A 126,241-nucleotide genomic window follows, 5' to 3' on the forward strand; every position below is an offset into this window, starting at 1 on the left:
TCGATGTCCCCACCAAACCGATTGTCACCCCTGTTCTATCAGACTGGCTCATGGGCCAATCAGAACCAGGGGGCATGGCTCCACATGCGTCAGGGGCACAGCTATGCTCAGTGTCCCAGCACTTTGTAAATATATATTAAAAAAACAAAAAAATATTTGGTTATTTTCTTCCAAACCATCTGGTTCTCCACCATCGCTGGGAAAAACATTAGACATCAGCCATAAACCATCGATGATTACGAATAGTCGATGGCCATCCCTAACCCCGCTACTTACCTTTGGGATGCCAGTGTTGGGATTCTGGGACAGTATGGTAAACGTCGGCATCCCGCTGGCTGGGATATTGACTGCATCCCATGTTTGGATGTAGCTAAACATTCTTATGATATACTTTATATAGCATTAAATGTTACTTGTCTGTTACTAGACAACCGGTTTGCTGTTTTTTCTTCCTTTATGAACAGATGAAGAAAAAAAAAAAAAAAAATTATACCATCAGCTCTTTGTCATCTACAGTTTTCCTAGTTTGTCCTTTATTGGCCCAATATCATCAGTTTTATTTCTCCTGCAGTTTAAGTACTTGACAATACATGTTTGTCTCATTTGCGACTTCTGTCTTTGAAAACCAGATTTTCTTTTTACAGGTAAAGGTGCATACACACGTAATGATTTTGTAACCAACGATTATCTGTCAGATTTTCTCTTGAAAAGTGAATGATTTTTTTAAGTGTAATAAACGATTTTTACAACGATGAACGAAAAATGTTCCCTCCGTTAATGAAAATCTTTATGTTGGACAGTCTGAAATGAACTACAAACGGGAGCGCGCTTGAACGATTCTCGTTCATTGTTATAACTCAGGAACTGAACGATTTTTTGAACGATAACGATGTCGTTATAGTTAAATCGTTCAAACAATCGTTACGTGTGTAGTACGCACCTTTAATGTATCCTCTCAACTAGATGATCATGCTTTTTGAATTGTAAAGGTTTTATTTTGCCCCCACCTTTAACATTTATAATAAAATGCATATTGCCTTCCTAGAACTCCGATTGCTATTTAGTATAGACTTGCAACAGTATATTTTCTTTTTTTATATGGAATCTGAAGTCAGTGTTACCATGCGGCTATCAGTCTGCATTGAGGACCCATTAATCTGTACATGTGATACATCTGCTCTCACAGTACCAGGTCCAGCAACACTGCCTCCACCAAATTATAGATATAGTTGTCTAAAAGTAAGATACCAATCAGTTTCTGGTACCAGAAACATCCAATCCCCATTTATAGCCAGAGGGCCTAATTCAGACCCGCTCGCAAGCGGGTCGATGGTGCCCTAATGCGCACGACGGAGGGAGCCTCCGTCGCGCGCATGCGCGAGATCTGCATAGCGACAGGGTCTTGTCGATGGTGACTGACAGCACGACCCCCTTTGGTGGGCGTGCCGATGGCGTTGCTGCCCAGACGGAGGCGTACCGTCTGGGTCCGGCCCCACTGACATCACTAGTGATGTCAGAGGGAGTGCTTTTGGCTCTGATAGAGCCAAAAGCACTCCTGGGCTTACGGCAGCGAGACCCTACCGCAGGGTCTCGTCGCAATGGTCTTGACCATCGCGTCCATCTTTTTGGCTGCTCGCATAAGCTGTGGGTGGTCACCCACAGCTATGCGAGCGGCCAGGAGGCCGCTCCATTTTTAGGTAGGAGGGTCCTGATTCAGAGCGTCCGGCTCTGAATCAGGCCCTGAGTACCAGTTATTTCACACCCCACTCCTCCCCATTTCCCACAATGAAGACTTGTTCCCCACATAAAGAGTCTTCCACGTTGTGACTACCTTCATGCCCCCAAGTCCTTATAGTGTAGTTTCCATCAGCCATCAAACCAACTTCTCGCCATGCGTAGCTATTGCCTTCACCATGAAGGTGCAGCTCACCCCTACTAGATTCTGTACCGCCATAAGCTCCAGCTGTTTTCAAGGTACCGCAGAACATTCTACCTTGCAGGTCCTTTTTGCCAGTATGTGCCATGATCCTTCTGCGACCCTCCAGCAATCTATCGACCCAATATGTAAAACCAGAGACCCAGGAGACTGCAAACCGTCCCTGCAGTCAGTATCCTAGATTACCCTTCCTATCCCTAGCACCTGTCTGACTTTCACTAGACTCCTGCTTCCACAAGTAATGGAGCAGTCATTCCCCTGATTGCTAATAAAAGTATCCTGCTGACCCTGAACAGACATCACCCAATATTACCCAACTTGGTATAGTTCTTTTTATTTTACAGTTCAATGACTGGAGCGCCGCACAAGCTTCACTCTGGGGTTTAACAGCGTGGAGAAGTTGCCCATAAGCAACCAATCAGCAGCTACCTATTATTTTATAGACTGTACTTGATAAATGCTACTTCAAAGCTGATTGGTTGCTATGGGCAACTTCTCCACGTCCTCTTCACTGCTTTATACATAAAACACCTCCCATCATCTAACTTTAACCAGCCCTACCCCTAAGGGATCTGACCCTGCAATTCCTCCGCCCTCTTCATGCTGGCCCAAAACCATGGGGTCTATATGTTCATCTAAATTAGGGATGGGAACCTCAGGCCCAGGGGCCGTATAAGGCCCCCCCAGAATCATTTGGTCTGGCCCTCTGAGTTTTTTTTCTGCTATCCTCATCTGGCTAGCAGGGTGCCTATAATGGCAGCCGGTAGCCATAATCTATGCAGCAGTGCTGCCTGGAGCATCCGTAGGACACTTCAGACGCACACCGCTGCCCTTACAGCTCCCTGGAGCATCCTCAGGATGCTTCAGGCATTGCTGTAATCACCGGCGATTGTGGCCCCGTCCTCGTATGACATCACACGGAGGGGCGTGGCCTGCTCTGGGCCCACAAATAAAGTTATATATGTCAAAATGGCCCTCGGCAGAAAAAAGGTTCCCCACCCCTGGTCTAAATCTATACTATGGGCTTCCAGATAAGCATCTCCCTCATTAGTACAATACACTAAAATGGATATATAAAAAAAAACCACCAGTACAAAAACAGAATTAACCTTATTTGCAGATACTTCCCTTAAGGAATGTAAAAATGATAGTTGCTTCCTATCCTACTCATTTGTATTCAGCGCACTTTCAGGACCGCAGCTCTGGCAGCCCTTGGATACGATGCAGGACAATATAACATTAGAGTAGAGCAGGTGAATAAGGGCTCATTTATCAACGTCTTTTAAAACTCATTGCGTATGATAGAACTCCTTGATAAATGGGCCCCTAAGAGGAGATAAGTTCAGCGCACAGTATTCGAAGTCAAATCAGCACAACGTGGTAATTACCAAGGTAGGCTTTATTGTTTGCCAGTAGCATAGCTAATTGCACAAAACTCACTTATTACCCACTCCCTCCCGCCCCATATAACACACTATTTTCCAATGACAAAACTTGAATTATAAAACATAAAAGCGCCACCCCCTTTCACAAGGCTCCCCCCACACCCCCCCCCCAAAATAACCAATAAAAATAATCCATAACTTATGCTACTGGGTAGTCGGATCAGCAGGTAAGCGTTAAGGGGAGAAATGATAGCGTTGGTGATTGGAAATGACGGGGAGGCAACGGGGTAATCAAAAAATAAGGGAGGGGGGAAAATCAAAGCTGGAAGGGCATAGCATGTGACGCAGACCACTATTCACAAAAGCCGTAAGAGACAAGAATGGTTATATCAGTGCAGGCTTTTCTGGTCACCTGAATTATTCTTCACCGTCCACCTGGGGCTTTACGCCACGATACTACAAAGAGGTCACAGATGAATCCGGTTTCCTCAGGTCACACACACAGGCCGCGTCCGCTAAGCAGCACGATTTTCGCCACTATCGGTGGCCAGCTTCCATACTGAACATTCGTTACTGCAGGGGGCTTGTCAGAAAACGGTGCTGCGTAGCGGACACTTATAAATACGTATGGGCACAGTGCAATTCAATTAACACTTATATTATGGCTTACTGGACAAAACAAAGCACAAGCCTAGGCATATTTCTTTGGAAAAAAAATCTACCATCAAATTAGATTTTCATCTTTTTTTTTTTTTTCCTTTTTCAGTCATGCAAGAAGTTTGCTTTAAGTAAACCCGTCTCCTTCATAGGTACACAGCAGGTAGCCATGTTGTGGACCGATTATTCTCCCTACCAATGCAACTGGAACCGGTGACCTTACTGAGGCTGCATAGTGATATCGTTAGCCGACAATGAAGGGACTACCAAGCATATTCCTCGGCTCCACAAAAATGGCTGCCTCCGCTGTGCCGGTGAGGTGATCACATTAAACCTATATATTTGTAGATTGTTTTAGGATTCACACAGGAGAAAAATAGGCATCGTCTTTCCAAATTTGCTGGGTGAATTGTGTAATGGCTGCTTCACTTATTTGCGCCAAAGGTGTATGAAACAACTCCACTCAGGATGACTGCCTAATTGCTCGGAAACAGGATTCTAGACATAGGGACAGCTAATGTGTTGAGTTTGCAACACAAATGCCCGATGCTTAAATATACACTTACGTTTTATAAGGAAAAACACAAGGTCAATTTCCCCGTATTTGAGATGATGCATTTGGACACTGCTGTTCTTTATCAAGGAATCTTACTGTGCTCACTCCCCGATTTCATCCCACAGGACGGCCCAAAGGGTTTAGTCCCTCTGGGAACCAAGAACCAGCCTTGCCAGCCTGCCGTTTTCTAGCTTATCGCAAAACAATTGCACAAAAAAGGAAGTGAACATAATTATTTAAAAGAACTGAAAGCAAGAAAAAAAAAAAAAAAAAACATAAAACGAACAATAAAATCTAATAAAAAAATTAAATAAATAAAAGGCATTTAAAAAAAAGTTTACTTCAGCGAGAATGTGTTTTGTTTTACTTTGGGGGATGAGGCCCAGACTGTTAGCTGCCATTACTGCTGAAACGGCAAAAAAGGCTCCTGAGGGCTGGAGAAAAGAGTGTTGGGAATGGAACTCACGTAGTATGTGGTTACCGAGGCTTAGTTTAAGGAGAATTTCAAACTAGTATTTAAGCGTCATAAACCATGGTCAAATGGGGAGAAAGTTTTCACCAAAGAAGGGTCAGGAAGAGTTAAGTAACCTATGAATCTCCAGCTTTTATGGACCGACATAATCCAGCAGTCCACAACAGTTGTAAAGCCACAGGTTGCCCAAGCCTGGTACCAAGGAAACCCAGCAGAGCCCTTGCCACTGTAGCACAGGCCACGGGGAAAAAGTGAAGGCAGGTGATCAGAAAGAGCGGCTGAACCATTAACCACTTAAGTGGGGACTGGAGAAGGAGGTGCACGGGATCCAAAAATAAAAAAAGTAATCATGTGCACTGTACAACTACAATACAATACAATAATCTTCCAAGAAAGTAGTCATCTGGAGGACACGCGCTCTTGTAAAAACCAGGTGCTGGTGCCTACAAGTCAACGTTCGTATGTCCTTCAGCAGGTGAAGTGGATGAACCTCAAGGCGAGCGTGTACTGGTGGATTCACTCCGACAGGCAAAGTCTTGCGCACCAGAGGGTCCACTTTGCGGGGTCGATTGCTACCGAGAGCTCTGTATGAACGGTCGCCTTTAGTGCAAGGATGGAAGGGTTCCAGCACCCGCCTCTCCTCTGGCGATGAAGCCTGGAAAGGAGCCGACTTGTTGACAGTTCATGAGAACTGGACTGTGGTGCCAACGGTGGAAATGGAACAAAGAGGAAAAAAAAAGGAATATATATCTGGAGAAAAAGACAGATGGACTGGTGGTGTGTTAAAAAAACAAGTTATAGAAACAATCCTTAACAACGAAACGGAGAAACTAGTGGATGTAGGCCCTGTACACGGCAGACATGTCGTTGTCGGATTGATCCAAAGCTTTCGCTCTTTTGTAGACCTACAAGAGAAAAAGAAAGAAGCTTATTGAGAAAGTCCCTCACAGCGTGTTTATTTACTATTGTATGTCTTGTTGTTTAGTTGGGGTGATTGACGACCTACTCTCTTAGAGCAGACCGGTCAAGGGTACATGCCGCGTCTCGGCAGACTCACCTCATTGGCTGCGGCAGCCATTGGAGTTGGGTGGTTGACAGAATCTCCGAGGGCTATGGCGAGCCTCAAGTCTTTCTGGATGTACTTCAAATAGAAGTCTGGCTTGAAATTCCCCTGCAGGATATCTGCAAAGAGAGAGCTGTGGTTAGGAGGAGCTCAGGACCAGCTGCAAAGCTCTGAAGCCTTTCAAGATGTTCTCTGGAAAGAGAGCAGTCAATGCGGCTTTGACGCGCACATTTGTGATTTCACGGACTTCAAATCTTCACAATAACTAATGTTATTCAGCGGAGGCAGAGAGTCGTCACAACAGAGACTATAAAGCCCTTACTTTGGCACTTCTGGTCCAGGAAGATACTGGCGAGCTGCCCTTGATTCAGGATATCCAGCAGGGTCTGCTGAGACTGACCGGTCACCTGGGCTAAGGTCATGCCCTCTGCTATTGTGGCCATAAAGCTGCCTTGAACCATGTTGAGAATCAGCATCATCCGCGCTGCGTTACCCACCTCCCCTAGGAGAAAGAGGCACAAGTGAGAGATTTAACAGTTTGTTCAATTGCTTCCTCTTCGACCAGTTGTCAATCTACAGCAGGGGGGGGGGCCGCATGCTGAACTACAAAACCCAGCATGCCCTGACAAGAGTTTTGCTTTCAAGGCATGCTAAAACGGTGGCATGGCATGCTGGAATGTGTAGTTCCACAGCAGCTGGAGGGCCATATGTTGATAAACCCGATATACAGTATGCAGAAGAAAACCGCTGATCAATTCACTGCTATATAAATAACTGGTAATAAATAAATAAATAATAGTCAGGGAGACAATAGTTCATAATGAATATTGAATAAAATATTGGGACCCTGCTCATTCCACTATATAACTCTCAGGCTGTGATTTCCTGTTGACTGATTCCTCATCACAACAACATGTCACATACAGCCCTGTCCTAACTGACACATCACTCATCTACTGATATACTCTGTGCTGCTGGGGAATCCTGCTCCTTCCACTATATAACTCTCAGGCTGTGGCTTCGTGCTGACTCACGGCCCCTCATAACAGGTCACTGCACGTGTCACATGCAGTCCTGTCCTCACTGACACATCACTCATCTCCTGATATACTCTGTGCTTCTGGGGGACCCTACTGCTTCTATAGATAAAACTCTCAGTCTGTGACTTCCTGCTGCCTCCATTCCCCTCCTCGCATCATGTCACTGCCCCTGTCACATGCAGCCCTGTCTTCACTGACACATCACTCATCTCCTGATATACGCTGTGCTTCTGGGGGACCCTGCTCCTTCCATATACAACTCTCAGGCTGTGGCTTCCTGCTGCCTCCATTCCCCTCCTGAGATCATGACACTGCAGCATTCTGACGATCTGATTGGCCTCAGGTTATTCCATCCTCTCCCACATTAAAAGTGGTGACATAATAGACAAGTAGGAGATTAAATGTCTCAGGGTTCAGATCCTAGTCAAACACAGATGACATAACCGGATAAGAAGTGTGCTATAGTCCACACACAAGACCTACTGAAGATTCTATGCCACGGACAGAGTTGTTAAATAGTATGTCTCATTACCGAGAAAGAAGGAGGTCTTCCCCATGGCCTGGAAGCAGCTGCTGCAGTCCTCATAGACTCCATGATCTCCAGCTGCCAAGATCATCAACATTCCGTCATTGGATAACTGCTGGTTACCAGACACGGGGGCTTCCAGAAAACGCCCACCCCGGGACACAATAACCTGGTAACGGCAGAACAGAGAGGTGGTTCTAAGTGCAATGTGAGAGACCTCTTACTCAATGAGGAACACAAAGGGTGAGGATTTCCTCATGACTGATGGAGGAGCTCTGGCAGAAAAAGCTGGGATTATAGGGAAGATGAACGACCACTATAAGAGAATTATACAAGACATAAGGTTTAGGGGCTGTGACTTGTTTTCATTTCACAATACAGGGTGGTCTAAGTGTGGAAACACCCATATAAAAAGGAAATATTTATCCAGTGTCTACACATGTGATATGGGAGTGGGGGAAAGCTTTTTAAGGGTATGTCACCAGCATGGCGGCCATCTTGGAGTTGGCCATCTTGGATAGAACTCTTATTTTTTAACTGGGAAGGTAGTCATGTGACATCAAACAGATGCAGAATTTCATAAGAAAAAACAATGGGGTTCTTTGTTTTAATGTATCTTTATTCATTCTCAAGTTTTAACAGAGTATTCAGGTAGTGACATTAATGGCAATGGTACTAACGCAAACAGAAAGTGCTGAGATTGTCGGGTTTCTTTCAATTTGGCAAGGCAACCGCACTGTGAGTAATGGGTGGCCTATTTGGGTGACATTAGTTCAAATTATTTACAATAGAACATGTGCTTCATTCTCCCGATATCAAGACAATCTCAACTATTTGCATTAGTGCCACTGTCATTAATGTCACTACCTGCAAATGAAAACTCAGTTAAAACTTGGGAATGAATAAAGATACGATAAAACTAAGAACACCATTGTTTTTCTTATGAATTTCTACATTTGTTTGATATGTCACATGGCTACTATCCCATTTTAAAATTAGAACTGCGTCCAAGATGGCCGCTATACAGGTGACATATCCTAAAAAGTTTTCCCCCACTCCCATATCATATGTGTAGACACTGGATTAATATTTCCTTACTCATTTCCACAATTAGGAGGATTAATGTCCCTTGCCTCTGGAACTGGAGAAATTCAGTGTCTACACATATAATATAGGAGGGGGGGGGGACTTTTTAGGGTATGTCACCTGTACAGCGGCCACTCTTGGATGCAATTCTAATTTTAAAATGGGAAGGTAGCCATGTTACATATCAAACGAATGTAGAATTTCATAAGAAAAACAATGGTGTTCTTCGTTTTATCGTATCTTTATTCATTCCCAAGCTTTAACTGAGTTTTCATTTGCAGGTAGAGACATTAATTACAGTGGCACTAATGCAAAGAGAACGTGTTGAGATTGTCTTGATATCCGGAGAACGAAGCACATGTTCTATTGCAAATTATTTCAACTAACGTCACCCAAATAGGCCACCCATAACTCTCAGTGCAGTTTCCAAACTCCATGCCAGATTTAAAGAAACCTGACAATCGCAACACGTTCTGTTTGCGTTAGCACCATTGCCATTAATGTCACTACCGGTAAAAGAACAGCCAGTTAAAACTCGAGAATGAATAAAGATACGTTAAAACGAAGAACACCATTGTTTTTCTTATAAAATTCTGCGTCTGTTTGATATGTCACATGGCTACCTTCCCATTTAAAAAAATAAGAGTTGCATCCAAGATGGACGACTTCAAGATGGCCACCATGCTGGTGACATACCCTTAAAAAGCTTTCCCCCACTCCCATATCATATGTGTAGATACTGAATTAATATTTTCTTTTAACAAGGGTGTTTCCATACTTAGACCACCCTGAAGTTTCTCCAGTGCCAGCAGCAAGGAACATTAACCCTCCTGAGACACAGGTAACTGACAGCAGATGTTCTGGCCATCTGTAAATTGTGGAAAGCCTCCAACCATTACCTGTGCTAACTCCATGACAGTTTCTGCATCTACGGTGGACATATCCACGTAACATTTTCCTGGACGGATACCTTGTAATACCCCACTGGGTCCCAACACCAACTAGGCAGAGGAGAAATAAACAGTTTCATGTTAGAGATGTCAACCTGCAACTATTCTTCTTCACATAATGAGCAACGTGAAGACAGCCATTTTGTAAGCCGAACCACTCTCTGCATCATGAGGTCATTGGTTCCTAGAGGCTGCATCCTCAAGTATCAGTTCACAAAATGGCTGCTTTCCTTGTAGGCAATGGGCAAACACTTGCCAGCCAGTCAGGATGTCCCAATATGGCCTAAAATGCATAGTGTCCTCCATTTTTTGCTTTTGCAATCTTCTCACCTACACCATCAAAATATTCCCTCGGCTGAGAAGCAACCTCATACATGAATGGTCTCAGGATGCTTTACTGTTGGCATGACACAGGACGAAGACTTTTGGAGGATGGTCTGGTGTCAAGAAGGGCAGCAAAGAAGCCACTTCTATCAAGGAGAAAACAAGAGATATGGTAAGAACTTACCTTTGTTATCTCTGTTTCTACGAAGTCCATAGGGTCCACAGGGTTGACCTTGGGGTTATAGCTGGAACAGGATCCATGGGCACCACACAGTTAAGCTTTTAGCTCCCAGGATGCACTTGGGTCCTCCTCTATACCCCGCCCCCGAGCCACAGGCACCTCAGTTGGTAAGCAGCCTAGGCCGGAGGAGAATATGGAACAGAGAGAAGGAAGACTGGAACACACAAGAAACCATACTCACAGCAATAGGAGACGGAAAACCGGTGACCAGCCACACAGCCCATTTGAAGCCAGGTGCGTCAGGGCGGGCGCCCTGTGGACCCTATGGACTTCGTAGAAACAGAGATAACAAAGGTAAGTTCTTACCATATCTCTTGTTTTCTACTTCAGGGTCCATAGGGGGTCCACAGGGTTGACCTTGGGGATGTCCCAAAGCAGTACAACTAAGGGCGGGGACGCTCCTGTGCTGAAAGGAGTACCCGGCGCCCAAAGGATGCATCCTGAGAGGCAAAGGTGTCAAACGCATAGAACCTCAAAAACGTTTGAATTGAAGACCAAGTGGCCGCCTTACACAGCTGAACAGCAGAAGCGCCACGTCTAGCAGCCCAAGAGGGACCCACAGAACGAGTGGAATGAGCCTTAACAGAGGCTGGCACAGGTAAGCCCTCCTGTGCATAAGCCTCACAAATAACGGAACGAAGCCAACGGGCTAACGTTTGTTTGTTGGCAGGCCAACCCTTCTTGTGTAAACCAAAGAGGATAAACAAGGAATCAGACTTCCTAACCGAAGCCGTCCGGTCTACATAAATTCTAAGCGCCCGGACCACATCTAAGGAAGTCTCACCAGCTGAAAGATCAGGGGACTGAAAAGCTGGCACAACAAGTTCCTGATTAATATGGAACTTCGAGACCACTTTGGGCAAAAACTCAGGACGAGTGCGGAGCACCGCTCTGTCCTGGTGAAAAATCAGGAAAGGAGGGCGACAGGAAAGCGCCCCCAATTCAGACACCCTCCTGGCCGAAGCAATTGCCAGGAGAAAAACCGTCTTAAAGGTCAGCCACTTGAGCTCCACCGCCTCAAGAGGCTCAAACGGAGGATCCTGCAGGACCCGTAGCACCACCGCCAAGTCCCAAGGAGCCACAGGAGGCACAAAGGGAGGCTGGATCCTGAGAACACCTTGGAAAAAGGTGTGAACGTCTGGTAGTATTGCAATCCGCCGTTGAAACCACACGGACAAGGCGGACACATGAACCTTCAGAGATGCAAGGCGTAAGCCGAGATCCAATCCTGACTGAAGAAATTCCAAGATTCTAGAAACTCGGAACACCTGAGGATCATAAAGTCTGGACTCACACCACTGAAAGTAAGTGTGCCACACTCTGTGATAAATCAGTGCTGAAGCAGGCTTGCGTGCCCTGAGCATCGTACCAATAACCGAACTGGAGAAGCCCCGAGACCTCAAGACGGCTGTCTCAAGAGCCACGCCGTCAAAGACAGCCGACCCAGATCCGGGTAAAGGCAGGGCCCCTGAGACAACAGGTCCCGACGTTGAGGAAGAAGGTACGGAGCGTCGATGGAGAGGCTCCTCAGATCGGAGTACCAAGGACGTCTGGGCCACGCCGGAGCTACCAGCACGAGCATGCCGCCGTCCTGCTTGAATTTCCGCAGAACCCGAGGAAGCAGGGATATCGGAGGAAACAGATACGCCAGGTGAAACGTCCATGTCACCGACAGCGCGTCCACCAGACTTGCACCTGCGGCTCTTGTCCTCGACCCGTAAACGGGCAACTTGTGATTGTGACGGGAGGCCATCAAGTCCAGCTCCGGCAGTCCCCACCTGTCCACGAGTAGCTGAAACACCTCTGGGTGAAGCGACCATTCCCCGGGATGCACGTCGTGACGGCTGAGGAAGTCCGCCTCCCAATTGAGGACTCCGGGGATGAAGACCGCCGAGATAGCTGGAATGTGACCCTCCGCCCAAGACAGGATACGAGACACCTCCGACATCGCTGCCTGACTGCGAGTTCCGCCTTGGTGATTGATATACGCCACCGTGGTGGCGTTGTCGGACTGCACCTGTACCGCCCTTCCGTGAAGAGCGGGGCCGGACGACTGCAGGGCCTTGTATACTGCCCGCAGTTCCAGGATGTTGATGGGGAGAAGTGCTTCTTCCACTGACCAACGACCCTGAAGCGACAAAGAGCCGGTCACTGCCCCCGAACCCCGGAGACTGGCATCCGTCGTGAGCAGGACCCAGTCCGGGATCCAAAATGGGCGCCCCTCGACCAGATGAGCTGTCTGAAGCCACCAAGCCAAAGATAGCCGAACGTCCGGAGACAACACCAGCACCTGAGAGCGGATCCGGTGAGGTAACCCGTTCCATTCTGATAGAATCAGCCCCTGCAGGGGCCGGGAATGGAACTGGGCAAATTCCACCATGTCGAATGTCGACACCATGGACCCCAGAACTCTCATAGCCGAATGGACCGACAGGCGGCAACGGCTCAGGCAACTGCGTATCCGCAGCTGTAGTGAGGCGACCTTCTCCGGAGTCAGGAAGATCCTTTGCTGACGCGAATCCAGCAGGGCTCCCAAATGAACCATCCGCTGTGATGGAATCAGAGAGGACTTTTTCCAATTTATCAACCACCCGTGTGCTTGCAGGCAAGCGATCGTCAGGTGGAGATGTTGAAGCAGTACCTCCGGGGAGCTCGCCAGCAACAGGAGGTCGTCCAGGTACGGCAGCAGCCGTACATTCTGGTTCCGAAGATGTGCGGCCATGACCGCCATAATCTTCGTGAACACCCTCGGTGCCGTGGAGAGACCAAAGGGTAGCGCCCGGAACTGATAGTGGTGTTGAAGGATAGCGAACCTCAGATACCACTGGTGTGAAGATGCTATCGGAACATGGAGGTAGGCGTCCTGGATGTCCAGGGACACCATGTAATCCCCCGGTTCCATCGCCAGAATGATGGAACGTAACGTTTCCATCCTGAACTTGGGAACTCTGAGGAATTTGTTCAGAGACTTCAAGCTGAGGATAGGGCGATGAGAACCATTGGGTTTCTGCACCAGAAACAGAGACGAATAATACCCCGTCCCTCGTTGTGATAGAGGAACGGGAACAATGACCCCTGCTGTCAGCAAGGACTCTATAGCCTCCTGAACCTGTAACGCCTTGGTCTTGTTCTGAGAAGGACTTGTGCAGAAAAACTGGTGGGGTGGTCTGTGCCGAAAAGACAGGGCGTACCCCTGGGAGACCACTTCTCGAACCCAGGCATCCGTGGTGGTATTGTGCCAGCACTGGGCAAATAGAAGAAGTCGGCCTCCCACTCTGAGGTCCCCCAGAGGGAGGCCCGTCCCATCAGGCCGCAGGTTTATCTTCCTGCTTGGAAGAAGGGCACCGAGCACTCCAGGCTTGCTTCTTGGGTTTAGAGGCCGTCTTACTCGCAGACTGTCTCGGGAAGGACTGACCTTTCGCCTTACCCTGAACCCGAAAGGAACGAAAAGCCGAACTCCGAACCTTAGCAGGCAGTGCCGCCGAAGGGAGGAAGGCCGACTTGGATTTAGCCAGGGTGTCCACTATTTTGTCCAAGTCCGGACCAAATAGTAATTCCCCATTGAAAGGTAAGGCCTCCAGACCTTTCTTTGAATCAGAGTCCGCTCTCCAGGACCGCAACCATAAGGATCGGCGGGCAGACACCGCTGCAGCCGATACCCGCGAGGTCAGCAGACTAGCATCTAAAGAAGCTTCTCCAATGTAAGAAGCGGCGTCCCTCATTTGTCCCAACAACGCCCGCTGGACATCCGGAGCGTCGTCCGGGAAGGTATCTTCCAATGCATTGGCCCACCCCTCAATGGCCTTGGCCACCCAGGAAATGGCCATGGACGGTCGGGCCACCGCCCCGGAGAGGGAGTAAATAGACTTTAAGCAAGTCTCAACTTTCCTGTCCGTGGGATCCTTCAGCGAGGATATCGACGGTAATGGTAAGGTGGCGCCCCGAGTTAAACGGGTGACATGGGAATCCACCGCCGGTGGAGTTTCCCATTTTTTACAATGTGCCTCAGGGAAGGGGTAATTAGAAGCCAACCGCTTCTGAGGAAGGAATCTCTTACTGGGCGCCTGCCAAGCTACCGCCATATGATCCGTCAACTGATCCGACAGGGGAAACACCGCAGAAGCCACCTTAGTTTTTTTGAAACTAGGAAACTTCGACCTAGGAACCGGTGCCTCATCCTCTATAAGAAGAATAGCTCGCACCGCCCTAACTAGTGCTCGCACATTAATGGACGACTTGGTATCCATTTCCTGGACCGAGGCGTCCGAGTCAGTGTCATCAGGGACCTCCCCATCATCTGAGGAACCCTCTGAGTCCGATACCTGAGCAGCCCGTGTCATGAGTGGGCGTTTAGAAATCCTAGAAGGCATGTCAGTCTGCAACATTGACTGAAAAGCCGAGGAAGCGGCCGCCAAATTTTGCACGGAGTTGGAGAGCACATCCACCCATGGTGGAGGCGTCGCCATAGGGGCCTGAAAAGGTACCACAGGCTGCTGCGGCACAGGGGAAGCCTGTATATACATAGGCAACCCCGCATAGGGACCAACTGATTGAGACCCAGGAGGACTCCGCAATAACTGCGGGACACCCGGGGAATGGGGGATGGTCGGCTGGGGCACCACCCTAGTAGGGAGAGCAGTCGGGACCGACAGACGGTCCGCAATAGACACCAGCACCTGAGAAAACATCGCCCACGGTGGTTCCTGCGCCAGAGAAGGTCTGGATGGGCCAGGAGCCACCTGGCATCGACTACACAGGCCATCCTGTGACAAATCCTCCCTATCTACTCCTGCAGAACAGCGTCCGCAGGAGGCCAACACCGGAGCCACTGAGCGCTCAACCTCCCCGTCTGACATGACAGAATATATTATATATCTGGCACCAGGGTAGAAGTGAAACGCACTCACCGGTGTGCTGAACAACAGCCCACAATATGGCACTGAGTAGCACACAACTGTATGTGACGGACCTCACAAATACGTGATCTATATAAGTGAGGTCAGTAGAAACGCCCCTCCCCCACACACCTGCAGGGCTTGTAGGAGAAGTAAAGGGATAGGTATAAGCTGACAGTAAGTACAAAATAAGCACAGACAGGCAGCACTAGCAAAAAGTCACATACCATGCAGGAAGATATACTCACTGCACCTTTACACTACAATCAACCTGCCCAGATTCAGTGTCTGGGAGGGCTATAGTGCTGTGTACGCTGTCCTTAATCAGGGGAGAGGTACACAGGGGGACCGGTCCGCGTGCTCCCTGAGATCTGCGCTGCCACTAGAAAATGGCCGCTGGAGACCTCAGAGGAGGAGTGGCCGAGTAACTGCAGCTCAGCGACGCCAGACTGCGTGCTGAAAGGCGCGCTGAGCTGAGGGGAGGAGCCGCTGACAGGGAAGGCTTCCTCCCCTGGCTGGCCATTACCCCAGGGATGCTGGCTTCCCTTGCCGGTTATCCCTGGTGGTCTAGTGGTCCCACGGGTTATGGGGGGGGGGGGGCCCGCCGCCACTGCCAGCAGCCTCCGGTCTGTCCCCAGGACCGGAGGCTAAAGGACTGCATTTAAGGCATTCCGCGCGCCGCCGCTAGCCAGCGACGCGCGGCTTACCTGCATCCCCGGCGACTCCGGCAGCAGTCCTGGGAGGTAGACAGAGTCCGGCTAGTACGGACTCTGTCCTCCCGCCGCGATCCCCAGATTAGTACTGGCGTCGCGGCGCCAGTCGGGGAATCAGAGCGGCAGCGTGGGCGTCTGTACAGACAGCCCTTCGCTGCCGTCTGTAGTAAAAATAGATTAAAAATAAATAAAATTTAACTTAAAATAAAAAGCTTCTGGGGGCTGCTCCTGCAGCCCCCCTGCGCGGTGACCGACTCCGGCCGGGCACCAGCTTACACTGAGGTGCCTGTGGCTCGGGGGCGGGGTATAGAGGAGGACCCAAGTGCATCCTGGGAGCTAAAAGCTTAACTGTGTGGTGCCCATGGATCCTGTTCCAGCTATAACCCCAAGGTCAACCCTGTGGACCCCCTATGGACCCTGAAGTAGAAACATCAGGGACAGACTGAAATTCTGCAAACAGTACAGGGATTGGACTGCTGAAGACTGGGGCAAAGTTCTTTTCTCTGATGAATCCCCTTTCAGATTGTTTGGGGCATCTGAAAAAACGCTTGTCCGGAGAAGGAAAGGTGAGCGCTACCATCAGTCCTGTGTCAGGCCAACAGTAAAGCATCCCAAGACCATTCATGTGTGGGGTTGCTTCTCAGCCAAGGGAGTGGGCTCACTCACAATTTTGCCTAAAGCTGGCCACACACTAGACCAACTTACATCCAACCAGCCAACTTGTTGATTGGTTGTAAATCTGGTAACGTATGGGAGTAAATGATGATCAGCAATTTGCTACTAAATGCCAAAAAACAGATGAAAATGGTCGGTCAGACAAGTTTGTTAAATGTTTGATCTAAACAATTTGTTCAAACAACAGTTTTGGTTCATTTCCCAGCGTTTGGGAGCAAATTGCTGATTGTATTCCTTACCAGATTTTCATTCCAACCAATCAACAAGTTGGCTGGTTGGATGTAAGTTGGTCTAGTGTGTGGCCAGCTTAAGAACACAGCCATGAATATAGAATGGTACCAAAACATCCTCCAAGAGCAACTTCTCCCAACCATCCAAGAACAGTTTGGTGATGAACAATGCCTTTTCCAGCATGAAGGAGCACCTTGCCATAAGGCAAAAGTGATAACTAAGTGGCTCAGGGAACAAAACATCGAAAATTTTGGGTCCATGGCCAGGAAACTCCCCAGACCTTAATCCCATTGAGAATTTGTGGTCCATCCTTAAGAGACTGGTGGACAAACAAAAACCCACAAATTCTGACAAACTCCAAGCATTGATTAGGCAAGAATGGGCGGCCATCAGTCAGTATGTGGCCCAGAATTTGATTGACAGCATGCCAGGGCGAATTGCAGAGGTCTTGAAAAAGAAAACACTGCAAATATTGGCACTCTGCATAAACTTAATGTAAATGTCAAAAAAAGTCTTCACTTATGAAATGCTTGTAATATTACTTCAGTATACCATAGTAACATCGGACAAAAAGATCTAAAACACTGAAGCAACAAACTTTCTGAAAACAAATACTTGTGTCATTCTCAAAACTTTTGGCCACAGCTGTAAACTACCCACGCTAATACACCCATCTATACTACACACTAATACACCCTCACACCTACACTACCTCACACTAATATACCCTCCCACCTACCCTACTCCCACCTACCTTACTCCCACCACCCACTAATACACCATCACACCTACCCTACTCCCACCTATATTACCCACACTAGTACACCCTCACACCTACCCTACTCCCAGCTATACTATCCACACTAATACACCCTCACACCTACCCTACTCCCAGCTATACTATCCACACTAATACACCCTCACACCTACCCTACTCCCAGCTATACTATCCACACTAATACACCCTCCCAGCCAACCCTACTCCCAGCTATACTATCCACACTAATACACCCTCCCACCAATACACCCTCCCACCTACCCTACTCCCACCACTCACACTAATACACCCTCCCACCTACCCTACTCTCACCACTCACACTAATACACCATCACACCTACCCTCCTCCCACCTATACTACCCACACTAATACACCCTCACACCTACCCTACTCCCACCTATACTACCCACACTAATACACCCTCACACCTACCCTACTCCCACCTATACTACCCACACTAATACACCCTCACACCTACCCTACTCCCACCTATACTACCCACACTAATACACCCTCACACCTACCCTACTCCCACCTATACTACCCACACTAATACACCCTCACACCTACCCTACTCCCACCTATACTACCCACACTAATACACCCTCACACCTACCCTACTCCCACCTATACTACCCACACTAATACACCCTCACACCTACCCTACTCCCACCTATACTACCCACACTAATACACCCTCACACCTACCCTACTCCCACCTATACTACCCACACTAATACACCCTCACACCTACCCTACTCCCACCTATACTACCCACACTAATACACCCTCACACCTACCCTACTCCCACCTATATTACCCACACTAATACACCCTCACACCTACCCTACTCCCACCTATACTATCCACACTAATACACCTTCACACCTACCCTACTCCCACCTATACTATCCACACTAATACACCTTCACACCTACCCTACTCCCACCTATACTACCCACACTAATACACCCTCACACCTACCCTACTCCCACCTATATTACCCACACTAATACACCCTCACACCTACCCTACTCTCACCACTCACACTAATACACCATCACACCTACCCTCCTCCCACCTATACTACCCACACTAATACACCCTCACACCTACCCTACTCCCACCTATACTACCCACACTAATACACCCTCACACCTACCCTACTCCCACCTATACTACCCACACTAATACACCCTCACACCTACCCTACTCCCACCTATACTACCCACACTAATACACCCTCACACCTACCCTACTCCCACCTATACTACCCACACTAATACACCCTCACACCTACCCTACTCCCACCTATACTACCCACACTAATACACCCTCACACCTACCCTACTCCCACCTATACTACCCACACTAATACACCCTCACACCTACCCTACTCCCACCTATACTACCCACACTAATACACCCTCACACCTACCCTACTCCCAGCTATATTACCCACACTAATACACCCTCACACCTACCCTACTCCCAGCTATACTATCCACACTAATACACCCTCACACCTACCCTACTCCCAGCTATACTATCCACACTAATACACCCTCACACCTACCCTACTCCCACCTATACTACCCACACTAATACACCCTCACACCTACCCTACTCCCACCTATATTACCCACACTAATACACCCTCACACCTACCCTACTCCCACCTATACTATCCACACTAATACACCTTCACACCTACCCTACTCCCACCTATACTATCCACACTAATACACCTTCACACCTACCCTACTCCCACCTATACTACCCACACTAATACACCCTCACACCTACCCTACTCCCACCTATATTACCCACACTAATACACCCTCACACCTACCCTACTCCCAGTTATACTACCCACACTAATACACCCTCACACCTACCCTACTCCCAGCTATACTACCCACACTAATACACCCTCACACCTACCCTACTCCCACCTATACTACCCACACTAATACACCCTCACACCTACCCTACTCCCACCTATACTACCCACACTAATACACCTTCACACCTACCCTACTACCACCTCTATTACCCACACTAATACACCCTAACACGTACCCTACTCCCACCTATACTATCCACACTAATACACCCTCGCACCTACCCTACTCCCACCTATACTACCCACACTAATACACCCTAACACCTACCCTACTACCACCTCTATTACCCACACTAATACACCCTAACACGTACCCTACTCCCACCTATACTATCCACACTAATACACCCTCGCACCTACCCTACTCCCACCTATACTACCCACACTAATACACCCTCACACCTACCCTACTCCCACCTCTATTACCCACACTAATACACCCTAACACCTACCCTACTCCCACCTATACTATCCACACTAATACACCCTCACACCTACCCTACTCCCATCTATACTACTCACACTAATACACCCTCACACCTACCCTACTCCCACCTATACTACCCACACTAATACACCCTCACACCTACCCTACTCCCACCTATACTACCCACACTAATACACCCTCACACCTACCCTACTCCCATCTATACTACTCACACACTAAAGTCCCCTACACTTCCTACTGTAATGCCCCCGCACACCAACACCCATCTCAGTGAGCCCTTTTCCAACAAGATTCTTATGAACGGCACCTTCCCTGTCCTTTACTTTCACATGTGCATGTAGTTTGTATAGCTAGTATGTCCCTTTAGTGTAGAGCCTGCTTCCCCCGCTGATTGGCGCTGTGGAGACTGGGCAATGGTAACAATAATAACCTTTAGGGCTGACATATACAGATCGAACAAATTACGATGTGCTCACTGGAAACACTGTGACAACACTCGCCCACCCTTTTGCATGGATTAACCCAGCCAGTCTGCATGACAAGCCTGCCATACACACTGCTAGAGCGGCACACACCCCTACAGCCTGGCACACAGTAGGCAAGTATGAACACTCCCGCTACTTCATACTCATTACTAGCCTAGAGAAACAGCTCTCTAATAACTGAACAATGTTGGCAGACTTGGCACCACACCGTCAACGCACATCTTTAGCTGCTTTGGGATCTGCCACGCAGGCAAACGTGATGTCACAGGTGGAGACCACTTCCGCTGGAGTTCGGCCCAGGTGTGCCCCTTCCTGGATGAACAAGTCACACTGCAGGGAGGAAGAGAGAGAGGAATGAGGAGAGAGCAGCGCCCCCTTGTGGCCCACCACATACAATACAGCCAAGTGAAGGTAAAGTCCAACTTATTTACTGCGCAGTTAAACAAATTGCCTTTACCTTTCTGTTCTCATCCTGATCCCACACTTCACTGTCATTTCCTCCAGACGCTTTCTATTTTAGAGATATAACGGAAATGGATTTTCTCAGGGCTGTTTTTAGAGCAACAAAAAGTATGAAGCCAGCGCTCAGCCCATCTGACATTGAGACAAAGGATGCTGCAGTGATTCCAATGAAGTATGAGATCACACGTGGAGCAGTACACACAGCCGGGATCACATGTATGTGACAGGGCCGGCAGGATTAACACCGCCAGTAATGAGAGCAGCTTCTTTTAGAACTAGTTTTTTTTTTTTTTTTTTAGCCCAGTGTACTACAGTGCCTTGCAAAAGTATTCACCCCACCCGCTTTGGCTTTTTACCTTTTTTGTTACATTACAACCTAATTTTTTTCTTTTTTTTTATCTGAATTTTATGTGATGGATCTGCACAATATAGTCTTATTTGGTGAAGTGAAATGAGAAAAATATATTTAAAAAAGAATCTTTATAAATAAAATTCTGAAAATTGGCCTGTGCATATGTAATCACCCCCTTTACTATGAAGCCCCTCAAAAGTTCTGGTACAAAAAATTACCTTCAGAAGTCACATAATTAGTTAAATGAAGTCCACCTGTGTGAAATCTAAGTGTCACATGATCTGTCAGTATATACACACCTTTTCTGAAAGGCCCCAGAGGTTGCAACACCACTAAGCAAGAGGCCTCACACCATGAAGACCAAGGAGCTCTCCAAACAAGTCAGGGACAAAGTTGTTGAGAAGTACAATTCTGAGATGGGTTATAATAAAATATCCAAATCTTTGACGATCCCCCGGAGCACCATCAAATCCATCATCATCAAATGGAAAGAACATGGTATCACAACAAACCTGCCAAGAGAGGGCTGCCCACAAAACTCACGGACCGGGCAAGGAGGGCATTAATCAGAGAGGCAGCACAGAGACCAAAGGTAACCCTGAAGGAGCTGCAGAGTTCCGCAGCAGAGACTGGTGTATCTGTGCATGTGACCACAATAAGACATACACTCCATAGAGCTGGGCTTTAGTGATAAAAATAAGACACGATTTGAGTTTGCCAAAAGGCATGTGGGCGACTCCCCAAATGTATGGAGGAAGGTGCTCTGGTCAGATGAGACTAAAATTGAACATTTCGACCACCAAGGAAAATGCTATGTCTGGCGCAAACCCAACACATCCCATCACCCCGAGATCACCATCCCCACAGTGTAACATGGTGGTGGCAGCATCATGCTGTGGGGATGTTTTTCAGCAGCAGGGACTGGGAAACTGATTTGAGGGAAAGATAGATGGTGATAAATACAGGGATATTCCTGAGCAAAACCTGTTTCAGTCTGCCTGTGATCTGAGACTGGGACGGAGGTTAACCTTCCAGCAGGACAATGACCCGAAGCATACTGCTAAAGCAACACTCGAGGGGTTTAAGGAGAAGGATTTAAAAGTGTTGGAATGGCTTAGTCAAAGCCCAGATCTCAATCCAATTGAGAATCTGTGGTCAGACTTGAAGATTGCTGTTCACAAGCGGAAACATCCAACATGAGGGAGCTGGAGCAGTTTTGCCTTGAGAAATGGGCAAAAATCCCAGGGGCAAGATGTGGCAAGCTCATAGAGACTTATCCAAAGCGACTTGCAGCTGTAATAGCCACAAAAGGTGGCTCGACAAAGTACTGACTTTAGGGGGGTGAATAGTTATGCACGCTGAAGTTTTCTGTTATGTTGTCCTAAATGTTGTTTGAATCACAATATAAAAAACACAACTTCACAGTTGTAGGCATGTTGTGTGAATGAAATGATGCACACCTTCACACAATCCATTATAATTCCAGGCTGTGAGGCAACAAAACATGAAAAATGCAAAGGAGCATAAATACTTTTGCAAGGCACTGTACATAACTGTATAACAATGTTTCTGTGTGACAAATATAAAGTTTAATTCAGAACTTCTGTAAATCTACCTAAACATACTTGTGTGTAAATGACGGATTGGTACCGCGGTCTCTGCCCAGGTTATTACCTTCTCCGCAGTCCTGTTCCATACGGTCACCGTGTGCCCCATCTTCAACAGGTTGGACACTATCCCACTTCCCATTAGCCCCAAGCCGAGAAATCCGATCCTGAGCAAAGGAGAGGAGAAAGGAGACTGACGTCACTGTGTAACATCTCCCTCCCCGGCCAGTCGCTAGCCATCTACCTCCATGTCTGTCTCACGTCACTGTGTAACACCTCCCTCCCCGGCCAGTCTCTAGCCATCTACCTCCATGTCTGTATGTATGTGTGTGTGTGTGTTATGTACAGTAATGTGATAGGGTTACATCGCTCTGTATGTGTGTTATGTACAGTAATGTGATAGGGTTATATCACTCTGTATGTGTGTTATGTACAGTAATGTGATAGGGTTACATCGCTCTGTATGTGTGTTATGTACAGTAATGTGATAGGGTTACATCGCTCTGTATGTGTATGTTATGTACAGTAATGATAGGGTTACATTGCTCTGTATGTATGTGTGTTATGTACAGTAATGTGATAGGGTTACATCGCTCTGTATGTATGTGTTATGTACAGTAATGTGATAGGGTTACATCGCTCTGTATGTGTGTTATGTACAGTAATGATAGGGTTACATCGCTCTGTATGTGTATGTTATGTACAGTACTGTGATAGGGTTATATCGCTCTGTATGTGTGTGTTATGTACAGTAATGTGATAGGGTTACATCGCTCTGTGTGTGTGTTATGTACAGTAATGTGATAGGGTTACATCGCTCTGTATGTGTATGTTATGTACAGTAATGTGATAGGGTTACATTGCTCTGTATGTATGTGTGTTATGTACAGTAATGTGATAGGGTTACATCGCTCTGTATGTATGTGTTATGTACAGTAATGTGATAGGGTTACATCGCTCTGTATGTGTGTTATGTACAGTAATGATAGGGTTACATCGCTCTGTATGTGTATGTTATGTACAGTACTGTGATAGGGTTATATCGCTCTGTATGTGTGTGTTATGTACAGTAATGTGATAGGGTTACATCGCTCTGTGTGTGTGTTATGTACAGCAATGTGATAGGGTTACATCGCTCTGTATGTGTGTTATGCACAGAAATGTTATCTACGTACAGCGCTAATGGGGCCCCATGGGATTCATCAGCTAACTCCTTATATCTATCCTATATAAATAAAACAATCCATACTGCAAATCACATCTCCTGCCAGTGACCATGCCCTGGATGGCATCTTAGCAATGTGTAAGGTGGGCAGAGGACGTACTTTTTGTCTGTGGGTGTGATGCTGCCGTTGATGGCTGTGCTGTCTGCTGCCTGGATGGATGTTGAGCCGGTGTCCTGAATACAGCAAGAAGGAGGATCATTATTATACATGTCAGATGGGACTGGAAGTAATCTAGGAGCCAGCAATGATCACATGATTAGGGAGGAGGGGACGCCGTGTTCTCACCTCCTCGGACACTTTCAGTCGCTTGCTGATTGCCTGGTACGTGACACTGGGCTGAGGGCAGAAGAGAGTCACATTTAGTGGTCAGGTAGAATACAATGCTCCAAAGTAAACCACATTAATGTAGCCGGACTCACCGATCATCTGCATCTTGTAAGGCTTAAGCCTTGCTCACAACTATTCCACATTAGCCATATTTAGCTTTAATTGTATTACTTCAATTCTGACTTGAATTGTTTTCCTAGGGAAGCATGGCCCTAGTGTGACAACCTGCTGCAGAAGTGAAGGATAGCATGGTATGTATTTATAGAGGCACAAATACTGCAGGTTCTGTCCATGTATTATTACTCGCCTGCACATTGCTTTAATAAACCACTCATCTCCGATGTGGACTTTACTTTAAATGGACAGAGCTATGTAGATCAGTACATGAAATTTGAGAAGGAGGATTACAAGAGTAACCAGAAGTGGCATAATAGTCCCTGCTGTGTGCCTTAAAACATTTTCGGGTTGAAAAGATGCTACACCGCTCAGCGCGGCTCACTCACGGAGGGCGAATTGAGGCTAGGTGTATGAGGGCACGTCTGTAGTACTTCTAAATAATCTGAAGGTACTGCATTGAGCCGCACCAAATATTTCATAGGTGATGCTAGGAGATGATGGCACATTAATATTTTAATAATTTTACCTCAATCCTGACGCTGGGAGCCCGACAAGGGATTTAAGATAGGCGTCGAAACAGACGCCAACATTAATCCTGACGCCGAAATGCAGGAGGACAACAGCCCGAATGAAGGTAAGCCAGGGCGCCCTTAGTGTTAGAGGGGGGAGGAAAGGGTTATGTAGCATAGAGGGGTTATCGGTAGGTTGTTTTTTTTTTAGGCACCCCTAGGGGGGAGGTTTAGGATCTGGCCCCACTGGGGGGGGTTAGGCACTAATGGTGCATACACACGGTCAGATTTTGTCAGATCTGAACGATAATTTTAAAAATTGTTCATATCTGTAGGAAAAATCTGACATGTGCGCCTACAACGATGTGCGTTCCCGCATGTCAGAGAACGATATCTGAAATCTGATGTGTTTGCAGTCAGATTTGGATGATTCCATTCATTTTAATACTGTCTAAAATCATTCATCTGACATATCTGACCGTGTGTAGGCACCATAAGTGGGGAGGGGTTAGGGTTAGGCATGAAGGGTGGGAAACTTAGGTTTAGGCACTAACGGGGAGGGTTAGGGGGAAATAGGTTAGTATACTTACCCAACTCTTGTCGGGATACCAACCATCGGGATGCCGCTGTCAGTATTTTGACAGGAGGCATCCCGACAGCCAGCATTACATACAGATTCCCTCTGGATAAACCCACCCCACAAAAACCTGTCATTTTAGGTTTGGTCAGACGGGGGAGCTAGAGTCATCAAAGTACCTTTTTCAGCACCATCTCCGTGCCTAGTGTTCTGTGTCCATGCATCAGCCAACTGGCACCTGCTGTATCCTCCTGCAATGGGAAAGAGAAGCACATTTACCAGGCAACCGGTCACCAATTACTACAATACACACATAGAGGACCAGTCACCTATGATCAGCAATAAATAGGGACGTGCTGGGGGCACCTGCTGGAGAGTCCATAACTCAGGAGCTCCGGCTGGAACAGCAAAAGCTGCAGCTCTGCACTATAAAAGTAGCGCTAACCTCTCTCACCCCCATCCCACCCCACAGGATTATCCGGGTATATTGTGTATATAGAAACACTCCCACTGATACCTCATACCTTTCTATATCAGCAATCAGGCAGCTTAGAGGTAACACAAACCCCTTCCCCCTACCCCTCACATGTCAGTGCAGATATAAGTGTCACGGCCAGAGATCTGTACACAAACAGGGACGCATGCAAAACGTGTACCGAGTCAAAGGGATGCATTATGGGCTACATGCAGGACCAGAAGTGTAACGGCCACCATGATGCCATGGTACAGACCTCCGGCCTATCCTCTGCAGCATTTACACACTTAGGGGCTCATTCCCAGCTGAGCGCAGAAGTGCCTACGTCTTACGCTAATGCTGCAGCGGATGTCATTAATACCGAGGCGCCCACTTGTAGCACCTTGCTGTGGTGCAGCTCCGTCTTGGGGGGTAGTCTTTAGATGCACCATCGAAACTCCGCCTTATGGCAGGTGCAGTTTCTTCGCAAGTACGGCCTCTGGTGTGAGCGGCTGTGCATCATTGGACGCAGCCGCTTACAGTGACACGCCCCCATCTGCTTAGCCACACCCCTATAGCCTCTCAGAAACGCACGCTGAATTCCACAGGCCGATACGTCCAAATCAGTTCTGTCTGAGCGCTAACAATATGGACGCCTGCGAAGACTTAATGCATGGACACTGCGCGTGACACAGAATCAGGCCATTACTGACCTGACCACCATATATTACTATAGAGTCAGAGTGCCTTTACAACGCGGGTCTAGGAGTACATCACTGCATGGTATAGGTCTCACAGGGTAGCTACCACCATACATTACTATAGAGTCAGAGTGCCTTTACAACGCGGGTCTAGGAGTACATTACTGCATGGTATAGGTCTCATAGGGTAGCTACCACCATACATTACTATAGAGTTACAGTGCCTTTACAACGCGGGTCTAGGAGTACATTACTGCATGGGATAGGTCTCATAGGGTAGCTACCATCATATATTACTATAGAGTCAGAGTGCCTTTACAACGCAAGTCTAGGGGTACATTACTGCATGGTATAGGTCTCATAGGGTAGCTACCACCATACATTACTATAGAGTCAGAGTGCCTTTACAACGCGGGTCTGGGAGTACATTACTGCATGGTATAGGTCTCATAGGGTAGCTACCACCATACATTACTATAGAGTTACAGTGCCTTTACAACGTGGGTCTAGGAGTACATTACTGCATGGTATAGGTCTCACAGGGTAGCTACCACCATACATTACTATAGAGTCAGAGTGCCTTTACAACGCGGGTCTGGGAGTACATTACTGCATGGTATAGGTCTCATAGGGTAGCTACCACCATACATTACTATAGAGTTACAGTGCCTTTACAACGTGGGTCTAGGAGCACATTACTGCATGGTATAGGTCTCATGGAGTAGCTACCACCATACATTACTATAGAGTTACAGTGCCTTTACAACGTGGGTCTAGGAGCACATTACTGCATGGTATAGGTCTCATGGAGTAGCTACCACCATACATTACTATAGAGTTAGAGTGCCTTTACAACGCAAGTCTGGGAGTACATTACTGCATGGTATAGGTCTCATAGGGTAGCTACCACCATACATTACTATAGAGTCAGAGTGCCTTTACAACGTGGGTCTAGGAGTACATTACTGCATGGTATAGGTCTCATAGGGTAGCTACCACCATACATTACTATAGAGTCAGAGTGCCTTTACAACGTGGGTCTAGGAGTACATTACTGCATGGTATAGGTCTCATAGGGTAGCTACCACCATACATTACTATAGAGTTACAGTGCCTTCACAACGTGGGTCTAGGGGTACATTACTGCATGGTATAGGTCTCATTGGGTAGCTACAAGAGAGACGGCACAAAGCAACGGCCACAAATACTGAATATTTAATGAATTTGTCACAACTTTGATTTTTTACAATTGTAAAGTGCTGCAGGGAATGCTGGTACTGCACTATACAGACAGCAACAACCGGCAGAAATAGCTGGGCATGTTTGATGCCTAGCAGCTTACACACCCAGAGCTACAGCCAGACAATACAGGGAGCAATGGGCATCATTCCCAGTGTATAGCCAGATTAGGAGACCAGGACAATGACCAATGCGGGCGTTTAGTTCTTTTATTAATTGGAAACAAATGTAGCAATATTTATGCACACGTTACAAAATCCCTCCTCATATTGCCTCAGATGGCACTTTGTTTCACGTAGGGGTCAATTCAATTGGGGGACGGCCTGCCGTGGATACAAGCGCATCACAACTCACACCCCCCCCCCCCTCGCAGACCAATCTTGTGATTTTTTTTTGCACGGAGGTACTGTAAGTGCGGCATATAGTCACACTTACACGCGGCCACAAGTAATTTGCTGCTACTTCAATCGGCCCCTAAGGCTTTAAACACCAGGATAGGGCATGTGCTCACACAGGTGGTTCCATAAGGCCCCATGGTGTGATGCCACGCACGACTGTTAGTAGGCCGCAACTGCGGGCTAATGCTAGCAGAAGGAGTTGTAGGTTATACCCAAGGCAAACATGGCCAGGACCATCTTGTAAATGCCACGGGTTTAGTGACTGGCATCTTACAGGGGGATCAGTGATCCCTACTTTTTAATCGCTGTTCAAGATGCGATAATCCACGAAGCAAAGTACCAGAGGCTGAGGAATCCATCCGTAAGCATTAGGCCTACTGTGTGTAATGAATATATATAATACTCATTTCAATTCAAATTTCCCACTAGATTCTCTAGCAGAGTCTCTAACATGGGGTTAAGGGCTCGATTCAGACCCGTTCGCTAGATGCATATGCAAATGTCGGCACGGCAAGGCATTAGCACGCCCACTATGTCTTAGTGTGCCATCGCATTGTGTATGCAGATGCCCACCAGCCTATTCATAAGACGCCCACTTGCGCACGTCATCTCCAGGAAGTGTATGCAACCACCGGTACATCGAGCACCACGGATGCGATTGCAGCACTTGTGGCTGACCATACCCTGCCGCAAGCAGTGTGAGCACTTCAGTGTAAAATTCAGCCAAGTGACGTGTACTATGACGCTGCGTCTTAATTATGCACGCCTCTGAAACACAGTTTCTAGGGGCCAGCCCCTGTCACCACCCGCAAATGGCTACTCCCATCACTCATTCAGCTGGACTGTCTATGCGCAGCGAGCGTTACACTTCCCGATCGCTCGCAGTGGTTTGCGTACGGACTTTGCGATGCATGCGCAGAATGCAAACAAATGGCTGGCTGCGTGCGAACGCTTCCTAGCGAGCTGGTCTGAATCAGGCCCTAAGTATGGAAACCTGGCGGTCAGGATGCCGGCGGTTAGAATACTGACAGCTGCATCCTGACAGCCAAAGGTAAGTATCCCTACACTAACCCCTAACCCACCTTTCCAGCAGCCTAACCCTCCCCCTAGTGCCTAAACCTAACACTCATACTTACCCGCCGGGATGCTGTCGGTATTTGGGTGCAAGGATCCCAAGAACATCCCCTAACATGTATCCCTCCTGCCGATTACAATCAGTTGGGGGTATCTGTGGGCTTGACACGTGCAGTTCTCTACTGGAGGTCGTTGGGCCTGAACTGAGTAACACAATTGGGTCCTTCTGTGTAATTTGACATCATATTAGGAAACCTTCACAACAGCGGACTTAAGATTTAAGAAATCTGAAATGCTGCTCCCAGACCAACAGCCTGGAGAAGATGGTAAACACTGTTACACTGAAGGTCCGCAGCGTAACCTCCTGGAGCCGTCCACATCCAGCATGGAAAATAGTTTACCTTCAAATTTCTCCACCGGTGAACGCGGGAGTAGTTTCGGTAACATATGTGGGAGAGGAGCTAACAATCTAAGGCCATCAGCAACATACCCGAGTCCAATGGGAACATAGGAACACACCTCTATACCCGCATGACCACCATGGACGAAAGTCAAAATGGATTAAGGCATGATCCATACTTGCAATTTAGTGGAAAATGCATTTGTATTTTACTAGTAGGCAGCCCTGGAACGCATTGCCTTGGGGATGGATGGCAGAACCACACTTGCATACAGTGGTAATGGAATATATTTACCATTTTCGGTAATACAGTTGCATGACTAATTCTATATACGCCCCCCCCTGAACAGAAAAGGTCGTTCGACAGATAACCTGAGTTGATCGGGCGCATCAGGCAGTGATGGAGCCGACACTGATCTGCATTCACACTGCTCACTTACCCGGGGGATGGATGGATGGATGGATGGATGGATGGATAGATGGATATATATATATGCACAGCATGACATTTTAGGCGACTGCCGGAAGGATCGTTATTCTCGTGACATAACATAACCACAAGCACGTTAGCGGTAAATGCAGCGGACGGATGCCACACTCACAGCAACATTAACGGACTGTGCCGTGCCCGACGGACCAGTCACTTTGCCTGCGGAGAGGAAGGGCCGCTTGGCATGCATTTAGTGGCGAGAGAACTCAGCCAATCACTCAAGGCTGGCAGTACGCCGCTCAATGCACTTCTCAGAGACCAATCTCTCTTTACAGCGACAAATATAAAATATGACGGGTCATCCTTTTGGTTGGGTTATAAATATAAAAAAAAAAAAAAAAAAACGGACTGGCAGGGGTGCTATGGGTTGGATGTCCAAGACTAAAGATCTGCTTTTTCTTTTGGGTACACCGGTATTCCCAGGGCGTGCTCCTCTTCTGGAGCATCTCTTGTCACTGTCCAGCAAGTAGTCAGCAGGCATAGACGCGTTCCACCTACCCAGATATCTTCCATCCATTGCAGACATGTCCAGGTGGCATCGCTAACCGTGCTCGTCACTCGCTGCACCACAGGTGTCAGGGAAGCCGCCCAGGTGAGAGCATAGATTGTGGATTGCGAGTGACATGTTGCAGCCTAACTGATACTTTTCTAAGTCGTTCACAATCTCAACAAGGTTCCAGCTCTTCTGTCACCCAAGAAGCCAACACCTGTACAGGCTTCCCAAGCCGCACTCTCATTAACCTGGAGGACTTGGTTGAAGTTTTCATCCTTAAGAAGAGGATGAAATTGCCGACCCAAGATCCCTTCCTTATCTCTAGCATCACTCAGGAGTGGGAATGTTCCTCTCAGGTACCTGAAAGCTTTTCCATCTGTCTTCAACCCCATTACAGAGTTCTTCATATGACAGCGTTTGAGGTTTAAAGGTAGCACAAGAATTTTGCTTTGATCAACCAGAGGACTGCGATGGACAAAACGTGGCCTACAATGACTACGTGGCCTGCAATGGCTCCAGGTATCCAGGTTTGCCCATCTATATATTCTATAGACAGCCAAATTCCCTAGTATTTAACAAAATACCCCTAGATCGTCATAAATGGGCTATATTTTGGAACAGAGCACTAACAGAGCTCTAAATGTCATTCGTTCTTCACATGCTGTAGTCAATTAAAATGATTTTCACATCGGAAGCATTTGCAATGTTATATTTATATGGGATCTACTGTAAGAGAAAATGTTCTTGTTACAAAAAACAAACAAAAAAAAAAAACATACATCTTCGCAGCTTTTCTGCACGAAAAAGTATCACGCGCGTCCCCGGGTATCTCCGTTTTCAAACTGGCAAAAACGGGACGCAGTGAAACTCAAACAGGTGAAAAGTCCTGTAGTTATTGGGGAAATCAGCCTGACGCCCCCCAAAAGAAGCTCTGACATGGGGGTTCACTATGGGTAGCCTGCTGAAGGTAGTTGGGGTTTTTGAATGGTCTATATAGGCGCTATTTAGCGTCTGTCGGCAAGTGGTGAAGAATAGCATTTTGCAACTTTTTGGGGGAAATATAAGTATGCCCATCATGGGGTACATGAAAATGGGTCCATGCATATTTTAAAGTTGCTAAAGTCAAGCATTAAAAAGTGCCAAACACACACCTTCAGCAAACACCTGCAATCAAAGATACACCTCCCCCATACTTCCAGAACCCCCCAAAGACTGTTTCGCTAGTTTTTGAATTTTTTGTCACTTTTTTCAAAGTGCTTTTTTGGGGTGTCCTTTATGGGTTTTTCTTTTAAATTTTTTGACGCAGTTGCGTCAGGGGGGGGGGGGGGGGGGAGATAGTGGGGTGTCCATAGGGGTCAGGGTGGTTCCCGCAGTGTTGCTCCCCAAAATCCCAATTCTGCACTTTTTTCTGCCGGGTGTTCATAGGCAAAACTTTTTTTGCCTGTTACATTGCTTTGCGTTATCGCGTTAGCGAAAAGATGCTGAAATTGAATACGGGGATAAATTAAATTGTCGAAAATGACGTCATCGGGCAAAAAAGTTTCACCGAAAACGGCTTTTCGCTCCAAATGGAATACGGCCCTCACTCAGATATTTCTTCCTGTTGTTACTGTCTGTGCAGACAAGACACAGAGCCTGCTGTACAGTACCTGCCACTTCCATCTGGAACATATATTATGACCAGTGCTTTGTGGATGAGCCTTGAAGAGAAATTGCAGCCTGTTATCCAGCACTGGGCTGTGGCTAAAGACATGCAGGTTACATACATGGATTTAATAAATAACCTTTGTGACATACAGAGGAAAGGCAGACGTTACAAGGGCTACACCATAAATAACGCTGTCCGGACACAAACTGTCATATATGACACTTCACTAATGTCCCATAATGTGCCCATATTGGCTACTGTAACGTCACTAATGTCCCATAATGTGCCCACATTGGCTACTGTAACATCACTAATGTCCCATAATGCGCCCACATTGGCTACTGTAACGTCACTAATGTCCCATAATGCGCCCACATTGGCTACTGTAACGTCACTAATGTCCCATAATGCGCCCACATTGGCTACTGTAACGTCACTAATGTCCCATAATGCGCCCACATTGGCTACTGTAACGTCACTAATGTCCCATAATGCGCCCACATTGGCTACTGTAACGTCACTAATGTCCCATAATGCGCCCACATTGGCTACTGTAACGTCACTAATGTCCCATAATGCGCCCACATTGGCTACTGTAACGTCACTAATGTCCCATAATGCGCCCACATTGGCTACTGTAACGTCACTAATGTCCCATAATGCGCCCACATTGGCTACTGTAACGTCACTAATGTCCCATAATGCGCCCACATTGGCTACTGTAACGTCACTAATGTCCCATAATGCGCCCACATTGGCTACTGTAACGTCACTAATGTCCCATAATGCGCCCACATTGGCTACTGTAACGTCACTAATGTCCCATAATGCGCCCACATTGGCTACTGTAACGTCACTAATGTCCCATAATGCGCCCACATTGGCTACTGTAACGTCACTAATGTCCCATAATGCGCCCACATTGGCTACTGTAACGTCACTAATGTCCCATAATGCGCCCACATTGGCTACTGTAACGTCACTAATGTCCTATAATGTGCACATACTAGAAACATATACCAGTGTTCTATTGGCATAAACCTGACACACACGCCAGTGTTCTACTGGCATAAACCTGGCACATACACCAATGTTCTACTGGCATAAACCTGGCACATACACCAATGTTCTACTGGCATAAACCTGGCACATACACCAATGTTCTACTGGCATAAACCTGGCACATACACACGCCAGTGTTCTACTGGCATAAACCTGGCACATACACCAATGTTCTACTGGCATAAACCTGGCACATACACCAATGTTCTACTGGCATAAACCTGGCACATACACACGCCAGTGTTCTACTGGCATAAACCTGGCACATACACTAATGTTCTACTGGCATAAACCTGGCACATACACACCAGTGTTCTACTGGCATAAACCTGGCACATACACCAATATTCTACTGGCATACACACACACCAGTGTTCTATTGGCATAAACCTGGCACATACAGTACATGAGTCGGAAAAAAAAAAAAAACCAGCAAGTAACTGTGCACCCAGACAAACCATGTTGGAGCGCAAGGGAGGCAAATACATATATTCCGTATGCACGGTAAATACTGACTGCTTTTACATGTAGCCCATAAATGCTGGATAAGCTTTATTCCTATACTGCAATTTAGATTTGTGCTACAACACACCCCTCCCAAATCTAAATCTCTCTGCACATTTTACATCTGCCGACATGTTGGATTTCCCAGATTTGCTAATTCTGACCAAAATCTGATCGTAATGGGCAAATCTGGCATTTTTAACATAAAACAGTTTTCAGATTTCCCGAAGGATCAGTGACCATCGATTGTCGCCAATCAGCGTTTCCAACCAGCGGTTCCAATCGGACCGGGGAATCTGTTGCCTGATCTACGGGCACTTTACCTGCAGTGCAACATGGTTTTACCAAGGTGCACAATTACTTGCTTGTTTTCCTTTGCTCCCAACTCTGAATCTACACTGTAGTGGGCAAAATGCGTCTCTTCTCTCATGCACTTTATCTAAATGATGCAGGTGTAAAATGCGCCTCTAACACTACATCAGCACCAGTGTGTGTAGGGTGCACTGTGGGTCTATGAAGTGTGACACAAAGTAAAATGTGCTCTTTAGGAGCGCAATGCGCAAGATTTAGGGGGCGATGAAGAATGCTGTTGCTGGTGTACCAACGGCACATCACGGGCATCACCCGCACAACGCCCATTGATTTAATTCCAAATGCCATTTACATTATAGAATTACTCGTACATAAAGATTCTAGTGAAGCCAAATCAAAAAGGTATAATACAAAAACAATAAAGTAATCTGAACTTTTTGCCTTCTCTTGTTCTAATATAAATTATCTAACGCTACTACTGTATTTAGAAGTAAAAGAATGTTTGGTACTTGCCTGATAACCAGACCGCACCTTGCTAGAAGCATTCCTTTACCAGGATAGGACGCGGGGATCGTTCACCTCCGATTCTCTTATTTTTCACACGGATATTAACTTGACGGCCTAATTTGCTCTCCAACAAAGAGCGATCTGCTGGCGCTCGGCCTCACCCGGGCGCAAGCCGCGCAGCAATGTAGCGCAAAAAGTACTGTGCTCACACTACCAGCGCTCTAAATCCTATAACCAAATTATATACACTGGATAAAGAAACCTGGGGCTTCTGTAACATCAGTCACACCCAATACAAATTAGTATGTATCTTCATTGTGTAAACAGGTTTCCATGAAAAAAGGAGCACGGTATCAAGTAGTATCTCTTCCATTACTGCAATCGGTCCCAAACCCGCAGGGGTGCCATGGGTTGGCGGTACAGGGTTAAATAAAGTTATATATGGTCCATGTGAAATGCAAAACCAGAGCTGCTGGCTGCCAACCATAAAATGTATACAAACAAAAGGACAGCCCTGTCCTCCAACACATAAATGACCTACAAAGGTGCCCTCATACATCTATCCTCTATACGCCATGCAGCGCCACTAGCCTGGCATGAGTGAGCAGTCAGGTCCCGTGCAACTCTGCTAACTTTGGGCGCCTTTTTCGCCCGAAAATGCAGCTAAGTCGCACCAGCAAACTAATACCCCTTTCAGACATCTCGAGAATCCCGGGAATTTGGCCTGCCTCGGCCAAATTCCCGGGTACCCGAGTCTGTCTGAAAGGTGCCTACCCGGGAACATGTTCCCGGGTAGCCGCCCCTGCAATCATCCAGGCTTTTTCCCGGGACTTACCCTGCTTCTGTCTGAATGGTGCTACCCGGGAATTTACTACTCCCGGGCAGCACCAAGCAACTTTTACATTGACAGCGTAGAGTGTCCTTTAGGACGCTCTACGCTCAGTGGCGGGCTGGGCCGGGGGGCAGGGTGCCATGTGCCCCCCCGGGCCGCAACGTCATGCGGGCCGCGGGCAGTCTGTCACTGTGACACAGACTGCACCGCGTGTGTAGCGCTGACCGGACGGAGTTCGGACAACACTACACAGCACAAACACACAGCCACCGGAGCTGTCTGTTTGCTGTAATCAGCAGCCGCTGAGAGTCTGTCAGACTGCTGGGGGCACTACCAGGGGGGGGGGGGATTACTATGGGGGCAATACCAGGGTGGGATTACTACTGGGGGCACTACAAGGGGGGGGGGTTGGGACTACTACTACTGGGGGCACTACAAGGGGAGGGGGACTACTACTAGGGGCACTGCATAGGGCGGAGGGGACTACTACTAAAGAACCTGGCTTATGTCTGAAAGGGGTCTACATGGGAATTTCCCGGGTAGACACTGCAGTGTGAAAGGGGGGTCTCGACCAAATACCCGGGAATTTGCACAGGAGAAATTCCCGGGTCTGAGCAGGAAATTTCCCGGGTTGTATGTCTGAAAGGGGTATTAGACACTTTATTGGAATAATGACGCATAAAAGAAAAAAAAAGGCACCCAGTGCTAATAGTCTTACAGGACCTTGCACGTAGCGGGCAGCAGAGATGTGTAAGGACGCATCTGTAAGGGTGGCAGGTCAGCACAATTTACTTAAATGTAGTAATTGTTGCTGAATATTTCAATATCAATTATTTGGCCTAGGGGTGCCATGAAAAAAAAAAAAAAAAAATGCGGATGCTCTCGGGTGCCATGAATGAAGAAAGTTTGCGCACCGCAGCCTTACTGTAATTACAGACGTGTCCACATACATCTAGCCTCCTCGCACGTTAAACAGACCTTCTAGTGGCGCAACACTAATTCCGAGCGACTTTTTCCCGTAAAAAGCATCTAATTCGAAAAGCGATATGAGCAGGATGCAGAAAACGCTTCCGCTGATTAAAAGGATATGCGGCGTGCCTATATTCTGTGTGCGGCTGTTCTACATGCGAAATGCAATAGACGTAGCCACACTCATCCATCCCACAATGCGTATGCACCGCGGCATGGATGGCGCGACTAGTGTGCCCGCGTCTATGACTTCTATGGAGTTGAACGCCGTCTGCGGCTAGTTGCAGCCCGGCGAATGCTGTATGTTGCAGTGTCAGTGACTAATATTGTAACGTAGCATTGTGCATGCAGATACAGCCGCATACAGACTCTGGCCGTGCCACATATCACCACGAGCTGCTTGTACGTCCTACTGGCATCGCTTGGCAAATAACACGCGTTTCTAAGGGAAATAGTCGCTTGGTGCTAGAGAGTCGCATGGCGATGCTAAAGGCGACTTGTAGTGCACGAGGTAAGATGTATGTGGACACATCGGAAGTTGATGCCCCCATGTCAGTCCCACGGATGTCACCACTTACACCTTTGTAAGAGGGGGTCCCCTCTTCTGGACACTATACCCCAGAGCAGCCATTAAGGAGTGTGGTGCTGGGAAAGAATTAATCCCCTGATGGAGAACATTATAATCCATTACATTTCAAAATAGCAAGGAGGAGAAAGAAAGAGGATGGATATTCACTTTGTATAATCGGTCATTCTCCGCCATAATGGAGGCCTGGGCACACAACAGACTAGATTAGCCACAGTGGCTGACAGACTCCATGGGCTCGATTCAATTGAGCGCGATGTAAATAGCGCTGGGAGATCGCCTCCCTCCGGGGATGCGAGCAGCAATCCTTAGTCGGGGTTTGCTGCGCGATCTATTGAATAGCTCTGTCCTAAAAGGTTGTGTGGACTGGGTCTTCTGGAGCAAAGAAAGTCCTGAAACATCTGCTGTATCCAGCCAATCCAGTCCCTTTCCTGACAGAGGGGTAAATGTAATAGCCTGCAGGTATCGGCGAGTTCCGCGCAAGACTGCCTGATGTCTTAATGTAGCAGTCATTTAAAAAGAAAGAGTCAGCCCGGTTTTACCATATAAATGACCGCTACTTTGAAACAACGGACAGTCTTGCACGGAACTCGGCGATGCAGGCTACTGCATTTGCCCCAGACACCGGGGGGTGAATCTCCTGAGCTGGCAAGCAGAGATGTGCACAGTCCGTATTTGGGCGCACTAACCAGGACTTTAGACGGGTTTAGCCAGCAGACTAGTTAGGCACGTCAAGTGCAATAATTAATGGTGCGCCCAAAACCGATCAAAATGCTCCAATGGGTGGCGATTAATTATCGCGGCGCTAAAAACAATTGTATTATGGCGGGAGCGGGGAGGAGGGAGCTGAGCAGCAGGGGGCGCTCATAAATCATCAGGGACCTGGCTGATCATGTGACCAGAGACAAGCAACCTCTCTTGGGATTAGTTGTACTTCGGTTATTTCACCCAAAAACTAGTTTTGAAAAAAGAAGAAAAAAAAAAAAAAAAAGGGGGAGAAGCGGAGGGTTAACACGATTTTATTTTTGTAACAAATAACCACTTCTGTCAACATAATATCCCTTTTACAACAACTCTGGTCAGAAAAGGGATACGGATCTCTCACATAGGAACACCAACTTTAGTACATTCCTCCTAAGTCAGGGCTTGGACAATCCCAACAGCCAGAAATATCTAAAATCTCCTTACATCATCTAACTTCTGGGAAACTTCTACAGATGTTAAATATTGCACTAAATCACAGGCTCGTTACAATGGGCAAACTTTAATAGAAACAAAAATAAATAAAATGATAGAAAAAAATAAAAACTTTATTGTAGAGTGATGGTGCAGTCAGCAGACGGGACCTCCTGGTCATCTTCAGCACTGCTCTGGATTCTCTGATGCAAAATTCCAGAGAGCCTGTTAAAAGGACAGTGCTGGGCTCCTGCTAAGTACTGCAAAAGGGGGGTCAGGGAGCTCCCACACGGGTACTCTCATTAGGGGGGGGGGGGGGGGGGGGGTGTACAAAAGGACAGCGCTGAGTGCCTGCTAAGGACAGCAAAAGGGGATGGGGGGTGTCAGTGAGCTCCCACACAGTTGTTCTCATAGGGAGCGGGAGGGTGCTGAATGACAGGTCTGGGACCCTCCCCTCATGGGGGGGGGGGGGTTGGGTACTAAAGGACAATGCCAAGGACAGTAAAAGGGGGTGAAACCCTTCAGAATAAAGCTGGCCCCGGCGATGTTATGTGACCCATCTGTATGAGGTGCAGAACATCTACAGAGTTGCCCAGGAAACAAATTTATTTTAAACCACAATATTTCTGTTCAAACTCCTTTGACCTCACAGTGTTCCACACTGCATTATTAATGGATGCCCCAAAGAAGCCATAAAAATATAGTAATATATACATTTAGTATGGCATATCCTATTTATCCTGCCATAAACAGATGGTTCTGCACTTTATAATACACAGGTATTATATGGCTTCTCTAACACAACTCTCACATCCTGCTATAGTAAAGTTGAACGAACTCCTCAACCAACTGCACGGGAGGCGTTAACGTACCTCTCCCTGTAACTGCTGCGTTACCCATGACAATGAGGCAGCGCAATGGACTAATGGCAGCTGTCACACTGCGTAGGGAGCTCAGGGTCAGTCTGTAACCCAATAACCGAAACTGTACTGTGAGAACACAGGAGCGTTACTGCCAGTGAAGAACGAGTCAGCAAAGCAACATTCAGGAGGAACCGCTTCGGATGGCTTATTCCTGGGATGGAGCGGTCGGGATGCTAAAAGCACAGAGGTCCAGACATGGCCTCAGGTCTGCTCTTGCATGCTTGCGTGGCCTACCTTCTCGGTCTGGCTGAGCAGGAAGTGCTGGAAGTGAGAGTCGTCCCTGGAACGCTGCAACCGAACAGAGAGAGAAACTGAGATGCTTCCCTCTGTACCAGGACAAGACACTATCACCCCAACCAGTGTGAGAGAGAGGAGCCTCTACAGCAGTGGTCTCCAACCTGTAGCTCGCACGCTACTGGTAGCTCACGGTCTTGATTTTGGTAGCTCACCTAGCTGCAGTACTGCCCAGTAAACTAGGAGGAAGTGACCTCTGACGTGTGCTCCCCCGTGGCATTGACGCCATGGGTGGAGCCACAGGGAAGCACGTCAGGTGATTGCTGCAGCCTCTACAGCAATCACCCAACGTACTTCCAACGTGGCTCTGCCCACGGCGTCTACACTACGGCGTAGTGACTCCCGCCCTGCCCTGTCGGACAATCACACAGCAGCCCCATTTTTCTAAAGTAGCTCACACCTCAATTAACGTTGGAGACCACTGCTCTACAGCGTGCCACAGAAGCGTTCACCAGGCAGGATGGGTATCGGAGGGCACCGCTTTAGTGTAAACGCAGCGTCAGTTTCCTGGCTCTGTAATAATAATCATTGGTTGTCCCCTAGTGAGGAACGTTCTGTAATAACAGTCAGTTGTCCCCAGTCACACTACTGTATGGCACTGGGCACTCACTGTACAGGAGGCTTGCAATACATTGTTAGAATTCACACGCTGTAGCCGCTATGAGACCCAGATTTATCCCCCTCACCTTAATAATTTTATTACCGCAAACTACAGGCAGTCAATGTGTGAGTTCCTAAACTCCGTCCTCAAGGCACTCACAGTCCATGTTTTAAAGGATATCTAGGGTCATCTTCAGGCTGCTTTAGCAGGGCGCCACAGCCTGCCCAATTTAAGAATGCTAAAATGCACCCTGTCCTTATGGCAGCGCCCTGCTGAAACAAGCCGACCGGCTGGCGTCCTCACGCCAGGGGGGAGTGGCTATGTAATTCAACCGTCGGATGAATATCTGTTGACTGTGCGGGGAGAGCGAGAGCTCTGGGGCTGCCCAGCATCTCTGCGCGTGCTGGGCACGCCCCCTACAGTGATAAAAAGGGTGTGTTTCTTAAGGACACCCCCCCTTCCCCGGTCTTCGAGTGACCACACCCTCTTTTCAGGAGTGCGCAATAGTGCCCTTTTTACACACAGGCGCCCTGCCCCATTCCAGCCCTAGAGTGAACACCAATATCTATATTTGAGAAGATGAAATGACAACTGACTGAGGCACTAATTAATGTCACGCATGGATAACCCTAACACCTGGACTATTAGGGTGCCTTGAGGACAGAGATTGGGAACCTCTGGTGTGGGCTAAACCAGTGTCTATGACAATGCAGTGCATCAATCATTATACAGTGACAAATCATTGGACAATCCTAGGAGAGTCACTCAGGGACTTCTGTCCTTTCCCCTGTGGAGCGTCCAATCGTATTTCCCAGACATACAGGCACACGTGCTGCAGGGTTTATTGGCATACCAGTATGCTGCACTGCCCACTAGGGGGTGCGGCTCACTTCAGGGCACCAGGTGCCCACAGGACTTGTGATCTGATGAGCTGCATTTTCCTAAAGGTTGGTTGAGCATACAAAATGGCTGCCGCCTAGGTGTTTGGAGAAGACAAAGTATATTTTTTGTAATTAGTTTTTTTGTGTGTGAAAACAGAAGTGCAACTAATGCGTGTATAGCAAGATACAGGTAGTGGACCAAAAATACAAACACCTGTAAAAGGTACTTGGTGGACCGCTATGTGCAGCCACAGTATGGGTGCGGGTGCGTACACCCTGGCATAGGGTCTGCCTATGAGAGAAGATGGGGGGGGGGGGGGGGGGGATGGGGTGTACCACAACTGTTCTTCTACAAGACGCCTTATAGTGATGTAAAATGCAGCTACGGACACTATTCCCGAATATCCCAGAGATGGGCAGTTGCTTCAGGTCTAGTTGGTGAGATGGCCAGCACCAGGGCCATAGCTAGGGTAGTGCGGCCGGTGCCATGGCACAGGGCACCACAGGGCAGGGGGCGCTGTTTGGGCCTGTCAGATTTCTGTTTATTATCATTCTTGCTTGTAGCTTCCTCTTATTTCATCCCCAGCATCTCCTGGCCTCTCCCATCTCTTCCCTGGCCCTTCCCCCTGAGGCCTTGGCCCTGTTTTTGGTGTATTATGTCCCTTTGAAAAATGAGGGGACCGCCAATGCTCTTTCTGGCACAGGGCACCAAAAAGTCTAGTTACGGCTCTGGCCAGCACATATGGATAACATCAGTACAATGTGTGAGAACATATGCTGCATTGTGACCCTGGAGAATGCAGGACATGTTGCAGCGAGGGGTGAAGGTTACCAGTAGGATTAAGTAGCGCTCAGCATGGACCTTGCCTAGAAAAGGACGGCAGCCAAACTGCATTAGGAAACCAGAGCCCGCTGTAAAGTCTCCTACACTGGCGCCTCACAGTCACACATCCGTTTGTGGGGAACATGACGGACGGCTGACTTGCCTCCAGTGCCCTGTAGTCTAATCCCTGTGATCTTTGCAACACTAAATGCACAAATGTGTCCTGCTCTGTGGTGTTTTTACCAGACCTACCAATCAGGTCCGACAAACCCCCCTCTTACATAGTCCCTGATCTCCTCCGGCAGCCACCCCAACCAGATGTCCAGCATTTCTATAGATAACCATCTCATCCGTCTTCTCTAGTAGCTCTGTCAGTGCTCACTTCTCTGCATACACCTCCTCTCCGCTTCCTCTATCAGTTGGAGAACCACAAGGCTCTTGGATGTCCTCTCACCACTTGAAACTTAATCTTTCACAAATAGCGATGAATATTCCCACCGGCCAATAGTAGTTAACTACAAATGCCAGGTCGGTGTTACCACGACAATAAACCCTACCCATTATGCTCCAAGTCTTATCTCACAGTTATCCTTGTATCCACACATGAAATCTATATCTCATACAAACACTAATAAATGCACTCAATATCCCACATGGACTACGGCAAGAGTCTTCTTACTGGTCTTCCCCTAAACAGACTTGCACCCCTACAAGCTATAACGAGTACAGCCAGTAGGCTGATCCTCCTCACAGCACTTTCTTCTGCTGCTACTGATCAGCTGTCAGTCCTTACATGAGTTGCCCAATACCAATATAAACGTAGATACACAGCCATAAACAACCCTGCACCATCATACATCTCTTATCTACAACTATGTCCTAGCTCGGGTCCTCCAGTCACACACATTACCTGCTCCCATTCATCATTACAGGACTATATTCAGGCTGCACCCTCACTGTGGAATTCCCTCCCTCGCACATAAGACTTCCTTAACTGGGTTATGGTGCGTACACACTACACAATATGCCCCCTGAGCGATATCTTCTAGTGTGACCCCGGCAGGCTGTGCTCAGTGTCTTTCATGACATTGAGCACAGCCGCTGAACAATATCATTAACGATATCGTTCAGCGCCGGGCTCTCTCCCCCATTCCCCATCATGCAGCAAGCTGACGAGGTCGTCAGGTTGTGCTGCATGTTCAGGCGATGGACAATGTCGGAAACGACCAGCTGGAGTGCGCATCGCTGGTCGTTTCTGACATAAAAGTGCACGATTTGTGCACAATTACTGAGCGATTGCACGATTACGATGTCGTAATCGTGCAGTCGCTCAGTAATATCGCCCAGTGTGTACCCACCATTAGGCTGCGGCGGGGGTTGGTGGTGGGGATGCTGCACTTTTTATAGTTAGGTGGTAGGCTTTTAGGGTCAGGTTGCTGGGGGGAGGGGGGGTTTGTTAGGGTCACGATACAAGGGGTCGGTGCTGCAGTTGTTCGGGTTAGGCTGCGGGGGAGTGTTAGGGTCAGGTTGTGGTGGGGGGCAGTTTTGTCAGGGTAAGGCCTTTAGGGTCAGGTTGCTGGGGGGGAGGGGTGAGAGTCAGGATACTGGGGTGGGTTCTGCAGTTGTTAGGGTCAGGCTGTGGACGAGGGGCTCTGCGGTTAGGGTAAGCCTACGGGGGGGGGGGGGGGGGGGAGATGTGTTGGTGTTAGGTATACGCTGTGGGGTGTTAGGGTTAGAGTCTAAAGGACCATTATCCTACAGAGTGTAAGATAGTGAGCAGGGCCCTCTTACAGCTGTCTAATACATAGTATTATTACGGTGATTGTTCCAAAATGCAGAGAGCAGCCTATGTGTGTGCCTCACTACCCCAGGTGTATATTATTTGTCCGCTACCTGTATCTCTTCTAATAACTGCCAGGAAGAAATCACCTGCAGTGATAGGTCTCTGTCCAGTTCTCTATGTAATAGCTGCTGTGGGAACAGTAGAGAGACCCACATTCAGTTACTGTCGGTGATGTAATGCATACTGCCTGCCATACAGGACCACTAGCTCACTGCACCAACACCGTGACCGTGGGGATAACGCAGGCAGTATCAGGAGCCTCTATGGGCTCAGTGCCTATTCTTACCTCGCTTGTGGGCGGGGGCCAGCTGAACCGGGACACCGTCTTCATTGCCAGCTTCTTCAGGGAACTCGGCTGTGGGGATGTGGTGCCCTAAATAACCAAAACACAGAACGTTAGCTGCAATCAGTCATCTCTGTACTCCAGACTCCATTAGAGTCCAACATGGTTTCTCTTCATTCATTTATTAGTGTGTGTGTGTGTGTGTGTGTGTGTGTGTGTGTGTGTGTGTGTGTGTGTGTGTATATATAGCGCAGACACTGCAGACCCTCAGCTATCGGTCGCGCCCCTACATCCGCGCGCCAGCTATCGGTCGCGCCCCTACATCCGCGCGCCAGCTATCGGTCGCGCCCCTACATCCGCGCGCCAGCTATCGGTCGCGCCCCTACATCCGCGCGCCAGCTATCGGTCGCGCCCCTACATCCGCGCGCCAGCTATCGGTCGCGCCCCTACATCCGCGCGCCAGCTATCGGTCGCGCCCCTACATCCGCGCGCCAGCTATCGGTCGCGCCCCTACATCCGCGCGCCAGCTATCGGTCGCGCCCCTACATCCGCGCGCCAGCTATCGGTCGCGCCCCTACATCCGCGCTATATCCATTATATGTATTACACTGGGTGTTCTACATGATTCCGATGTTTAGGTGTGTATATATACACATATATGTATATACAGTATACACATAAAAAAAATAAAAACACAACTATAAAAGACAAGTGTGTACTAATAAATTCATGCTTTTTCCACTACCAGTCTAGGCTGACCGCGCTAGTGCAGGTTTCAAATGGGAGGGTAAAGATGCACTGTCTTTATTATTATTATTCATACCGTGCCAGGGGGCAAATAACAGACAGACGCCTCTATTGTTTTCTGGTGCATTACTGGTGAACTGCAAGCACGCCAGCTATTTCATCTGGTGACCCCCATCTTTATAATGAGAAAAATCGGGAGGACTACTGCCTTCTGGGGGACGTTCACTTCTCTATCTCTGGAATCAGAGGCTATAACTTCCCAGCCTGTACCTCAGCAAGACATCCCTGTGGTTTACTCCTTATGAGTGCCATGTCCTCAGGGGGCCTAGGAATGAAGTATCCTCAGTAAGACATCCCTGTGGTTTACTCCTTATGCGTGCCATGTCCTCAGGGGGCCTAGGAATGAAGTATCCTCAGTAAGAGCCATGCTCTGTCCTGGCCAGAAACTCTCCGCTAAGGACCATTATATGGAGATTCCTGGACACCATCCTTTATAAAATGTTGCTTTACATCAATGCCCGATTTATAACAATGAAAGAATACATCAAAGGAGTCCACACAGGGCTAATCCAGCCTCTCTGAGCAAATACACAGATGGGATTAGTGTTTTATCTGTCTGGTGACATACTGTATAGGGGGACTGGCAGTGCCGTCAGAAGAGGACTGGGGACACTGGCATCATTTACGCACTGGTTTGACCAACTTGCCCAATAATCACAAATCGGACATGAAAGATTGTGAGACAATATTATAATTTGGGATTAAATTTCCTATGCACATCATTCTGCTGAGGAATCCAAGTTGGCACATAGCTGATCACTGTGGACAAAAGAATGGACATGCTCCCGGAAGTTATATAATCACCAATAGGAAGGAACATTGAAGGTTTAGTGGCCAATTAAACTGAGCAAGAACATATCCAGTTTGATAAATCAGCACTGGAAGTCTCAGGAGTCACACACCTTGTCTTCCTTGGGCGGCCTTCCCCGTTTGCGTGGTGGGCTCTGAGCGAGGAGCTTTTTTTGGGATGACGGAGTGCCAGGGTTTGAGGATTTCTTCTTCCGTTCTCCGCCCGCCTTCTTAGTCTTCGCTTCCGCTTTCTTGCCGCCAGCTTGCTTGCCTTTGTCATCGCCCAAGTTCTGTGAAATGGCAGCGAGAAACATTTACCGGGGCACCGGGTTGCATAACACAGAGAAACCCAGACCTATGCCACATCAAGGGTATGGAGTTTATTTACGACTGAGATTATAGATAATTTTATGACTATGCTAGCGCCATAAAAGATTTCAATACCTAAGTGCACCAACACTGTACATCAGTCTACAACGTCATATAAATCAGAGTGATACATTCACTACAAGATGCTACAAACTTTCTAAACCAATCAGGTTCTAGCTAGCATTTAGTTCATTCTATAAAAATGATTGGTAAAAACTGGTTGGTTGCTATGGGCAACTTCACTATTGTTTAGGAAGTTTGATAGATTTTGGTTGTACACACTGATAGATATCTATGATAGATATTGGTTGTACACACTGATAGATATCTATGATAGATATATCAGTGTAGCTATCTTTTTACAAGCAAATCTTTACAAAATCGTCCAAGTTGGCCTGCACGCATCGACGACCATAGATATCGTTAGTGCGGGAACGCGCATCGTTGGTCGTGGTCAGGTTGGTGACTGCAAAAAAGTGAACGACCATGACGTGAACGATATAGTTAAAATTACTGTACGCACCATTAGGCTGTAATATCAACCTATGTATGTCAACCTCATATCATTAAAGGTCATTTAAAAGGGGCCGCCTCTGGTGAGACCGGACGCTTAGCTGGAGTTATGCACAAGTAAAGGCGGCCCATACACGGTAAGATTTTACAGACGATATGCACGAATTCGATCGATTACAACGATCAATCGTGCATATCGTGTGCGTTTTGGCATGCTGTACGACGGCGATGCACGTCCCCGCCGTCGTACATCGGCATCGTAGATCTTATGGGAAAACCGTAAGATCTGCGATCCGTCATGCTGTTAAATAGGTAACCGAAGCATCTTGCAAGATGTATCATTTACCATTCACAGCAGCATGCGATGCATCGGGCTGACTTTGAAAATGTACCGAGGTGTCGTACGTATTCAAATCGCCCCGTGTATGGCCTGCATAAGGGTGGGAAATAGATTATCATCCTCCTTTATTTATATGGCGCTACAAGTGTTCCGCAGCGCCTTACATAGTACATAGAACTAATAAGTGAACAAAAAACAAGTAACTTACAGTACATTACAGTGCAGGACAAGGACACTATTTATGTACATTGCTGCAATAGCGACTAAACACTCACAATAAGCAGCCGGGAGTTGGCAGTCACGTGTTAGGTGCCCTAATGGGGAGTAAAGAGTCGAAGAAAATGTAAAGAGAAGCACATGAGCGAAGAGGGCCCTGCTCGTGAGAGCTTCAGATGTAGTAGTACACGTCTATCACATGTATGACACACCTCTCAGAAGTAGTAGTACACGTCTATCACATGTATGACACCCTTCTCAGATGTAGCAGTACACGTCTATCACATGTATGACACGCCTCTCAGAAGTAGTAGTACACGTCTTTCACATGTATGACACACCTCTAAGAAGTAGTAGTACACGTCTATCACATGTATGACACACCTCTAAGTAGTAGTACACGTCTATCACATGTATGACACGCCTCTCAGAAGTAGTAGTACACGTCTATCACATGTATGACACGCCTCTAAGAAGTAGTAGTACACGTCTATCACATGTATGACACCCTTCTCAGATGTAGCAGTACACGTCTATCACATGTATGACACACCTCTCAGAAGTAGCAGTACACATCTACCACATGTATGACACGCCTCTCAGAAGTAGTAGTACACGCATATCGATTTATTAGAGTTATACGTTGAAGCTGATTTTTAAGCACTTTTGGATACTGTTTAGCTCAGCACTAAATTATTATTGCAAAGCAAAATATTTGCAGTTTGAGCCTTAACATAAAAAGAGAACGGATAAATCCCACTTGCTATAGACATTCGCTCTACATACCGGTCTCAAAGTGGAATACAATTCAGTGATATGGACACAACGTACCGTTTCTGTAAGAGAACATCGCATCGTATAGGTGCGCAAGAAAAACAAGAGATATGGTAACAACTTACCTTTGTTATCTCTGTTTCTACGAAGTCCATAGGGTTCACAGGGTTGACCTTGGGGTATAGCTGGATCTGGATCCACGGGCACCACACAGTTAAAGCTTTGCTGCTTCCAGGATGCACTTGGGTCCGTCCTCCTCTATACCCCGCCCCCAAGCCACAGGCACCTCAGTTAGTAAGCAGCCAAGGCCGGAGGAGGAGACTAAACAGAGAGAAGGAAGACTGGAGCACACAAGAAACCATACTCACAGAAATGGGAGACGGAAAACCGGTGACCAGCCACACAGCCCATTTGAAGCCAGGTGCGTCAGGGCGGGCGCCCTGTGGACCCTATGGACTTCGTATAAACAGAGATAACAAAGGTAAGTTCTTACCATATCTCTTGTTTTCTACTTCAGGGTCCATAGGGGGTCCACAGGGTTGACCTTGGGGATGTCCCAGCAGTTCAACTAAGGGCGGGGACGCTCCTGTGCTGAAAGGAGCACCCAGCGCCCGAAGGATGCATCCTGAGAGGCGAAGGTATCAAACGCATAGAACCTCAAAAACGTTTGAATTGAAGACCAAGTGGCCGCCTTACACAGCTGAACAGCAGAAGCGCCACGTCTAGCAGCCCAAGAAGGACCCACAGAATGAGTGGAATGAGCCTTAACAGAGGCTGGCACAGGTAAACCCTCCTGTGCATAAGCCTCACAAATAACTGAACGAAGCCAACGGGCTATCGTTTACTTGTTGGCAGGCCAACCCCTCTTGTGAAAACCGAAGAGGACAAACAATGAATCAGACATCCTAACCGAAGCAGTCCGGTCCACGTAGATTCTAAGTGCCCGGACTACATCTAAGGAAGCCTCACCAGCTGAAAGATCAGGTGACTGAAAAGCTGGCCCGACAAGCTCCTGATTAAAGTGGAACTTTGAGACCACTTTGGGCAAAAATTCAGGACGAGTGCGGAGCACCGCTGTGTCCTGGTGAAAAATCAGAAAAGGGGGGCGACAGGAAAGCGCCCCCAACTCGGACACCCTCCTGGCAGAAGCAATCGCCAGGAGAAAAACGGTCTTGAACGTCAGCCACTTGAGCTCCACCGACTCAAGAGGCTCAAAAGGAGGACCCTGCAAGACCTGTAGCACCACCGCCAAGTCCCAAGGAGCCACGAAGGGAGGCTGGATCCTGAGAACATCCGGTAGTGTAGCAATCCGTCGCTGAAACCACACGACAAAGCAGACACATGAACCTTCAAGAGAGGCCAGGCGTAAGCCGAGGTCCAAACCTGATTGAAGGAACTCCAAGATTCTGGAAACCCGGAACACCTGAGGGTCATAGTTTCTGGATTCACAACACTGAAAATAAGTGCGCCACACCCTGTGGTAAATCCGTGCGGAAGCAGGCTTGCGTGCCCAAAGCATGGTACCAATGACCGAACAGGAGAAACCCCTAGACCTCAAGACGGCTGTCTCAAGAGCCACGCCGTCAAAGACAGCCGACCCAGATCCGGGTAAAGGTAGGGCCCCTGAGACAACAGGTCCCGACACTGAGGGAGAAGGTACGGAGCGTCGATTGAGAGGCACCTCAGATCGGAGTACCAAAGACGTCTGGGCCACGCCGGAGCTACCAGCACGAGCGTGCCGCCGTCTTGCTTGAATTTCCGCAGAACCCGAGGAAGTAGGGATATTGGAGGAAACAGATACGCCAGGTGAAACGTCCATTTCACCGACAGCGCGTCTACCAGACTGGCGCCTGCGTCTCTTGTCCTTGACCCGTAAATGGGCAACTTGTGATTGTGACGGGAGGCCATCAAATCCAGCTCCGGCAGCCCCCACCTGTCCACGAGTAGCTGAAACACCTCTGGGTGAAGCGACCATTCCCCGGGATGCACGTCGTGACGGCTGAGGAAGTCCGCTTCGCAATTGAGGACTCCGGGAATGAAGACTGCCGAGATCGCTGGAATGTGATACTCCGCCCAAGCAAGGATGCGAGACACCTCCGACATCGCTGCCCGACTGCGAGTTCCTCCTTGGTGGTTGATATATGCCACCGTGGTGGCGTTGTCGGACTGCACCTGAACCGCCCTTCCGTAAAGAACGGGACCGGGCGACTGCAGGGCCCTGTATACTGCCCGCAGTTCCAGAATGTTGATGGGAAGAAGAGCTTCTTCCGCAGACCAACGACCCTAATGTGACAACGAGCCGGTCACTGCCCCCCAATCCTGAAGACTGGCATCCGTCGTGAGCAGGACCCAGTCCGGGATCCAAAAGGGGCGCCCCTCGACCAGATGAGCCGTCTGAAGCCACCAAGCCAAAGACCGCCGAACCTCCGGGGACAACACCAGCAACTGAGAGCGGATCCGGTGAGGTAACCCGTTCCTTTCCGATAGAATCAGCCCCTGCAGGGGCCGGGAATGGAACTGGGCAAATTCCACCATGTCGAATGTCGACACCATGGAGCCCAGAACTCTCATAGCTGAATGGACCGGCAGGCGGCAACTGCTCAGGCAACTGTGTATCCGCAGTTGCAGGGAGGAGACTTCTCCGGGGTCAGGAAGATCCTTTGCTGACGAGAATCCAGCAGGGCTCCCAAATGAACCATCCGCTGAGACGGAATCAGGGGGGACTTTTTCCAATTTATCAGCCACCCGGGCGCTTGCAGGCAAGCGATCGTCAGGTGGAGATGTTGAAGCAGTACCTCCGGGGAGCTCGCCAGCAACAGGAGGTCGTCCAGATACGGCAGCAGCCGTACATTCTGGTTCCGAAGATGTGCGGCCATGACCGAAGGGTAGCGCCCAGAACGGATAGTGAACCTCAGATACCTCTGGTGCGAAGGTGCTATCGGAACATGGAGGTAGGAGTCCTGGATATCCAGGGACACCATGTAATCCACCGGTTCCAACGCCAGAATGATGGAACGTAACGTTTCCATCCTGAACTTGGGAACTCTGAGGAATTTGTTCAGAGACTTCAAGTTGAGGATAGGGCGATGAGAACCATTGGGTTTCTGCACCAGAAACAGAGAAGAATAGTACCCGTCCCTCGTTGTAATTGAGGAACGGGAACAATGACCCCTGCTTTCAGCAAGGACTCTATAGCTACCTGAATCTGTAAGGTCTTGGTCGTATCCTGTGAAGGACTCATGCAGAAAAACTGGCGGGGCAGTCTGTGCCGAAAAGACAGGGCGTACCCCTGGGAGACCACTTCTCGAACACAGGCATCCTTGGTGGTATCGTGCCAGCACTGGGCAAACAGAAGAAGTCGGCCTCCCACTCTGGGGTCCCCCAGAGGGAGGCACGTCCCATCAGACAGAGGGTTTATCCTCCTGCTTGGAAGAAGGGCGCCTGGCACTCCAGGCCTGCTTCTTGGGCTTAGAAGCGGCCTTGGTCGCCGACTGCCTCGGGAAGGACTGACCTTTTGCCTTGCCCTGAACCCGAAAGGACCGAAAGGCAGAGCTCCGTACCTTGGTAGGTGCAGAAGCCGAAGGGAGGAAGGCTGACTTAGACTTAGCCAGAGTATCCACAATTTTGTCCAAGTCTGGACCAAAAAGCAACTCCCCATTAAAAGGTAAGGCCTCCAGGCCCTTTTTGGAGTCCGCGTCAGCTCTCCAAGACCTCAGCCACAAGGACCGACGCGCCGACACAGCTGCAGCCGACACCGAGAGGTCAGCAGGCTCGCATCTAACGAAGCTTCTCCAATGTAGGAAGCCGCATCCCTCATTTGTCCTGTCAACGCTTTCTGGATCTCCGAAGCATCTTCCGGAAAGGTGTCCTCCAAAGCGTTGGCCCAGCTCTCGATGGCCTTAGCCACCCAAGAGATGGCCATGGACGGACGGGCCACCGCCCCCGAGAGAGAGTAGATAGACTTTGAACAAGTCTCCACTTTCCTGTCCGTGGAATCTTTCAGGGAGGAGATAGACGGCAATGGCAGAGTAGCGCTTTTAATTAAGCGGGTAACGTGGGAATCCACCGCAGCCGGAGTTTCCCACTTCCTGCAATGAGCCTCAGGAAACGGATAGTTTGAAGCCAACCGTTTCTGCGGTTGGAATCTCTTGCTGGGCAACTGCCAGGCCCCTGCCATATGATCCGTTAACTGGTCAGACAGGGGAAAAACCGTCGAAGTCACCTTGGCCTTTTTTAAGTTAGGGTACTTTGACCTGGGAGCCGGCACATCCTCCTCAATATGAAGGATGGCCCGCACCGCCCTAACCAATGCCGGCACATTAATGGAGGACTTAGCCTCCACCTCCTGGGCCCCGGCATCCGAGTCTTCATGGATCACCCAGTCACCCGAAGACGTGATGTGTCCGTGAACTGAGCCGCCAGTGAAGCAGGAACGGGTCGCTTGGACGCCCGTGGGGGCAAATCACTGTGCAACATAGATTGAAAGGCCGATGACGAAGCCGCCAGGCTCTGAACAGAGCTGGAGAGGACATCCACCCAGGATACCCCTGAAACGGTACCATCGACTGCTGTGGCACCGTGGGAGATTGCACAAATACAGGCAAACCCGCATAAGGACCCACAGTCTGAGACCCGGGAGGAGACTGCACCAGACGCGTCACACCCAAGGAACGGGGGATGGTAGGCTGGGGCAACGCCCTGTAAGGGGCCGCAGTCGGGACCGCAAGCCGGTCCGCGATCGACGCCAGCACTTGCGTAAACATCGCCCACGGAGGATCCTGCGCCACCGGGGGTTTAGAGGGACCAGGCACCAGCTGCACAGACCGTCCTGAGACAAATCCGCCCCGTCAACCCCTGCCGAACAGCGACGGCAGGAAAACAACACAGGAGCCTCGGAGAGCTCATTCTCCTCATCAGACATGACAAAAAACTTTTTGCAATAAACGTGTATCACCGAAATGGGGTAAGGCGTATAACACCCACGCACTCCCAAGTATGCAACACAAACAGCCCACAATATGGTACTGAGTAGCACACCGTAGTATGTGACGGACCTCACAAATACGTTGATCTATATAAGTGAGGTATACAGAAAGAACACCACTCCCCCACGCACCTGCGGGCCGTAGGAGAAGGAAAGGGATAGGTAAAAGCTGACAGTAAGTAGAAATAAGCACAGACAGCAGCACTAGCAATAGTCACATACCATGCAGAGAAGTATACTCACTGCACCTTCAGCTACAATCAACCTCCCAGATTCAGTGTCTGGGAGGGCTATAGCGCTGCGAACACTGTCCTGATCAGGGGAGAGGTACGCAGGGGGACCGGTCCACTGGAAGCCTGCCTGGGAGCTCTGCGTTGCTGCCTGGGAAGATGGCCGCCGGAGAGCTCTGAGGAGGAGTGACCGAGAGAGCACAGCCCAGTGACGCCAGCACGCTTGAGAGAAGGCGCGCTGGGCTGAGGGGCGGAGCCGCTCAAGCAGGGAAGGCTGCCTCCCCTGCTAGTAATGGAACCCCAGGGACGCCGTGTCCCTGCCGGCCTTACACCCTCCTGGTGGTCCAGCTGACACGCGGGGTATTCCACAGAGGGGGGAGCTCGCCGCCGCTAATAGCACCGCCAGTCTGTCCCCAGAGACCGGCGGCATGAAGACTGCATTACTTTCCCCGCGCGCAGCGCGAAGCGCTGCACGCGGCTTACCTGGCCCCTTGTGTCCGGCAGCAGTCTGTGGGAGGTCCCGGAGCCACGCTAGCACTGACTCCGAGGTCCTGCTGCGATCCTCGGATCAGTACCTGCGTTGCAGCGCCAGCGGGGCTGTTGGAGCGGCAGCGTGGACGTCCAGACAGACAGTCTGATGCTGCCGCTCTGAAGAGTAAAAAGTAAAATAAAATCTTCTATCTTCTTTTAAAAATAAAGCTTAGGGGCTGCTTATGCAGCCCCACTGCACCAGGGTGACCCGACTCCGGCCGGGCACCAAGTAAAACTGAGGTACCTGTGGCTCGGGGGCGGGGTATAGAGGACGACGGACCCAAGTGCATCCTGGGAGCAGCAAAGCTTTAACTGCGTGGTGCCCGTGGATCCAGATCCAGCTATACCCCAAGGTCAAGCCTGTGGACCCCCTATGGACCCTGAAGTAGAAACTTGCAATGTCGGCACTAACACAACAGGCCGATCAGCATTTCACCAGTAATTGAATTCCCAACTTACAATGAGGCCACAGCATCATTTTATAACCAACACAAATAATTTAGGTACTGACTCGATAGACTGGATGAACTTGTAACTTCCATGTTACCAGGGGTATCGGAGGATAAGCAAGTCTGTAGCCAGAGATCTGATAACGCCAGACCAATACGGTCTAACACTTGCCCTTTACCAATAGAAGACCGTGATGTCAACCCGGTAGGGTGGTGACAACCATTCAGAGGAATATGGCATGGTGTGGCATTCTGTATGTAAACAGCTGTTCAGACACTCAGTGGATAGTATTTAAGTGATCACATAGATAGGGCTTTAGCCGTTTATCTCTGCCTTGCTATGTATAGATAAAATAGTGTCCAGAGAACAGGCTGTAAAAGCTACAGTATTTTAGTATAATAGATACAATTGCCACCATATTATCAGTTCTGTAGGAAAGGAGTTATTCTGTACAATACTTCCAGCACATCCTGGAGGAACATCTGCCACATTAAAGAAACCTAGATTTGGACAGGTCCCTAAACAAACATCCTGGACACCACAAGCCCATGATGCTGGGCAGTATCCTGCAGAACACACATAACCTTTGCCAGGAGTCTGTATACTGGTATAACAGCAGCTGTGTATAGGGGGGACGTAGAGAGAAAACACTCCTGTATGGAGGATGGGCTGTGTCCATCTATAGCTACAGACAACAACATTGTTGTATAAATGCAGATTCAGTCTCCACATAGGTAATATAGAGAAAGTACCATTGTGCCAAAAGGAAACGTCCCGATCAGGGGAACAATGTGTAGCTGAAGTGTTGCAGTTACAACAATGGCTGTATTTAAAGTTTAGACAACAAGGATTACGTTACTAAATGCAACATTGGCAAGATAAAAGGAAAGGACACTATAATGTAACGTCACCCTACACTTCCATCCCCCAACAAAGAGGACCTCATGGGCCACAGCCCTCCAGCAGTTCAAGAAATCAACCCCCCACCCCAGGTAACTAACATGCTGCTGTCAAAGAGAAGACTCCTGCAGATGGTCCCCTAGTAATACAATCTGCTCTATAAGCCACTCCCTAATGTGACACACACAGGCTGCCCATTGCAGCGTAAGGGACTATCCCCTGCTCTATAAGCCACTCCCTAATGTGACACACACAGGCTGCCCATTGCAGCGTAAGGGACTATCCCCTGCTCTATAAGCCACTCCCTAATGTGACACACAGGCTGCCCATTGCAGCGTAAGGGACAATCCCCTGCTCTATAAGCCACTCCCTAATGTGACACACACAGGCTGCCCATTGCAGCGTAAGGGACAATCCCCTACTCTATAAGCCACTCCCTAATGTGACACACACAGGCTGCCCATTGCAGCGTAAGGGACGATCCCCTGCTCTATAAGCCACTCCCTAATGTGACACACACAGGCTGCCCATTGCAGCGTAAGGGACAATCCCCTGCTCTATAAGCCACTCCCTAATGTGACACACACAGGCTGCCCATTGCAGCGTAAGGGACTATCCCCTGCTCTATAAGCCACTCCCTAATGTGACACACACAGGCTGCCCATTGCAGCGTAAGGGACTATCCCCTGCTCTATAAGCCACTCCCTAATGTGACACACAGGCTGCCCATTGCAGCGTAAGGGACTATCCCCTGCTCTATAAGCCACTCCCTAATGTGACACACACAGGCTGCCCATTGCAGCGTAAGGGACAATCCCCTGCTCTATAAGCCACTCCCTAATGTGACACACACAGGCTGCCCATTGCAGCGTAAGGGACAATCCCCTGCTCTATAAGCCACTCCCTAATGTGACACACACAGGCTGCCCATTGCAGCGTAAGGGACTATCCCCTGCTCTATAAGCCACTCCCTAAAGTGACACACACAGGCTGCCCATTGCAGCGTAAGGGACTATCCCCTGCTCTATAAGCCACTCCCTAATGTGACACACAGGCTGCCCATTGCAGCGTAAGGGACTATCCCCTGCTCTATAAGCCACTCCCTAATGTGACACACACAGGCTGCCCATTGCAGCGTAAGGGACAATCCCCTGCTCTATAAGCCACTCCCTAATGTGACACACACAGGCTGCCCATTGCAGCGTAAGGGACTATCCCCTGCTCTATAAGCCACTCCCTAATGTGACACACACAGGCTGCCCATTGCAGCGTAAGGGACTATCCCCTGCTCTATAAGCCACTCCCTAATGTGACACACACAGGCTGCCCATTGCAGCGTAAGGGACTATCCCCTGCTCTATAAGCCACTCCCTAATGTGACACACACAGGCTGCCCATTGCAGCGTAAGGGACTATCCCCTGCTCTATAAGCCACTCCCTAATGTGACACACAGGCTGCCCATTGCAGCGTAAGGGACTATCCCCTGCTCTATAAGCCACTCCCTAATGTGACACACACAGGCTGCCCATTGCAGCGTAAGGGACAATCCCCTGCTCTATAAGCCACTCCCTAATGTGACACACACAGGCTGCCCATTGCAGCGTAAGGGACTATCCCCTGCTCTATAAGCCACTCCCTAATGTGACACACACAGGCTGCCCATTGCAGCGTAAGGGACTATCCCCTGCTCTATAAGCCACTCCCTAATGTGACACACACAGGCTGCCCATTGCAGCGTAAGGGACTATCCCCTGCTCTATAAGCCACTCCCTAATGTGACACACACAGGCTGCCCATTGCAGCGTAAGGGACTATCCCCTGCTCTATAAGCCACTCCCTAATGTGACACACAGGCTGCCCATTGCAGCGTAAGGGACAATCCCCTGCTCTATAAGCCACTCCCTAATGTGACACACACAGGCTGCCCATTGCAGCGTAAGAGACTATCCCCTGCTCTATAAGCCACTCCCTAATGTGACACACAGGCTGCCCATTGCAGCGTAAGGGACAATCCCCTGCTCTATAAGCCACTCCCTAATGTGACACACACAGGCTGCCCATTGCAGCGTAAGGGACTATCCCCTGCTCTATAAGCCACTCCCTAATGTGACACACACAGGCTGCCCATTACAGCGTAAAGGACTATCCCCTGCTCTATAAGCCACTCCCTAATGTGACACACACAGGCTGCCCATTGCAGCGTAAGGGACTATCCCCTGCTCTATAAGCCACTCCCTAATGTGACACACAGGCTGCCCATTGCAGCGTAAGGGACTATCCCCTGCTCTATAAGCCACTCCCTAATGTGACACACAGGCTGCCCATTACAGCGTAAGGGACGATCCCCTGCTCTATAAACCACTCCCTAATGTGACACACACAGGCTGCCCATTGCAGCGTAAGGTACTATGCCCTGCTCTATAAGCCACTCCCTAATGTGACACACACAGGCTGCCCATTACAGCGTAAGGGATTGTCCCCTACTCTATAAACCACTCCCTAATGTGACACACACAGGCTGCCCATTGCAGCGTAAGGGACTATCCCCTGCTCTATAAGCCACTCCCTAATGTGACACACACAGGCTGCCCATTGCAGCGTAAGGGATGATCCACCGGCCCTATAAACCAATCAAATATGGTCTGGCATAATTACTGTCTGAAAACCACAATCACCCATATCACGCTGCAATCTGGTTGTCCAATCCAGTCTCTCAACAACCAGATCTGTAGGAATGGGCCCTGCTGCTGAGCATACAGGCTATTAGCAGCGAGAAAGACAGCTATATAAACCTGGGACGGCTTATACAGGGCGTCTCCACACACAGAGAGAAAATAATTCACTAGTAAGTTAAATGAATACATTTAAGCCATGAAGATGACACCTATCAGCAATCACAACAAAGCAGAAAGGAGCCGGGTCTCCTGGTGCCCATCACTGATCCATATACTATCTCAGATTCTGATACCGTTCTAATGGAAGCACAAACTGAGGCAAAACGACATATTGGAGGCTAAGATATCACATAAAGGAACACTACTGCATTTTATGGCTGCCGGTATGTTATGCAAGCTACAGTAATCTTCAGTCTTTCTTTTCCCACAAACGTATTTACTGGACACTCTACTATACCAGTGGTTCCCAAACTTTCTTGAATCATTGAATCACGGTGCCAGAGAGTATCGTCAATTCTTTCACGGCACCCCCAGGCCAAGTGTTCCTTATTGAGAAGCTCTGTAAACGTAATCATTTAAGTAAATTGTGCTCATGTGTCATCATTAGGGTCAATGTGTGGTGAAGCAGTCTTCATTCTAGCACCCTGCACATGTCACATCCCGTGCAGTTCCTCTTTCCTGCCTGTGGTGTCACTCTCAGCTCTGGTGCATCTAGCACACTCACAGCTGATGCAGCAAACTGCTGAGATAACAAGAGATATGGTAAGAACTTACCTTTGTTATCTCTGTTTCTACGAAGAAAAATAATTAACTCCATAAAATAAGCTTAGGGGCTGCCGAGCAGCCCCCCTGCGCTAAGGTGACCCGACTCCAGCTGGGCACCAACTAAAACTGAGGTGCCTGTGGCTGGGTATATATGAGGATGGATCCAGTGCATCCTGGGAGCAGCAAAGCTTTAACTGCGTGGTGCCGTGAATCCAGATCCAGCTATACCCCAAGGTCAACCCTGTGGACCCCCTATTGACCCTGAAGTAGACACAACAGTTTGTGTACTGGAGGCAGGAGAGCAGAGAGCGACACCCCAGGCAGGAAACAGGAACTGCACGGTTTAACAGGTGCAGGGTGATCGAGCTGAACCCTGTCCGTCTAGTGTTGATTCTATTTGTCCACACAGTTTATGAGTGGCAGCCTCCAGCTCTGGTTTTGCCCATCACATGGACCATAAATAATGTGATTAGGTCCTGGAGCACCAACCGTGATACCCCTGCAGATGCCAACACACACAGTTTGGGAACCACTGTACTAGATCATTGGATATCAAATTCAGAAAACTCAAGAGACTGCATTTGGAGTTTATATAGGTATGGGGGGGGGGGGGGGGGGGGGGGGAAGACAAGCAATATAATCAGTTATTTTTCCTAAAAAGAAAAATGTTCAAAATAAAACTACATTCTATGTTCAAGTATTTAGCAAATTCAATCTGTGAGATTATAAGTGGGCGCAATGCGGGTCCAGCCAACAATAAAGGTGCCTATCCATTAGAAGACAGGCAAAAGACTGCACTATTACGACATTGTAATCGTGCAGGCGTTTGTCAGTCTGATGAACGAGCAGACGGTCACTGTAGGTACAATCAGTCATCTACAAACATGCTGAACCTGATGTTATCGCAGATTGTCCAGCATGTTTGCACGATGATAGATGTCTAAAACACCAATTTTTGAAACAATCTGCAAACGATTATCGAATGATCGAACGATATCGTTCATTTTAATCGTCCAGTGGATCGGCACCTTAAGGTAATATCGCCAACTTAGTCAAAAAGTCTTTCACAACCTGCAAATCATCTGCAATCATCAGTAACCTGTTTGATGGCTGGAAGGGACGTCCCGGCCTGGGCACATATAAGCGGGCAGTTTTATTTCCTGTGACCCTACGGTTATCTCGGTGGAAGTTCAATTTCCAGAACGGTGGCAAACAGAAGGGAATGAGTTGTCTTGTTCCCCTTTGCACGGAGAATAGGATCAGACATAAAAGTAGAGGTGTGGCACAGCTTTATGTCATTATATTGATCATATAGCTAATAAACAATTGTATTTTTTTTTCCTGCTTAGCGATGTGCATAATTAGGCCTAATGATTTTCCTGCATCAAAGCTCGTAATTAGGTTCCTGCAGCGGCTTCCCTCACACCGTGGACTGGTTTAGAGATTGGACACAGGGCGTCTTTCCCATATGAAAGTGGTTTAATCTTCAGCCAATTAGTTTGTTAAACTGTTATATTCTAAAAGTGCCCATCCACTAGATGACAGGCAAAAAAGACTGCACGCTTACAACATTATAAACGTGCAGTCGTTTGTCAGTCTGTGATGAGCCTACAGTGAACGGGCAGTCGGTCAGTGTAAGCACAATCAATCATCTGCAAACATACTGAACCTGACGTTATCGCCAAGTTATCCAGCATGTTTGCCCGATGACAGACGTCTAAACAACCAGCGGGTGCACACAACGCTGGTCGTTTTAGAATTTTTTTAAACAATCTGCAAACGGTTTTCAAACGATGATCGAATGATATCGTTCAATCGCTCAATTTAATAGTCTAGTGGATGGGCAATGAGGTCTGTACGATGAATAATCTGTGAGATCTCCCGCAAGTGTTAACACTTTAATAAAAGCAGTATTGTACCTCGTGATTTCCCGTAAACTAAAATATTTTTCCATGTTTGGGCGGAATTCAATTGATTCCTGCCCCCATCGCGCCCAACGGAGCTATTCAATTCTTGCTCCTGTCGGGCACGATCAGCTGACAGCGCTGCTTTTCAGCTCGCAGCCCCAGGGGGGTGAGAGCTGAAATGTGCGAAAAGTGACATGATTGGGCGACCAAACATCACTTTTCGCGATCGCGCCCAGCACTTTGGTCGGGTTTAGCTGCTTTACGCGGCTAAACCCGACCACTTTTGGCGCGATCAGCACGAAAATCTGGAACAATTGCATAGCGGCCCGCGAACTCCTGTCACTTTAGACGGGAGATGCGGGCCGCGAAAATAATTGAATTCCGCCCTTTGTCTCATCAGCCAAAAATCATCTTCTGGATATAGTTAGTCAGAGAGCTTGTTTCCATGACATCTCTAAAATACAAAATTCCATTCTCATCGATTAATAATTTGACAGAGGTTGGAGTTCTTTTTGCCGTCACTAATTGTGTTACTATAATGCCTGGTTTATTACCTGGAGATAATGCAATGCCATAGTTTTGCCCTTTTGTGCTTTTAAAGGGTGGTGCCTCAATCATTGCACATAGCCCACTACACAGGGCACACCCATACAATAAATTCTACATCACGCACCCATAGGGGTTTAATATCAGTTGTGCTCTAGATCAGGGTTATTAAATAGGAGGCCCTCCAGCTGTTGTGAAACTACACATGCCAGCATTTCCTGCTGTAGTTCTGCTATTAGGGCAAGCTAAACCTGTGACAGGGATTGCTGGGATGTGCAGTTCCACAGCAGCTGGAGGGCAGTCTATTGGATACCCCCTGCTCTAGATAGGCTTACTAGATGATGCGAGCTTGACGGGTAATGTCTAAGGTTCGGAACAATGCTTCATAAACCCAGTGCATGGGGGACACGTTGCATGTTTTTCACATCTCCTTGCTGGAGCACAGGTGCTTTCATTACTGACTGACCAGTTTTAAAAATTCCACAGGTGGAGCCAATTAGTTATACTTGCGATTCTGTGAGGAGACCTCGAAAACATGCACTGTTTTTTGTCTAGAGGACTGGATTCCAGAAGCATTGGATTAGAATAACCTCACTATTTAAAGATAGGGAGAACCACACCAAGGCCTGATCTGGGATTAAAATGGGCTCAATTATAGCATGAGTCACGCTTACAAAAATACATGCATCTCCTAAAATGTAGGCTAGTCTGGGTAACGTTCCAGAAGCATTAAAGAGACACTAGACTGTCCTCTATCATCAGGCCGTGCAGTTTTCCACACGTCCACTAGCTGGAGCTGTGTGTGAAAATAACACTGGTGCAGTAAAAAGTTATTCAAATAGAAGACACATAATTCACCTGTTTTTGCACCTCAAAAATTGGTCAAAATGTCTTAAAACAATTATTTAAATCTATAAATGTCAGGATAAGGTACAAAACATCAGGTAAATACCCCATAAATGTAAAAAATATTTTTGAATTCCAAAAAGACGACCCTTTGAAGCACAACAGTGACCTAGAGCTGTACATAGGTGGGTCAGGCATGTTGGTGTTGTATATAGGTGAAATTGGGTGTTAGGTATGTATTTAGTATGCCCGTATAAATAAATACATTATTCCAATGTTTTCCTATAAGTCAAAAAGTGTTACGTGACTTACTTGTGATGGCGGCATTGCTGGAGGGAGCCGTGGGGTCTGAATACCCTCCCCGCAAATTGACTAAGTGATGAGCTGTGGGGGAATGATTAGCAGGCGTGTGAGTAAATGTGCATTTGGAGTGAGCCTGCATAGGTGTAGCCCTGCTCTTAGGTCCCATAATCAGAGATAATAATGGCGTTGTGAATCCAGCGGTCACGGGTCACAAACTAGGCATGTCTAAACACAGGTATGGAACGATTACCAATTACTTGCTTGTGATACTAGAAAACAGCATTCAATCTTTTACCTACAATGCACAGTTCGTGGTATATGTTATCTGCAGCAGTGTCCTATATTACATAGGAAATATAAGAATATCATTCGAGGATGGATAGCTACACATGTCGTTGCAGCCAAACCGTCTGGCATCCCTCAGATACAAGATCACATCATATCATATCCTGCTAACCTACTGCTTACAATGGAGGCTGTTTGGAGACTCACAGCCGTATTCAATTTGGAGCGAAAAGTCCTTGCTGGACTTTTCGCTCCACATCGGAGCTTTTCTGTGGATAAAGTATCGGGGCGCGCACCAGCTTTATCCCCGTATTCAATTAAAAAGTTACAAAAACGGGAACCTGCAAAAAAATAACGGAATTTATCTGGAATAAATTGTAGGACCCCTCTAAAGCTGTCCAGATATGGGGGATCACTTTGGGTACCCCCGTTTTAGCCTGCAAAAGTCAGGGTTTTAAATAGCTGCGGCAGGTGTTTTTTTTTCCCCGACATTGAATAAGTGTTGCAGAAGAGCACTTAGGTTATTTTTTTCCGTTTTTTTAAAGTGGTCCCATCAAATTTGGGGTACATGAAAATGGGTACTAGCATATTTTTAAGTCCCTAAAGTGTTTTTTTTTTTTTTAAATTCTGCACAAATGCCCCTTCCGCTAATAACCTATTCTAGAAAACACCTGCCGCATACTTGCAGAATAGCCCTGAACCTATTTCCCTATTTTTAAACACCTTTTTTCCCCCTTTTTTTTTTTTCACCCCAAATTTTTAATTAAATTTTTTGGGGTGTCCCTATTTTTTTTTTTTTTAAACTTTTTTTGACAGTTTTTTTTTTTTTTTTTTTAAATGTCATTCCCAGGGGTGCAGGCTATTTTGTTTAAGCCTGCACCCCTAAACCCCAATTCTGCACTTTTTTTTGCTATGTAGAAAACATAGTGAAAGTTATCCCCGTTTTTTTTTTTTTCAAAGACTTTTTGTCAGTCTGTGATGAGCCTACAGTGAACGGGCAGTCGGTCAGTGTAAGCACAATCAATCATCTGCAAACATACTGAACCTGACGTTATCGCCAAGTTATCCAGCATGTTTGCCCGATGACAGACGTCTAAACAACCAGCGGGTGCACACAACGCTGGTCGTTTTAGAATTTTTTTAAACAATCTGCAAACGGTTTTCAAACGATGATCGAATGATATCGTTCAATCGCTCAATTTAATAGTCTAGTGGATGGGCAATGAGGTCTGTACGATGAATAATCTGTGAGATCTCCCGCAAGTGTTAACACTTTAATAAAAGCAGTATTGTACCTCGTGATTTCCCGTAAACTAAAATATTTTTCCATGTTTGGGCGGAATTCAATTGATTCCTGCCCCCATCGCGCCCAACGGAGCTATTCAATTCTTGCTCCTGTCGGGCACGATCAGCTGACAGCGCTGCTTTTCAGCTCGCAGCCCCAGGGGGGTGAGAGCTGAAATGTGCGAAAAGTGACATGATTGGGCGACCAAACATCACTTTTCGCGATCGCGCCCAGCACTTTGGTCGGGTTTAGCTGCTTTACGCGGCTAAACCCGACCACTTTTGGCGCGATCAGCACGAAAATCTGGAACAATTGCATAGCGGCCCGCGAACTCCTGTCACTTTAGACGGGAGATGCGGGCCGCGAAAATAATTTTTTTCAAAGACTTTTTGTACCTGCAAAAAGTCTTTGAAATTGAATACGGGGATATTTGAAAATCAGCGATAAAGATGTCACCGGCGATAATTTATCGCTCCAAATTGAATACCCCTGTCAGACTCAATACCGTAGCACCTACGGGCCACAATGAAACCATTTTGGGGACCGGCTCCCCACGGGGGGATTCAATTGAGGTATCGCATGCGCAGCTCTAGTCTAAAATGGCAGGCGATATTCAATTTTCAGTGCCGGCGAACGCCCATTATTTGTTGCGCCCAAACGCACCAGGTTTAGCTGTGTACAGCGACTAAACCCATGCAAACTACTGGGCGCGCTGCCAAAATCTCAGGAGGGTGCAAGAAGAAATAAAGGGCGCCCTGCGGAACCGACAATTTTAAGATAGCCCCATCACTTTAGATGGGAGCTGTGGGCACCAACAACTGAATTCCCCCCAGAATACTCTATTAACTACATTCAGTCACTATTTTCCCATAGCATACTGATTTGCAATGATTGTTTCACCCTCTCCTCATTTCTTGTTGGTGGACGCTGCTATACTGGGCCAACCACTTGGTTACTTTACCTACAGGCGCGTTTCCAACGCCATGCCCCAACAGGTTCGCTGTCCTGCAAAGCTTCAGTTATATTATCCATGCTATATAAAAAATGGGCCTCAGACTGCACACCCTGAACACACACACATATATATATATATGTATGTATCTATCTATCTGTGGAGACAATGGATATATACACAAAAAGAAATACAAGTGCACACTTGTATTTCTTTTTGTGTATACATTATCCATGCTGCCCGTTTTGGCTTTCCTGCAGCTAGAACACTACTGATCAGTCCTAAGTCTGCAGCAGTCTCTATGTAGGCCATTGTATGTGCTTATATATGTGTCTTGTGCTATTGATGCACCTGTCACACTTTCTGTTATCTCCTTCCTGGATGCTCTTGGTTGCCATGGAAACACTGGGAGCCTCCTGCTGACCACACCCACTTCTCTTACACATTCCTGCTGGCCACACCCACTTCTCTTACACATTCATTGTGCCAATGTCTGACTGCACAGCAATTTAAGGCCCCTTAAGAAAGTTTATGTTGTAAGCTGAAATGTCGGAATTGTCACTTTCTTTGTGTAGAAAACCTTACGCGGTGGCTTCTTCTTCATTCGTTTCTATTTGCTGGTCTGGCCCTTGTAATTACTGTCCGATACGGCTGAGCATTTTTGTATTGATTTATAGATCACGTGCAGTCTACAGACATAAAACTAATTTATAGTCACCGTATTTTCTGCATTCCATGCGGTTTAAGTAGCCAGACTGCATTATCCACCAATGCTTCCCTCAAAGCTTCCTACTGCATCTAAACACCCCAGGGAGGCATGAATCTGCACTCACCTGTTCCTTTGCCAGTTCTTTTGCCTGTTCCTTTGCCAGTTCTCTTGCCTTGACCTTCTTCAAGTACTCCTCCACAGCACTGACTGCTTGCTGGAAGCGTTTCCCCTTGGCGGTCTTCAACATCTCTTCCTTGTGGGCATGGTACGGCTTCAGCTGCTCCACCTTGATCCAGGCACTGCCAGAGGACACTGCAAGTTAGGCTGGTACAGGAGGAGATCTCTCCAGTACATTAAACAGACTTGATCATTGCAATTAATTATGTACAGAAATATTTAAAACTTATACATCCATCAGTCATAACATTAAAACCATAGAGAGGTGAAGTTAATAACATTGTTTATCTCATTACAATGGTACCTGATTTATGAGGCAGTAAGTGAATACTCAGTTCTTGAAGTTGATGTGTTGGAAGCAAGAAAAATGGGCAGGTGCAAGGACCTGAGCAACTCTGACAAGATCCCAATTGTGATGGCTGAACCACTGGGTCAGAGCATCTCCTAAACTGCAGGTCTTGTGCGGTGTTCCCGGTATGCAGTGGTTAATACCTACCAAAAGTGGTCCAAGGATGGACAACCGGTGACACGGTTATGGGCGCCCCTAACGTTCATTGAGGTGTGTGTGTGGGGAGCGCAGGCCAAATTGCTGAAAACGTTAATTCTGGCTTTGATAGAAAGGTGTCAGAACACACAGTACATGGCAGCTTGCTACATATGGGGTTGCACAGCGGACACAGGGCCTAATTCACGCTCGCGAGCACTCGCAAGCGGGTCGATGTTGCCCAAGTGCGCATGCGCACGGCGGAGGCGGCTCCGTTGTGCGCATGCGCGAGACCCGAATAACGCCGGCCAAGCCGTCGTTATGGGTCTCGCACCAAAAGGGGCGTGCTGTCGATAGCGATTGACAGCACGCCCCCTTTGGTGGGCGTGCCGGGGGCGTGGCTGCCCAGACGGAGGCGTTACCATGGGAACGCCTACCGTCTGGGGCCAGCCCCACTGACATCACTAGTGATGTCAGTGGGAGTGCTCTCGGCTCTGATAGAGCCAAAAGCACTCCAGGGCTTGCAGCAGCGAGACCCTACCGCAAGGGTCTCGTCGCAAGCCCGATGGTCTTGACCATCGCGACCATCATTTTGGGCGCTCGCTATAGCTGTGGGTGGTCACCCACAGCTATGCGAGCGGCAAGGACGCTCCAAAAAGTAGGAGGGACGGCCCTGATTCAGAGCGAGCGCACTGCCAGAGCGTCCGGCTCTGAATCAGGGCCACAGAGCCCATGCTGATCCCTGCCCACTGCCGAAATCGCTTACAATGGGCATGTGAGCAGCAGAACTGGACCATGGAGCAATGGTAGAAGGGGGTCTGGTCTGATGAATCATGTTTCCTTTTACACCATGTGGACAACCAGGCGTGTGTGTGGGTATGTGTCCTTTACAGAAGATATAGCACCAGGATGCACTATGGAAAGAAGGCAAGCCGGCGGAGGCAGTGTGATGCTCTGGGAAACGTGCTACTAGGAAACCTTGGGTCCTGGCATTCATGTGAATGCTACTTTGACACATACCACCTACCTAAACAGTGTTGCATACCAAGCACAGCCCATAATGGGAATGGTATTCCCTGATGGCGGTGGCCTCTGTCAGCAGGATAATGCATCCTGCCCTACTGCAAAAAATGTTCAGGAATGGTTTGAGGAACATGACAAAGTTCAAGGCTTTAACTTGGCCTCCAAATTCCTCAGATCTCAATCCCATGGAGCATCTGTGGGCTGTGCTGGAAAAACACGTCTGAGCCATGGAGGCCCCTCCTCGCCACTTACAGGACCTGCTGCTAATGTCTTGGTGCCAGATGCCACAGGACACCTTTAGAGATCTTGTGGAGTCCATGAATCGACGGGTCAGAGCTGTTTAAGTAGCATGAGCGGGACCTACACAATATTATAAAGGTGGCTTTGTTGTTATGGGTGTAAAGCTGGGTACACACTAAATGACAGCAATGCAACCCACGATCCCAGCACCGATGGGCCGACATATCGGGCGGTCCGTACACACTGAGTGATCCGGTGCCCGACCGGCCAATATGCCGGCCCCTGCTGCATGGGATCATCAGCCCCATTGGCCTGATCTTCCTGCATGTACAAAAGATCAATGACCCCACGGGTGCCCGCACTACAACAATGTACTGCATACACACTGCACGATATTGACAATTTGTCGTTCCGATGCGTCATAATTGGCCGAATCGTTAACAATATCGTGTAGTGTGTATGCAGTTCAAGCGTCCATCATACTTGTGATAATGATAACATGCAAGGATACAACTGTAGGCCACCACTTAATGCTTAGCTCTGCGTCTGCTATGCCCCAAACGCATACAGAAGTACAAACTACAAGAAATAGGGGGCCAGGGGGATGCGCTCTTAGAGAGAGAGAGACTTCGGGGGACAGTAAATAACTCTCTCCAATGCAGCCAAGCCTCCTCCTCTTTAGCTTCACGCTGTGTGAAGGCTTGCTGGGGCGATAAGGAGCTATCAGGTGCTTTTAGAATAACCCTGTGCACTCCTTCCTGATTTTTTTTTTTTTGGGGGGAAAAATCAGGGCGCCCAGTACCCGGACTCCACCTTTGAAATAGGTGGCTAAGGGTACTTCTGGTGTAAAAGATGCATAAACATTTTTTTAAAGGTAAAAGTAAAATTAAATGTAATTCTGGATCACAGCATAAAAACAAGAGATATGGTAAGAACTTACCTTTGTTATCTCTGTTTCTACGAAGTCCATAGGGTCCACAGGGTTGACCTTGGGGTATAGGTTGGGAACCAAATCCGGGCACCACGCAGTTAAAGCTTTTAGCTCCCAGGATGCACTTGGGTCCACTCTCCCTTTAACCCCACCCCCAGCCAGAGGCACCTCAGTTTGTAAGTAGCCAAAGGCCGGAGGAGGAGAAAAAAAGAGAGAAAACTGGAACACTCGATAACCATACTCACAGAAATGGGAGACGGAAAACCGGTGACCAGTCACACAGCCCATTTGAAGCCAGGTGCGTCAGGGCGGGCGCCCTGTGGACCCTATGGACTTCGTAGAAACAGAGATAACAAAGGTAAGTTCTTACCATATCTCTTGTTTTCTACTTCAGGGTCCATAGGGGGTCCACAGGGTTGACCTTGGGGATGTCCCAAAGCAGTTCAACCAAGGGAGGGGACGCTCCTGTGCTGAGAGGAGAATCCGCCGCCAAAAAGGAAGCATCCTGAGAGGCAAAGGAAAACAATGCCTAGAACCTTAAAAAGGTGTAGACAGAAGACCAGGTGGCCACCTAGCAAGGCAAACCAGCCAAGGTGCCACCGTGAGCCACCCACGAGGGTTACATGGCCCGAGAAAAAAAACAAGCAGCAACAACAGAAAGGCCTACCCATGGGTAGGCCCCTGAAGAAGACATACGAGGCCGTCCAGCCAACATATGGCCATAGGCCGGCCATCCTTTCCTGTTAAAACCAGAAATCTCAGACCACCAATAAGGAGTCCGATTTCCGTCAGGAACTTGAATGGATCACATAAATCCACAGAGGCCGGACCACAGTCAATGAGGCCACACCAGCCGAGAGGACTGGGGACTGAATGGCCGCACCATAAGTTCCAGAATAATATGGAACCTGAAAATCACTAAGAAGAAACACAGGGTGAGAGCAACTCACACCCTAACAAGATGCCCTCCAGAAGAGGGAGCCACATGAGAACGCTCCCAATTCCGACACTCACCTGGTTGATATAAACTCCCTGATAGAAAGAGAGAAAGCCAAAGCAATAGACCATGTAATGGCTATTACAACCAGCGGTTCCATTAACTTTCCCCGGAGTTAACGAAGAACCACTACTAACTCCCAAGGAGACCCTAGGGAGGACAAATGGAGGCATAATCCAGAGAACACTCCAAAGGATGAACTGGATATCAGAGCGGAGCAATTCCACAACCTAATCATACTGACAGTGTAGAGATCTGCACTGTCAGGAAGGCCAGGCCGAGGGAGAAACCCAAGCCAGCCGGAAGGAATGCCAGAAAATCTGGAAATCCTGGACACCAGAGGATCGTATTGATAGGTATAATACCATAAGAATTATGGCTGCCACAGATTGTGGTAGGTCCCAGCAAAAGCTGATCCATGTGCTCCAATCATTCCAACGATGACAAAGCCATGGAAGCCGTAAGACCACTATAGGGACGTAGTCAAAGACAAACGACCCAGGTCCAAGGCAAACCCCAGGACCCTGAGACAACAGGTCTGGGTAGCGAAGCATCAGGAATGGAGTATCGATGGAGAGACTCCGAAAAACCAAGTACCCCTGACATCTGGGGCAATCAGGAGCCACCAGCAGGAAAGCATCTCTGTCTCTATTGAAACACTTCCCTCGAGGAAGAATGGAGACTGGAGAACACAGGTACGCAAATTGGAAGAACCCCTTCACCGACAAAGAGTCACTGAAGGTTGCTTCAGAATCCCCAGAGTTGGACTGTAACACCATAGTGTGATAGAGTCAGAAGGCCATGAGTGTCACCTCAGGAGGGCCCCCCCCCCCTGCTCACCAGGAGATGAAACCTCTCTTGGGGAAGAGACTAGTCCCCGGGATGCACGTCGTAACGGCTGAGGACTCCCGCTTCCCAATGGAGAGCACCCGAAATGAACACTGTCGAGATGGTCGGGAGGAGACCCTCAGACAATTCCCGAATGTATGACATACCTGACATTGCCACCCAACGAACAGTATTGCTAAAAAGGAAGCCACTGTTCTGACCCTGTCGGACTGAACTTTTTCAGGTTCACCTGGAAACAAGGGCTATGCCAGAGTGAAGCCCAAGACAGGCTAAAGTTCCAACAAGTTAATTGACAGGGTGGAATCGACAGACATCCAATTGCACTGAAATGGATGCGAACCAGACACTGTCCTTAGCAAAGAATACCCTGGACGAGATGGCCATAGTCACCCGAAAAGGGACCGACTTGCCTCCGGGGAGAGCATCATCGTTTGAACAGTGATCCGACAGAAAAAACTCGTTCCATCTGTAGATAAGCCAATTATGGAAAGGCCTGGAATGGAACTGAGCCCATTCCACCCTTCCAAAGGCAGACACTGAATAGTGGACCATGCATCCCAGAGTGTAAAGACATATGGCGACTGCGCAGACATCCATGTACTCCTAATGGAAGAGTGGAGATGCCGTCTTAAGCCAGAAGAATTCTCAGATTTTGAGAATCCAGCAGGGCTCCTAGGTGAAGAATACCCAGAGAGGGATGCAGGGAGGACTTTTTTCCCCTTGATTAAACGTCTGCACCCTGAAGAACCCACAGTCAACCAGACCCGGCTGTAAAGTACCCCGGTGATCCTGCTAAGAGCAGGAGGCCATCCAGGTACAGGAGCATTGGGATATACTGAACAGAAGAACTGTCAGAAAATCCCAAATGCTGGTAAACCCCTGTGGGACTGAGATCAGTCCCAACAGGCAGAGCCCGAAAAATCGTAAGTGCTGTGATACAGCAAACCTCAGTCCATGCTGAGGTAAGGTCTCTGTAAGTACCCGTAGGCACGCGTCCTGTATATCCAGTGATACCATAAAGTCCCCGGGTTCCAAACATAGTATGATGGAGCATAGGGATTGCTTCCTGAACCCAGGTAGCTTTAGGAACTGGTTCGGGGAATTGAGACAGAGAATAGGCCAAAGAGGACCATTCAGCCACCGCACCAGAAAGAAAGCAGAACAACCAGTCCCTCGCTGAGAAAGTGGGGATGGCCCAATTAGCTCCGCTTACCGCAACAACTGTATAGCTTTCTGGATTTGTAAGGCCCTGTTCCGAATAAGGGCCTGCGTACCATCACATGGAAATAGGCCGCCTGAGCAAAGAGAGGGCGTACCCTCCTACCCACGTAGCCGCGGCAACTAGACACTAGTACCGGGCAAACTGAGAAATCGCCATCTCCCAGTGGTAGGCCTGTCTCGTCAGGCTGACGATATATCCGTTGGTTCAGAAGCAGGATCGGCTGGCAGTCCAGGCCTGCTCGGAACTGGATATGTCAGCCCTTGTAAAGGCCGACAGTCTATGAAAAAACAGACCTTTAGGCTGACCCAGAGGACAAAAAGACTTAATAGTCTGAGGCCCCGTAGTGAGCATAGCTGACGGCGGGAAATTTGTACTGCCACTGTCAAGGTCAGATATACCCTATAGATGGTATCTGCACCTCTGCATTCCCAGAGCGCAGCCATAGGGTATTACGGAGGATACCGTCGCAGCCGGAACTCTGAAAGTTTGGAGCTGGTATCCAATATAGGCATGTCCACCTATGACAACTGCATATATTACGTGAGCGACCAAATACACTTGAACCCCAGACGTGTTGGAGGGGAAAAACATTACAAATACATCAGCTCAGTATGCAATAGTATTACCCATCCTACCATGGCTATAGCATGGTTGGTTAACAACCCCTGAAAGCGAGTATACTGATTTCAGGCAGAGTTACCACCTACGGATCAGAAGAATCCGACCACGCAGGAATGGGATGCGTAGTAACGTCTGTAATCCGACGAGTAACACGCCCATCCACCCCAGGAGGGGCTCATGATGACCCTCAGGGAATTTGGGACAGGAGACCAAACACTGTTGTAATACCTCATATCTGGCAACAGCCAGAGTCCCGCCCTGCGATCCACCCGCTAGTCAGCAACAGGGACCCAGAATGCACGTAATACTGAGGGTGTATGATACAGGTGCAGGTCAACATTCACTCTAACCAGAATGGACCTGCTACCAGCCCTAAAACAGGGATAAAAATACTTGAGATAGGCTTCCCCCCCGTGTAAGAGGGAAAGAGCCCAAAACAGTATCCAGTTCACGGTAGAGCCAAGTGGGAAGTAACCACAGGGCGTCAACCACGCCAATTTGCGTTTCATAGAAAAACGACTTCCACCCAGGGTGGCTGTTGTGGTAATCCCTGCAAGGGGCATGACAGACTATTGTGGCACCAGGGGGAATTCATATACTCGAAAAAAACCCCTGTAGGGAGCGGTAGTCTGTGTCACAGGGGAAGAGTGCAAGAAACTGCGAGATACCCTGAGATGAAAAGGGCAGTATGGTGAAGTAACCCCAAGTGAGGTACAACAATGGGGCCCGCCCGGCGATCCGTAATTAAGAGGATCCCGAGAAAATAAACAGCCCAAGGGGGTCGTGAAAGGGACCGGCACCCGATGACGCCACATACAGAACCCTTTAAGAGTTAAATCCTCCGCACTAACACCTGCAGCACATGGCTTGCAGAATAGTAAAAATGGGTGCAGTATAACGCTCTATCTCCTGGTCAGACATATCTGACCAAGCCTTGTGATCAAGCAGCGCTATACTGGTCCTGACTGAAACTAAAAATTAGCTGCAGGGACCCATTTTCAGCGTATGCAACACACAGTTCCACTCAAAATATGGCAACGTGCAGCACGCAACAGTATGTGACAAACCTCACAAATATTAACAAGTATATAAATGTGAGGTCTCAGAACCACCCCAAGTACAGCTGTATTAGGGCAGATAAGGAAAGGGATAGATATACACTGACAGGTGAGAGAATAAAGTACAGTCAGCACTAGCATAAGTCACATACAATGCAGATATACACATATATACATAAACATGTCATATAATATACTGCACTATTACACTGCATGCAACTTACCCAGATTCAGTGTCTGGGAAGGCTACAGCGCTGTGTACACTGACCTAATGGTGAGGTACGCAGGGGGACTGGACTCACTGCCATCTCCAGAGATTTCTGCTGCACCACAGATAAAATGGCCGCTGGAGACCTCAGAAGAAGCGTGGCCCGCGGAGGAAGCAGCTCAGCGACGCCAGACTATGGATACTGAAAGGCGCGCTGAGCTGAGGGGAGGAGCCGCTGTAACAGGGAAGGCTGTCTCCCCTGGCCGGCTATTAACCCCCGGGACGCCGGCTCCCTGCACCGAACACTAAGTCCCTGGTGGTCTAGTGGACACACGGGGTATGGGGGGCCCGCCGCCACTGCCGGCGCCTCCGGTCTGTCCCCAGAGACCGGAGGCACAGGACTGCATTTCAAATGCGCGGATCACCGCAAGCGGTGACCCGCGCCTTACCTGCTCCCCGTGAATCCGGCAGCAGTCCTGGGCGCCCGCAGAGTCCGGCTAGTACAGACTCTGGGGTCCCGCTGAGATCCCCAGATCTGTACTGGCGTCTCAGCGCCAGCGGGGTGACGGAGCGGCAGCTTAGACGTCCTATGGACAGTCTGACGCTGCCGCTCTGAAGAATCCAAAGGAAAAATAAAGAACTCTGTCCTTCAGAAAAAATAAAGCTTAGGGGCTGCTAATCAGCTCCCCACTGCACTAAACGGTGACCCGACTCCGGCCGGGCACAACTTAAACTGAGGTGCCTCTGGCTGGGGGTGGGGTTATAGGGAGAGTGGACCCAAGTGCATCCTGGGAGCTAAAAGCTTTAACTGCGTGGTGCCCGGATTTGGTTCCCAACCTATACCCCAAGGTCAACCCTGTGGACCCCCTATGGACCCTGAAGTAGAAATGACCAGCTCTTAGGGCACATTTTCTAAACTGAGGGCTGGTGGGGGATAGAGGGGGAGGAGCTTCACACTTTTAAATTAATTAGTGCCAGCTCCAGTTATCCACGCCTCTATACCCCAGCGTAAGCACCTCCACGGTCCCCTAGTGGATGAAAGAGAAATAGGACTTATCAAAAACATAGAAGTGTAAAATACAACAAATACGGTTTATTAATCGGGTGACAAGAACACAATCTCCTATGTACAGTACATTCCTGTGAGACTGGAGCTCTGCATCTTGTTTTTAGAAAAATACTTACTGGTCCTCAGAGCCAAAGAATTTCACAAACAAGGATTTTTTGCCAATTGGCTTCTTTAAATCTTTGGGCGGGTTGACAATCTACAGATAAAAAAATAAAATAAAAAAAAACATGGTTGTAAAGCAATTTCTAGAGGCTTACTAGCAGAATACAGATAGCGGTAAGGAGGATACACTATTAGTAATGATCACCAGTAGGCTTACTAGCAGAATACAGATAGCAGTAAGGAGGATACACTATTAGTAATGGTCACCAGTACGCTTAGAAGCAGACTATAGATAGCAGTACTGAGGATACAGGATTAGTAATGGTCACTAGTAGGCTTACTAGCAGAATACAGATAGCGGTAAGGAGAATACACTATTAGTAATGGTCACCAAAAGGTTTAGAAGCAGAATAAAGATAGCAGTACTGAGGATACAGGATTAGTAATGGTCACCAGTAGGCTTACTAGCAGAATACAGATAGCGGTACGGAGGATACAGGATTAGTAATGGTCACCAGTAGGCTTACTAGCAGAATACAGATAGCGGTACGGAGGATACAGGATTAGTAATGGTCACCAGTAGGCTTAGAAGCAGAATACAGATAGCAGTATGGAGTATACTGGATTAGTAATAGTCACCAATAGGTTTACAAGAAGAATACAAATATCGGTAACAAAGGACACAGGTTTAGTAATGGTGAACAAAAAATTAACCAGTAAACCTGAACCACTTCAAAAATGTATTTTGCATCTAAGGTTTAATTATAGCCCTATTATATTCCCTGCATTAGTCATTCTCCTTGCAAAATATATAGAACTGAATGGCTCCTGACTTTTCTTCAAACCGCCACCAGACGCTGCCTGAAGAGGATAAAAATACTAACCAAGGAACGCACCAGAAACACACTGCAGCATTCTGCCCACTGATAGACAACTTCTATACCAGTGGTTCTCAAACTCAGCCCTCAGGACCCCAACACAGGTCACATTTTCCAGGTCACCCAGCAGGAGCACAGGTGTATTCTTTACTCACTGACACATTTTAAAAGATCCACAGGTGGAGCTAATTATCTCACTTGTGATTCTATGAGGAGACCTGGAAAACATGCACTGTTTGGGGTCCTGAGGACAGAGTTTGAGAACCTGTGCTCTCTCCTGATCTGTCGCTGGGCTACGTGACAACTAAGTTAAGACAGTTTCATTTTTACAAAAAAACTTCCATCTTCTCACCTTCCCGGGCCACGGAGGATATCGTCCCAGCTTTCCCCTGCAACACAGGATAAACAAGGATCAAATAAACTGCAGTAAGAGTATTAGTTAGTAGTGAGTCCCCACATTTCAGCACATACTCTCCCACCAAAGCCATATAACCCTCATTACACCTCTAAGTTACATCTGGCCTGGACAGCAGTGATGCTCTAATGACAGAAGCACCAGACATAAAATAAACACCCGCTCTATAACCCCATCCGCTGCACCATCATATTGGCTGTGTAACACTGTGCAGTCCTGCGGATCACTGCTCGTAGCCCCATACAGGCAATTACATGGAGCTAAAGACTCTGTATGATGCCTGAGAGACCACACTGGTGGATTTTGACAGATATTAAGGACAAAAATCATTCACAGCAAAAATGAAACCCGCCAGTAACCACGACGTCACTTTCTGTGATCACTGGCTGACAACACTAAGGTAGCCCCCCACAATGGGTGAAAATCAGCATCGCACTCCTGATACTCCTCCCCACGCCAGTAGATAGCGGCAGAAATAAGGTTAGTTCCCCAGTAGTCTGGCTGCCATCCTCTGTGCCACCTGAACGGATGCAACATTCCCCCTTGGAAGCGCTTCCAGACTGGGCACCGCAGTAACGGCAGGAAGTCATTCTGTCACCGCCTGCATTGGTATAAGATGTATATTACTGGGGATAATCCGGCTATAGGAGGAAAGAGCAGGCGCTGTAATTAAATCTCAGCAACCATCCCAACATCTACAACTGCTATAAAAGCTGGTTCTATGGCAAGCAGAGCATCACAACAAGATACAGATGTCAGGGACGAGGCTGCTACTGTATCACACACTATTTACAATCCCCGTTCCCAGCATTGTAACCTGGACACATGCGACTAGATCAGCATTTACACAATGGCCTATCTTTTTATATGGCGCTAAATTAGGCATCTGTACAAACACAGGGCGTGATCAGACCTCTAAAAGGTCAACCAGAGACCAGCAAGTTATGCTGGTACTTACAGTACCACAGGTTGCCAACCTGCTTTATGGGAAATTAATACAAATGAGTCAAATTATGCTATTTCATATTATTCATATCTCTCACATAATACAATCCAATATAGACCTAAAGTAACAGATAAAGTTTTAGACAAGAGTCGCTGATGTACGAGTCACGGTGCATTCTATAGCCCTTATAATCTACAGTAGTAGCCTTGTTACACCGTAACTGAAATTGGCTCCTATTTTCCAATACTGACCCAAACCACGCTGGATAACGAGCTGACCCCTGCAGTTTGCTCTCAGACCACAGTTTGCCGCTATTCATCTCTGGTAAATATCTACCACTTCCTGCTGACAGTAACGTCTTTTAGCAAAGTAGCAACATGTAGAAGCCACGTCTTATCAGCTGAAAGCGAAACCGTCTACTGCATAAATAACAAGGACAACACACTGCAAACTTTACTAAACTGTTATTAAAATCAACATTATTTCCTACACTGGTTCACAGAGACTGATGGATGGAAATGCACCTTACAGATGGGTCCTTATACATCTTTGCTGCAGTTGCGCCAAAAAGCCACTCTCTGCGCGCCTGGTCCCATGAGACTTCGCTAGCGTCAAGCATCTTTTTTGCGGTACATGAAACAGTCGGGGTAAGTGCCTAACCCTTACCCTCCAGTAAGGCGCCTAATCCGAAAGAAAAAAAATAAAAAGTAAAAGTATCGCGCGCGTGCCCGCGTATCGCCGTATTCAATTTGAAAGTAGGCGAAAACGGGACTCGGCGAAACTTAAACAAGGGGAAAGTACTGTCTGATTTGGGGAAGTCAACCTGACACCTCCCAAAAGATAATCTGACATGGGGGTTAGCTATGGTACCCCGATTTGGCTTGCTGAAGGTATTTGGTGTTTTTAAACTGGCTCAATAGCTGCTAAATAGCGTTTTTGTATAAGTGGTGCAGAATAGTATTCAGGAGGTTTTTTTGCAGAAAATAACTTATCCCAGCAAATTTGGGGTACTTCAAAATGGGGGTCAGCATATTCTAAAGTTCCTAAAGTTAAGTTTAAAAAAATTGAAAAATCCACCTGCCGAAAGCCCCTGCAATAATAATAAAAAAATAAAATAAAAAAAAAAACACCTGGGGCATACTTGGGGACCCCCCCTAGAGTCAAGTTCGCTAATTTTTAAACTTTGTCCCCAAACATTTTTTTTTTCGCCCCAAAATCAAAGTGATTTCTTGGGGTGTTCTTTACAAAAAAATTGAACAGATTACCTTTGGGGGACTATATGAAGGCTGCACGGGGGTTCCTACAATGTTGCACCCCAATACCCCAATTCTGCACTTTTTTAAACTGGCTATTCATAGGCGAAACTTTTTCGCCTATCACATTGATTTGACTTTTCGCCTAGGCGGAAAGTCTTTCAAATTGAATACGGTGATACTTTTCCGCCTGGCGAAATGACGTCATCGGCGAAAAGTTTCCACCAAAAACACGCGAAAACCGCTTTTCGCCTCAAATTGAATACGGGCCATAGCCAGTAAAACGATTGTCAAAATATTTTTTTTTAGAATTAAGGCCAAAAATCTGACCTTGGTTTCGTCAAACTATAAAACATTTCCTCTGAGTGTTTTGGGGATATTTAAGGTTTGTTTTTCTCTTTTTTTCTCAGTGTATTTCATACAGATCAGTTTCATCTCTACCTAATTACAAAGACATTGTCACAGAGCACAGAATGAGTCCATGCATTTAGCTGAAATTGCAGGAGGACCTGAGCACGCCATATAAAAGTCATCTAAAGGTGGTCCAGATAATAGGAATAATGGCAAGCATTTACTAGGTCTATAGTTAGCAGTACTGGATAAAACAGCCATGAGAGGTCATATAAAACCAGCTGAAGCACTGAGGAGTAGATTTAGGTTATTTAAATAAAGCTTAGCAATATGTGGAATACTTCAAGCAACACGATTGCTGACCTGTCTAGTCCCACATATGAAAGGAGATACAGTCACCCGGCACTGGGCTTGTTTGTATGGCACACAGGAAACCAGTAGTGATAGTCTAACAGGGTTGGGTATGGGAAGCCGGCGGGCAAAATCCCAACAGGGTTAGGATACAGACTCCTCTCGGTAGGTATCCTAACCCCCCCTCTCCAATGCCTAAACCTAACCTCCCCCCTCCTTGGTGCCTAAGGTTAACACTCCCCCTTAGTGCCTAACCCGAACACTCCCCCCAACCGCGCTTTTCACCTTCGGAATACCGATGCCAGGATTCTGACAGATATCGGGAATCCGGGCGCCGTTATTCTAAGCGCCAGCATCCCCACTGTCGGGATATTGACGGTATCCCGTCCAACAATGAATGCTAACAGAAGTCTCACTTTCTGGCACACGTACTGTGATAACTGCTACATATGGCAGCATGTGGCCATCAAAGCCTAACAAGTCACGTAGGAAAATCAACAAATCGCATAAGACATTGTGGGGGCAAATCAACTGCTTTATCGCGCTCAATCTTCCATCTAAAGTGACTCAGGAGGGTGCGAGCGGAAATGTATGCTCCTGCGGCTATTCGTGCCAGATTGGAGCAACAATTGAACCGCTCCGTCGGGCGCCCGTTACGCCAGAGCCGCGCTAAAAACAATTGAATCGCCCCCTAGGGATCCCGAAGCAAATAAAATAATGTTTGCTGAAATGTCTGCAGTTTGAAATCTTTGTTATGGTCGCACATTAAATTCCTGGATTGGGCCTGGTATGTGCCAGCACATGGTGACTGAAATAATGTGCAAGTTCATAATCTTTATCAGGTAACATAACTGAATACAGCTAATCTGTCACTTACAGAAAAAAACAATACTGAGTAGCTGCTTGTTCTCCCCTGATACAGATTTGCATGCTCAAGTCCCGGTCACTATGCTGCAAGCTCTATTGGGCTGTAAAACTGAGCCTGACAGTAATGGATTGATGCAATTATACGCATTGCGCCCGCCGATGTCTACGCTTGTCATCATCATCAGGGCACACTTGCAAAATGCTATACTTGTTGCAAACGATACATTTGGACTCCAGTGTACTTACACTTACTTCCAACTGTGCATTGACTGCAGTTCTGTCAACACTTTCACTGAACTTTGTCTACATGACACCAAGTTACAACCCAGGTCCGCACAATGCCAGACCCTTTAAAAAATAAAACCAGCTCCCTATTATTGATGTCCCCAAATGACCAGGCACTACCCACTCTTACCTGACAAACTGGCCTGGCATAAATCACCAATGATGTAGCCACTCAACCTTGTACAGTTCAGCAAAATATGATTGGTGCTATATATACACACTAATAAAATACCAAGTACCCACCCACGATCTCCAAAGCTGTACTCATCCATACATCAATGATACACAATGCTGAACCCATATATACCTCCCTCACATGATGCCCAATGATGTACCCATCCACACCTCCCTTGATGACCATCACAGTTCCCATCCATACCTCACTCAAATGATCCCCAATGCAGGACCCATCCATGCTCACCTCACACGGCCCCTAATGCTGGCCCAATTCATACCCCCCTCACTGAGATTCTCATTGCAGGACCCAAACATACACCGCCCCCCTACACAGACAATGCAGGACCCATCCATACCACCCCCAGATGATGCCCAATGCTGGTCTCATTTATACCCTCCTCTCATTTTCCCCAATGCAAGACCCATCCATGCCCACCTCACATGGCCCCTAATGCTGGCCCCATTCATACCCCCCACTCACATGATCCTCATCACAGGACCCAAACATACACCGCCCCCCTACACACACACGATTCCCAATGCAGGACCATCCATATACCCCACCCCCTCACATGATCCCCAATACAGGAGCCATCCCTACCCCCCACTCACATGATCCCCAATACAGGAGCCATCCCTACCCCCCACTTACAAGATCCCCAATACAGGAGCCATCCCTACCCCCCCTCACATGATCCCCAATACAGGAGCCATCCCTACCCCCCCCCCCCCTCACATGATCCCCAATACAGGAGCCATCCCTACCCCCCCCCCCCCTCACATGATCCCCAATACAGGAGCCATCCCTACCCCCCCTCACATGATCCCCAATACAGGAGCCATCCCTACCCCCCCTCACATGATCCCCAATACAGGAGCATCCATACCCCCTCACATAATCCCCAATACAGGAGCCATCCATACCCCCTCACATAATCCCCAATACAGGAGCCATCCATACCCCCTCACATAATCCCCAATACAGGAGCCATCCATACCCCCTCACATAATCCCCAATACAGGAGCCATCCATACCCCCTCACATAATCCCCAATACAGGAGCCATCCATACCCCCTCACATAATCCCCAATACAGGAGCCATCCATACCCCCTCACATAATCCCCAATACAGGAGCCATCCATACCCCCTCACATAATCCCCAATACAGGAGCCATCCATACCCCCTCACATAATCCCCAATACAGGAGCCATCCATACCCCCTCACATAATCCCCAATACAGGAGCCATCCATACCCCCTCACATAATCCCCAATACAGGAGCCATCCATACCCCCTCACATAATCCCCAATACAGGAGCCATCCATACCCCCTCACATAATCCCCAATACAGGAGCCATCCATACCCCCTCACATAATCCCCAATACAGGAGCCATCCATACCCCCTCACATAATCCCCAATACAGGAGCCATCCATACCCCCTCACATAATCCCCAATACAGGAGCCATCCCTACCCCCTCACATAATCCCCAATACAGGAGCCATCCCTACCCCCTCACATAATCCCCAATACAGGAGCCATCCATACCCCCTCACATAATCCCCAATACAGGAGCCATCCATACCCCCTCACATAATCCCCAATACAGGAGCCATCCATACCCCCTCACATAATCCCCAATACAGGAGCCATCCATACCCCCCTCACACGATCCCCAATACAGAAGCCATCCCTACCCCCTCACATGAGCCCCAATACAGGAGCCATCCCTACCCCCTCACATGAGCCCCAATACAGGAGCCATCCCTACCCCCTCACATGATCCCGAATACAGGAGCCATCCATACCCCCACACATGATCCCCAATACAGGAGCCATCCCTACCCCCTCACATGAGCCCCAATACAGGAGCCATCCCTACCCCCTCACATGAGCCCCAATACAGGAGCCATCCCTACCCCCTCACATAATCCCCAATACAGGAGCCATCCATACCCCCTCACATGATCCCGAATACAGGAGCCATCCATACCCCCCTCACACGATACCAAATACCCGAGCCATCCATACCCCCCTCACATGATACCCAATACAGGAGCCATCCCTACCCCCTCACATGAGCCCCAATACAGGAGCCATCCCTACCCCCTCACATGAGCCCCAATACAGGAGCCATCCGTACCCCCTCACATGAGCCATCCATACCCCCCTCACACGATCCCCAATACAGGAGCCATCCGTACCCCCTCACATGAGCCCCAATACAGGAGCCATCCCTACCCCCTCACATGAGCCCCAATACAGGAGCCATCCGTACCCCCCTCACATGAGCCCCAATACAGGAGCCATCCCTACCCCCTCACATGAGCCCCAATACAGGAGCCATCCCTACCCCCTCACATGAGCGCCAATACAGGAGCCATCCCTACCCCCTCACATGAGCCCCAATACAGGAGCCATCCCTACCCCCTCACATGATACCCAATACAGGTGCCATCCCTAACGCCCCTCACACGATCCTCAATACAGGATGCATCCCTACACCCTCACATGATACCCAATGCTGGTCCCATATAACCGGCCCATAAGACAGGCTCTCCCGGGTGTCTGTCGTGCACAGGACGCCCCCGCCCCTCTCCGGCTGGTCACGGTCAGCCCCAGAAGCGGTACTCACCACACCAGATCTCCCTGTCGCAGACTCACTGTCGCCATCTTACCGACGCAGGCGGAGCGGGAGGAGGAGGAGGGGGAGGAGAAAGGAGGCTGGACGACTCGCGGAGGATGCCGGGAACAGGAACACGGCCCCCCCAAGCTCCCCCCCTCTCACACGTGCCGTGCGCGCTCCCTCTGCGCCGTAACCAATGGATGAAGGCGGGAACGTGCCTCAGAGCGGGCCACGCCCTCCCGTTGCGGCACAGGAAGGCGCCGGTTGGCTGTCAGCGTCACGTGACCCGGCGTGCGGCTGTCAGCGCACGGCCGCTGCGGGTTCTGTTGTTGTTGTGCTGGACGTTGATGGGGGGGCGGATGGTCACGTGATGCGGTGGGGACGACAGGGGGGGGGAGCGAGGGACAAGTCGCTAACGTTCTCACAGGGCACGTGATCCTCCCGCCTCCGCCGAGTGACGTCCCCCGCTCTGCGCCCACTCCGGCTGCAGCCAACAAGAGAACAGCGGTCCGGACCGGAGACATCGCGGTGAGTGAGCCGGGGGGCGGTGAGGGCGGGTGTGAGGTCATCAGAGTGGGGACAGTCGCCATCTGGGTGTATTGTCCGAGAGCACTTCCGGATACTTGTCTCACCCCCTCTGCTGGGACTGTAGTGGGATGATCCTACCCCCCGCTCCCCCTGTGCTGCCCGCAATGGAGCAACCCGCGGCTATAAAAGGCAGAGACCAGAGCAGAGAGAGCGGGGTCTGTGTGTCATCCGCCTGGCGAGGTGTGAGCTGGTCACACAACCCCCGGCCCTGCCAATGTATACATTACCCCTATTCCTATACAGCAACTAACTATAATGTGTGATATACCCTAATCCCCTGTATACTGTACTGCTATACAGCTACTCACTATAATGTGTGATATACCCTAATCCCCTGTATACTGTACTGCTATACAGCTACTCACTATAATGTGTGATATACCCTAATCCCCTGTATACTGTACTGCTATACAGCTACTCACTATAATGTGTGATATACCCTAATCCCCTGTATACTGTACTGCTATACAGCTACTCACTATAATGTGTAATATACCCTAACCCCCCTGTATACAGTACTCCTATACAGCTACTCACTATAATGTGTAATATACTCTAACCCCACTGTAGTGTATTACATTAACTGTACTATATATGTGTAATGTACCCCACTGTATGCATTAACTATACTGTCCCTATCTATGTGTAATATACCCCACTGTATACATAAACCTATATACTGTCTTCCTATATTTGGGTAATCTATTCCACTGTAAACATTAACCTAAAGTATCTCCCTATCTATTGTATGGTTTATATACCTTGCTATGTACATTACTGCTAAGCACTTCATTATATTACTGTCTGCTCCACTAACCTGTACATCTGTATTACTCCTATATACTCTATCATATTAGCCTGCCCCACTTTACTCTATCCCTATATATCTGTATTGCTCCTATATTATTATTATCATTTATTTATATGGCGCCACAAGTGTTCCGCAGCGCCTTACAAAGTACAAAAACAAATTGTATACAAGTGACTTACAGAACAATACAATACAGGACCAGGACATGGATAATATACGGTGCTATATTAGCGACTATATCACCCAGATAAGCAACAGAGCATAAGCAACCAAGTGTTAGGTGCCCTTGTGGTGAGAAAGAAGTAAATGACACTATAGTAAGGAGAAGCACAAGAGGGTAGATGGCCCTGCTCATGAGAGCTTACATTCTAAAAAGGTGGGGGAAGACAAACTGGGTTGACACAGATGGGGTAGATGAGGAACACAGATGGGGTAGATGAGGACGAAGGAGCATGTAGCAAGGAGTTAGAATGATAGCTGGAAGGCTTTGATGAAGTAGTGGGTCTTGAGAGCCCGTTTGAAGGATTGCAAACAGGTGGAGAGCCTGATGGGGAGTGGGAGAGAGTTCCAGATGTGGGGAGCAGTGCAGGCAAAATCTTGGAGGCGGGAGTGTGAGGAAGTAATCGGCTGGCATGAAAGGCGGCGTGCATTAGTTGAGCGGAGAGGAGCGTATACACTATCATATTACTGATTGCTCCCCATTACTATATTCTTATATACTGTATACCATGCTAGGTACATTACTCCAATACAGTATCAGATTACTGTTTGCCCCGTTATAGTATATAACTGTATATCTGGCCAAGCACATTACTACTTCCCGGTTGGAATCCCGTTGTTGGTTAAAAACATGGACTTTATCTCGGTGTACTCCTGGGTGGCAGAAATAATCCTATGATGCTACCCTGACCATAAAGCTGGGTACAAACTAGACGATATATTGGACAGTTTTTCGTTTTGTGGTGAATTGGAATGACAAATTGTCCACGTGGTCCTGTGTGTGTACGCACTATTGCGTGCTCCTGTGCGTCAGTCATCGCATCCTCAGATCAGCCTGCAGTGCGGCCGATCTGAAGATCCAGAAACCAACACCATGCTTATGGATGCGACGGGGGAACGATATATCGGGTGGTCATACACTAGATTGTGCAGTGTGTATGGATCTCCCGATATATATCATGCCATAGCATCTGCTGTGGCTGGGTACACACATCGTCTATTGCAGTGGTTCTCAAACCCGGTCCTCAGGACCCCACACAGGTCATGTTTTGCAGGTCACCCAGCAGGTGCACAGGTGTATTCATTACTCACTGACATGTTTTAAAAGATCCAAAGGTGGAGCTAATTATTTCACTTGTGTTTTAGTTAGGAGACCTGGAATACATGCACTGTTTGGGGTCCTGAGGTTCGAGTTTGAGAACTTGTGGTCTAGTGTGTACACCCGGCTTAAGTGTTTGCAATGAGACCTGTCCAGCAATCTTAGATATGATGTATACAGAACTGGGAGTACACGTCCTTTGATTTTGTATCCTGTGAGATTTCTATCCCTGAAGCAATAGTATTTCTATTTAGTGTTTTCCCTGTTCATCCACTGGTGCAGTACTACTGAGCAAGTTATGCCTCCTAGGTGTCATTAGCTCTGAATCACCCTTCAAAATGACTGCTTCTATTATGTATAGGCAATGGGGAGTATTGGCTAATTAGGGGAAATGTACTCCAGTATGTCTCCCTATTTGCACGCATAGAATTATAGCTTTTGTTTTCCAAGCACGATTAAAAAAAAATATAAAGTTATCCAGTTGTGGGAGATTGGCAAGGAAATCCTCAGGTGTGGCAATGCGTATACAGGAGTGGGTGGATTGAAACACAATTTTTCAGATTTTCATTTAGACACATCGCCTGTTCGCAGTGAGGCAGCCATTTTTGCGGACGGTACCAATGTGCATGAGGGTGCAGCCCAGCAATTCACCGGGCACCTGTGACATTACTTTGTGCCTCCGACTGTAATGTTACTAGGCCCTGGTGAATTGGCAGGCTGAATTTTGGCTTAGCCCAATGACTGCAGGTGGGTCCACAGGGCATGGTAAGATGACAGACTGAGCGTGTTCTATACTCACTAGCCATGATTGTATTTAAACAGGACAGCAGCAATGCAGCGTGAGTGGAAGCCCTCTCCCCACAAATATCTCCCCACTAAAGGCCACAGGATAGGGGCATAGACACCAGAGGCGCCCTCCTTCCGCCAGCAGGTTGTGTCGTGTATCCCAGCTGGCGAATTCTCTCCGACTGCTGACTGACGCTCTGCTGAGGCAATGGCTGTTCTAAGCTGAACACAGTCGTTTTCGGGGGAGCATGGCAGAGTCTCGGAGGGTGCAACTCCCCTGTATCCCTTCATCAGCTCCTTTACACCCTACTGCTCCAAAGAGGCCTTTGAATGACGATCAGGACCCGGAGTCACCCGTGGCTGCCACCGTCCGCATTGCCCTGTCTCTCTTTGAGCCCGATCAGAAGCACTGCCCAGAGTTCTGCTACCCGGAATTGTTAAAGAATCTTCAAGGAAACAGCAGGAAGCGTCCATCCGGGGAGAAGGTAAGAGGTCACCCAACTACGTATCAACTGCCTGAAAGATTTACAATGCTGTTTTTATGCTCTGTTGAGAGAGTTAAAACTCAAATTAGATCAGTGTGGTTTGTACGTTGTTCCGGTGCAGGGTTTGTATTTGCAGTTGCTGTGCGTTCGCTATTTATGTGGTTGCATAAAATGTATTACATATGTAAGTTTCATAGTAATACAGTATAGCTGATCAGTTCTAATAGCAAACTCCCTACTAGTATCAGCCTAGTGGTTTAGTGAATCGACCGTTCCACGGGCCTGATTCAGAGACAGCCGCAATGCCGCTATTTTCGCAGAGCGAGTGATCGTTCGCTATTGCACATGCGTGAACACCTCACTGCGCACACGCATCGATTGCATTGCGATTACGCTCGTACACAGGAACCACTCGCAAAGTGAGTGACAGGTAATCAGCGTTTGGGGGGAGGTAACGCTGGGGCGGTTATAAAAAACTCAGGCGTGTCGGACTGTTTAAACGCAGTTTCATGGGCGTGGATAAATTAGCCACTGCGATCGCCTTCGGAGTATTAGAGCTCTCTGCGTGTCAGGAGAGCCGCAGTGTTTGCGGCTGGTCAGATCTGACTTACATGCTGCATGACTGCCCGATGTGCGTCGATAGTACCGATGTTTACGTTGTTGTACCACGTGGGACTGATATGAGAAGGCAGCAGTGGGCGTCCCTATGCTCGGCTGTGCTGTAGAGGCATTGGCATATTTTAGCAACTGCGATCCGTGAGAGATCGCAGTTGTGATTGCCTTAGCGTAAATCTCTGAATCATGCCCCGTGTCTGCAGGCGAGGTGTGGTATATTTTGTCTACATGGTCGTAATGACGACATGCAGCATGTCACCATTCATAACGTTGACATGATTAGAATGTCGACAAAATGTTCCTGATGGTCTAGTGGTGACTTTCATTAATCGGCGGTTCCAGCTGTGTTTTCCGGCTCTGTCGGTAATGTCCCGATGAATTTCGGCTCACCGTGCGACGCTTCCGATGGTGAGTATATCCCTAGCCCCTAACCCTCCCCCTAGTGCCGAACGCTGACCCTCCCTTTCCTGTAGCTGAAGCCTAACCTTCCTGTCCCACAGCCAACCCTCCGGTCTCTGCAGAATTTTGACATTTCACATGTCAACATTCTGCAGATGTCAACATTCTGAATACCGACACTGTAACTGTGGACATTACGACCGCATCTCTGCAGGAGGTATCGCGATAGCGCTATAAGGTTACGAGTAGCGCAGATCTTGCTATGCAGGCACGTGGCAGACGTGCGTTATCACAATTCATGAGTAACATGACAGAAGGAAGATGCAGATGTAACTCAGCCTTTCTGCTATTTTTTTGCCTTTCAGCCACAGAAGAAACCCTCCAACCTCTTTAACTATGAAGAAGCTGAGATGAAGGAGGCTGAAGATTTAGCGCACAAGTTTGAGGAGAAATATGTAAGTGTTAATAGTCCATCAGGTAACTTTACATCACCGCCCTTCACATAACGGGGCTGATTTGAGAGGGATCTCTGTGCACGGATGCAAATGGCGAGTTTTTGCGTACAGCACATGCGCAAATTGACAAATTTTTGGCGAATCTCCGCCTTATTTTGAGTAGTACAGAACTCGGACAAATCTGTATTTACGTAAAAGTTTGAGAGTGCGGGCGTGGCGACAACTTGTGGGAGTGACGGGGGCGTGTAGTGGGCCTGTATGTAAAGCTCCACGTGATTCTGACCTGTGCACACAGTCAGTGTTCACTCTAGCACCCTGTCACAACCTGCGCAGTTCCTCTTTCCTGCCTGGGGTATCGCTGTCTGCTCTGGTGCTTCTAGCACACTCTGGTCTGTATCTTTGCAGTTTGCTGCATCCAGTTGTGTGCTAGAAGCACCAGAGCAGAGAGTGACACCCGAGGCAGGAAAGAGGAACTGCACGTGTTGTGACAGGAATACATACGAAATACCGCCAGAAACAAGTCCGGCGGTCCAAATCCCGACAGCGGCAGGCCGTCACGGCTGAAAATCCTGATCGTCCCCAGGTATCAACTAACCTAACCCACCCTAGGGGTGCCTAACCCTAACCTCCCCCCCCAGTGCCTAAACCTAACCACCCCCTTCCCCGCCGCCTAAACCTAACCCTCCCTCCCCCTAGCCTATCCCTAACCTCCCAGGGGGGGGGGGGGTGCCTGACCCTAAGTACCCCCCGGGAGCCCTAAACCTAACCCCCCCCCCCCCGCGGCTGTCCACAGCAGCGCCCGGCATCACTTCGATCGAGATTCCGGGCGCCGGACTCCCGGCGTCGGTAAAAAGACAGGCGTCTAGAATTAGATGCCTGTCATTTAACTCTCGCCGGGATAAAGCAGTCGGGAAGCCGGCTGTCGGGCTTACGTCCGCCGGCTTCCCGATTACATACCTTGTGACAGGTGCAAGGTGCTAGAATGAACACTACGATACAGGTATAGGAAGACTTTTTCTGATGGATCTCTTGCCCCCAGCATGGGGCTGGTGAACGTGCCGATGCTAATGAAGATGGTTGCAGCATTAATACCTACTACCCCATGCTTAGGCCACGTGCATGCAACATATCATCAGCCCCAATGGGAGGAAGCTCTCCAGCAGCAGATGGATTCCCATTAAGGTGTCCCTGTAGGCTACACACATTGGAGTCCACAATATCTTTTCACTTGGATCTAGGAACATTACAGAGGCATGAGGCACATAATGGCTGTCTCCGCTGGGCACAGAGTGCCTTCATGTCTCAATGATGTCCGTGTTTGCTCAGGAGCTGATGAACTGCACTTTCATGGATTTTGGTTCTGCTCACAGAAAGTTTTATTCCAGTGTGCGCTGGAAACGGAATTCAATTTAATTATGTTAGTTACGTCCTGTACTTGCTACATACAGGTATATGCAAAAACGTCATCCCCGGCTGCTCTAGGGTAAGTGTCTGCAGGGCTTCATTTACCCAATAACGGCGAGAGTGTCTCTGTAATATTACTTAAAGCCTAAATGTTGGGTATTCATGAAGGACAGGAAATGAAATATCGGTCATGATACGGCTTTGTGTAATCTAAGGGCCTGACGCATTAGCGGACGCAGATCGGCCGATGGTGCCTACTGCGTTATCACGGCGCGTGCGTGAGTTAGCATTGCGACCGCGCTGCAATCACCTACGCAGATGGGGATCCATCGCAGAGTGAGTGACAGGCAGCGAGCGTTTGGAGGGTGGTGATGGGGGAGTGGTCAGAGAAATGCAGCCGCGCTAAATTAGCCACTGCGACGGCATAGGCAGCTTTGAGTGCTCACTGCGTGCGACGAAGTTAGCAATTTCTGAGTAAGGTCAGACCTGCTGTAATTGTGTGTGAGGGTCTGATGTTACGCGATGTTGCCGATGTATATAAGGTATTACGGATGTGAGATAGCGGTAGTGGGCGGCAGTGGGTGTCTCCATGCTGGCTGTGTGACGGCATTGCAGTAGCATTCATTAGCATATTTTCGCAGCGGGTCTGCGTGCGTTATCGCCGCTTCGATCACAATAGCGATCCGTAATGAATCAGGCCCCAAGATCGGGCGTTGGGTACTATACGTAGAGCAATTTAGTAGAGTGTCTGTCACCCCAGGGAGACAGGTACATTATGTGCTGTTCATTAGCAGATGAGCTGTGTGTGCAGCCGGCAGACACCTGGGTACTCTAGTGGTCTGTATTGGAACGTGCACTGAGGATCTTGTAGCAGATATGCTGATTGCAGTTATTCTCTCCGGTCATATGTCCTTGTCACACACCGCTGGGGTGACCTTGGTTAATCTGCTGGCCTCGCACTGAATCAGGAATTGGAAGGGAAAAATGGAAAAACATCTGTTTAACCCTTCAGTGTATGGACTCCTAGACAGCCATGTTGTTGGGTGCACCCAGACCTCCAGGTTTGTTGAACTCCGAGGAGCATTGTCAATTCTCCCTGCCTTCAGGGTCCGTCCAGTATTATACGTAACATCATTATTTTTATGGTCTTCTTATAATGTATAACGGCCGGTGGCTGCAGGGCAGGGTAACCCCCCCCACCAGGCACTAATATAAATAAAAGGATTGTGTGCCAGCGCTCAGATTAGTCCTTTGTATCTTAACCTGGGTACACACTAAACGATGTGTGCCCAGCGTGATATTGTGCGCGACGGGACCCGGCAGGGGAGCCGGCATTGGCAAGTGCATACAGTCGCCAATGCCGGTAGCGACGCAACAACGGCGGGGGCCATGCTGCATTGGATAGGATGGCCTCCGCTGGCGATATCGCCCGTCGGACTTGCATGCGGGAACGCGCATCGTCAGCGACATAGTGGGTGCACACTGGCCGATGTAGACGATATATGTCACCTGATCGGACGACATATTGTCTAGTGCAGGCCTGGCCGATCTGTGGCTCTCCAGCTGTTGTGAAACTACAAGTCCCAGCATGCCCTGCTACAGTTTTGCTATTAGGGAATGCTAAAACTGTTGCAGGGCATGCTGGGACTTGTAGTTTCACAACAGCTGGAGAGCCACAGGTTGGCCAGGCCTGGTCTAGTGTGTACCCGACTTTAGAGACATAAGGTGCCTGGCCTCTGTGACGCATTGGGCCTGATTCTGTATTGGACGAAGCGACGATTTTGGACGCTGTGGAGCGAAGCGTTTTGCAATGCCGATGTTTAGGCAGTTGAGTGGCTATCTGTGATCTGCGCAGGCGTCAAGTTTTATTTTCGTTGGCGCTCACAGTGAGGATTTATTTACAGTGAACGGCAGGAACTGTTTGTGGCAGCGGGGAGGTGGCGACTCAAACTCAGGCTCATGGCGACCGATTTCAGGGCGTGTCTCAGTCTGCAACAGCAATACTGTACGCAGCAAAAATGGCTCCGGTGTCTCCGGTTCCCGCAGCCATTCTGCATGGCCATAGGGTTAATGAGAAGTCCAATTATCGACTGATCTGTGACCGATGGTGCGCCTTTGTCGCCTGGGTTTGTACAGCCGCTGGCGGTAGTTTCAGCACAAATCTTCGCGGCTGCAACATTTGCATATTTTCTTACAACCGCTGCGTACAAATTCGTAGTTGCATGAGCGTACATCTCTGAATCAGGCCCACAGTTTATAGGACCAGTAGAACCGTGATTGATGGAAGTTCTGTTGCTGAATTAGAAATGTATTTAAATGATATCTGTGTGAACAAAATAACTCAAAGTTCCACTTAGTTGCTTTATGAAGTCTGTCATATCCAAGGGGTCTTGGTATATTTGCCTTGGCTGGTTTCCTCAGGCTGCTATTAATGAGTTATAGTTCTGCACAGTGTCATGTGACTACTATGGCAACCAACAGTCACATGGCAATGAAGGAGTCACCAGAAATGTTTGGGAGCGCCCCACTGACCTCTGTCTGCTCAGTGTACTGTACAATCCTGCCCTACTCCACCCACCTCTGCCATCAAATGACATGTGTCTGTGAGATTGGCAGCCATATTTTACAACCTCCAGGGAAATTTTGAGAAGGAGATAATCATTGGTAGAAGGATAGCTAGAAATTACCTTAGAGTGCATGCGTAAACGGTACTTAATTTGCTGTTTAAATAAAAAGAATACCCTCTGCATGATTACTGCTACATTAAGTGACCATAAAATAAACGTCATCCAGTGCGGAAAACACGATTTTGCTTTGTTTAACTCCTAAATATCTAACCTTTTAAAACAGAGGTGCTTTACATTAGTAATCTGATTTTGTTTCTGTCCATTGTTTACTGGGAAAAAGTGGTTACAGTTTATGCTTTGTGGTCTCCATTCATGACATGTATACGTTCCCAGGGGAAAAAGAAGATGTGTAAGGACCGCGTGCAAGACCTGATCGACATAGGCTATGGGTACGATGAATCCGACTCCTTCATCGACAACTCAGAGGCAGTAAGTTGTCAGGGTCTATTGTTGTATAAGGGGCAATACACAGAAATATGACATGGGAGAGAGATTTCATCCAAGCATCATTAGCCGGCAGGTATTTTGTTATATCCCCTGATAATTACATCTCATTCCTACGTGTGTATTAGGTTTCATTCTCACGCGCAGGTAAAGATTACATCCCCTGATACTACTTGTAATTTGTTTTTGATTTTTTTTCATTTTATTGTCCCTAAAGAGTTATCTCCATTGACGTTTGGAATATCTCTGGTTTCTCTCCCAATTACAGCTATGGTGGAATCTTAATCAGTCCCAAAGGATTTAAAAGGAAAAAAAAAAGAGAATATACAGTATGTGTGCTGTGGCTTGTTAAAATTATATAGGAAACTAGGGAAGAGTATATTGTGGCCCTCATTATAGGGGTGACATGCCACTTACACAAGGGGGGCAGTCATTGTGTCTGCTGAACAGTGGTTATGACTAACATAATAATTCATCATAAATCAGTGGTATTCCTGAGTTGTTGTGCCTCAACGATACCTCTGGTTCCTTGTGTGGGGTGTGTAGTGCCTCTGTGATACCTCTGGTTCCTTGTGTGGGGTATGTAGTGCCTCGTCAATACCTGTGGTTCTTGTGTGGGGTGCGTAGTGCTTCTGTGATACTTTTTGGTTCCTTGTGTGGGGTGTAAAGTGCCTCGGTGATACCTCTGGTTCCTTGTGTAGGGTGCGTAATACCTTGTTGATACCTCTGTTTCTTTGTGTGGGGTGCGCAGTGCTAATCTGTGATACCTATGGCTTCTTGTGTGGGGTACGTAATGCCTCGGTGATACCTCTGGTTCCTTGTGTGGAGTGCGTAGTGCCTTGGTGATACCTCTAGTTCCATCTGTGGGATATGTAGTACCCATGGTTCCCTGCGTAGTATCTTGTTGATACCGCAGTTTCTTTGTGTGGGGTACGTAATGCTTTAGTGATACCTTTGGTTCCTTGTGTAGGGTGTGTAGTGCCTTGGTGATACCTCTGGTACCTTGTGTGGGGTGCGTAGTGCCTCAGTGATACCTCTGGTTCCTTGTGTAGGGTGCGTAATACCTTGTTGATACCTCTGTTTCTTTGTGTGGGGTGCGCAGTGCTAATCTGTGATACCTATGGCTTGTGTTGGGTACGTAATGCCTCGGTGATACCTCTGGTTCCTTGTGTGGAGTGCGTAGTGCCTTGGTGATACCTCTAGTTCCATCTGAGGGATATGTAGTACCCATGGTTCCCTGCGTAGTATCTTGTTGATACCGCAGTTTCTTTGTGTGGGGTACGTAATGCTTTAGTGATACCTTTTGGTTTCTTGTGTAGTGCCTTGGTGATACCTCTGGTAACTTGTGTGGGGTGCGTAGTGCACTGGCAATACCTCTGGTTCCTTGTGTGGGGTGCATAGTACATTGTTGATGCCTCTGTTTCTTTGTGTGGGGTATGTAGTGCCTCTGTGATACCTCTGGTACTCCAGTGATGCCCGTGGATCCTTGTATTAGGCACTAGGATCTTGGCTCTTTGTGTGGGACACATAGGGCCCCAGTGATGCCTCTGGATTATCCTATGGGTCATGTAGGGCCTCTGTGATTCCTTCTGTTTATCTTTAGTTGCCCATAGGGCGGAAGTGATGCACTGGTTCCTGGCGGATATCAGGCTGCATGCCATGGCTAATCCATTCAGCACATAATTGCTGCCTCTACTTTATGTAAAAAGCAGATCCACCATAGTAACATGGTACAACTGCATGTCAGTGATTTGAGTCTCTGACACCTGCTTTGCTGCCTGAATACTAACTGCACATCCCACCATCCTCTCCTTAGTATGACGAACTCGTTCCAGCCTCCCTGACCACCAAGTACGGAGGATTTTATATCAACTCGGGAACGTTGCAGTTCAAACAGGCATCCGAATCCGAGGATGAACTTGTCAAAAAGAAGAAAAAGAAATCTCCCAAGGTAGAGTCCTCCTTCCCAAACTAATTCTCTTTTTCTCCTTTTCATAATCCTACAACTTTAGCATTTTCATCCCTGTGAATATTTTCTTCCCAGCAACCAGATCTGTCAGGTTTCACCAGAGATGTGTGTACACGTGTAAGGGATCCAGCAAGTCTGCGCTGGGGACTAAAGGCTGTTTCCAAGAGGGCACCTGTAGATCTACTGCACATTGACCCCAGCTTTCATCTGACCCACATTTTCCGCCACTCCCAATTGCCCTTCAGTCTGTCAGTCCGACGATTGTTTGGATTGGTGGACTTTCTTGGTCCATACATATCACATAGTAGTGTTTGTTCTAGCACCCTGCCCCTGTCACAACCTGTGCAGTTCCTCTTTCCTGCCTGGGGTGTCGCTTTCTGCTCTGGTGCTTCTAGCACACTCTGGTCTCTGTATCTCAGCAGTTTGTTGCATCCAGTTGAGTGTGCTAGAAGCTGCAGAGCAGAGAGGGACACCCCAAGCAGGAAAGAGGAACTGTACGGGCTGTGCCAGGTGCAGGGTGCTAGAATGAACACTACATACCACCCAGTCCTGATATCGTCAGGACTGTTCCGTTTAGGGGGCCTCAAAATGAGCAGGGCTTTCATTGAAATGGACAGATTGGTGCCAGAAGTGGGTGTGACTAGGTGGAAAGTATCCAGGTTCGGGCAGATCGGGGGTGGGGCCTATTCTGCCACAAGGTCGATCACTGAAATGTTTGGAGGCATGACGCTGTGATTTTGTGGACCAGTCAATCTGAAGTGTCCCGTGCATGTTCGATATAACTGCATGAAATCTCCGTCTGTTTCCTTTTGACAGAAAATGAAGGAGCGAGGAGACAAAGCGAAGAAGAGAAAAAGAGAGGAGGACAGAAAAGGGAAGAAAAGCAAGCACCCAAAGCTGGGGTAAGACATGCTACTGAGATATCCGTGTCTGCACCATCGCACATCGTAGGCCACTTGCCATATTGTTCTTTAGTACGGGCAGCATCTTCTTACTGCTTCAGTGAATAAACAAACAATTACCATTTGTGACTGTCTATAGGCCGTATTCAATTAGCGTAGAAAATGAACGTTTTTTTCGCAATTGGCGAAAACGGCCGTTTTTCGCCAAAAAAAGCGATATTATCGCCAAAAAACAGGCGAAAACGCATTTGGCGAACAAAAAACTGGAGAAAAGTTTTCTCCAATCCAGACCAGGCGGAAAAAAAAAAAATGCAAAATTCCTATTTTTGGCTAAAAATGTGAGGATTTGTTTCAGAACCCTTTGGACACCCCCCCCTCCCCTAATGGATGGATGTGTGAAGTGTTTTAAACATCGCACGTGGTCGCGGCAGGTGGTTTTTTATGTTTTTTCGATACGAAAATATACTTGCACCCATTTTAACGTACCCCCAATTTAGGTGGAACAGTTTATTTCCTGGAAAAAAAAAACTTCGTATCATTTTTAAAGTTTTTATTTTTTTCACATAAAAAATTGTGCGGTAGTTTTTCGCCAAAGTGCGCAACTTTCGAAATTTCTTCCGCCTGGTCTGGAATGGAGAAAACTTATCTCCAGTTTTTTGTTCGCCAATTGCTTTTTCGCCTGTTTTTTGCCGAAAATATCGCCTTTTTCTACTTCAGGGTCCATAGGGTATCCACAGGATACCTTGGGGTATAGGTGTGACGTCAGTCGCTGGGCACCATAGAGTTAAGCTTTTCAGCCTCCCAGGATTCACTAGGGTCCCCCTCCTATACCCCGCCCCCGAGCCAAGGCACCTCAGTTTAGTTTGGTGCCCGGCCGGCGTCGGGTGCACCTATCGGAGTGGGGGCTAGAAGAGCCCCTGAAGCTTTCTTCAGTGCAGCTGTGGCTGCACATCTGGATGTACAGCATGGACAGTCAGTCCTGACGTCCATGCTGTCTTCCCTACACCCCCGCCGGTACCAGAACGCCGGTACCGATCCGGGGATGCTGGTGAGCATCTGGGGTCACAGCTAGCGGTGACCCCAGATGTTCCGGACCATGGCCGGATCCAAGGGGGACAAAGGTAAGCAGCGGGGTCCCGCGGTGGGTCCCCGCTGGTCACATGGTCCTAAGTCCCCAGGCAGGGGGCTCCCTGGGGACTGGCTGCAGCGTGGAGCCAGGCGACCAACCTGCGCTTTCCACTACCCCCTGGGACAGCGGACCGCAGCAGAGCGGTAGCGCTGCGGCGTCCCAGGGGTTAAATGCATGCCAGGGGAGCGCGCCTTCCCTGTCTCACAGCCGGCGCCTCCCCCGCTGCACACAGCCCTCTCTGTATGCTGCCGACTGGTCCTGTGGCAGCGCTCCTCCCCCAGGCCAGCCTCCTCTCTGCTCCTCGGCGGCCATCTTCTCCAGAACGCATGGTGAACGCTGCTGGAAGCGCTGGACGGAAGCATCGTGGTCTGGGTCCCCCCGCATACCTCTCCTCCGCTGTGGCTCAGGTCTGTGTATGCAGCGCTGTGTCCTACCAGGCCCTGTGTCTGTGTAGTTGAGTGATCAGCGCTGTTAGTGCAGGAATGGTTATTTCTCTGCATTGTATGTGACTGTGCTAGTGCTGCCTGTAACTTTTCTTCTCTAAACTGTCAGCTTTATTACTGTCCCTGTTTTTTCTGCTAAAGCCCTTGCGGTGCGGTGCTGCAGGGTGGTCTCTCGCCTATTTAATACTTAATTGGTGAGAGAGGTCACATACGTGGTGCCATCATGTCTGAAAGTGATTTTCCCCTCCGGCTACAGTGTACCACGTGCAAAGTACCGTTAGCGGAGGGGGAGGGAAGCGGGGAGCCTTTGCCGGCAGTGTTTGTCCATGGCGCGGCCTATTACGGTTACAGCACCGGTACAGGAGCCGCCCTGGGCTTGTTTCGCTCAGGCGTTAACAGCTTTAGTGGGCCAGTTAGCTCCGCAGCCCGCGTTTACCCCGATGGGTTTGTCCCAGCAGTCTGTGGTGTCGTCACCCATGCAGGGGTTCCCACGACAATTGGTGGTACCCCACAGTCTCCCTATTTCCCCGCTCCCGGGTTCTCAGGAGCCAGCGTGGGTTAACTCCCTGACGAGTTCTGTACAGCACTTGTCGGATGTGTTGCAAGGGGAGTCTGTGATGCGGCCTCATAAAAGGCCGGTGGCGTCTCTGTCCGCTCCTTATGAGGATGACGAAGGGACGTCTGATGATGGGGAGATTCTGGATCCTTACGATCAGGAACCTCTCCATACTAAGGACGCTGATGCTAAGTCCAAAGTATATATTCCTGGACTTATTCGGGCGGTCCGCACAGCCTTGGTGATTGAGGATGAAGTTCCCCCAGCGGCTAAATCTAAGTATGCCTTTTTCAAAGATGTGAAGGGCGATGCCACAGTCTTTCCTCTTTCGGGTCAGTTGGTGGACCATTTAGAGGAGGCGTGGAAACAACCTGGCAAAAGATACCAGCCGCAGAGACGCCTGGCGGTGGCTTATCCGTTCGCGGATAATTATTTTGCTAAGTGGGAATCCCCTCCACAGGTGGATTCTCACGTGACCCGTCTTGTCCGTAGTGCCACATTGCCGATGCCATCCATGTCCTCCCTTAAGGATGCTACGGACCGCAAGGTAGAAATCTGCCTGAAGTCCGCTTATTCCCTTGCAGGGGGGGCAGCACGGCCGGCTATGGCCATTTGCTGGGTTGCCAGAGCGATGGAGCGCTGGGCGGATTCATTAGAGGCTTCTTTTGAATCCGACTGTCCGGCCGAACAGGCGGAGTTGATTGGCAATCTCCGTGATTCGGCCACCTACATCAACGAGGCGGCTCTAGACATCAGTACTCTGGTGTCTAGAATTTCTTCAGCAGCGGTAGCTGCTCGTCGCACCTTGTGGCTGCGATCCTGGAAGGCGGACGCAGATTCCAAGAAAGGTCTGGAAGCGTTGCCGTTTACCGGAGAAGTTCTCTTCGGTCCGGATCTGGATAAGATTGTGGCCACGCTGGCGGCAGCCAAATCTGCTTGTCTCCCGTCGGCCGCTGCTCCTTCTGGTTCTGGACCATCGTCCTTTCGGTCATCTAGGGCCCAGGGCAGGCCCAAACCACAGTCGTTTCCTCGGCAGGCTGGCCCTAAGAAATCGGTCAAGCCCCGGAAGCAGGCATGGAGTACCAGACGTCCGGCCCCCAAGCCAGATGACAAGCCTGCGGCCTGACGGTCCGGGCCTCCCTTTGGGGGATCCCAGGGTGGGAGGCCGCCTGCTACAGTTCGCCCAGTGTTGGTCGACCACTACGACAGACACTTGGGTTCTGGAGGTGGTTTCCCACGGATACGCCCTCTCCTTCCGGCACAGACCCCCGGCTCGATTCTTCACCACGGGTCTACCATCAGACCGGAACAAGGCTACGGAGCTGCGGAAGGTATTGCACACTATGCTCCAGGCTGGAGTTATAGTGCCTGTTCCATTCTCCCAGAGGGGCCAAGGTTTCTATTCAAATCTATTTTTGGTACAGAAACCCAATGGGTCATATCGTCCGATTCTCAACCTCAAAGCACTCAACAAGTCTTTGCGGGTCCCGAAGTTTCGGATGGAGACCCTAAGGTCCATCATTCTGGCGCTGGAACCTGGGGACTACATGGTGTCATTGGACATACAGGACGCTTACCTGCATGTCCCTATTCTTTTGCGCCATCAACAGTTCCTCAGGTTTGCAATCCGCAGCAACCACTTCCAGTTTCGGGCGTTACCTTTTGGCCTGGCAACAGCACCACGTGTTTTCACCAAGGTGATGGCGGTCATGGCGGCTTCTCTGCGGCTGCAGGGAGTCCGCATGTTGCCGTATTTGGACGACCTGTTATTGGTGGCAGGATCTCCAGAGCTCCTGTTACGCCACTTGGACCTGACCATTGCACTGCTGCAACGGCACGGCTGGCTAATCAACTGGCAGAAGTCCACTCTAATCCCGTCTCGGAGGATTCTGCATCTTGGAGCCTTATTGGACTCGGGACAGCAAAGGATCTTAGTGACGGAGGACAAGATCTCTGCTTTACAGTCAAGGGTGCGCAGTTGTCTGCACAGCCACCGGGTGTCCTTACACTCGGCGATGAGGTTACTGGGCTCCATGGTGTTGGTGTTCGACATGGTGGAATACGCCCAGTTTCACTCCAGACCTCTGCAGCACCTGATCCTGTCCAAGTGGAATGGGCTGCCTCAGTCTCTGAAGTCCCAGACGATTGTGCTCACCCCGGAGGTTCGCCTGTCCCTTGCGTGGTGGTTACAGACGACCCACCTCAACAAGGGACGTCCGTTCTGGGTTCCAAATTGGGTCCTGTTGACAACGGACGCCAGTCTTCGGGGCTGGGGAGCAGTTTCGGGTCCACACTTGTTCCAGGGCAGGTGGACGCCGACAGAAGCGGAGCTTCCAATAAATATCTTGGAACTCCGTGCGGTCTTCAATGCTCTCCAGCAGGCACAGCGGTTTCTCCAGGGTCGCCCGGTGCAGGTCCAGTCGGACAACGCTACCACCGTGGCCTACATAAACAGGCAAGGAGGAACTCGCAGTCGGGCGGCTCTCGTAGAGGTCTCTCGGATCCTGGTTTGGGCGGAGCGCAATCTTCCGGCCATATCAGCGGTCTTCATCCCGGAAGTGCTCAATTGGGAGGCGTACTTTCTAAGTCGCCAGGACGTTCATCCGGGGGAATGGTTCCTGCACCCGGACGTTTTTCAACTACTGGTGGACAGGTGGGGTCTTCCAGAAATCGACCTCATGGCGTCCCGGCACAACAACAAGTTGCCGGTGTACGGGTCTCGCACAAGAGACGAAGGGGCGTCTCTGGTGGATGCTCTGTCCGTCCGGTGGACGTTCCGGTTCGCATACCTGTTCCCTCCGGTCTCCCTTCTTCCACGGGTAATCCGGAAATTCAAACAGGAAGGAGGGACGCTCCTGTTGATAGCTCCCGCATGGCCCAGACGGCACTGGTTCTCAGACCTTCAGGGTCTGTCCGTGGACAGTCCTCTGCGGTTGCCGCTACGACCGGACCTTCTGTCTCAGGGTCCTTGCCTTCACCCGGACCTGACTCAGCTGTCTTTGACGGCGTGGCTGTTGAGACGGCCATGCTGAGGTCCCGGGGGTTTTCCAGCTCTGTGGTGCGTACCATGTTACGAGCTCGGAAACCGTCTTCCGCGAGGATATACCATCGCGTGTGGCATACGTTCTTCCAGTGGTGTCGACCGAGAGGTTATGCTCCGCGGGAGTTTCGTCTGTCTCGGATTCTCGCCTTTCTGCAAGTGGGACTAGATCATGGGCTTCGCCTTGCTTCTTTGAAGGTACAGGTTTCGGCCCTATCTGTCTGGTTTCACCGTAGGATTGCTACAATCCCGGATGTGCGCACCTTTATGCAGGGTGTTCTCCGCATTCAGCCGCCCTTTGTTCCACCTGTGGCGCCTTGGGATTTGGCTGTGGTCCTGAGGGCTCTCCAAGGACCGCCGTTTGAACCACTGGGCTCAGTGGATCTTAAATGGCTAACAGCTAAGACTGTTTTCCTTCTGGCCATTGCTTCGGCCAGACGTGTTTCTGAGTTAGGGGCTCTTTCTTGTAGACCCCCTTTCTTGGTTTTCCATGGGAACAGGGCAGTGCTCCGCACTCGGCCCGAGTTTCTTCCCAAAGTTGTTTCCCAGTTTCATGTTAATGAGGAAATAGTTGTTCCGGCCTTTAACTCACCGGGTCTTTCCGTGGGTGAGGCCTCTTTGGATGTTGTGCGGGCCTTAAGGACTTATGTTGACCGCACTTCTTCGTTTAGGAAGTCGGACGCTTTGTTTGTCCTCTATGGCTTCCGTAAAAAGGGTTGGCCTGCTTCAAAGCAAACTTTGGCAGCCTGGATCCGTATGGCTATTTCTGAAGCTTATCTTCATGAAGGCCTACCGGTCCCCCCTTCTCTGAAGGCTCATTCCACTAGGTCTGTGGGTCCTTCGTGGGCAGCTCGACGTGGTGCCTCGGCAGTTAAGATCTGCAAGGCTGCTACGTGGTCCTCTGTCCATACCTTCGTGAGGTATTACAGGTTTGACACCTTCGCCTCTCAGGATGCTTCCTTTGGGCGGCGGATTCTCCTTTCTGCACAGGAGCGTCGCCACCCTTAAAGGATACTGCTTTGTGACATCCCCAAGGTATCCTGTGGATACCCTATGGACCCTGAAGTAGAAAATATGAGATATGGTAAGAACTTACCCTTGTTATCTCTATTTCTACGAAGTCCATAGGGTTCCACAGGACTCCCACCCTGTCGCACCTGTGCTGCAGATGGGCTTTGCTCTGGTCACCGGTTTTCCGTCTCCCTCTGGTGAGAATGTGATTCTTGTATGTGTCCATATCTTTTTTCTCTCTCTTCCTTCTCCTCCTCCGGCCTATGGCTTGATAACTAACTGAGGTGCCTTGGCTCGGGGGCGGGGTATAGGAGGGGGACCCTAGTGCATCCTGGGAGGCTGAAAAGCTTAACTCTATGGTGCCCAGCGACTGACGTCACACCTATACCCCAAGGTATCCTGTGGAACCCTATGGACTTCGTAGAAATAGAGATAACAAGGGTAAGTTCTTACCATATCTCATATTTTTTTGTCGAACAGCGGCCGTTTTCGCTAATGGCGGAAAAACCGTCCATTTCGCCGCTACTTGAATACGGCCCTATATAGCAGTTGGCGTCCGGAACAGCTGGATTGGCTGCATAGAGCGACACTTGGCCACATGTGACTGCTGTGCCAGGCTCTTGTGGAGACGCAGTGGGCGTTTAGACAGTGGCCCTGATTATGAGCAGGAGGAATCTCACTTGACTGGCGCTTATAGCAAGTTTTACCATACAGCGCATGGGCAGAAACTACTTTACACATATTTCCATCCTGTCCTGGGCGGAACTCTCTCTTCGTGAAATAGGCGGCGAGAAAGGGATGCCACGGAGCTGTTTTGTGGGGAGTATTGCGGCCGTTTAGCTACAGCTCTGCGAGTATGGGTATGAGAAGCGTGCTTTAAGCGGATCACTCCCACCTAGCATGGGGCTGGTGTAAGTGTTGTAACTTAACCGCGTCTGCTTCCACTCTGTCGCCGCCCACCCAGGAACGCCCATCGCTTTCCAGTCCCATTTATGATACCGTATGTCCTGATTGTAACGCCTTTGTGCGTTCACTCCGTTTAGCGCATGTGACGTAGGGATTTCAGACATTTTTTTTCGCAAGTGCAGTTCCTAAAAATCGCTCAACTGACATAAGTGCGATTGCGTGCAACTGAGAATCAGTTCTTTACCGTGTCCTGTGACATTCCGCCATGCCCGATGATGGACCGAATGCTTTAGATGGATTATGTAGTATATATTGTTCTGCCATTGAGTACACTGCGTTGTTTTTCAGTAGTCCGGTATGGGCTGTGCTGTCCCTGTGACTCGGGCCAGCTGCTCGGTTTGGCCCAGTGAAGGTCTAGAAATGGCTGTTTTCACAATTCTAAAAGCACCAGTGTATTAGCGATAGTCTGTTACTGAAGGTCATGGCACGTATCTCATTAAACCTCTGCGGGTGGCGCTATCTGAGATGATGCCCTAAGTGCGCATATTTTATAGTGCGCTTACAGCAGGTTAAAAGTAAAAATGAAGTCTACATTAAATCACATTTTCTTTCGTAACAACATAGGACCTGATTCAGCCAGGAACGCAGTTGCTTATACGCACGCGATCGGGCGATTGTAGCGTACTGCTCACGCGTATGAAGTGCGCGTATGTGAACCAGTCTTTGCGATCTGGACTGCGATCGCAGTGACTATGCAGACCCATCCCAGAGTGATTGACAGGAAGTGCTGTTTGTAGGTGGTCCCGGTGGGGGGGGGGTCTTGAGGAGAGACGCAGGCGTGCCAGCGCATTTCAACAGCGTTGCAGGGGCGTGCACGAATTAGCCAATGTGATACCATATGCAGCCTGAGGCCTCATAGCGTGCACTGAAGTAGGCAATTCCTGAGGAAGGTCTGACCTGCCTTACCTGCATTAGGCTTCGATGGTATTCAATTGTACCAATGTTTTCACAGTCTTGCTAAGCATTTCGGACGTAGGTGAAGTGGGCATCCTTAAGTAGTGCTGCGGCAGCATTGCGATCGCTATGGATTAGTAGTGAAAATGCGTGCGTACGCTATATTGCGCTCCTCGCTGAATCAGGCCCATAGTCGGCTAATAAGTAATCGTCGTACCTTTTTGTTCTGTTTAGTTTCACAGCTCTGAACGGTGCAAAAGACAAAAAGAAGAAAAAATATCCCATACCATTAAGAGAGATGCTGGAAAAATTTCAAAGGGAGAAAGATGCTGAAAAAAACAAATTGGGAACTTCTGCCTCTCCGACACCCCCATCCCCGCCACCTGCACCTCCGAGGGAAGCCAAGCCGCCTCCTGAGCCCTTACCGGCCGCCCCCGTGTCTGAGATTGCAGCCAAGCCGATGGACTTGCTGAGCCAGAAGGACCCGGAGAAAGGGCCTGACACTCCAGCGGGGAAAGGGGGCGGCTGCTCAGTTGGGGAGACCCTCAGTCAGGAACTTATCCCAGAGGGGCTGCCGCCTCCTCTGGAAAAGAAGATTAAGGAGCTCACACAGGTAATAGCGGTTTTCAGCTAGTTGAATTGGACCTGTGCAATGACCTGTGGGTTATAACTGTTACTGTGCTACAAAGGTGCTGTTACCATAGAAACCATTCAGATGTTTTCTCCGATGTCTAAGCTGCAGTGAGAGAAGCTGACTAGTTCCTATGGTTACATAACTATTTTGCACAGTCATCTGTTCACCAGTTTCTACGCCAGTCTTAGATGTCTTTACTTGGACAAATTTGCCAGTGCTGTTTGACAAGGGTCACAATCTAGTTTCCCTTTACAGAGTCGGGTTTTTGCAGATCACGTTGCCCTTTTACACAGCCTTACCCACCTGGCAAGGAAAGTCAGGCAGTTTTATACTGACACATTGTAAAACTGGCATTTTCTTAATTCTGTATATTTTGAATCCGATGCCCATTTTACAATGATCAATAGATGGCATAGTAGAATAGGGGAGTATGGAAGTGATGCTTTGTTGGGGCGTTGGTCTTAGTAGGAGTACATCACTTGTCAGAAGCGGGTGCTTCATTTGTTACTTGAAGAGATTGGGCGTTGGGGGTAATTTTCGAACCACAAAAATGGCAGAGAGACCATGCATAACCCTCTTTGGACTAATATTTATGAGAGTGTACAGCCTCAGGTCACCAAGACCCCGGGTGAGAGTGTACAGCCTGAGGTCACCGAGGCCCCGGGTGAGAGTGTACAGCCTGAGGTCACCGAGGCCCCGGGTGAGAGTGAACAGCCTGAGGTCACCGAGGCCCCGGGTGAGAGTGTACAGCCTGAGGTCACCGAGGCCCCGGGTGAGAGTGTACAGCCTGAGGTCACCGAGGCCCTGGGTGAGAGTGTACAGCCTGAGGTCACCGAGGCCCCGGGTGAGAGTGTACAGCCTGAGGTCCCCGAGGCCCCGGGTGAGAGTGTACAGCCCTGAGGTCCCCGAGGCCCCGGGTGAGAATGTACAGCCCTGAGGTCCCCGAGGCCCCGGGTGAGAGTGTACAGCCCTGAGGTCCCCGAGGCCCCGGGTGAGAGTGTACAGCCTGAGGTCACCGAGGCCCCGGGTGAGAGTGTACAGCCCTGAGGTCCCCGAGGCCCCGGGTGAGAGTGTACAGCCCTGAGGTCCCCGAGGCCCCGGGTGAGAGTGTACAGCCCTGAGGTCCCCGAGGCCCCGGGTGAGAGTGTACAGCCCTGAGGTCCCCGAGGCCCCGGGTGAGAGTGTACAGCCTGAGGTCCCCGAGGCCCCGGGTGAGAGTGTACAGCCTGAGGTCCCCGAGGCCCCCCGGGTGAGAGTGTACAGCCTGAGGTCCCCGAGGCACAGGATGAGATTGTACAGCCTGAGGTCCCCGAGGCACAGGATGAGAGTGTACAGCCTGAGGTCCCCGAGGCACAGGATGAGAGTGTACAGCCTGAGGTCACCAAGGCCCCGGGCGGGTGAGAGTGTACAGCCTGAGATCACGGAGGCCCCGGGTGAGATTGTACAGCCTGGAGCCTGGTTTGTAATTAAATTGATAGTCTGCTATCTGAAATTGGGCCAGTACTGTCTATCTTCAGCGTTACATTTAATACTTCATTAAAACGGTTTCCTAAAGCTAGTAATGTGCGGGTGACACAAGTGCTTCATTATCTGAAAGGAGTGTTACTGCATATTGGTGAAGTAAAGGAATGTATTGTAATTATTATTGATTACAATAAATGTAATTTACCACTTATGTTTTAGGTTGTCCGTATTTCTGATGGTGACAAGAATATATTATTTTCCCAGGAAGTGAACACTGCTTTATTAGAGTAAGTATTATAGGGTATTGCAACCTTGAACATCAGCTTTCTGTGCTCTACCACTGACTCACTGTATACTGTGCTATATTATGTATATCAGGCCCTCCCGCTGTGCGCTACCTTGTGTATTGTTCTGGCCCTCCTATTGTGCACTACCTATTCATCAGGCCCTCCTATTGTGCACTACCTATTCATCAGGCCCTCCTATTGTGCACTACCTATTCATCAGGCCCTCCTATTGAGTTGAGGCCCTTTCGCTGTGCACTACCTTCTGTATTGGTCAGGCCCTCCCACTGTGCACTACCAACAGTGGGCACCTTCTGTATTGATTTGCTCCCAATGTACACTGCCTCCTTTATTGATTAGGCCCTCACACTATGCACTTCCTCCTCTTTTGATCCGACCCTCCCACTGTGCGCTGCCTCCTGTATTGATCAGGCCCTCCCGGTGTGCACTACCTTCTGTACTGATCAGGCCCTCTCGCTGTGCACTGCCTCCTATATTGATCATGCTCTCCCGCTGTGCGCTGCCTCCTATATTGATCATGCTCTCCCGCTGTGCGCTGCCTCCTATATTGATCATGCTCTCCCACTGTGCGCTGCCTCCTATATTGATCATGCTCTCCCGCTGTGCGCTGCCTCCTATATTGATCATGCTCTCCCGCTGTACGCTGCCTCCTGTATTGATCAGGCCCTCCCGCTGTGCACTACCTCCTGTATTGATCATGCTCTCCCGCTGTACGCTGCCTCCTGTATTGATCATGCCCTCCCGCTGTGCACTACCTTCTGTATTGATCATGCCCTCCTATTGTGCGCTGATCAGTCTGTCCTCTGCGCATAGCTTATATCTATCATGACTGACTGACACTAAGTGAATGACCCTACTTTATATTTCAAAGCATTTGCCTTCTGTGCCGGGACCTCAGCTCTGTGCTGCGTGCCGCCGTCTTCACCCACCTGTCCTCAGTTCTCCCCTGCAGCAAAGACACCCTGATGAAATGGGCCACCCGCCTCTACCTACAGAAACAGGTGAGCCGCTCCTAGCGGGGTTACTCAGCCACCAGACACTCGCTAACCGTAAGTGCCATCTGAGCACTGGTACCCCCAGTTTGTGGGAGTGTGGTTGCTACCACCACTAGGCTCCTTCACCACCACCACCTGTAGCCGTTTCTGGGACGTGTGTGTAGCTGCTGCAGCACCTCTTTGCCCGTGACTGTGGCTAGTCCTTATAGACCACATACATTGGATCAGGACTGCAGGTCGTGGAGAGATTATCTGTAGGTTACAGGGGTATAGATGTATAGGATTTATATTGTCAATAATAATAGCTCTTATACAGACTATTACACACTAAGAGATGATACACGCGTGCATACATTTTATTTGGGGCTCTATAGCCCTTTTTATATACACATTAGCCGGAGGTAATCGCTACCTGGCTCACAGCTTTTAACATTGTTGTGGTGGTGGCCTGTAGGTAACATAGACGATTTATTAGGCATTGGCATGGAGAGCTTAGGGGTTTATGACAAAAGATACAACAATGCACACTTTAAGGGGGCGTACACACGGTACGATATCTATGAACGATAACGATATATCGTTAATTTTTATGCAGCAAACGACCAATAAACAAACAACGATGCACTTTCCCACATGGACGATAACAATATCTCTGGTCGTCCGTACATGCAGGCCAACTTGGAAGATTTCATCACGATTTGCCTGGTCAGAGATGTGGCAGGATGACGTCACTGAAAATATCCATCATAGATATCTTGTCAGTGTGTGCACCCAATATCGTTTGTCCTGCACCACAGAACGTTCAAGGGAAATCGTTCAGCGATATCATTGGTTGTGCAGATCGTACTGTGTGTACCCAGCTTAAGTACCATATGTCAGTATTTAGTTTAGCAGAGATATTCAATAAATTCAGCAATATACAGGTCCAGTGAGAACATCCACAATCGGTAGAATGAGGGAGGGGAGGGGGACTAACTTGCTGGTGGAGGTGGATGACATAAATGGACAGTTTGCAGAATGATTAGACACAGTGACGATGGTCCATTGTGCATGGTTTGGAAATGCCTATGGCCAAATGTTGTGCCTAAAGCCAGAACAAGGACAACATGTGACAGATCAGTTATTAAGTGCTGTCATTGACCCTAGAGCACAGGTTCTCAAACTCTGTCCTCAAAACTCCAAACATTGCATGTTTTCCAGGTCTCCTCACAGAATCACAAGTGAAATAATTAGATCACCTGTGTATCTTTTAAAATGTGTCAGTGAGTAATGACTACACCTGTACTCCTGCTGGGTGACCTGGAAGACGTGAAGTGTGCGGGGTCCTGAGGACCGAGTTTGAGAACCACTGCCCTAGAGAATGTATTTATAGCATGGATTACATGGCACAGCCGGGTGTGTCTGGAAGCACTGGACTGACCGGCCCTTCGCCCCTTTCTCTGCAGGGAGGTCGACTGCAGGAGCCGTTACAGAAGCTGCGGACAGCCGTGGCGAAGGCTATGCCAGAACAGGTCAACAAGTACCACGAGGAGTGCAAGGTCCACAACAAAGCAAAGTACGCCAAGTAAGTGGCATGGGCTGTATTGCCGCAGCAGTTTTTACTGTAATTGGAGGGAGCAAATGACAACAGCGCTACATTTATTTCCATGTGATAGTTCAGTAGAAGATGGAGGCAGAGGATACACAGTCCAGAGAGCCATGCTGATTCCTCCATCTTGGTTATATACAGTGTCACCCATAGACTTCAGTGGCACAGTGCCCCCTGATGGCCAATTTATCATCCGAGTGTCAGGGATCAGGTCAGATATTATAGGTGCTTGAGATGAGATTGGGTGGAAGAGATACCTGGAAAAACTACAGAAACCCAAAGATCAGTGATGTGATATTTACACGTTCCTCTGCGTTTCCCACCAGGATGCTGGCAGAAGACAAGGAGAAGGAACAGAAGATGTTCTCTGAGGAGGAGGAGGACGAGGACAAGGCCAGCAAGAAGGCAGCTGGCCCACGGAAGAAGTTTCAGTGGACTGATGAGATCAGGTGAGGGGGCTAAATAAATGCCGGGGAGCAGGGAGAGGAGTTCAGTGGGTGCCAGTAGTCAGGTTTGGCATTAGGTGAGTGGCTCGGGAAGGGGATGGGGGGGGGGGTCAGGAAAGGGTTAGATGGATGCAGGAGTAAGGGAGCGGCTCGTTGGGTGCCAGGGGTAAGCAAAGAGCTTGGTGGATTCCAGTAGTCAGGGATGGGATCAAGTGAGAGGCACGGGGGGGGAGGCAGGGAAGGGTTAAATGGATGCAGGTGTAAGAGAGGGGCTCGGTAGGTGCCGGAGGTCAATGAAGGGCTCGCTGGGTGCCTGGGGTGGGGCCTGATGGGTGCCAGGGGTCACGGAGTGGCTTGGTGGGTTCCAGAGGTCACAGATTGGCTTGGTGGGTGCCAGGGAGGGGCTTGGTGGGTTCCAGAGGTCACAGAGTGGCTTGGTGGGTGCCAGGGATTAGGTAGGAACTCAGCAGTTTTAAGGGAGTGCCAGGTGTCCGGGATTAGATCAGGTGAGGGTCTCAGTGGGTGCCAGGCATCAGGGATATAATGATTTATGTAATCTGCACCACCCACGATCTGCGTGCTCTACACCTTGTACTGTCTCCGCAGGCAGCTTCTATGCCAGCTGGTGCGAATGAAGGTGGAGTTGTGTGAAACAGAGGGCAGTTGTGTGCCAAGCCTGGAGGATTATTTCAAAACCTTTCTGGATGTGGAGGTGAAGCCCCTGTGGCCCCGAGGCTGGATGCAGGCCCGGTGAGTAAATACAGCGCGTAAAACTCTGCTAAATTCTTAAGTGATTACTAAAAACAATCCTCTCCCAGGACCACTAACTCTGAATTCCAAGTTACCTTTGTATAAAAGAGCTATTTACCACATGTACTACTATGTAATATACATAAACCGCTGCAAAAATGCAACTGAACAAGAAATCTGCTGCAAGCTTGAATATATATCTCCCCCCTCCAGTCACAAGTTATAGAAAATCTTCTTGCCCTATAGATATAAATGACTATTTACCAGGAGCCAACTTTTAGCTGTTGTGTTCTATTATGTCAGTTAACACAAAATTCAGAGGTCTCCTTGATGCTTCGCTCTTTCCACAAGCGTATTTTCAGGTGAGTCCGAAAAGCTGGGCGCAGATTCGGCCAGGGGGGCGTGAAATGAGCATCCATTGCTAGGGAAACCATTGCAGGTCTCGTGCGGTCTGCAAATGATCCTCAGTGGGCACACATTAAATGGCAGTCTTATGTAACCCTGAACATGGGTAGTGTACTCAGCGGGGTAGTATTCATCTCTCCACCATCAGCGTACTTACAGGTGTATGCCTATAAACGTCTTTTCATATTCCTTTGCAGGACTCTCTTTAAGGAGAGCAGACGTTTGTACCCACAGCTGAGCTCCATAATGTAAGTATTGCTTGTAATGCCCCTCACCCCCTACCTCCCACCGTTTTTTACATAGTCATGTGGTTCTATATCCAGTGTCTGCTCTTAAAGAGAAAAGCCTTTGTCTGCACACTGTGGAGGCTGCCATGTTGTGGACTGAAGCAACACTCAGTTTTGCCAATTAGTTTACAAGGATCCGTGTAAGTTTTGGCTGTGCCACGGTGGTCTCACTGGTTCCTAGAGACTTAAGCTCGGCACGCCGTGGTGCGATCAGCGTTCGTTCCGACTTCACTGATGATTTCCCTTGAGCCCAGAACAAGCGATATTGAGCGTACACATACTGCCATCTTGTAAACGGCAAAATGATATATCGTACCGTTTGGCCGCTAGCGATGTATCGTTACTACTGTACACACTAGAACAACCGTCATTAGGATCCCCTGGAAATTTGAACAATGGGCTGTACAGTGGGCCAGCCCTCATATAATAATACACCCAGCAAGGTTCACCCTGGCATCAGCCCCCCAAACACTGCACAAGCCAGCCCCCATATAATAATACACCCAGCAAGGTCCACCCTGGCATCAGCCCTTCAAACACTGCAAAAGCTAGCCCCCATGTAATAATATACCCAGCAAGGTCCACCCTGGCCTCAGCCCCCCAAACACTGCACAAGCCAGGCCCCATATAATAATACACCCAGCAAGGTCCACCCTGGCATCAGCCCTTCAAACACTGCACAAGCCAGCTCCCATATAATAATATACCCAGCAAGGTCCACCCTGGCCTCAGCCCCCCAAAACACTGCAAAAGCTAGCCCCCATATAATAATATACCAAGCAAGGTCCACCCTGGCATCAGCCCCCAAAACACTGCAAAAGCCAGCCCCCATATAATAATAATATACCCAGCAAGGTCCACCCTGGCCTCAGCCCCCCAAACACTGCAAAAGCTAGCCCCCATATAATAATATACCAAGCAAGGTCCACCCTGGCATCAGCCCCCCAAACACTGCACAAGCCAGCCCCCATATAATAATACACCCAGCAAGGTCCACCCTGGCATCAGCCCTTCAAACACTGCAAAAGCTAGCCCCCATGTAATAATATACCCAGCAAGGTCCACCCTGGCCTCAGCCCCCCAAACACTGCACAAGCCAGGCCCCATATAATAATACACCCAGCAAGGTCCACCCTGGCATCAGCCCTTCAAACACTGCACAAGCCAGCTCCCATATAATAATATACCCAGCAAGGTCCACCCTGGCCTCAGCCCCCCAAAACACTGCAAAAGCTAGCCCCCATATAATAATATACCAAGCAAGGTCCACCCTGGCCTCAGCCCCCCAAACACTGCAAAAGCTAGCCCCCATATAATAATATACTAAGCAAGGTCCACCCTGGCATCAGCCCCCCAAACACTGCACAAGCCAGCCCCCATATAATATACCCAGCAAGGTCCACCCTGGGCTCAGCCCCCCAAACACTGCACAAGCCAGCCCCCATATAATAATATACCCAGCAAGGTCCACCCTGGGCTCAGCCCCCCAAACACTGCACAAGCCAGCCCCCATATAATAATATACCCAGCAAGGTCCACCCTGGGCTCAGCCCCCCAAACACTGCAAAAGCCAGCTGTGACCGGATGACCTCGTCTCACCACCGCGATCACAGATTAGTTTTGATCCCACTTTATCTTGGGTATTAGGGATTCCCTCTCACCGTCAGTAACCGCCTGTCACTGACTCCACCCATTGCGCAGTGTGCGGGCATGTAGCTGCCATTACCAGGTCCTTCCACCGGCCCTGGAACCGCTTGTTCAAAATGATATACACAAACCAGGCTCGCAGGCCTTGTGTGTGTGTATATATAGTCAGAACACATAATACAGCATGGTGAAATCCTCTCACAGTTGGTCTTTGTATACCAATCAGACCATCTATCCCAAATGTAATTACAACTCACATCCCCCAGGAACTGGTCATTTACTTTCACCCTTTGATACATTGATCACACAAAGTCAAAATATCTATGTAGGTTAACCAGCAAAAGTATTAGCAATCGTCCTCCTGCAATGTGCAGGAAATCATGGAAAACAAACAGTTTATTCCCCAAAAGTCCAGACAACCTCAGGGACCATTTCACTCTCTCCACAATTCCCACAGAAAACTACAATCCAGGCCTCACGGGGAGTGCACCGGCCACAAAACATCTTTCCATTCATCAGACCTCCTGCTAGGGAATGACAATTAGCATCTAATTTCCTGCAGCCACAGAAGTTGGTCATTCCTTATACAAAAAGTGCATTTAAACGCATCTTAAATATAAATACATTTAAACATATTAGCGTTCCCGCTAGGCTGTTTCAGCGGGGCGCCGTGCCCTGACCTGTTTCTGAAGGGCAGAAAGCACCCTGCCCTCCAGCGCGGCGCCACGCTAAAACAGCCTGCGGGTTCTGTTCACTCCCGCCGGAGGGAAAAATGGCTGCGCAGCGGTCACCGCCGGTGAATGGATGCCGGGCGCATGCGTCCGGCACCCATTCACAGCGACCACAGCGTTTGGGGTCTGCCCCGGCATGTCCGTAAGTGCCGGGCACGCCCCCCAAGGGTGACGAAAAGGGGACCTGTCATAAAGACACGCCCCCTTTTTCCTTGGCCACGCCCCCATTTTTGGTACCCGTTCTCTAGGTCCTGGTGCCCTGCCTGCCGTTGGACCTAGAGTGAACACTACGTGTAATAGACTATTAAGTATACTCTGCTTTATACACCAATTAATGCATTGCAGACCAGCTGCAGTGCTTTACCACAATATATATATTGTAATTCAGTTTATTACATATATGTGTGTATTACTGTTGGCACTAGTCTCATCCCCCAGTGCTGGAACGTGTCTATTTAAAACAATGGCGCAGAAGCACGAGGGTTAACCTCTTCAGTGCTTTGGAGGCCATTTTAGCCACGTGGGGTGGGTCTCCAGCCACACCAGCCCCCACCTTACATAACATTGTGGTGGTTTTGCTGCCGACGATGCTCAAACGCGCTTTGCTCAGGGTCCGGCATAGAAATGGCGGAAGGAAGGGGGAGGACCAGGGCATGACAGGAGGATTACGTCAAATCCGTACGACATATTGTTTGTCGTCAGAATTTCCGTGCACACTGCACCATGGCTACAAAATTGCTAACGAGATCGCCAGGTTTGATATGCAGCACATCAAACCTGGCGACCGTAGAAGCGCGCAATGATGTGTACGCACTGAGCGATGTAGGCGATCTGTTACGAAACGGTAAATCGTCCCGACATCGCTCCAGTGTGTACCCAGCTTAAGATAAGTCTGTTACCTCATAAATATTGGTTTCATAACTGCCCCAACTGTGTATAGGTAATAGCTACCATGATGTACATTATTTTCATCACTACCTCTGATACCTGTCACATGTTATACAAGCTGGTGCTTTACTAGCTGAGCTTGTGGCCATAAGATTAACAGTCACTGTTCCCTCATCTGTCCACAGAGTAGGACAGTGGAGGCCATTTTCTTGTAGCCCACTAGTAATTAATAATCTGTGGCCTGGAGAGCGGGGGCCACTTTCTGGTAGTGCAGACTTTTTTTTTTTTATTTTTTTTTTTACTTTACTAGTTCAGGATGTCACTGAATTTCATTGTTCTATTCTTCATGCAAACATTCTGAGCTGCCTGTTATCTACAGGAAACACGTGGGGGAAATAAGTGTGATTACTGTCCCCTTTTTAGGAGAATGGTCACTATTTTGTCATAGTTTTGCTAGGTGAGTATCTGAGGCAATGCAGACAGAGAGAGGTTAAGTAACACAGGGTAACAGGTATTCGGGCCCAGTAAAGGTGAGGACACAGGTCACAATGCATTCCATCATTTGATGTGTGTTTTATTATACTATATAGTGTTAAATAACATAATTACACACAATTAAAATCCCTCAAGAGAGCAGTAGTGCATCGGGCCATTCACTTCAATTTCCCTACCAGAAGTAACTTCCTACATCAGCCCCAGGTAACAGCACTGTGTGATTGTGGGAATTGTCATTACAGACAAACACAATACTGGTGAATGCAGTCCTTGGCTCTGTCCTCATCCTGTCCTTCTTAAAAGAGCATCATCTTTAGCATTTACAGTCCAACTATTCTCCTAAACAGATATATAAGCTATATATGCTTGCTGGCCGGCGGTAGTGGGCATGGTGTCACCAGGTGGCGGGCGGTTTTGAGCATAGTGTCACCTTCTGGCCGGCGGTAGCAAGCATAGTGTCACCTTCTGGCCGGCGGTAGCGAGCATAGTGCCACCTTCTGGCCGGCGGTAGCGAGCATAGTGCCACCTTCTGGCCGGCGGTAGGGTGCATAGTGCCACCTTCTGGCCGGCGGTAGGGTGCATAGTGCCACCTTCTGGCCGGCGGTAGGGTGCATAGTGCCACCTTCTGGCCGGCGGTAGGGTGCATAGTGCCACCTTCTGGCCGGCGGTAGGGTGCATAGTGCCACCTTCTGGCCGGCGGTAGGGTGCATAGTGCCACCTTCTGGCCGGCGGTAGGGTGCATAGTGCCACCTTCTGGCCGGCGGTAGGGTGCATAGTGCCACCTTCTGGCCGGCGGTAGGGTGCATAGTGCCACCTTCTGGCCGGCGGTAGGGTGCATAGTGCCACCTTCTGGCCGGCGGTAGGGTGCATAGTGCCACCGTCTGGCCGGCGGTAGGGTGCATAGTGCCACCGTCTGGCCGGCGGTAGGGTGCATAGTGCCACCGTCTGGCCGGCGGTAGGGTGCATAGTGCCACCGTCTGGCCGGCGGTAGGGTGCATAGTGCCACCGTCTGGCCGGCGGTAGGGTGCATAGTGCCACCGTCTGGCCGGCGGTAGGGTGCATAGTGCCACCGTCTGGCCGGCGGTAGGGTGCATAGTGCCACCGTCTGGCCGGCGGTAGGGTGCATAGTGCCACCGTCTGGCCGGCGGTAGGGTGCATAGTGCCACCTTCTGGCCGGCGGTAGGGTGCATAGTGCCACCTTCTGGCCGGCGGTAGGGTGCATAGTGACACCTTCTGGCCGGCGGTAGGGTGCATAGTGCCACCGTCTGGCCGGCGGTAGGGTGCATAGTGCCACCGTCTGGCCGGCGGTAGGGTGCATAGTGCCACCTGCTGGCCGGAGGTAGGGTGCATAGTGACACCTTCTGGCCGGCGGTAGGGTGCATAGTGCCACCTTCTGGCCGGCGGTAGGGTGCATAGTGACACCTGCTGGCCGGAGGTAGGGTGCATAGTGACACCTGCTGGCCGGAGGTAGGGAGCATAGTGACATCAACTGTCCAGTGGTAGCGAGCATGGTGTCACCGGCTGGTTTGCGGTGGTGAGCAAAAAGTGCATGACCGGTGGTAGTGGATATGGTGTCTCCGGTTGGCCGGCATTAGTGGACATATGGTCACCTGCTGGATTGCGCTAGTGGGCATGGTGTTACCTGCTGGCCGGCTGTAGTGGGCATAGGGTCACCTACTTGCCCGGCGATAGTGGGTATCTCCACTTAACAGAGTGAATGTGTCTTTTTTTTTTTTTTTTAACTTTATTTTTACTATTAACAGGGGGAAGAACAAAGCTCCAACCCCTCCAAAAGCAAAGGTAATATAGCACACACATTCTTTATATTTCTGTAGCCCTGGTAAAATACCATGATATAACCTCAATTTCTGTCTTTTTTTTTTTTTTTCTTCATTTTACTCTAGGAGTCTTCTAACAAGCTAGATAAGAACGTATCTCCCTGCCCCATGGAGACTTCGGGAGCTGCGGTCACCACTCCTTCTTCAGCCAAAGACAGTTTAGTCTCTTCCTCTGGAGGATCCCCGGTGTCTACCTACACCCAGGACAACTCTCTGGATGGAGATCTCATCCTCAATCCCCCTTCCCTAGATGCAGTGTCTGAGCACCTGACAGCCCTGGCCACCCGAACCTCTGGCATCTCTTTTGACTACTCTGCCCCCAAATCACCATCTGCTGCTGAGAAAACGACAGTAGTGGAGGATAAGAAGAAGCAATGTCCTCCTGTATCTGTAGCCACCAGTTCCCAGCCACCACCACCGAGACCAGTGTTTGTGGAGCAGCCTTCGCTGCTAGGTCTGGAGAAGAAGCCACCAGCTCCAGCTCACAGTCCGAAGCCTATGCCTGAAGTCAAGCATAAGCAGTCACCACAACATCCACTCGGGCCAATAAAGACTTCCCAGATCACAAGTCCGTCTCTTCAGCCCTCTGTAAAGCTCTACCAGATAGGCAGCCAATACGGCAAGGGGAGTTTCTCACATCCTATTCTAAGCGGGGGACCCAAAGCACCATTGCCCTCGCCTACACAGCGGCCTATCACCCCCCAAAGCAAATCTTCTAAACCACAGGGGTTAACCCCTCCACCATCTTCTGCAGGCAGCAAACACAAGTCTGTAATAACCTCAAGTTTCGTCAGCAAGCACCCCAGCAATGCCAGCACTGTTACGGCCCAAGTCTACAGGCCACCGATGCCCAGGCTCGTAGTTCCGCTGCACAGTAACTCAGGGAATAATGCAGCCCCTCTGAACCCATCTCTCACCCGCAATCCCATCACGGTCGCTGTCAAGAAGCACCCTCACCCTCCTCACAGGCTGACCCTGATGGCACCTCAAGACTCCGGAGGGTTTGGAGTGGCCAAACTGCTCACTTCCTCCATTGTTGCGGGAGGAAGCACCGTACCCCCTCCTAATGTAAGTGCATCATGTGACCTGTTTGGCAGAGGCACAGCATAGGTATATAGTATAGGTATGCATATGTAACACATGCGCAACCAGCTTACAATACTCATCTACTATAACCGTAACTATCCTTTCCCTAAGGGCCTGATTCTGCGTTATAATTCCAGCGAGTTACCTTCTTATACGACAATCATCCCTCTTTCTCAGTCGTATTCATCTATGAGATTGCACCAGCCGCAAGAGCACCCGTCATCACTGTCAACCGCACTTTACACCTACCCAGGGACGGACTGGGGCACTAGATCAGCCCCGCCATTCCCCTCTGTGCGCACGCTCATGTAAAAGGGGCATGGCCTCAATCTCATGGGGATGTGCCGCGAGTCACATGGGCCTGGCTTTGCGGCACGCACCTGTCCCTCAGTACCCCAGCTGAGCAGAGCACCGGAAGGGCGGAGCTACTCTGCAAGTCTTTCAGACCTGTCCAGGCCACCTGTCCTTCGGACATTTGCCAGATGGCCAGTCCGGCCCTGCACCCACCCCATCCTCGGTGCAGGAGATGCATGGAATTTGGCGTTCACTGTGCGTGTATGCATGGCTCTGGATAGGGCCACGGCAGGTTCCTCTTACATGCGGACCAGTTGTCTAATACCCATTCAGCTGTCACAGAAAAACAACCGGGATACTTACTATTCAGAATAGCCCATAAGTACTGTAAGATACGTGTGCAGCCCACAACGCACGTGCTGTTTCCTAAAGGTCACTAGATGCGCATATATATGGACTTGGCCGTGACTCAGGCCCTAAGTCTGCAGGACAAATGGGCATCCTCTGTAATATAAATGTCCTGCATACATTTCAGTCCCATCACTGAGTGTTCATTCATGCATGACATACAACTGCTTTTATTGTATATTAAATGGGAATTGTGCCTCATCTCCCCCCCAACAGGTCCAAAAAGGCAGCACGGGATCCGGACTACTCGCCAGCTCGCCGTCACTGATCGTGGTGGCGCCATCTTCTTACAAACCAAATGGAGGCAAGCTCCCTGGGACCTTGGACCTCCTGTCCTCCATTCACTCTCTTCCTCTGCACGTCTCATCCTTCACCAACGTTCCAACCCCCAAACTGGGAAATTCAAAAGACGCTGTCGTCACCGGGCCAGCCCCAGGCACGTTTAACCACGGAATTCAACGGAGTAAGTTCTGCTGATTAGAAACTGCCAAGAGGTTTTCATTGATGATGGGATCCCCTCTCCATCTAAAGATGACCCTATCTCTCTCTCTCTGCAGATCTTCTCGTGGGTGGTCTGCGTGCAAATACAGCCCATCATTCCAGCCCAATTCCTCACCCAGCCCTGTCCGGACACTTGCAGCCAGCACAGACGGGTAACAGTCCATCTACCTGATAGATAACACAACAGATTTAAGGGGAGATGTACTAAGCTCTGGAAAGTGATAAATTGGAGAGTGATGAACTACCAACCAATCGGCTCCTAACTGTCATGCTACAGGCTGTGTATGGAAAATGGCAGTTAGGAGCTGATTGGTTGGTAGTTTATCACTCCCCAATTTATATCTGCACCTTCATTTCTAAAGCACCTGCGATTAACCGCATTCCACAGCCCCACCTGCCGGCCGCATTCCACAGCACCCCCCCCCCCCCCCCACCCACCCACCTGCTGGCCGCATTCTACAACCCCCCCCATCCACCTGCTGGCCGCATTCCACAGCCCCCCCCCCCCATCCACCTGCTGGCCGCATTCCCCAGCCCCACCTGCTGGCCGCATTCCCCACATATACTACTGCCGCTCTAGTCACAGAGTAGAATATGGCAATGCTAGGAATTATCCTATTCTCAGGTTAATGAGAACTCCACACACTTGTAGATAATAAGGGTAGAAGACTTGGTGTGGGTCGTGCAACAGACCCATAACATGAACATTGATGAGTAGTAGGAAAGTTGTTGGAACTACACACAGGAGGCACCTGAGAATCGGGAGATAGAGGACATTGTAGGGACAGAATTTCGGTCGCAGTATTCACTGTTTTTTTTTTAACACTGATTTGGAATCGAAGAGGACTCTTGGGTACCTTACGTATACAGGTAATGTCCTGTTTTTCACTTAATAAGATTATCATTCAGGCCAAAGGGAGACGGCTCTTTCCTCCCTGTTAATGATCCAAAGTCCCGATATTTCACTCCTTTCATTTCCCAAGAAGAGCAAGGGGTGCTTATTCCAGAGGGAAATACTATGGAGTGGAACATAGGGAAAGATTGGCTTGGTAAGCTGAGAGACCGATGTGGCCGGATGGTCTTCCCTTGCCACCAGGGCCGCTATTCCTTCTGACTGAATGGACTTGCTTTACCACCTAAAATGCGCTTTCATTATCCCTTCCTAAAACACTGCACATCACCAAAATTACCACCCAGCAGCGGCCAATTTAGCCAAGTGGCTTGGGTCGCCGGCCATAACCAGCTTCTATAGCAGTGATGGTCATCCTGGCACACCTCTGGGGACACATTGGGCAGCCCTCTCGAAAGGCCCATTACACGTCATCTCAGTAGTAAAATGAATACATTTAATCAATGAGAGAGGCGTCTAGTTGTATTAATCAGCAAACATTTTTAAAAAGTTTTACAAGTATCAAGTATGACAACAAAGTACGAGGAGAGGGGCTGCAAGCTAAGGCTTGGGGGGCCGCAGGCAGAAAACCATTGATGAGGAAAGTTAGTGATATCCACTTCAGGCATTAATGTTTTGTATATTTCAGCAATAAAACCGTAAAGCCCAGAAAAACTAATTCATAGTTGAACGCAAGTCTGTTTTCCCGAGAGCACCTTGCGTGTTTTCGCACCATGCGTTATCCGGAGCTGAGCGAATGCGTGAACCAGCGATGCAGGGACCTACTCTGTTACATCTCCACGTGTAGCTGAGTAGGTGTAATGAGACGGTCACGTGTAAGCTAAGGTCAGTGAGGGCCTAACGACTGAATTATGGGCTCCACAGAATAGTGCACGTACATTATTATACCTCTCTTCAGACTTATTGCACCAAGGATGATAATGACAGCTATAGGCTGAAGCCTGCCGATAGAGCCGGCCCAGCCACCGGCATACATACAGACGAGTATATGCATTTCTCTCTTACACAGGACGGAGCAACTAAGACTGACGGGTTTTCAACTTTGCATCAGTGCCAGATACTTTTATGTAAAATATCATCCATACCAAATCGATTACAACTATGTTCACTGGAAAGCGTTTAGGGCTCCTGGCGGGGACTTAGGGTTAGGCACCCACCTGGCAGGAGGTTAGGGTTAGGCACCCCCCTGGCAGGTTAGGCTGGAGGGAGGGTTAGGTACCCCCCGGGAGGTTAAGTTAGGCTAGGGGGAAGGAGGGGGAGGGTTAGGCACCCCCTGGGAGAGGTTAGGGTTAGGCACCCCCCTCCCCCAGGGGAGTTAGAGGGGGGATTAGGGTTAGGCAACCCCCGGGAGGTTAAGCTTAGGCTAGGGGGAAGGAGGGGGAGGGTTAGGCACCCCCTGGGAGAGATTAGGGTTAGGCACCCCCCTCCCCTGTGGGACTTAGAGGGGGGATTAGGGTTAGGCACCCCTAAGGAGGGAGAGGGGAGGAAATTAGGTTAGTGAATACTTACCTTAGGGACGATTGGGATTTTCACCCATGTCGCGCAGCCGCTGTCAGGATTCCAACCGCCGGGCAGGTGTCTGGCGGTAAATGATACAGATTACGGTGATTCTAGCAATGCCCAAGTGGTGTGTAAGCACGAGCCATGGTAGTACTGTCTGCTATACACTAGGGGGGGTATGATTGGTTGTTAGTGAGGGTAGCCCCTTTTTATGTTCAGTTCTTAATGAAACAGGACGGTATGACTGTGCCGTTAAATCATTTTCCTCCTGTAAGCAGTTTGCTTTCTGTCCTGCAGATGGCGCACACGTCCATGGGAAAGGAAACGCCCCCCCTCAAAGGAAGCTTTAACCGAAGTCTCTGGCCGCATCCGCACGAAGATATGGACGCAGTGGCTGGGGCCCTGGAGATTACACAGCTGGTCCCAGCTCTCCTACACAAGCACTTCATTTTTTTTTTTTACCCTTCTGCAACGTTTATATTTACATAAAGGATACGACTTTTAGTGTTTTGCTTTCGGCATGGTCATTCTGGTGCTTACTATCCCACCAAAACTTTTGAGTGTTCTCTCTACCCTCACTTTTTGTTCTGTGATCGACTATTACTTCCACATTCCTAGACGTGTGTCATTTACCCACCCACCCATTTATTTTATTTAACCATAATTTGAGGGCCAGTGTTTTCTGACCAGACTTGGATTTGTGTTTGGTGGGGGGGGGATATAAGCTACTCTTTAATAATATTCGCCATCGCATTCATCAGGCCCTACGAGGAACGAGACACTAGATGAGAAATAGCACCTTGCCTATGTAAGGCTCAAGCCGATGTCACGTATGAGAAATGACTTGATCAAAAGCTCAAAGGATTCTGGGAAGATGGGACTACCGACTCAGGTCTTCCATATCACGACAATCGAAGAATAAAGTTTATTTGATTTTGTTGATGGGGCGATGGGAAGACATCGCACCGAATTATGTAGGAGGCCAACACTTCTAAATTTGGTCCCCGGGCACTCAACGTTATGCAGTAGATAGTTTTACAACTTTTTCACATTTATTAACGTTGCGAAGCACTTAGAAAACTTGGCGCTCTTTTTATAGTAGAATGTACGCTGGCCACATACTGTACCAAAACCGACAAAGTAACTTTATATTTTAAAGTTCCAAGTTCGAAAAGCAATGCCACCAAGGTCTCCGGACTCTACAGATCCTTGGTTGCTACTTGGTGTGAGGTTCTAGAAGAACATAGGAATTTTTGTTAGGTTTGGGATTAATCTTGATTTTAATATTGAAACGAAACAAAAACAAACTCAGAGGAAATAGAACTTTTCATCGATCTGAGCTACTTTCTTGAAGTTTTAGTTAGATTTTATTTGTACATTCCCTGCTGCTGGCGTGCTAGACGTCTCGCGCCAGACCGAGTGTTGGCGCGTTTCATCCGTGTGGTAATGACATTGTACGTGGGGTGGCACCAGTTCATTTTTATAGCAATTTGTAGCAGTTTTGATATTTGATGGGTTGTATACTTGGGTGGTGGGAGAAGGACTGTGCCAGATGGTGTCACCGCCGCGAGGTTGGTGGTCAGAGGGGTCTTCACGTTGGGTTGTCCAGCGTTGGTGTAATCTAGAACCCAGATATGGTGTGATGCTCTGCACATTCCCAGCTGTAAAAACTGAAAATCTGCTGAATAAATCCACGTTTCATTTTTAATAAACCATATAAGACTCAGAGGGCTCCTGGCGCGCCGGTCAGGACTTTGCCGCACTTCATGTGTCTTACCACCACCCTCCTCTACCACAACAGGCGCTACAATATTCAGCTGGACCGTAAAGCCGTGTCCTATATGTTGATGTACACTGTATGACGCAGTCTTTGGTGTAAGAGTGTGAGACTCATGTTGGCCACCAATTGACTGACATACACGAGGGACCAGCTCTTCGCCTCTGAATACCCACCGCCTAGGTACGTCCAGCACATTTCCAATACATTTCTGATATCGTGCGGCTCAATCCCAGCCGTCCCGGCGCGCACACCCTGTTACACATGCACCCTGGGAGTTTTAAGGTTTTGTTTTTTTTTCCTTTTTTCAACGCACAGGCAGCAAAACAATCAACGTGAACATTGCAGGTGATTCACAATCAGAGCCACCTTGTGCAACGTCCTAATAAGTCACGGTATCAATAAATAAAGTTGCTGTCTGCATAATGTTGGTGTTTTAAGGGAAAACAAGAGAACAGGACTCCTACAAAGGGGCAACACCCCTCATATACTGTGTATAACCCTGGGAGCACCCCTTATATTCTGGTTGAAAGGGTAAAATAAGTGATAACTTGAATCCTATCTCCTATGCAATTGAACTCTCCAACTTCCCCTTCCCCATATATAATGTTGGTGTTATACAGAAAGTTTGGAGTCTTTGTTGTCCATTAGAGAATATTACATCTTGGAGAACAATAGATATTCACAGCTGTCCATAACTGCTTACACATAGGCAGCATCTGATTCAGATCAGGCAAACATCAACTCCCTGAGTGAGTCAGTGGTCTCTCAGACTGGCTGCCGTAACTGAGACACGGGAGCCCTGTTTCCTGCGTAAAGGATCACAGACACGACCCCAAACAGTCGAGACTCCTGCTTTTTTTAGCTGACGCTCCCCGTTGTTACCCCCAATCGCTCCCTTCCTGCCACACACGGGGACGCCTCTCAAGCCCCATGTGGCCATTATGCCAGCTTTGGAGATATGCTTTCGTGTATGTTGAGTGGGTGGAAGCATATTGTTGCACCTGGGCCCACCCCTTGCTAGTTCCACCACTGCCTTAGTCTCATGAGTGTGGCTGCTGTACACTATAAACTGCAACTAGAACTTGCTCCCGGGCTCTCACTGATTCAGTGTATTGTGCTAGCAGTAGAATGAAGCCATAGGCGCTTTTTCAAAATGGCAGCTTTTATTAACCAAACTGGGCAGTGATAGCGCAAGGATCCAGCGGGCATGCCCTAGAGCAGGGGTGGGGAACCTTTTTTATGCTGAGGGCCATTTTGATATATATATAACATTATTTGCGGGCCCGATGCAGGTCACGCCCTCTCCATGTGACGTCACACAGGGCAGAGCCACAATTGCCGGTGACTACAGCAATCCTGCAGATGCTCCGGGGAGCTATAAGGGCAGCGGTGTGACCACCTGAAGCGTCCTAAGGACGCTCTTGGCGGCACTGCTGCATAGATTCTGGATGCAGGGTGCCATTATAGGTACCCTGCTGGCCAGGTGAGGCTAGCAGAGAAAAGCGCAGAGGGCCAGACCAAATGACTCCGTGGGCCTTAAAAGGCCCCCACGCCTGAGGTTCCCCATCCCTGCCCTAGAGGTTTCCACCGGAGATCATAGGAGATAATGCATGTGTAATATAGTGGCCAACATGAGTTGTCTTTGGGCATTGGCGTGTGCTCGTCTGTTACCCCAGCAGCTTGTCTGGCATGCAGACCGTTGTACCAGAGGATGGGCACACTGGTTCCTGATCTCTCGCCGGATGCATTTCAGGGGAGGGCGTAACTGCATAGCCTGCACATTCTTACTGCGGGTACGTTCTGTGTAAATAGGACAGCTCTCAGGAACCCTACACCCCTAAGCTTCTCCACTTAAGTGGTACCCCATAGTGCAAAGTGCTGGGTAAAACTGCAGGTCCGCCCTGTAGTCCCATAGGCTGCCATTTTGGGCCTGAAATAGCGACGATCAGCAGGGATGTCACAGGTAAAGTACCTTCCTACCACAGAACAAACTTAGGGGTAACGATCAGTCCTGAAACCAGCCACTACAGTCCCAGTCTAAGAAGATGGGCGGATACCAAATCCACAGCAGCTGGCACTTCTGCCTGTCTGCCAACCGTGCCTCCTGGGCACAAAAGCAGTCTCCCTTCATTGGCCTCTGAATTTTGGGTGCTCTACATCTTCAACATCATATCCTTTGTGGGTTTAGTCAGCCATTTTGTCCTGTCCCAGGAACTTGGAGCTGGAGGTAAACCTTCCATTCTACCATTGAATAATGTTTTTTTTATTGGGCATCTGTACCATTCCAGGGCACCAAGGTAAGCCTGAATTACTCTTTGTGGTGCCCAAGATACATGATACGTTCAGCAGCAATTTGGGGCTAAAAGCCTGAATGCATTTCTGCCGCAAGAGGGTACAAGATGTAGGGCCAATTGCAATAGGCCGCTGGATGGTGTCACTATTCTGCCAAGTATTACGGATGTGTGTATGGTAAAGTGGGCGTCCTTGTGTGGTGCTGAGTTTGCATTGAAATCGCAGCGGTTTGGCTTGCTGTCGCAGTTGAACTGTGTGCGTGCGCAGTATTGTGATCTATAGAGAATCAGCCCCTCTGTCGCAGAGTAGTTTGGTTATACGTTACATCATAGCTACATGCCAAATGCGGGCCAACATGGCATCATCATTTGGTGAATTACTGCCAATTTGGGAGCGCGCTGCGGTACAGACATGATGCAATAATTTGTCAAGTGGTTTGCTGACAGTTTTAGGGGTGTATTTACTAAAGTGTGGGTTTATAGACATGGAGCTGTTCACCAAAGCAACCAGTCAGATTGTTCTTATCATTTATCAAGCACCTCCTAGAACATAATATCTAGAATCTGATTGGTTGCTATGGGCAACAGCTCCACTTTTATAAACCTTTAGTAAATATGCCCCCTAGCTGGGTAACACAGTAAAATGGCGTGTGGGCCAGCAGGTATCGAGGTGCCAACAATCCGTCCTAAAGGGCTGAAACTTCCCTTAAGATAGATCTCCTTGGTGTTTTTGCTGCACCAGGTTGTCATTATTCCAGGGCTGCAGCTGGACAAAAGGGACTTTTATTTGGAAGTGGAGATATTTATCAAACCCTCTGAAGAGGACAAGTGCCGAAACAACCAATCAGCTCCTAGCTATCATTCCTCTAGTTCAGTCTATAAAATGAGAGCTGGAAGCTGATTGGTTGCAATGGACCAACACTTTCATCTGTCCACTATAGAAGGTTTATAAATCTTCCCATTAATATTCAATCTGTGTTTTCCTGTGCTGTAGGGAGGCACAGACCGGAGGCACAATGAGGCATACCAGATCTCTGTCCTTGCAGTAGATCCCCTCTTGATTTTTGTCTCCTTTCTGGGTTAATGATAAACTTGGGAAAACCATGATAACCATTCACTATAGGGGAGAGGCAGGGTAATGTTTTTAGAAAATCCCATTTTAGAGTTAGTCGGCTATGTGGAAGTGAATATTTTCAAACTGAATTGTTATGTCATCTTAAATCTTCAGTATACAAGTAGATAGGTTACAGTGAACTATAACAGAAGTACATATTCCAAACCTTTAGAACTTTAGCATATTTTTGCAGCTGCGATCCGTACGAAATCGCAGCTGCGAACGCATTAGTGCCCATCTCTGACTAATCAGGCCCTGTGTGTGGTCAAAACAATAATTGAGGAAATATTCTAAAATTAATGTAAACAATGCGAAACATTGGTATGTGGACACTGGTCTAAAATATTGTGATTTTGTAGCACCTGCAGATGTTAACGTGCAGTAACCCTATTTTATCACAAGGTGGCGATGTAGCTGCTGTCATGGATTCTTGATGATCATTATGCATTAACGTTTAAATGAAGGTGCAACGTTTGCCGCCAAGACTAAGTTATAAATATATATATATATATATATATATATATATATATATATATACACACATACATACACACACACACGTGCATACTTTATCGCAGGAGGATTTGAAGACCAGATAAATCTGGTATTTCCAATAATATATTCTTTACCCGTGGCTGGGGGAAAAAAACAAGACAATACAGATGTGTCCTCCTCATACACCTAGCACTCAT

The 126,241-nt window shown here is 48.8% G+C and overlaps 2 protein-coding genes across 8 annotated transcripts; one reads left to right on the top strand and one right to left on the bottom strand.

The window, feature by feature from the left end:
* Positions 1-4,754: 4,754 nt before the first annotated feature.
* GLYR1 (glyoxylate reductase 1 homolog) lies at positions 4,755-82,540 on the bottom strand. Of its 4 annotated transcripts, XM_088464685.1 has the most exons (18): positions 82,360-82,540; positions 75,427-75,463; positions 74,211-74,290; positions 65,340-65,514; positions 45,748-45,924; positions 44,042-44,128; positions 39,548-39,601; positions 25,725-25,796; positions 24,301-24,351; positions 24,115-24,188; positions 22,857-22,956; positions 20,826-20,879; positions 20,588-20,698; positions 9,621-9,722; positions 7,642-7,804; positions 6,392-6,571; positions 6,064-6,188; positions 4,755-5,911 (listed from the first exon to the last, which is right to left on the bottom strand). In XM_088464685.1, the coding sequence occupies exons 1-18, from the start codon at positions 82,395-82,397 to the stop codon at positions 5,837-5,839; spliced, it is 1,755 nt and encodes a 584-aa protein (XP_088320811.1). In that variant the 5' UTR covers positions 82,398-82,540; the 3' UTR covers positions 4,755-5,836. The 4 variants fall into 4 exon arrangements, with proteins under 4 accessions (XP_088320811.1, XP_088320827.1, XP_088320820.1 ...); XM_088464701.1 differs by lacking the exon at positions 20,826-20,879 and having other exon boundaries at positions 82,360-82,538; XM_088464694.1 differs by lacking the exon at positions 39,548-39,601 and having other exon boundaries at positions 82,360-82,535.
* Positions 82,541-82,720: 180 nt separating this feature from the next.
* On the top strand, positions 82,721-120,868 carry UBN1 (ubinuclein 1). 4 transcript variants are annotated; one of them, XM_088464651.1, is made up of 19 exons: positions 82,721-82,878; positions 85,890-86,338; positions 87,718-87,807; positions 92,172-92,267; positions 94,099-94,233; positions 95,068-95,153; positions 103,427-103,805; positions 105,510-105,577; positions 106,467-106,596; positions 108,036-108,154; positions 108,246-108,389; positions 108,505-108,627; positions 109,231-109,374; positions 109,977-110,027; positions 115,591-115,627; positions 115,732-116,733; positions 117,670-117,916; positions 118,011-118,106; positions 120,662-120,868. In XM_088464651.1, exons 2-19 carry the CDS (start codon positions 86,102-86,104, stop codon positions 120,712-120,714), a joined length of 3,237 nt encoding a protein of 1,078 aa, XP_088320777.1. In that variant the 5' UTR covers positions 82,721-82,878; positions 85,890-86,101; the 3' UTR covers positions 120,715-120,868. The 4 variants fall into 4 exon arrangements, with proteins under 4 accessions (XP_088320777.1, XP_088320800.1, XP_088320783.1 ...); XM_088464657.1 differs by lacking the exon at positions 82,721-82,878 and adding an exon at positions 83,045-83,118; XM_088464667.1 differs by lacking the exon at positions 82,721-82,878 and adding an exon at positions 83,130-83,154.
* Positions 120,869-126,241: the final 5,373 nt, after the last annotated feature.

The sequence above is a fragment of the Taudactylus pleione genome, unplaced genomic scaffold (assembly GCF_031769625.1).
Source record: "Taudactylus pleione unplaced genomic scaffold, aTauple2 ptg000061l, whole genome shotgun sequence".
NCBI classification, from domain to species: domain Eukaryota; kingdom Metazoa; phylum Chordata; class Amphibia; order Anura; family Myobatrachidae; genus Taudactylus; species Taudactylus pleione.

Bases quoted from the DNA above. Each gene is read 5' to 3' on its own strand.
- UBN1 (XM_088464651.1), top strand. From the start codon at position 86,102: ATGGCAGAGTCTCGGAGGGTGCAACTCCCCTGTATCCCTTCATCAGCT. The intron at 116,734-117,669 runs GTAAGTGCATCA...CCCCCCCAACAG, and splicing joins GCACCGTACCCCCTCCTAAT to GTCCAAAAAGGCAGCACGGG. The intron at 117,917-118,010 runs GTAAGTTCTGCT...CTCTCTCTGCAG, and splicing joins TAACCACGGAATTCAACGGA to ATCTTCTCGTGGGTGGTCTG.
- GLYR1 (XM_088464685.1), bottom strand. From the start codon at position 82,397: ATGGCGACAGTGAGTCTGCGACAGGGAGATCTGGTGTG. The intron at 39,602-44,041 runs GTAAGAATAGGC...GTTCGGTTGCAG, and splicing joins GGCCCCCGCCCACAAGCGAG to CGTTCCAGGGACGACTCTCA. The intron at 6,189-6,391 runs GTAAGGGCTTTA...CTCTCTTTGCAG, and splicing joins CCTGGACCAGAAGTGCCAAA to ATATCCTGCAGGGGAATTTC.